The sequence below is a fragment of the Cucumis melo genome, chromosome 11 (genome assembly GCF_025177605.1).
Source record: "Cucumis melo cultivar AY chromosome 11, USDA_Cmelo_AY_1.0, whole genome shotgun sequence".
Classification (NCBI taxonomy): Eukaryota; Viridiplantae; Streptophyta; class Magnoliopsida; order Cucurbitales; family Cucurbitaceae; genus Cucumis; species Cucumis melo.
The window spans coordinates 3454055-3579269 of NC_066867.1; the positions used below are offsets into that span (position 1 = coordinate 3454055).

General features: G+C 32.0%; 11 protein-coding genes across 25 annotated transcripts; 5 read left to right on the forward strand and 6 right to left on the reverse strand.

Annotated features, from left to right (window-relative positions):
• Nucleotides 1–10725: 10725 nt before the first annotated feature.
• Nucleotides 10726–17532, forward strand: LOC103499715 (protein DETOXIFICATION 46, chloroplastic-like). Of its 5 annotated transcripts, none has more exons than XR_539913.3 (15): nt 10726–11353; nt 11648–11742; nt 11821–11929; nt 12321–12376; nt 13936–13991; nt 14605–14743; nt 14846–14983; nt 15057–15125; nt 15236–15346; nt 15580–15708; nt 15840–15917; nt 16701–16772; nt 16855–16917; nt 16998–17175; nt 17253–17532. XR_539913.3 is itself a non-coding variant. In XM_008462782.3 (14 exons), the coding sequence occupies exons 1-14, from the start codon at nt 10858–10860 to the stop codon at nt 17054–17056; spliced, it is 1656 nt and encodes a 551-aa protein (XP_008461004.1). In that variant the 5' UTR covers nt 10782–10857; the 3' UTR covers nt 17057–17532. The 5 variants fall into 5 exon arrangements, 2 of the variants coding, with proteins under 2 accessions (XP_008461004.1, XP_008461003.1); XR_007815699.1 differs by having other exon boundaries at nt 10783–11353; nt 17012–17175; XM_008462782.3 differs by having other exon boundaries at nt 10782–11353; nt 17012–17532.
• Nucleotides 17533–18413: 881 nt separating this feature from the next.
• Nucleotides 18414–25527, forward strand: LOC103499716 (protein DETOXIFICATION 46, chloroplastic). Its single transcript, XM_008462783.3, has 14 exons — nt 18414–18901; nt 19062–19156; nt 19820–19928; nt 20091–20146; nt 20494–20549; nt 21000–21138; nt 21242–21379; nt 21455–21523; nt 21634–21744; nt 22393–22521; nt 22930–23007; nt 24465–24536; nt 24847–24909; nt 24994–25527. Exons 1-14 carry the CDS (start codon nt 18469–18471, stop codon nt 25093–25095), a joined length of 1650 nt encoding a protein of 549 aa, XP_008461005.2. The 5' UTR covers nt 18414–18468; the 3' UTR covers nt 25096–25527.
• Nucleotides 25528–25681: 154 nt separating this feature from the next.
• LOC103499717 (D-ribulose kinase) lies at nt 25682–30514 on the reverse strand. Of its 4 annotated transcripts, none has more exons than XM_051079662.1 (9): nt 30271–30514; nt 29881–30083; nt 28744–28883; nt 28400–28652; nt 28166–28298; nt 27693–27781; nt 26715–26992; nt 26502–26571; nt 25682–26089 (listed from the first exon to the last, which is right to left on the reverse strand). In XM_051079662.1, the coding sequence occupies exons 1-9, from the start codon at nt 30350–30352 to the stop codon at nt 25895–25897; spliced, it is 1443 nt and encodes a 480-aa protein (XP_050935619.1). In that variant the 5' UTR covers nt 30353–30514; the 3' UTR covers nt 25682–25894. The 4 variants fall into 4 exon arrangements, with proteins under 4 accessions (XP_050935619.1, XP_016902626.2, XP_050935620.1 ...); XM_017047137.2 differs by having other exon boundaries at nt 29881–30156; nt 30271–30429; XM_051079663.1 differs by having other exon boundaries at nt 28744–28887; nt 29881–30156; nt 30271–30429.
• A 10513-nt stretch (nt 30515–41027) lies between these two features.
• LOC103499714 (kinesin-like protein KIN-7D, mitochondrial) lies at nt 41028–51654 on the forward strand. Its single transcript, XM_008462780.3, has 25 exons — nt 41028–41598; nt 41707–41804; nt 41960–42049; nt 42170–42222; nt 42739–42804; nt 43067–43120; nt 43342–43401; nt 43506–43584; nt 43707–43774; nt 44402–44458; nt 44550–44654; nt 44936–45040; nt 45125–45232; nt 45315–45446; nt 45546–45722; nt 45960–46145; nt 47190–47330; nt 47804–47923; nt 48015–48065; nt 48284–48331; nt 48464–48610; nt 48780–49526; nt 50165–50297; nt 50388–50523; nt 51336–51654. The coding sequence occupies exons 1-24, from the start codon at nt 41258–41260 to the stop codon at nt 50471–50473; spliced, it is 3252 nt and encodes a 1083-aa protein (XP_008461002.2). The 5' UTR covers nt 41028–41257; the 3' UTR covers nt 50474–50523; nt 51336–51654.
• A 3149-nt stretch (nt 51655–54803) lies between these two features.
• Nucleotides 54804–55510, reverse strand: LOC103499713 (B-box zinc finger protein 21-like). Its single transcript, XM_008462779.3, has one exon. It carries the CDS (start codon nt 55465–55467, stop codon nt 54931–54933), a length of 537 nt encoding a protein of 178 aa, XP_008461001.1. The 5' UTR covers nt 55468–55510; the 3' UTR covers nt 54804–54930.
• A 7662-nt stretch (nt 55511–63172) lies between these two features.
• LOC103499712 (coatomer subunit alpha-1-like) lies at nt 63173–68948 on the reverse strand. The gene is made up of 4 exons (XM_008462778.3): nt 68691–68948; nt 68127–68356; nt 66781–67275; nt 63173–66486 (listed from the first exon to the last, which is right to left on the reverse strand). Exons 2-4 carry the CDS (start codon nt 68332–68334, stop codon nt 63530–63532), a joined length of 3660 nt encoding a protein of 1219 aa, XP_008461000.2. The 5' UTR covers nt 68335–68356; nt 68691–68948; the 3' UTR covers nt 63173–63529.
• A 6824-nt stretch (nt 68949–75772) lies between these two features.
• On the forward strand, nt 75773–81155 carry LOC103499711 (coatomer subunit alpha-1-like). 3 transcript variants are annotated; one of them, XR_007815701.1, is made up of 5 exons: nt 75774–76063; nt 76280–76509; nt 76766–77260; nt 77760–80806; nt 81081–81155. XR_007815701.1 is itself a non-coding variant. In XM_008462777.3 (4 exons), exons 2-4 carry the CDS (start codon nt 76302–76304, stop codon nt 80714–80716), a joined length of 3660 nt encoding a protein of 1219 aa, XP_008460999.2. In that variant the 5' UTR covers nt 75773–76140; nt 76280–76301; the 3' UTR covers nt 80717–81155. The 3 variants fall into 3 exon arrangements, 2 of the variants coding, with proteins under 2 accessions (XP_008460999.2, XP_008460997.2); XM_008462777.3 differs by having other exon boundaries at nt 75773–76140; nt 77760–81155; XM_008462775.3 differs by having other exon boundaries at nt 77760–81155.
• Nucleotides 81156–82839: 1684 nt separating this feature from the next.
• LOC103499710 (cysteine protease RD19A-like) lies at nt 82840–85257 on the reverse strand. The gene is made up of 4 exons (XM_008462774.3): nt 84682–85257; nt 84408–84527; nt 83550–83796; nt 82840–83460 (listed from the first exon to the last, which is right to left on the reverse strand). The coding sequence occupies exons 1-4, from the start codon at nt 85168–85170 to the stop codon at nt 83183–83185; spliced, it is 1134 nt and encodes a 377-aa protein (XP_008460996.2). The 5' UTR covers nt 85171–85257; the 3' UTR covers nt 82840–83182.
• A 2391-nt stretch (nt 85258–87648) lies between these two features.
• On the forward strand, nt 87649–97958 carry LOC103499708 (uncharacterized). 5 transcript variants are annotated; one of them, XM_008462768.3, is made up of 13 exons: nt 87649–87904; nt 88113–88306; nt 88707–88816; nt 89333–89402; nt 92148–92280; nt 92380–92517; nt 93661–93800; nt 95565–95612; nt 96127–96237; nt 96329–96510; nt 96592–96713; nt 97130–97206; nt 97293–97958. In XM_008462768.3, the coding sequence occupies exons 1-13, from the start codon at nt 87868–87870 to the stop codon at nt 97401–97403; spliced, it is 1473 nt and encodes a 490-aa protein (XP_008460990.1). In that variant the 5' UTR covers nt 87649–87867; the 3' UTR covers nt 97404–97958. The 5 variants fall into 5 exon arrangements, with proteins under 5 accessions (XP_008460990.1, XP_050935622.1, XP_008460992.1 ...); XM_051079665.1 differs by having other exon boundaries at nt 87674–87904; nt 97136–97206; XM_008462770.3 differs by having other exon boundaries at nt 87676–87952; nt 88057–88306.
• On the reverse strand, nt 97868–104476 carry LOC103499709 (beta-galactosidase 5-like). Its single transcript, XM_008462773.3, has 19 exons — nt 104227–104476; nt 104015–104110; nt 103561–103673; nt 103390–103456; nt 102415–102507; nt 102197–102340; nt 101971–102059; nt 101153–101258; nt 100987–101074; nt 100773–100891; nt 100324–100488; nt 100039–100217; nt 99858–99967; nt 99641–99750; nt 99346–99456; nt 99156–99269; nt 98819–99021; nt 98400–98739; nt 97868–98276 (listed from the first exon to the last, which is right to left on the reverse strand). The coding sequence occupies exons 1-19, from the start codon at nt 104392–104394 to the stop codon at nt 98154–98156; spliced, it is 2538 nt and encodes an 845-aa protein (XP_008460995.2). The 5' UTR covers nt 104395–104476; the 3' UTR covers nt 97868–98153.
• An 8487-nt stretch (nt 104477–112963) lies between these two features.
• LOC103499707 (uncharacterized) lies at nt 112964–114974 on the reverse strand. Of its 2 annotated transcripts, none has more exons than XM_008462766.3 (2): nt 114574–114974; nt 112964–114039 (listed from the first exon to the last, which is right to left on the reverse strand). In XM_008462766.3, the coding sequence occupies exons 1-2, from the start codon at nt 114748–114750 to the stop codon at nt 113227–113229; spliced, it is 990 nt and encodes a 329-aa protein (XP_008460988.3). In that variant the 5' UTR covers nt 114751–114974; the 3' UTR covers nt 112964–113226. The 2 variants fall into 2 exon arrangements, with proteins under 2 accessions (XP_008460988.3, XP_008460989.1); XM_008462767.3 differs by having other exon boundaries at nt 114770–114915.
• Between the last annotated feature and the right edge of the window lie 10241 nt (nt 114975–125215).

The following is a 125215-nucleotide window of genomic DNA, read 5'->3' on the forward strand; positions in this document are numbered from 1 at the left end:
AAAAAACCATGTTTGAACATTTCTTGGACGTTAAGTTGGTTTCCAATAGACCCATGTACGATTACATCTTGTTGAGAGAGGTTGAGGATGAACGAGAGGTTGCTATTAGCTTTAAATTACTAGGTGAGAATGTCTCCTTCGGATGGGAAGATTTTGATATTATCACGAGGTTGAGGTATGGGTCAAGACGTGCAGTTGAATTTGAACAGGATAAAGCCCTTAGATTGCGATGGTTATATTTGGGCGATATTGATGAATATGAACGGTGTTGAGTTGGATAAAGATGATCTGAATATTCAGTTCAAAAGTGACAAGGATGTAGTGAAGATATCCTTATTTTATTTCATCGAGTTGGCGATGATGGGAGGGAGAGGAGACAACACATGGAGTGGACCATATTAGGCCTCATAGATGATTTAAAGGACTTCATAAGCTACATGGTTCAAGCGATTGTGGGATTTATTGTTGTAAATATTTCGAATATGACGTAACCCACTCCTTTTTTCGAACCTTAACCCTAGATAACATACCCTTGTTTCGTAGACAATTAATAATACAACTATAGGCTAATAGAGTCTTCTTGTAATCTAAAAACATTTGTTCAATTAGAAGGAGATTCACAAAAGCTTGTTTATTAAATGTCGATTAGAAGAAGATTGAACAGATGTAATTAATAAGGAAGTTGGTTATATATAATATTAATACCAAACACAATGAATGGAATAAAGAAAACATGTCAACCAACAACATAAGGTTTTAGGTTTATTAAATCCCAAACCAAAGTTTCCTCGAGATCTCCTAGGATGAAAATCAGAAAAGTTGCCCCGAGATCCCCCAGTATGAAAAATTCAACAAAAGGCTTCTAGTTATTAAATCTCAAGACAAATTTGCCCTAAGGTCATCTGGGATGAATAATAGAAAGCTTTAGGTTAGTAAAACTTGGGCAAAGTTGCCCTGAGATCCCTCAGGATGAAAAACAAAAGGCTTGAGGCTATTAAATCTCGAGCTAAAGTTGTCCCGAGTTAGACTGAGTTTTAGGACAGAATTGCTTAGTTTAAAATCTTGGTTGATCTCAGGCAAAAGTTTACCCGAGAATTTAAACAGAAACACATGTAAAACATACTAAAAGAGATTTTCATCGTATTCTCGCCTGTGATCAACTGGAAAGTGTATTAGAATGAAGTGAAAAACAGATAGTCGATTACATATGCATCATGATATTAATTTTATTTATAGAAACACATGCAAACGTACTGAATGAAGTTTTTTTTATACAAATTCAAAATACAAACAATGTACTCTTCATTGTCCACAAGTTTAGCTCTTCATGTTTTATGATTGTGGCCTACAACCTTGCAATGAGAACACATGTGAATCTTTTTCTCTATTTCACCGTTCAATGGGATTCACACGTTTTGATGATAAGAGCAACTTGACAAACAATTCGTGGTGGTAAGATGACGCTATCAACAAATCCTTTTGTAGGTTTCCATTCAGAAGCATGACAGCTCTATAGAACACACGTTAGTAGTCAATGAACTCAAATCTGGGACATCATTCAAACACCATTTTACTCTAGGATTAATTGAAGGTTGGGTTTATGTGACGATAATTTAATGTTTTTTTGGACCATTGGAATAGTAAATCATGTTGAAGTACTCCTAAATTGACTGGTATTAATACCTTAGAAACTAAAACCGCTACTTAAGGCACATCATCACTAATGTTTTTTCTTTTAAAAAGTCTTCTTGATTGCTAATAACAAAAGCAAGTACAAAAGGTTTCGTGTTATACAAGCACCTCAGAATCAATTCATATTTAGCAAAATTTATCCCATTAATTCTATAAATTTTTCGTAAAAACTTCTCAAATTTTATACTAACGTCGACATTCAACCCTTTTATTTGACCTCTGTATTCTTTCTCAGTCTCTTTCCATTCCCCACATTAAAACAAATAAATACACGAGACATCCTGCAAATATGTAAAGAAAATTTTAAAATACATTCAAACCTTGAGATGAAATCATTACACACTCTATCGAGATTTGAAACTCTATTCTAATTTCAGGTAAATATAAAACAACTCGACCAAGATCCTTAAATAAGAACTGAGATTACATACAAAAATACCTAAAATAAATTATTGTTAGCTTAATCAGTATGCAAAATGACAATTAAAACATAATTTTGTAAACAACATTAAGCTATATTGGTCACCTTGTTTTCCTTGGTGGCTTCGAAAGATATGAAATGCAAGAGGAAGAAAATGAGAGAAAGCTCAAACAATTGTAAAAAGTTATTAGGAGTGTTGGTGGCCAAAATTTCTTGAACAAGCCATTTCATTTTTTAATATAATAATAATATGTTCGGTTATGAGAGCATTTTCGTCACAATCGAAAACTTAATCCCATGATGTATTTTACTATGTTCACAAAAACTTGGGACAAGTCTCTGGCACATAAAATTACATAAAATCTTGGAGACGATTTTGGTCAAAATTGCTTGAGGAAAACCAATTTTTAAGTTTTAAAAAGTGCGCTACTCTTGAAATTTAAAACTTAAGGGGCTGTTTGACCCTCAGATTACGAAGGAGTGGAGTAGCCCACTCCATATTTGTCCCAAGGGTTATTATAACCCGAGGATTAGGATTAGGACTATTATACTCATTCCTCTATTTCTCTTCTACCACTATTTCTCACTCCATTTTCTTCTCTCACACTATTTCTCACTCTCCCATTTCTCCTTTTATCACTATCTCTCACTCCTCCAAGGGCTATTATATATTTCACAAATTTTAATTACGTCACAACAAGATTCGTCTAATGAATTTTGTTATAAAAAATAAATTAGAAAAAATATACTTTACAACAATAACTTAGGAATATGAATTGTTAGGGAAAATATATTTGCAAAAATAACGTAGAAAAAATTACTTAGGAAAAATTAACTTGAAAAAATATCTTAGAAAAAATTTCCTTTGTAGAAATTTAAAAGAATTGTGTTAAACGGTTAATGCATAAACATAATACAAAAAATCAATTGTGTTAAACTTAAGAAAAATAGTAATTCATAGTTTTATCAATTTATTTCAAGTTTTCAAAAAGAACAAAACAAATAAGACAATCAACAACTTTTGACAATGTTTGCTATAGAAATAAATAAACATAATAAAAATAAATATTGGTAATTAGGTGGGGTAAAATGAAATTATACATGTATTTTCATTGAATCAATTTTTTTTGAGCTTTTATTTCTAAATAAATCAAATGAATAATTTTTAGAAAAAAATGTAATTCTACTTTTTTTTTTCATTTAAAATCTATTTTATGAAAAGATTTAGCATAAAACAAAATTTGAATAACCAAATTTGTATAATAAATCTAAAGAAGAAAAGATATGCATCATAATGTATTTTTTTAAGACAATTTGTGTTATCAAAAGAAAGAGCATGATAAAAGAGAAAAATAATAATAAAATTCTATTATAAAAAGAATAAATTTGTATCATACTTAAGAAAAATAAAGAATTAGTATGACAAATGCATTTAGAAAAAAATGATCGTATGTAGTGGTTAAAATCATGCAAAAACTTATATAATATTTTTAATTTTTTTACAAAATTAACAAGCTTATAACTTAAAAATCATTTTTGAAAAAAAAAAACACAAATTAACGAAAAACACTAGTAATTAAATAATGAAAATGAAGAATTGGTAATTAATACTCTTCTAATTACTATTTATCGCTTGAAATTATTTTGTCATTTGTTCTAAACTGCTAACGTGTTGTGAAATGTATGCACTAGGAACACTCTTAATTTATATCATTATTGTGATGTTTACTAAATATGTAATTTCGATTGTCTACAATTAATTATGTTGAACACTACATAATTAATGAATGAGAAAATTACATTATGGAGATTATAGTTACATAATTAACTAGGTTGAATAAAATAATTTTGAAATAAAATGTGTATTGCAAAAAAAAAAAAAGAGTGAAAAAAACACTTTTGTTATTCCAAGACTATAATAATCTACGCCCCAAACACAGACTATAATAATTTGCATCTTAAACACAGATTATAATAACTCAGACTATATAATCTGCACCTCAAACACACAGACTATAATAACCTACGGATTATAATAACCACAGATTATAATAATTCACTCCACGCCCCAAACGCCTCCTAAATTGTATCGTTTTTGTCATTTCCCAACTCCTTTGTCCTCCCTGTAGTTTTCATTTAGCTTTTAAATTTTAAAAATACTTTTTGTCTAACATTAACTCAATTACTTTTGTTAATTACTCAACATTAATCAACCACCATCGAGGAGTAACGTTAATTTCTTTTGTAACATACTCAAATGAGAGATGACTCTACCTTTATTATGTGGTTAACTCAAACGATCGGCTTCAGGCTCCTACCATTATCTGGATTGAAGTCAAAGTCTATGTGCACCAAACATATCCTTAAACAAAAACAATTATGCATAGGTTTTTAGATTACCAAAAAAAAAAAAGTTATATGATATCTTATCAACTTAATCCAATGTTGTACTCTAAATACATACAATTATTGTCAACGCACACACAGAGCATTAACAATTGTTACCCACACTGTCTATATCTGGAAGTGATTTTAAATTTGTCAAAATCACCTTTTTCTCTTACCAAAGTCAATTTTTCTTTGGATGTTAGTATTTGGTATCAACTAAGATTGATTTAATTAGAAAAATATAAAATCATTTCAAATTGAATTGGAAGGAATTAGATAATAGATGATTTTTATTAAGTGATTTCGAGTCAACCACTTTAAAAAGAATTCAATTTTGTGTAAAATATTGTTTGGTTAATCATTTGTGATTTTTCTTAAATTTTAAATATCAGAACAAAAGATGACAGACATTAAAACGTTAATAAAACAAACAATTATACATATTTTAATTTTGTTTCGATATATATCAACATTCAAGAAAGAGAACTTTACCATAATTATCTAGTTAAATAATTATATCTCAAACATAAAATACACTATAATTCGGTATATATATTATTGCAGGTTACTCCCAAACTTTAGAGGGAAAGAATGTATTAAAATTAAAAAAAAAAGGAAGAATGTTTTATTGTATTTCTGAAACCACACTCATGAGTATTTATATTTACGTATATAATCCTAAAAAGTTTAATCCACACTTTACATTCATAAAATATTTAATATTTACTATCTAACGTTTTGTTTACAAAATATAATAAAATTAGAAAATATATTAATGATAGTCAATGTGATAGAATCGCAAAATTTACTATATTTTCAACCACTTTGTAAATCAGAATAACTTTTCTTAAAATAAATGATAGTTAAGAGAATATCATTTTTTGGCTTTTTTACGTGCTTCTTTATTCGTATTTTAACTTTTATAATATTGGTTTTTTAGTAAAATAAGTGACGTAGATGTTTTTCGAATCTGACAAAAGCATTAGGTTTAATTCGATGTTCTATAGTACATTGAAGACCTCATAACTTTTATTGATGATATAGTTTTTGGTTCATAAATACTTTGACCAAAATATCTAAAAAAATATATCATCATGAACTGAAATTAATAATGCAGTTGATATAACAAACAAATCGATATGTGTCAAAACAGTTTATATGTATGTATGTATGTATATATATATAGATATATATGTATATGTATATGCGGATAGATAAAGAGTAAAATTTTGTTATATTGAAAAATATATGTTTTATTTATAAGGATAATATTAACATTAAAGTTTCTCTTTATATTTAATTTAGTTGGAAAAGTTTTTTTTCGTATTTAGGCCTTCTAACAGGTAGAGGTTTTTTTTTAAAAAAAAAAATGTGATATGATGTACAAATAACAGTTTTTAGTTTGATTTCTATATAGTCTAGAATAATTCTCAAATATAGCAAAATGAATGAAATATTTAAAAAAATTTACAAAATTTTAATTCCATGAATAAACTCCTATTAGTGTATATCAATATCAATGTGTATAAGTAGTATTGATTTAAACTGTTGGGTTATCGATATATAATTGATAAAATAAAAATTTCCTATATTGTATTATTATTTTTAACAGCTTTGCCTTTTACATTAATTCTCCAATAATCTATGTAAGCAAGCATTAAGTTTGGTGATGAGAATTCGATGAACAAACATTGTGAATAGGAAAACTCCGTGATAACTCAAACTAGGTTGTCTCATATTTGATCGTTTGCTTAGTTTAATTTTGCATAATTTTCAATTATTTAGAACAAATCATTACAATCCCCCATCGGTTATCTTTAGAACAAAAGTTATTTTCTTGAGAAATTTAACGTACTTTCTGTATTCGATAAGGTCTTGCCACCAAGACCAACTCTTGTCGATGGTTTGGTAAAGTATTTGGTCCGAAGTTAGGCCATAGGAATCCGTTCGACCACGTGTTAACATCAAATTGTATTTGATTATGAAACTTTGACCATGTGTTATGAATTGAAATGACAATTTTAGTAACTTTGTTTTGATTAATTACATATTAACATACAATTTTGAAATGTAACATCAAACAGATTGGTAGGTAAGGCAGCAAGCAAATGACTCAATTAAACTATTTTTCAATAACTATTATTTGACATATAATAAATGCATAGCCAACCTCTTTAGTTAAACAAACAAATTTTAATATGATCATGTGTAACACAATCAATTATTTCAACATATAAACAATATATTTTTTCCCTCACAACTTGATTTTTTTTTATTATTATTATTTATTTTTTGAAACTCACATCTTGGAATTGAAATATAATAGCATGGTAGGTGATAAATATTCAACTTTGAAAGGGTCAAAATATTCATTTATATATTATAAAATACATGAGAGGTGGTATTGATTGAGATAACGGTCAAACTCCTTAGAGTAAAAAAAATCTAAAAAATAGAACAATCATTAAATGCAACCGATGTTAGTTTAAATTAAAGCAACTATTCGAATGAGAGTGATCACACATCAAATTTGTACGTCTTATTCAACTGTGAGTGTGATAAAATATTTGTTTAATTAGGGTTGTCTTTTTGCAATTTTTACGAAACTATGCTAAGCGTATATTGTGTTTAATAAGTAGACAGATTCGAATCTTTAACCTCTAGAGAGATAATGAACATGATAATAACAAACTAAGCTAAGTTAAAAAAATTTGTCATATTGTTTTATTTTAATATGCAATAAAATATAAGTATAATTCTTTTAAACAAAAGTATAAATATCATTCTTCAAACAATATATCATCGAATGACGCTTAAATATAGCAAAACAAACAATTTTTTTTTGCAAAATACAGCAAAATGAACAAAAAAATTACAAAATATTGTAAATTTTCAATCTATCATTAATAAACATCAATAAAATCTAAAATTTTACTATATTTTATAAATATTTTCTACCGTTATTGTCATAGTTATACATACAAAATACTAACTACTTTAATATAAGTTAAAAATTAAATTTAATCATTTTGTATTAAATATATTTTTTGTAAAAGATATTAACATAACTTGTTTGACTCCAATAAAATAAAATAATTTGCCCACCAAACTATGACAATTATATAATTTAAACTTTTATATAATTGTCATAGTTATAATTATATATATAAAAAGGTTTATCAGTACAAAGAGGGGAAAAAAAAAATAGGTTCATCTCACGTTGTATTCTTATTATAAATTATAATTATATATATATATATAAAAAGGTTTTCGCGTTCTATTACGTTTACGATCTTCTGAGTTCTATGACGACCTCCGATCTCAATTTCTTTTATTCTTGGGTGTTTAATTCCCTATATTTTAATACATCTTCAATTGTTTAATTTAAAAAGAAAATCATTATTACCTTTCTCTTGAAACTTATATATAACAAATTATTTCACTTGGTAACAAAAAAAAATTACTAAACAACAAAAATTCATCTACGCTCAGTGTAATTTTTTTTTTTTTTTTGCTTTTGTCTGTTTTACTATTTTAGAGTGTATTTTAGACTATATTTATTAAAAAGTTTAAATAAATAGCTCTAGATTTTGGTAGGTTGAAAATGACTCAAGATTTTGAATATAGTAAAATACTAATAGTGTTTGAAAAAAAATTCACAATAAATCAGCTTATGTATCTCTCAACTAATTTTACAATACGGCTCGTTCGACCTACATCAATTGAGTGTAAAGAAAATTCGTAAAATATTAAATTTTAGATAGGTGATCACTATGAATTAAACACATAATTCTTAACACCTTTGACCTTCCTTCTTTTTTACGTTCCTACTACCACTAGGTCAATCTACAACAGTTTAAATTTATAATTTATTATAAATATATAGTTTAAAATTTCAGATGTGGAGAGATTTAAATAATAACTGGAGGAGAAAATAATTTTTAAATATTATTCTTCACAGCAATAAAAAGGAATCTGGTTTCTAGGGGCATTCAATAAATTATAATGGTTTATTATTTAGTCAATAGACCAAATTTGGAGTTTGAATAAAATATTTAATTTGTATAATTCAATGTGAACTTGTAAATAATAATAAGATACAATTCTTAGGGCATTTCACCCATGGCTTTTATTTATTGTGGTGTAAAGACTTTTTTATTTTAAATGAAGATACTCCATCAAGTGTATATATATATATTAAAAATATCACGATCTATCTCTAATAGAATTTTAAAATAGTGATTTTTAATTATTAAATTACATAAATTTTTACACAGAAACAAAAAAATAGTAAATAGAAAATAGTAAATAGAATTAATTTTGACTATAGTATTATTTACATAAAATTTGTATTATTTGAAAATTTGATTCATAAAAAAATTCGTCATATAAAAAGGGAAATAAAAGAATTAATATTTATGATAGCGAGATACACAGAATTGGATGGAGTAATTGTGGTTTATGATGGTATAGAGGTAACAAAATATCAAATTATTCACGGTACATGTAAAAAAATATATGAAGGTAGTCATTTTTTTCATGTCTTTCTTCTTCTTTTTTTTTTTTTTACTAAATCTAAACGACTTTTTACAAAAAAAATAGTAAAATTTAAAAGATCGTGTATGAAGAATCTTGAAAAAAATCATTTAGATTGGAGTAGCCATGTAAACGATCGTCAAATCTAACGATCGTATACAAAAAAGTCATTTAACAAAATTTAAACGATCATTGATACCAACTGTAACGACCCAACTCCTTATACTAAGCCGAAGTCCAAAGTCATTGCTAATTTAAAAAGTAAATAAATATCATAAATTAAAAAAATATAGGAAATAAAACAAAACCTTAAATACTCATTAAAGTTATAAACAAATGTCTGTAAAGATAAAATTAAATAAGATCCTAACTCGGACCCTATCTAGTTTTAAAGTAAAATATATAAAATAAAATAAAAAGTGCATCAAATCAAATGTCATAAAGTGGAAGCAAAATGATCCCTATGGCTCGTCACGGTCACTTCTTATTATCCGCCAGCTTCCCTCTACTCGTACCTTTACCTCTGCCTGTAAAATTTAAACATGATTATAAGTGATTCGACGGGGTCACTCACAGCCCGATTGTCTTAGTGTTCCCTTCGGGTAGGCTAAAGACTAGTTTGTCCTAGATGTTCCTTTGGGTTCACCGAAGACTAGATATGTTCCTACGGGACCACAGATCATACGTGTTCGAGAAAATGTCAGTTCAGGGGTACTACTTTTACGGGACTTTAAGTTAACATACACCTAACGGGGGACTAGTAGTATAACAAAATTAAACAATAGAATTGAAAAATAAATTATATTCAAATCTAAACGAATACCAAACAATAACCAAATCTATCATGTACCAAATATATTACGCATGTTGACGACGTGGTTGAGCCTACGAGATGTTTTGTATTTTCTAGAATGAGGGTACCAATCACTTTCTAATGTAAATGATCAATACACCATTGGCATTAATACATGTTCCTTTTATTACTTAGCTTGTACGTTTTTTTTATCTATTAGCTACCCATTTCTATATGGTTCATACTTCTTTTTTTATCAATAATATGTTTATAGTTGATATTTCATATTTACGTCTATCTCAATAATAGATATAAATATCAATAATGATTGGATATACTTTGTCTAAAATACTCAACAAATTTGACTTGTGTGCGGCAACATGAGCTTAGCTCAAATGACATCATGTTTTTATTATCAATCTTGAGATTAAAAGTTCGATTATTTCACTCCACGTTTTAATTACGTATATTTACAAAAAGGATTATGCAATGTTTATTCTCCCTACTCTCTTAGTCTGGCTTTACTCTTGTGTCACAAGAATCCTATTTTGTTGTACTCAATTCTTATATACTTGGATGTTGTTCCATTGATATGATAAACAACCACAACAAGAAAAAAAACTTCGTAAACAAGCGTCGAAACAATCAATAAAAAGATACTTATCATGAATGTATCTCAACCAGTAATAATTTGATAATAAATTTAAGTTAACGTTGAGATTAGATAGAAGTTAAAATAGTTATTAGTGATAAATAATTAAATTTAGTTAGTTAAATTAAACTATTTGATTAGTCAATCATTACAAGGGTTGAATGAGATATTACTGATAATTATAATTATTATAGACGTAGTTGGATTTTTGTTATTTATTATTGGAAGAGATACGTTGGATCTAACAATGTTTTCATTAATACAAAATTGATAATCTTAAGAAACGTTCGACCAAGAATCATGCACGTGTCTTCGCCTCTTTGAATATTCCATCTTCTTCCTTCTTCACTCCTTACTCACTATCACTACACTTCCATGGCGGATCTTTCGCTCTCTCTCCTTCCCTTCAGTTTTCACCCGCCAAAAATGCCTTTCAAATTCCTCCATTCCCCTTCACCTTCTTCAACCATTCCTCAAATCCATATCCCAAAATTCCCCAATCCTCTCTATCACTCTCGCCCTTCCTTCTCCTTCACCCCCACCATTCCCTTTCCTAATTCCCTTTCCTCCCCTTTACCCGTCAATGTATCGTCGCCGATTACCCGCCGTTTCTCGCTTCCTCACGATGATCACGAGCGGGAAGTCAGCAGCATCGAGATTGTGAGCGAAACCGAGAATGGAGTACAGGGAAATGAGCAGTTATTGGCGACTGGAATTAAAGATTTGGAGAGCCAAGGGTTGTTGAATCAGATGAAGGAGATTGTAACGTTTACTGGACCTGCTATTGGGTTGTGGATTTGTGGACCATTGATGAGTCTCATTGACACTGCGGTTATAGGCCAGGGGAGCGCCGTTGAGCTTGCTGCTTTAGGTATTAATGTGGATTTATTTTACTTTCTGCTTTTTTGTGGTTCTTCTTAAGTAGAAGTAATTCGATTGGAAGCTTTACTTGAATTTTTCAAATGGGTCGATTAAACAGTGGGTTCTTACTTCTAATCTACTGGATTGAATATATGAATCCGACTATTAACGACCTTCAGTTTCGAAATCTGAAAACGATGTTAGGTTTATCCTAATTATGGTCATCAAACTGTGATACTTATTTGGTGGAGACTGTTATTATTAATTTTCTGAACTTCATCTGTTTGTAACTTTTTTCTTGCAGGCCCAGCAACAGTTTTATGTGATTATACGAGCTATGTGTTCATGTTTCTTAGTATCGCAACTTCAAATATGGTAGCTACGGCCCTTGCTAAACAGGTTCTACTCAAAATTCAATTTCTGTTGCAGATAATGGGATAACCGTGCTGCATTTCTTGACTAGAAAGGTTGTTGCAGGATAAGAACGAAGTGCAGCATCACATATCAGTATTGCTATTTGTTGGGCTGATGTCTGGTTTGTTGATGCTCTTAGTTACCAAATTATTGGGTTCATTGGCGTTAACTGGTACTCAACTTCTACAATATTGCTTTTAGTTAAATGAAGGGCTCATTAGTTATTACATTCATCAGTTTTATGGACTATTCCTTCAAGTACTTCACCACATAGAGAGCTAGTATAACTTTGTCATCTGTCAGAAGTAGGATTGTTAATATTAAATTTACCTTCACTCGTTAGCTTTAGCTTTTGGGTAGATTTCAACATAATATCAAAGTAGGTAGTCTAGAAGGTTCTGTTCATTAAAACTGTGATAATATTTTCTCCTCGCAAGTTTTCGAATCTACAAGTGAAGGTGAGTGTAGATAATATAATAGTAAATTTACTTGATCGATTGGCTTCAGTTTTTGAATCAAGCAGATGATTCAAGAGTTACCAAGATATTATTGTAAATTTTCAGCTTTTGTGGGGACAAAGAATCCAGGCATCATACCTGCAGCGAACAAGTATATGCAGGTTTGTTTTTTTAACTTAACAAAGTTTGTTTTATTGATATTTGAAAAGTGGTGATAGAAGTTTGTCTTATATAGCTTCAAATATGACAAATTTGTTTTCTTGTTGTATGTGTCTCTCTTTCTTTTTCTCTCTTAGAACACTACTTTCAAATATTTCAGTAAAGAAATTTCAGCCTGTTCAGTTTTTTAGTAATTAAACATATGACTCTCACCGAGGCTTGTTATATATTCGTAATATTGGATTTCATTACGACTGTTTTTGTTTCTTTTTCTCTTGTTACGTGAGGATGATTGCTTGCTACAGTCTGATGCAGCCAAAAAATTCAAAGTCCTCGCGTGAAATTGTTAAAAGAACAGATAAACTGACGTCTGATACTTTAGAAGACCGGTTCCTCCAGACCAACTCCAGTTTGAACTTAAAAATATGCTAATCATCAGTTCTATTGTAACCATGTTTTTTAGAAAAATAATATAAAAATTGTTGTCAAATATTTCTTGACGCTCAAAGAAATTTAATGATCACCACGTATTAGGAAGAAAAAAGATACACCGACAGATTTGTCCTCCTAGAACTCATTACCCAAGTAATCTATATTCTCTTCATAGGCACAATGTAAACATATGTGGATCTTTCATCATGTAACAGCTAGATACACGCAGTCCTTCAATAACACGTAGCCAGAGGTTGCATGTTTAAACTTTGGAGCTCAATATGAAAATTCCTTGATGTCTCTTGGGTCTTGATCTTGATAGGGTGCAGTTGCCCGTATTAGTGGGGATAGGGGCTCTTGATACTGAGTTATGAAAAAAGTTTGGGCTAAACAAATATATATGTTTGTCCTTGATCATGGGAAAATCTCTTAGCTGTGGTGATTGTTAAAATTGATCAATAAGATGAGACAAAAATTCAAAATTTCTTTAAATAACTTGGTGGAGGAATTAGAAACTTTTATCTTTTAGATGACTTCTTTCATCTTCTTAATTTTCGTTAATTTATTAAGTGTTATGACATGTAATTTTATCATCCACTAATTTAAAAAATTACCAACAGTGAGGACTAAATTAAAAGGTGTTAAAACCTAATGATAAAACTGAAACCTTTTTAATAATACGTACAATTTTTTTTTAAGTTGAAGTATTGATATAATTAAATTGAATAAATGTAAAAGTATCGATATAATTAAACGTAACCCCAAACATTAGGAACTAAAACGTTTAGCCTATTAGGATATAACACAATAATCATAACTATTATTTTGATGCATAAAGTTATTTCAGGATATTGATAGCTGTTAATATATAGAGTTATATACTCTGTTTTACCTATAGATGTGGTGACTAGTGAGATAAATGTCGTTTCTTGCATAGATAGTGAATATATATAATTACTTCCAGGTGGCAAACAGAGGTTCCATCAAGAATGTGACCACAGCATACTGATAAGTCGACATGCTTCCTTGATTTCTTCTTTTCGATGTTTACAGTGTAAATGTTCTGAAGTTTCCATTATCATAATTGGTTTGATGACTTTAAGTTGAACTGAATCCTTTTTGTTGGTAGATTCGAGGTTTGGCATGGCCTGCAATTCTCGTTGGATGGGTTGCTCAGAGTGCAAGGTCCTTAATTCTATTACTAGATCCATGCCAATGCACCATCTACATTTTTCTTTCATAGATTTGATTTGTTTGTTTTATGATTGGTGTTGGCATATGAACCCATATGCTTACTTGCATTTTCATCCTTGTTTAATTTTGACAGGAAAAAAAATTTAAAACCCCGATATCATTTCCAATTTAAACTATCCGTTTGCACATTAGTGTACTTTTCATGCGCACACAGCTTGTCCATTGTATGTTTTAGACTTGAGGCCCCTACAATTGCAGTTTATTTCATGAGCTACATTTGTGAATTAAGCACAGATTTCTATAAGGTGTTTAATTACTTTTGGAATTGATTTTACGGTGATACAAGAATCTGAGTTGTGTATATGAAGAGGTCTTCCAATTTCCTTTAGCGTTTACTAATGACAATAGGATAAGTACCAGTAAAAGGAAATTGAGCTTAAGAATACTGAACTGGGGCAAATGCAATACAATATACACAACATTGTCAAAATGTACATATACCAAAAGTGAAACAATACGAATCACAATTTGTGAAAACTTCCAGTGATCAGTTCCTTGAAAATTTTCACCAAACTTATTAACTTCTATTTCATATTTGCTGCAGTCTTGGCATGAAAGATTCCTGGGGACCTCTGAAAGCATTGGCAGTTGCGAGTATTGTAAATGGCATAGGTGATGTGGTTCTATGCATGGTTTTAGGATATGGTATTGCTGGTGCTGCATGGGCAACTATGGCATCGCAGGTATGCTTCTTGATGTTAATGTTATTGTGCCTAATTTTATAGCATTTGTACTTGTTTACACCTCAAAACTGATCTTTTTTTCTTCTCTTGTATGGTTTCTAGGTTATTGCAGCTTATATGATGATAGAGCAACTAAACAAGAAAGGATATAGCGGATATTCTCTATCTGTTCCCTCGCCCGGTGAATTTTTGTCAATACTTGGACTTGCTGCTCCTGTATTTATAACACTGATGTCAAAGGTTCTATTTTATTAAACCCTTTACATTCATTTGTTTTCATTTGAGCAACGTGTCTAAGATTATTATCTTTCAGATAGTGTTTTATACTCTCCTCATCTATCATGCTACGTCTGTAGGCACATACACCATGGCTGCTCATCAGGTTAAGTTACATAGTTCTTTTCATTTTTGTCTTTCCATGCAAGTATGTCCCTTTCTTTTCCACTGAAAGTGAATGGTCATGTCAAATTTATGGCTTGTCATGCACTTCAGGTCATGAGTCAAACGTTCTACATGTGTAGCGTATTGGGTGAGCCTCTTTCTCAAACTGCACAATCATTCATGCCTGGATTCATACATGGAGTGAATCGTAGTTTGGATAAGGTGAGAACTTCTATTTCTAGTGACATACTTTTTTTTCTTTTTGTGAAATTTTGGTTACACGATACAATAGTAGTCACACCGATTTCATTTAACTTGAAAATGATTCCTTACATTGTTATGGATATTCATAAATCTTAGATACTTATTAACAAATGGTGGGGAGTTTATGGCCAATGAACCTCTTTTTTTATCGATTGTCCAGGACATTATTGTATCCCTTTTATATTGTGTAGGCTCGGATGCTACTCAAGTCACTCTTGATCATAGGAGGTATCTTTGGTTTGGTATTAGGGATTATTGGAACGTTAGTTCCTTGGTTGTTCCCTAATCTCTTTACACCTGAAGTGAAGATTATTCAAGAGGTCGGTTCATGATATCTATACCCTAAAACATTTGGAATATGTACCAATATTGTTCCCATGTCAGACCATTCTTTTCTATCGTCTCTCTTCATTCTCATAGCGATTAATAATCCACGATCCTTGTATTGTAGATGCATAAAGTGTTGATTCCATATTTCTTGGCCCTACTCATAATGCCTGCAACCCTTTGCTTAGAAGGGACGTTATTGGTATGTTCGTCAACCTTTTAGAATTTGTTGAAGTTTTTGCTATTGAATTGTATATTCACTTGTGGAGATATTCAGGAGGCGAGGCAGGAATGCCGATGCATCTCTGTCCCTCTTTGACCCCCGTTTAATATTCTAGTTCTGCCAAACTTTTCGTTTAATATGGCGGGGATCGGGGAGATTGCTTCTGACATTTACCATCTTTAGTACTTCAAAATTTTAATTAAATAAAGTAAATTCTTCTAAAAATATGCTTTTAATTTCTGGCGAGAATTTTCTACTCTTGCTAGGAGGAGGAACCGTGTCTCCATTTAGCTTATGGATAAAATTTTGTCCTTGTTTTCCACCTAAATGGGGATTTTTTGTCTTGCTTGTTGGTTTGGTAGTCAAGCCAAATTTAACTAAAAAAAATTGATCTTGGATGTATATCAAACCTCAAATATTTGGTTCCGTTTGGTTTTGGTTGTATATATAATATAAAACATATTTAAACTTTTCGGTCGAGTCCAATTTTATAATATACTTGTATAATGTAATACAAATGGTTTAGTTTGGTTTTCGATTCGATTTTCAAATAAAAGACGAACTGAACCGAAAATCTTGGTTTCCTTATAATTTTGAACCAAATGAAATCGACGCTCTGGTAAAAACTGAATATTTTGTTTGGTTTGGTTCACCCCTACCTCATGAGACCCCATCCCTACCGAGAGAAAGACCATCCTTACATTCACTTGTAGGCTTAAAACCATCAAACTTTCCTCAACTCTCGAAGTTTGATTCTTACAGGCTGGACGAGACCTAAAGTTTATTAGTTTATCAATGTGTGGATGCCTTTCTTTTGGTGCCCTTCTATTGCTGGTAATGTTTGATCTCCCAACCTTCCTCCAACCTCACTTCTTCTTCTCTTTGTGCTAATACTAACTCTATGGCTTTTTCCCAGATTGTAAACAATAGGGGTTATGGTTTGGCAGGCTGCTGGTGTGCACTCGTCGGATTTCAATGGGTAAAAACAACACATCCCTACTTTCTTTAACTGCAAATAGGTGTTCTTCTCACCTCATACTATAACTTTCTCTTACATAGGCTCGGTTTTTTAGCGCTCTTCGGCGTGTCCTCTCTCCCAATGGAGTGCTTTACTCTAGTGATGTAAGCCATTATGAAGTGGTAAAGCAAAAGGCTGCATAGGTGACAGTTCAAGTGAGTTTGTAGTAGACATTATTCAATACCTTCTCGATGTCGTCATCGTTCGAGTTTGATAAAGGTATGGATCGAAACCAACAGGTTATGCTGGCAGCTTGAAATAATGTTACTTAAAGAAAGATATGATTTCACTAGCAGGTTTTGATGGTTATGATGCTGGATGAAGTTAGAACAGAAAGCAAAGCAGCTTTATCTTTGGCTATATTCGCTTCGAAGCCTTTAGTATCTCGTGTTATAAATCATGACTTATTATTTGTTTGCTAGGCAGATAGTATATTGCAATTTGCATATTTTGTATTAGAATTTTAAGAAAATTATACTATATGGTATGTTAAAAAACTTGTGAAACAAATAATCTGTAACCAGAAAATAAAACAAAATAATAGTCTACTCATCACATTTCTGTTGAAGAATTGAACCCCAATTTGTATTTATCTTCCCTATTGAACATACAAGTTGTTTATAAATAGAAGGAGCAAGTTAAAAAAAAAATGATTACTCTGAAAAATAGAAGTTATGTGAGTTTGCATTTTGTTCTTGCTTGATGTCTTTTTGTTTGAAAAATTATTCTCTATTGTCTTATTTGTAAGTTCAGTTTCATATACATTTTCCTTTCTTTGCAAGTCTTAAAAGTAAATACACAAAAAACGATATAAAGTGTGTTTTGATATGGTCTGGATGTGACTTGTATTAAAAACGTGAAAGACAACCAAGTTGCAAAAGTAGAAAGAAAAGTCACGAGAGAGAATTTGACAACTCAATTTTCATTAACACGTATTTATACTAGTAGAATTTTTACTAAATTCTTTAGTGATCACAATTTTGGTCTTATTTACTTAGATTCTATAACCATAAGAAACATGGAGGTCTTTTGTTGTTTACCTAGATCTTATAATCGTAATGAAACGTGAAACCTTTTGCCAAATCCATGATCAAGAAATGCTATTTCAAAACCAAATTGATATATAAAAAACATAATAAAAAATAAATGGATATTTTCTATGAAAAAAAAAACTTTTCAAAAAAAGAAGAAAGGGTTTCTTTTTTATATAAAAGAAATAAACAAAAAACTACCGCTTACATGTCTTACCCATTTTTGACAATTCTGAACGATAAATTGCACATAATTGCTTTTTAGATAAAAAATGAAAAAGGACTCTAACAAGAGTCCAAATGTTGACTCTAAAAAAGGCAAACAAATCTCTAAAAAAGAACGACCAGGAATCTTCCACGTGTCGTAACGTCATTGAACATTCACCTTCATCGTCTTCCTCACATGACTCTTCCCTAAATTTCCTCTCTGTATTATTTTGAAGCTCAAACTTCGCTCCTTTTCAATTCTCCGGCGCCAAAAATGCCTTTCAAAATCCTCCATTCTTCTTCTTCTTCTTCACTCGTTCCTCGATTCCATTGCCCCAGTATTCTCAAACCATTCTCTCCCTCTTCCTTACCCTTCACTCATCCATCTCTCTCCTCCCCCACCATTACCTTTCCTTCCTCTTCCATTTCCTCCCCTTTACCTCCCCATTTCTCGTCGCGGAATCGCCGCCGATTCCCGATTCTTCGCGTTGAGATTGAGAGAGAAATTGGCATTGAAGTACAAAGAGATGAACAAGTATTGGAGATTGAAGGAGAAGAATTGGGGAACCAAGGGTTGTTGAATCAGATGAAGGAGATTGTAACGTTTACTGGGCCTGCTATTGGATTGTGGATTTGTGGACCGTTGATGAGTCTCATTGACACTGCGGTTATTGGCCAGGGAAGCGCTGTTGAGCTTGCTGCTTTAGGTATTTTATTTATTTTTCTTTTTCTTTTGCTTCTGTGTGATGAGAGTTCTTTTTTTTTTTTAACCTCATTTGTTAGATGTCAACTTTAATTTATATCTGGTAGTGAGGAGAGTTCTAATTTTTTTTTTAACTTCATTTGTTTGTAACTTTTGACTGGCAGGCCCTGCGACAGTTTTATGTGATTATACGAGCTATGTGTTTATGTTTCTCAGTATCGCAACTTCAAACATGGTAGCCACGGCCCTTGCCAAACAGGTCTGAACCATTATGGTAGAACTTTGGGAAATTCTTAGGAACAACCCAAAAACTTTTCATCTTTCACGACTAGCATCCTTTGTGACGCTTCATACTTCTTTATAATAGCTTTTCTCAATCCTTCTCGACATCTTGAATTTCGATAAAAATTAACTTCTTTTTTTCGCACATCCAAGCTTTCAGTTTCGTTAGGCTCTTAGTGGAATCTCGGCTAGCATGAAGACGGGGATTGTATGTAATAACCCACATCAGAAATCAAGGAGGAGGAGGAGAAAAAAAAAAACTGTTGGCTTGCCGAGGAGCCTAAAATGCTATGAACCCACCATTGCCATTTACTGAAAAAAGGTCTTGATTTGAGAAGCACCATTGGGAGTTCGGTCAGTTGGGGTTTGAAGATGATTGCATACAATTCTGGTCTTCTTCAATTCCTCCAAGAGAAAGTCCAAAAAGTTCGATAGTTGGAAGTGTCATGAAAAGAAGTTAATTTTTTGTTCAAATTTCGAGGTCGAGAATCAAGAAAAACTATTGCAGTGAGTTGTCAAAAAGGGTGCTAATTGTGAAAGTTGAAAACATTTTAGAGTTATTCTAACAATTTCCCCAGAACATTTTACTATGGATTCAGAGTACTCGTACTGCATTTCTTGACTAGAAGGGTTGTTACAGGATAAAAACGAAGTTCAGCATCACATATCTGTATTGCTGTTTGTTGGATTAGTGGCTGGCTTCTTGATGCTCTTAAGTACCAAACTATTGGGCTCGGTGGCCCTAACTGGTACTCAACTTCTACATTATTGCTTAGTTAAATGAAGGATCCATTACTTTCATCAATTTTATGGACTACTTATTTAAGTTCTCACCACATAGACTGTTAGAGCCTTTTCTTCTCCTTAAAGTTAGAAGAATAACGTACCAGGATGTTATTGTAAATTTTCAGCTTTTGTGGGGACAAAGAATGCAGACATCATACCTGCAGCAAATACCTACATTCAGGTTTGTCTTTTGGCTTAGTAAAATTGAAGCAATAATTGAACTTGGTATCTATATTTGAAAGATGCAATAGAAGTTTGTCTTATATAGCTTCACTTGTGATGTATTTCATCTTTTTTTATGTCTCTCTTTCTTTTTGAACAACACTTTCACATTTGTATGGAAATTTCAGCTTGTCCAGTCTTTTAGGAATTGATCCTAATACTTTCACTGGGGTCTGTTTACTTGATATTGGATTTTTCACCAAATTTTTGTGTTTCTTTTTCTCTGATTACTTTTCTCTTGGTATCATATTATTATGATAATTGGTTCAATGACTTTAAGTTAAACAGAATCCTTTTCGTTGGTAGATTCGAGGTTTGGCATGGCCCGCAATTCTTACTGGCTGGGTCGCTCAAAGTGCAAGGTTCCTATTACTAGATCCATGCCAATGCTCCATCTACTTTTCTTGTCATGGCTTTGGTCTGTTTGTTTCATGATTATTGCTGTTGGCATTTGAACCCATGGGCTTGCTTGCTTTGCCATTCTTGCTTTGAAATGGGAAAGTGAAAAAAAAAGTAAAAAACTAATATCCTTTAACCTTTAAGCTATTGGTTTGCCTACTGGCTTTATTTGTGAGTATGACATCTTGTCTAATGTAGGTTTTAGACTTGAGGCCCTTACCACTGTGGTTTATTTCATGAGTTTTCGTCTGTGAACTTGAGCGCAGATTGTTGAAATATTTTCATAAGCTTTCAGATGAGGCACCAAAAGTGAAATAGTATAAAATATCGTTTCTGCATACTTCCAGAATAACTCCAAGTGCTGCTTGATAATTCACCAAATTTATTAACTTCAATTTTCATGTTTGCTTTAGTCTTGGCATGAAAGATTCCTGGGGACCTTTGAAGGCTTTGGCAGTTGCGAGTATTGTAAATGGTATAGGTGATGTGGTCCTATGCATGTTTTTAGGATATGGGATTGCTGGTGCTGCGTGGGCAACTATGGCATCACAGGTATGTTTCTTTCTGTTCATGCTAATGTGTTTACTTTCACTGCATTTCTGTACTGTTCACACCACCTCAAAACGATCTCATGTTTCTCCTATATGGTTTTTAGGTTATTGCAGCTTATATGATGATAGAAACACTGAATAAGAAAGGATACAACGGATATTCTCTATCAGTTCCCTCGTCTGGTGAATTTTTGTCAATACTTGGCCTTGCTGCTCCTGTATTTCTAACAATGATGTCAAAGGTTCTATTTTGTGTATATCCTTACATTCATCTCTTTTTCTATTGAGTGAAGTGTCTAAGATTGTTTTTCTTTTAGGTGGTTTTTTATTCTCTCCTCATTTATAACGCTACATCAATGGGCACTCACACCATGGCTGCTCATCAGGTTATGTCACTTATTTCTTTTCGTTGTTATCTTCTATGCAAGTAGGCCTCTTTCTTTTCCATTAAAAGTCATTGGCCATGTCAAATTGATGGCTTTCTATGTAATTTCAGGTTATGATTCAAACATTTTGTATGTGTACCGTTTGGGGTGAACCGCTTTCTCAAACTGCTCAATCATTTATGCCTGGGTTGATAAATGGAGTGAATCGTAGTTTGGATAAGGTGAGAATTGCAATTTCTAATGATATGCCTATTTATTTTTACGATAGTTTTGGATGAATGGAGTTACACGAATTTCATATAGCTAGAAACGACTCCTGACATTGTGTTAGGTATCTGAACTTCCTGCACATAGAAATAAACACAAACACTTCCAGGACACCCAAAACCACCAGAATAGGGGATATCAGCATCCCTGTGTTCTATTATATATCGACCAGAAACCCAAGTATTCAATGATCACAAAATATCTCATGATCAGAGTAGATGCTAGAACAAGGAAACTGAAATGAAAACAAAATTACCGGTCGGCTAGTCTAAGAGAGCCGTCTCTCCTCAAATGAGCTCTCACTCCCAAACATCCCCTCTCCCTACTGAATCCCTAAATCGTACAAAAACCCTTTTGCTGGTTCCCGTACAATATTCCTTCGCTGGGCCCCCCCTAACTTTCTGCTTGTTGAAATCCCTTCTTGCCCTTCTTTCTTTCATACACTTTCACAATAGGAGGTCTCACACATTGTTATGGACGTTCATAATTATTAAAAACTTCCTTGCCTTGACACTCGTTAAGCAATGGTGGGTAAATTATGGCCTGGAGCCAAGAATGGACGGTCATTGTATTTATTATGGAAATCCTTTTATATTGTGTAGGCTTGGATGTTGCTAAAGTCACTATTGATCATAGGAGCCATATTTGGTTTGGTATTAGGGACTATTGGAACATCAGTTCCTTGGTTGTTCCCCAATCTTTTCACACCGGAAGAGAAGATTATTCAGGAGGTCAGTCATTAATATCTATATGCTGCCATTTTAATCGATTCTGTTCTTCCCTCCCCCCATTTTTATGACAAACAATACCATCACTGCCGTAGATAAGTTGTTGAAGCTCACATTTCTCTATTTCTTGAGATTTTGCATGAGAAAATTGGGTTTTATTTATAGGCTGAAACTACATTTAGAATTCCATTTCCTCTGATGTAGACTTGGAGGCCATTCAAAGTCTTTTAAACATTGTCCAACTGTTATGTATTTCAATTCACGTTTTTGTTTAAGAACGTAAAAATTAAAATGATGGTTATTTAATCATGATTTTAGAAACGCAAGGACTTATTTTTTTCTCGATAATTATGATGGTAAAAAATATCTCATGGTGTTAAGGATTGTATTCTTGTTCATTTGTACTTGCAGATGCATAAAGTGTTGATTCCATATTTCTTGGCTCTAGTCATAACCCCCCCGACTCATAGCTTAGAAGGGACATTATTGGTATGTTTGCTCTCGCCCCACTAAAGATTTTTCTCAAGTTTTTTCAACTGAGTTGCACGTCCACTTGTTTTTCTTACTGCATAGAGAAGATGAATCTTTTCTTATAAGTTGTAAATGATACTTCTACATGCAGATTCATACCCGTATCTGGTAAATCATCTACTTGTTTTCAATTTAATATCAAAACTCTTTATCAATAGTTTTTTCTTTTTTATGAAAAACAGTAACTTTCATTAAGAAATGAAAGAATACATGGACACAAAAAACCAAGCCCACTATAAGAAGAATTCCACTATAAGAAGGGACTCCAACTATACAAAGTCAAGTTTATAGAACAATTGCAGAAGATCTTTGAAATCAAAGCCCAATGGAATCAAAGACCAATGGGAGACATGAAAGCGAATAAGAGACCATAATCCATCACTCTCCCTCTCAACAACCCTAAACACCCTACCATTTCTCTCATCTCACACCACCCATTATATAGCACACATGCTGACACACCAGAGAAAACAACCTTTTTCCTTGAAGAGGAACTGCTCGATCGTTTCTCTAACAACTTCGTGATGAACACAGAACCAAAAGTTTGGAAGAAAACTCTTTATCAATAAATAGTTAATAGCCTAAGAAGCACAGACACATCGACATGTTAAATTTTGATGTATGTGAAAAGAAAAGGAAAAAAATGTCACCATCAAAACCGGGTGATCTGATTGCCGGTGGTCTTGGTGGTTGAGTTTTGGCGAGACAGAAAAAGAGAAAAGAATATCAGGGTTTTAAACTTTTGATCATGGATGAGTAACTTTTAGGTTTAATACCTCACCCGCAGTTTGTAAGTGGTCAGTGGGTGAGTGCTAAAAAACCCTGATTTAAAAAAACAATGGGTTGACAAATCAATTCTTTTTTAAATTTAAAAAGGAAAAAGAAAAATCAGCAGTCATTCCGTGTGTCCTCTACGTACCGTAAATTTAAACAAATAACAAAAAAAAATTAAGCCTATTTTGCATGTCGGTTAGGAGTTAGTGTCCGATACTGACACTTGGCAACTTTAGGAGTGTCAGTGATTTATAGTTAATTACTAATAAGGCAACAATTAGATAGATAGTTGTGATTTTCATTGCGAGATATTACTTGTATCATGGAGTTGGAATATCATCAGAAGTTCTTTCTTGCGTGGAAATGAATTTGTCTTTCCTTCAATAAGAAATGTAAACATCCTGGTTGATTTGGTATATGGATGCAACAATAGAAAAAGAGGGAGAACAATTCATTACAACTCAGAAAATCTTCAAAGAGGTAGAAAACAATGGAAATACCTAGTTTTGTGACTAAAATGTTCCGTGTTGTTTGCTCTATGTTTAGGCGCACTTCATTATGCAGTTATCAATGAAGAGAGCTTCCCTTTAAGTTTGATTTCATGGTTTGGAGGAGTGACTTCCATCTCTTCATTCTTGCAGGCTGGACGAGACCTAAAATATATTAGTTTGTCAATGACTGGCTGCCTTTCTCTTGGTGCCCTCGTATTATTGGTAATATCTTTATCTTCGTCCTTTAATATATATTTGAGAATGATTTTATACTTTCCTTTCTGTCATTAGTGTGAATTACATTTATAATCATTCAATCAATTTAGTATTTAATTCTACGCATTTAATTTCATTTTTTCATTATATTAAAACTGATTTTAAGTTATTACTAGTTTCATTTTAGCTATTTTAGAATCACTCTCAAACATGTCATTAATCTCTTTACGATGGTTTCACGACTTTGTTCTCGAGTCCCTTATTCTTCTCTTCCTTTCTGCTTTTAACTTTACTACTTATTTCCTACTTCTTCCAGATTATTAGCTCTAGAGGTTATGGTTTGACAGGCTGCTGGTATGCCTTGGTTGGATTTCAATGGGTAAGTATAATATAAGTTATCCCTTACATTCTTTACGTATAGATAGCAGCTCCTCATTTTCTAGAATCACGTTCTCTTTCGTAGGCTCGATTTCTTAGCGCTCTTCGGCGCATCCTCTCTCCTGATGGAGTACTTTACAGCAGTGATCTAAGCCATAATGAACTAGAAAAGCTAAAAGCTGCATAGGTAACTGTTCATTTGAGCTGATGATGTAGACACAATTCAATAGTTTTTCGATGTCTTTGCCATTCGAGTTCGATAAAGGAATGAATCAAAAAGGAAAGGTTGTGTTGGCACAAGAAGCATACAATTTTACAAGCAACTTTTGAAGGTTTTGCTCCTGAATGAAAGGTAAAACAAAAAGTAGAACAAAATTTTATCTTGGCTTCTTTTAGTTTACCTATAGTATCTGCTGTGAAGCCTTCTCTTGTGCTTCATCAAGAGTTGCATTTTAGGTTGAGTTTTGTGTCATAATTCATTGAAATTATAAATGCCAAATGCATACATGTCATAACTTTTCTTGAAGTAAGTGTATATCATTCAATTGTAGCCAAAATCTGTAACTGAGGTTCATATTTTAATATTAATAGAAAAAGGTTAAGGTGGGTTTGATATCAATTTTGTTTTTAGTAGTTTTTTTTTTCTTAAATTTGAAATCTATGCTTGTTTCCTTTTTCAATTACGGTTTTCATTGTTTCTTGAACTCCGTTTGTTAATTTCTTATTTTTAAACTTAGTTTTTGAAACATGAGTTACAAATAGGTAACAAAACATATAAATTAGGGGTTGGAGTAGGCATTTATAATGCATAATTTAGAAACAACGTAGCAATCAAATGACACTTGTTGAGTAAATCAGATTAAACAGCTCTACAAAATTTGGGATGTATTTGTTAATCACACTTGATCCAATTTGAATTTCATCCACATTTGTAATTTAAATATTCTACAAAAGCTTGATTTGGCTTCAAGAAATGTAGAAAGCAGTCATGATTGAGCACCTTTTAAAGCCAATAGAGCAGCTCCATAGGCAGCCTCAGTTTGAATTGCCCGACTCACGGGTAAACCAAGAACTCTCTCTCGTATCTTTGTCCATTTCTCATTTTTGGATCCACCTCCTGCTGTCAACACTTCTGCAACCTCACTTGCTCCTAGATCCTTCAATAACCTATAAGCCTTTCCCTAAAGGTTTTAAATACACAATCTTACGCCTCTTATTAAAGTTGTCTAAAAAAGACAATCGATGACAGTCTATAATATCTTATAAAGATAGTAAGATCTATTGATTTTGTAATGTAAAATTCTTGGTATGTCCTTTTTGGATTCGCTATTCTTGGATCGAATCCCAAAGTATCCCAAAGTTTGTTTATTAGATGAATGAAATTTATGTGTTATGATATAACTTAAAATTCAATCGCAAGGCAAGAATAATTGCATTAGAGAGATTAAACAGCTCTTATTAGTGTTCTATCACTAATAGACTCCACAAATTCTTTTACGTTGTGTTATATTGTACTTTTGGTCTAATTGTTATATTTGCAATCGTGATTAGAGAGATTGGAAAGGTATTATGTTTTTTTTTTTTTTGCCTTACCTCAATACGAGCAATAGATTCCAAAATTCCATGCAAATATTCAACATCACTTTCTGGCCGTGGATGTAATCTGCAGATCAAAACAGAGAAATGAACTAAGCACTAAGCAGTATTCTTGTTTGAAGTCGCAACTCAAATGAGGATGAAATCAATCAAACAACATAGCAATAGCAAGGACTTGTAAAATCTTTAAGCGAAGCAGAAGGATGTAACCTGGGAGCCATTTGGGGGTCTGCCTCTGGGAACCTCTCTCCAATTGAAGTTAAGGGATAATAATCTAAAGGAGAAGTTTTCATTGGATCAATTTGTTTGCTCAAATTTTCTAATTGGTCATCAGTAAAGATTTGTCTAAGAACGGCTCCTCCTGTGTTTGAAGCTCCTCCAACGAGCCACATATTGTCAAGTCGGTGACTGTACACTCCAAACCTTGCATCGTCGATCCGATTGCTACTCAATAGTTTTATGGCAAGCGTGGAGCCCAAGGAAGTGACCTAAACAACATTCAGTACAAGCATGACCGTAACGTAGAATAAGAGTAACAATAGTTTATATTTAGTTTAGATAAGAAATAGTAAATAAAGTAGAGACGAGGAACAAACACAAGTATACGTGGAAATCCTAGTACATGGAGAAAAACAACGATCATGATATTTCTTATTATTTTCTTATGATAATAAAAGTACAAGGCGGAAAAATTTATGGACAACTTGAGCCTAATTAAAATAATAAAAAATTAAGACAAAGTAAATCTCAACTACTCTGGAGCTTTTAACATGACCCAAGTCCACTATTTCTAACCGTAACAAGAGGATATGATTAGTAGAAAATAGTAAACATGACAATAAAGAGGAATTTTAAATATCAATAATGTAATTAGTTGTACATTATAATGTTTTAAAATATCAAATATTATAATTAGGTAGAGTGAGTTATAATAGCTTACTTCATCTAGATTAAAAATTCTCCAAATCGAACCAAGAACCAAGACAAAAAATGAGCTAGAATTGAGGCGTGATAAAGGTGAAGTAAGTCCAGCGACTTAACTATTAAGGCCACAAGATAATAGTTTTGGGAAGTAAAGGTAATATTCCATCGTTAGATTGTTTTTTTTTTCCCTAAGTGCGTGACAGAGACATTAGGAACATAATTTGTCTACTCCAAGAAAAGAAAAAAGTCATATGGCATCCTTACAGCTTGCCCTGGCAGTGTAGCACGTGCTGCAAGAAATGCAGCAATGCTATCTGTGGTTCCTGTGCATGCAATGCAATCATTTGGAAAACCTGCAAAAAAAAGGGTTATTGTTAAACGCCAACTCATTCAAAATATCCAAAACCTTCAGAAAGTGCTTAGGAACATCATACAAAACATTTAATTGCCTAAAATAGGAATTGGCCTTTGAAACAACAAACAAACATTGATCTTTTATATGTTTGGTAACGACAATTAAAATTTTTTATGTTATACATTTTCATAGGCTAATTACAGTAAACGAGGCATTCTTCCAGTAAAAAATATTATCCATTACATATATGAAAATTTCTTGTATTTGTTGGATTTCTGGAGGCAAACTTTTCATCCACGATAAGTAGCAAAGAACATACAGTTTCACATTTTGGAAAGCTGAAATTGCTTGTATTCTTGGTAGTAAAAAATGGAGAAAATACCAAATTGTGATCTAATGTCCTCTTTCAAATTTCCAATAGAAGTTCCAGGGGCTTTGACGTAAGGTAAAAGTTGAGAATATGGTTGAGCAAGAAGCCAGGGTGGGTAAGAGTCAATTTCAGGATCATAGCCAACCTGTGATGCAGAAAGAAGAGCTTAATTAGCTATGGGCTATTCCAAAATGATCCTGAAAACATAAGATACACTCAAAAGTGCAAAAAGCTTATAAAAAGCACCTTCAAAGCATTATTATAATCTGAAACCCCAAGCTTTCCATGTAGAAACCACAACAGCCAATCTGCTTGATGTAACAATGTAGCAGATTCTTTATTCGAGTCAGCACTGTTCCACCATGAAACCAGCTTGCATAAAGTAGATGATGCAGAGCAGACTGTATGGTTCACTGGAGCAATAGACTTCACCAATGGTAAGGCATCAGGACAACTCTCATTGTATAACAATGGCTTTGACAATGGCTGTCCCGTGTTGCTGCGCAAGTAGTATAGGCTGCTTCAAATACGGACTTTACATGGAAGGGACATAATCTAATGAAGGACATAAATTTCTAAAGCATGTTGACCTGTCCACAATTAAGGTGGTTGCAGATGTGCCATCAATAGAAATTGATGCCACCAAATGACGATAATGATTTGGAACATCTTCAAGCAGTGAAAAAAGTGTCGTTTTCCACGATCTTGCCCAATCGATTGTTTCGTGGCTCTTTCTAGACAACCGTAAAGTAACATCAGTACCAAGTACTGTATTCATGTTGCAAATTAATGAAATTTACACTAGATGAATTCCTCCTGTAACACAGTTGTCATAAACCAACAAAGTCAACTTGTACAGTGATTATGACAACAAAATTGTCCTTGCAGTATCAAGAAGCATTTCCTTCTTAACTACTCTCTATATTCACAAAGTTTGGAACAAACTATCTGGCTTTTGTATGTTGCAAATGTGAGTATTGATTACCGCATGAAGAAGCAGAAAAATAATTGAAAAAACAAAAGAAAATAACAAAAGTAGTGAAGAACTCCGAGCTTGAAAAAAATCACAAACTAGTGGCCACGAATAGGAAATCTACTATGTAAAAAATTGTTGCAACCACACGAAACAATTCTCTCTCTAACACCAATTATAAGAACACCCTCTCAAAAACTTTTGTACTACTCATGTCCTTTTATTTTCATTCTCAAACTAAAGAACTCAAAAGAAAATTTAGAGTTAATACACAAGTTTAAAGTGTTTTTAATTGAGACAATTTGAAACCAAGGAGTACTTTTATAGTGCTTAGAGCTTCCCTTCTTTTCCTTAAACCTTTTCGATGTAAAACAATCACTCTACTAATATTTTGCCAAAACCTAAGAAATGAGACATCCAACTCCAAGGCCAAAGACAAAATGGGATATAGGACATCTCACATCAATAATCCCCTCTTTCGAAGCAATCTTTCACTTGCCAAGATTCCATATAGTTAATTCATGATTGATCACAATTTACTGTTACCACATCGATGTCCCTTTCCCACCAAATAACTCTACAAAACACACAAACCAATTTACGCAAACCTCTGTAAAAAAAATACCTTTATAATATATAGGCTGAGCTTAGCTCATCCATCAGCTAATCGAAAACAAAGATTCACCTTACATGATAACCCAAAAAATATAAACCAAACTTCAAAATGATCATCATCATGATTGTACTCATGTACCTTATAAAGCGGATACTCCCTCTTTCCTTCCGCACAAACATCCCCATCTTTGTTAATGAGCGCAAATCTTGCGCCAGAAGTACCAAAATCCATCCCAAGGTAGAGCCGATTCCCTGATTGAGGAGGCACCACGTCAGTTTCAACACTCATTGTTGTCGTCTGTCTTCGTTTTCTTGGACTTCGATTCCTCGAAATCCAAATCCCTGACGCGTAAAGATCATACGCATTGATGAATTTGAGCTCACCCATCAACATACAATTTCGGGTAGAACAAAACTATGAACGAATGATCAGAACAGAACATTGCTCAGATATAGTTCGTAATTGAAATACAACATAGCAACAATACAAAAGAGAAAACCATAGAGTAGAGATTGAGAAAGAGAGAACCATGTTTAGAGGGAGAGTATGATGATGTTGATGGAAGCAAGAAAAAATTTGCAGCAGGAGAAAGACGATTGGAAGGAAGCATAGTTCTTTGAAGTTTTTTCAATTTTTCAGAATTCAGTTAATGTTTCTAATTGGATAAGCCAAGAGCGAATAGAGCCTCTCAATCCTCGACTTGTGGATTTTTTTCTGAAGTTGTTTTTTTGTAAAGACTACTCAATCTCAAAACGGTAGATCGATAATGTCTAAGTTAGTGCACGAAGTATTTAACTTGACTAAATATGAATATGTAGAGAGTTGCTTATCTATACGACCTTAGGTGTACGGTTATCTATGAGTCCTTTCTTTTTTGCTCGCACTTGAAGATGGGTATCATCAACAATGTCAGAATCGGTGTAGTCCTTAAGGTTGTAGATCGTTAATGACAAACTCAAATTAATAATTTTTCTATTGGTGAAACATTACAAACTTAATTGGTTAACTCGAAACTTGAGAGTTTAACTTTTCTTTTTGAAAGACATGAATCTCTAGGTAGGATTCCGACTTCTTTGAGTTTAGATCCATTCATGGCCAAGACCATGTGTTAGGCAACCCTAAACAATTATGATTACTATTATGTTCAACTTAATCATCTGAAGTTTTGAACATTTAACCTCTTAATCGATCACTGTTATATGTATAAATAAGTTAAACTTTGCTTAAGTCTGTATAACTTATAATATATATTTAAATCAATTAAATTTTACTCAAGTTATTAGCTAACATTTTGATTAGTAGTATATGTTAGAAAATTCAAAATTTTGATTAGTAATATATGTTGGAAAATTCTATTTTATAATCTATTAAATTATACTTTAAGTTAGCAACTACCATTTTAATCAATAATATATGTTTAAATCATATGAAAAATTTGTATATTTAAGCTGTTGATCAACGATATATGTCTAAATCAATTAAAGTATGTTTAAGCCTCTTAATTAATAATATTTATTTCTCTACAAAAAAATATAATGTGTAATGAAATCAATTGATCAATGACTACGAGATTATAGGTTTACTTTTTTTCTTGTGATAAAAAAGGTTGGCAACTAGTGAATCTCTGTTGGGCGATAAGTTTAGGCAAAATGAAAAATCTACATTTCAACTGCTGCTCTCTCAATTTATATGCGCCCATTTTAGCTAAACAATGAAAAAAAAAGTATTGTTCCAAAATTTTAAGAATGTAGTAGTGAGACCTCTCAATGCAACGTTGAAATGCTCTAATACCTAATAAGTGTGCAAACAATCACACACTTAGATTATGAAAGTTAAATAAATATCACTCATTCATAATTCTTAATTTGTTGACATGTTAAATTGATGACAAATTTAATGCCTAACGAGTGATTAAACTTTTTTTTAATGTAAGTACTCTTTTAAATAAAAAAAAAATGAGGTCTCACGTTCTTTATAAGATAGATGAGTTACTCTTCTTATTATCAATTAAGTTTGATATAAAACACATGTTGGATTTGATATGGTATTAGAGTTACTCAAGCCCAAATGTGCAGTATGTTGTTAAAAAAAATTATCGATCTAAGAATGGTGAACGAGAAGAGACACAATCCTAAGGTACAAATGTTGAAATCTGACATTGAAAAAATGAAGAGATATTGCAATCTTTATAACATATATGGATACTTATCTCATAACCGTTTTACTTTTAAGATGGAGTATCACGTTTATTTAACATAGTGTTAGAGTTCATGAATCATGATCTCAAGGAAATATATTGTCTTAAAGGGAAATATCGTACTCTTTTGTCAATAGAATTCATAGTAACGTCGATGGTCCTACTCTATTTTTTAAATTATATTTGATTCAAAAATCGATCAAATATTAATAATTTAATTAAAGGACTGACCAAATATTTTTAAAATTTTATATTATTCAAATTCTTTTGTTCCTTAAACAATCCTCTATGATTTAATTACTCTGCACAAAATTATTGATAAAGAATTAAAATGAAAATGAAAAGGACTTTAATGATGGGATTGAGTTTGAATTTTGACCCATTAATGTAGGGTTGGTAAAATCCTTTTAAAAATTGGGAGTATATGCTTATGTATATTAAATATATACTATATGGTTAATAAACCTCGTATACTTCTTGAGATTGATGTGCATTTAATGGGTGCAAATTCAGAATTATTATTATTATTGTTGTTTCCAATTTGTGGACTAAAAAATAAGATACTTCACTCACAGAAATTATTTGAGTAAATGACAATAATTGTAATTAAGGATGAAAATAATGACCGAATGTGTATGATATATCTCAGGTTTGACATCGATATTAAATAAAAAAATTAATTTAAATGATAAAATTTGAAAGACGTACCTCTATTAAAAGTTTACATATATATTTTGGGGTTTTTCAAAAATAATAAAAAAATATAAACTATTTACACTTTACAACGAAAAACCACTAAAGATATAAAAACTCATTAATATTTGAATTGTAAATAGTTTATCTATTTTACCATTTCTTACCATTCTTTTGTATCTTCTTTTATATCTTTTATAAATACTTACGAAACATTAAAAAAAATCATTATAGATTTATTTAAGTACAATTAGAAATATTAATAATAATATTATTGTAAAAAAAATAAGTGTACAAAAAATGAAATTACTAAAAAAATATACGGGGAAAAAGGTTATATACAGATTACAAGGGTTTGATGAACTTTACTGTGTTTTTAAAAAGAATTTTAATATTTTGCTATTTTTTAAAGGAAAACTTGTGTAAAGGTAAAACAGCAAGTATAAAAGATTTTTTTTCTTGTAACAAAGTCATAAAATTAGTCATTCTTTAAATATTTGATGTTTGCCTTTTTTTTTCTGTGATTCATCTTCCTTCTACTATTTCGTCTTCCCTGCGATTTCGTTCTTTCTTTTTTTTTTCTGCGATTTCTTTCCATCGTTTTTCTTCTTTTACTATTTTTTTTCGCTTCGATTTTTTTTCTACTTTTTCTCTTCTTTTTGCGATTTCTTTCCATCGTCTTTCTTCTTTTCCTTTTTTTTATTGTTTACATTTGGGTAATCAAATCTAAACAACTCTGTACAAGAAAATAGCAAAATCTAAAAGATGTGTATAAGAAATCTTGAAAAAAAATCATTTAGATTGGAGTAGTCAAATGTAAACGATTAAACGATCATATAAAAAATATAGAAGATTGTGTATAAATAATATTGAAAAAAAATCATTTAGATTGGAGTAATCATTTAAAAACATAGACAATTGTAAAAAAATAAAAAATAGTGTATAAAAAATCTTGAATTTTTTTTTTTAAAAAAAATCATTTGATTGGAGTAGTCAAATGTAAAAGTAAACGATCGTCTAAAAACATTATCAAAACGATTGCGTATAAATTATAGTCATATCTAAACGATCGCAAATATATTAGACCCGCGTTGTTGACGACATGATTAACGGGACATTTTTGATATTTTACACGGTGGACTTCTGAACTTTTTCCATTTTTAGAATTGTTCTATAGGATGTAAATATTTTAACCTTTTTTTATATTTTTGAAAAGACCTATTTTCTAAAATGTTGCTAAAAATAATAACTTAGTTATTAATAATTTCTAATTTTAGGGTCTTCTAAAAAACATAACAAGACTATTGCTAAACTATCTTAGATTTGGTTATTTAGTAGACGATCTTTTACCTTTGTCGTACACAATTCTTTAGATTCTATCCAATATCCAACCATTTTTTTCAAGTTATTAAACAACCAAATAATAATTTTTAAAAAATAGATTTTAAATATTTGTTACTTTGAACTAAATAATAATTTGAAAAAACAAAAAATTATGGAAAGAAATGACAAATAAACTGATGATTTTCTTCTCCATTGTATTTATGAAAGTTATCAATATGACGACAAATTTTAGTTATAGAATGTAACCAACAATTTTATATAATTGGATATATAAAAGAAAATTTATACATGTTAATTTCTTAAATATATATCTTATAGTTATTACGATAAATTTAACTCATCCCAACAGTCACCGCCACACAAATAAACCACATTCTCTCAATAATATTTTGTTTAAAGAAACCTTATAATCAACTTTTTCAATATGCATATACACAATATTATATTACTTAACATTTTAAATGTTTAATTTTAAAAATAAATTATTTTTTTAAGATAAATTATTCGACGACAATTCAAATTAACTTTTGAAATACCCATCAATTCTTTATTTTAAACAGTTTTATCAAATAAATTAAATAAGAATGACTTTAAAAATACACGCATGTTTTGCTATGGTAAATTCAATTAAACAAGTCCAAAATCTTTAACAGTGAGCTTAAACTAATTTAATATTTTATATTAATATTAATTGTAGAGAAAATAACATTATCGAACAAACCAACTCTACTTTATTATCATAAAAAAAATTATCAAACGAAACCAAAAAAACTTAAGTCAATAAATGAGAAGAAAAGTCTAGCTAACTCTATATCACTAGCTAACATAATTATCGAGTATTCAAATAAATAGATTAATTTAGAGTCTAGAAAATAAAAATCATATAATAATTGAAAAAAAAATAAAAGTTACTATTTTGGTAAGGGTTTGTGATAGAAGACCAAAATCTATACTATTTAGATTTAATTAAGATAATAACATAATGATTGATGGAATAAATAATAATAATAACAATAACAATAATTATATTTGTCCTAAGATTTGGCAAACTAAATCTAACCTCTAGTGCCGTCGGTGTCCTAAAGTTGGGGTGACATTATATTTTTTGAATTTAGGGTTTGAATTATGAATGTCTCATTTATAATTGACAACCATCACATTATGCTAAAAACTTGCATTTATTGCTATGTACCTTTCCAACATTTATTTAATCTATTGTGGAAAAAATACAATATAATAATAATAATAATCATTACATTTATGTAAAGCTTGTAAAATTTATCATTTATTATAGATAATATCTATTTTAATCCAAGATGCCTCTCTATTTGGTACATTATTTGGTATCTTTTAAATTATTATACTCCGTTTTTATTTTTCTTTTATATAAATATAATAAGGAGAGAGCGTTGCGTAACTCGCACTTGGATAAGTTAACAGCAAGAGAGATTATTCGTGATAAAAATCTTATTACCTGGAATAGAATAGATTTCTGTTTACATAATTATTACTTTAGTAGTTTACATGACTAAAAGACTCTGCTTGACTAGTACTCGAGAATAAGAAGAATTTCGTTATTTTATATTGTTGAATAAGGGTGATAGTAATCGGTTCGATTTTTTCGGCTTTAAAGCTAATAAAGAACCAAACCAATCGATTTACACATAAGGAATTTAAACCAAAATACAATAGAGAACAAAACCAATATACATTCATTAGTCTTTGGATTTGTTTATTATCGGTTTGTCGGTTCTCGGTTTTTTGACATTTTGTTTTTTCTTCTAAATTTTCTTTCTTATTATACCATTTGTTTTGAACGAGTCACTTTTTTTAACTTTAAACTTAGAATTGTGTCTATTTTCTTTTTAATAAATTGTAATTTGACGTTTTTATTTTTAGCATTTTTCTAAATAAAAAGGCATGCACGTTACATGATGATTAGTCTTTTTTTCTAAACAAAAAATATACCTACACAATAATGATTGAAATACTAAAAGAGATCTAATGAAAATTTTAGTTTTAAGAGTATATTTAAACAATTGGTTCAGTTTGGTTCGATCTTCATTGATTTTTCAGGCCAAAATCCGATCAAAACCAATACCTTTTCGTTGTCTCAAAAAACAAACTAAAAAGTCCAATTTGATACTAAAAAATTAAATCAAACCACTCAATGAGTTTGATTTTTGAGTATTTATTTTAAAATAAAATGAATGATGATGAAAACTCTCGACTCTCATTTTTCTTAATTGAAAATATATAAATTTATACCGTGCTAATTTGGTGAAATAATTTTTCTATTTAAATCTATCCGATGATTTTATTATTGCCCTCGTTAATTTGGTTTTGTGGAACGTTAAAAAGACAATAACTAAAGTTTGCAAGTTAAACCAAAGTTCTTTTCTTTGACATGGTAAAAGATATTAATACAATAAATACAAAGTTGAGATTAAAAAAGATAAATACTAAAGTTATTTTTAATGCATAGATTTGGATATTATAAAAATAACGATATTGGTGAGAGATTAATGAAAGTTGGTTAACGGGATGTTAAAAGAATTCTAATCACTAGATAAATTGATGAACTTATTTCGAGTTCAAATAAATAAAGATCTTATAGGTTAGATTGACCGATGGATTTTATTTAATGTAACACAAAATTATTATTCACATAAAATAATACCCTATTTTTAAGTTTTATTTTTAATAATTTATTATTCGACAGCCAAAAAAATAGTTTCTAAGTATTTTGTAAAAGAAAAAAATCATTATATAAATTGAAATTGAGCAAAATAATAAAATCATGTTTCTACATATTAATTTTTTATTTTAATTTAAAATTTAGATAAGTGATTCGAGTAACCCGAACCAATAAATAAGGTTTGACGGATGCCGGAGATTTGAGAGAAATTTTCACTGATTCTTTTTCTATAATTTAATAGGGTACATGGTTACCATTTATACACCGAAAATTTTCTTAAGATGGGACAAAATAATAAAGAATAATAACATAATAAAGGTATGACAACTTTACAATTTTCCTTTTAGGACGGGTTCATATCTTAATAAGGATTATTTGATTCGACAAAATTTACAACCCGATCTTAAGTTAGGTTTAAAAAGTCTTCAACCCAATCCACGAATGCCTTGACTGCTATTGTTTTTTTTTTTTCTATTTTTTCACACAGCCAAAAAGAGTGGCGAATGTGAAACTTCCCACCGTCATCTACGTAAAGACCAAAATACCCCCTCATAGGATCTCATTTTTCGCAACTTTACAGGTGGGATTTACCACAAACACAAAACAAACAACACCATTTTCGTCTTTTTACAAATGGGTGGTTCGTAATGGCTTGTTTATTTATTTATTTAAAAAATGTGGTTACTCTTTTCTCAAGCTATGAAGTGGTCAACTTTATTATGGATCAAAATATAGATAAATATGGTTGAATTAAGGATTTTAAATTAACCAAAATGTTTATAAAATATACTCTTATGATAGATATAGATTAGTATTTCTTAGTCTACTGTTCCTTGATCTTTTAAAAAATATAACAAAGTGGTAAAATATTTATATTGTATAAAAAAAATTTGAAAATAAAAAAAGTCCACAGACCGATTGTGGAAAATACCAAAAATATCTGTCAACCACTCCGTCAATAACGTACACGTAATATATTTGGTACATGATCATTTAGATTTAGCTACAATTTATTTTTTTAATTTTATCGTTTAATTTTGTTACACGATCGTTTAATTTTATTACACGATTGTTTAGATTTTGACCGAAATCTAAATGATTTTTTTTTAAAATTTGGTACACAGTCGTTCAATATATTATGATAAATATGGTTGAATTAAGGATTTGAAATGAACCAAGATGTCTATAAAATATACTATTATGATAGACATATATTAGTATATCTTAGTCTATTGTGACTTATCATAGATAAATATGATATTCTAAAAAATATAACAAAGCGGCAAAATTTTTATACCGTATAAAAAAAATTGAAAATGAAAAAAGTCCACAGACCGTTCGTGGAAAATACCAAAAATGTCTGTCAACCACACAATCAATAATGTAATATATTTGGTATACGATCGTTTAGATTTGGATACAATTTATTTTTTTAATTCTATCGTTTAATTCGGTTACACGATCGTTTAGATTTTGACCTAAATCGAAACAATTTTTTAAATTCTTTTGCTACACGATCGTTTAAATTTATCTACGATGATTTATTTTTTTTACACAATCGTTTACATTTGGCTACCCCAATCTAAATGATTTTTTTTTAAAGATTCTTTATACACAATTTTTTAGATTTTGCTATTTTTTATACACCGTCGTTTAAATTTGGTTACTCAAATTTAAACGACGTAAAAAAAAGAGGAAAAGAAGATTATTTATATATGATCTTTTAAATTTTGCTATTTTGTGTACACGACCGTTTAGATTTGATTACCCAAATTTAAACGACGTAAAAAAAAAAGGAGAAAGACGATGAAAGAAATCGCAGCGAGAAAGAGAAGAAAAGGCAAATCTGGAATATTTAGAAAGTGGCTAACTTCATGTGCTTTGTTACACGGACCGTAAATAGTTTGGTGATTTGTTACATTTATGAAAATTCTCCAAGATAAATTGCGTTAGTTTGCTATATTTGTAAGTATTTTAAGAAGTTTTATTATTAATAATAATTTTCCATAAATTAAAAGGTTTAGGAATTAAAAAGTTAAACGCTAAATTCTTATCAATGTAAAGTCTTTCTAAAATTCACTAATGAACTTGCCAAATCAGTGATAATTGGTATTACCTTTTGTCTTAGAAATAAAAGGTTCGATCCCTCATTTTTTTAATTGTTGTACTAAGAGAAAACGCTAATAAACAACTAGTTAAGGACAATTTGAATTTTTATGACCTAATGACAAAAACTAATATAGACCAATTATTTACTTAAGCTCACGAAAAAACACACACTTGAAAGTTCAATACATACTAAACTCGTGATCTAACCATAAAATATTTTCTCCTTGCCTTTTCACCTACTTTAAATGGTTGGTAAAATTGAAAATTAACTCAACTATATAAATGTAAGAATTAAAAAAATAAAATTTTTGTTAAAGTAGTACAACTTTTTTATATCCATACCCACGATCGTTTGCCAACATAAATATAACTCAACTAATATTAAAAATGTATCATCAACAAAAGTATTAGCTGTCAGAATCTCATACACTACCCTGGGTTGAAAATTTAAAATTAAATCATTTTGAATTTTCATTTTTTTAATTAAATTTTATTGTAGTACTTGAACTAAACAATTTTACCTTCGCAATAAATTGTTATATCCTTGAATTTTTTAAAACTATTTTACACCATAAGAATATAATGTTTGCTTCAATTGTATATGAATTGATACACCAATCAAGTAAGCATGTACCGAAACTATGAGTATTCGTTTGAGTACTCTGAGTATTCGTTTGAGTACTCGACATTGAATGAGGTGTAAATTAGATGCAAAAGCTCCTAACTATTTTTCTTCCTGACTTTAAATTACTAAAAGACACTTCTTGAAATTATGTATAATGGACAATTTATGATAATGATTAGGAAATTCATTCCCTCCTAATTATTTCAAAATTCAAAATTCAATAAGAACAGTTATTTTAAAAGTTAAAAAGAAAAACCCCTCCTTACTAACACATTTGAAAAACTTATATGGTTGTGATGTATCGCAATTGACAAACGACAAAATTATAGGTTATGTGAAATTTAATTTATTTTTCTAAAATAATTATAATTGACTAATTGAAAACGACAAAAAGAAATATTTCAACAATTCAAAATTTAGAACTGATTTATTCAATTAGATTGGACGGCCACATTAATAATCGATGTATATATATTTGGAATTATTTCACTTTTGAAAAGAGAATAATATTTTTTTTTGTTTTATTTTATTGTATTTTTAGTTATTAAGACCGAAGTAGAAAAAGAGATAAAAGAATGGAACTTTCTAAGAAGAAAGAAACTGTTCCCTTCCCTGTTTTTACAAATTGTAAAATGAATTACGAATAAATTTAAATGTATTTTTAGATTTTGAATTTGCATTGTGGTTTGAATTGTCGGGGAACCTTTTAGATATTTTAGTGTAGATTAAATTACAAGTTAGTATGAACAACGTAAACTTTTAGATTCAAAATTTGCATGGATATATCAATCTTAATTCTAAGTTTTCACCCCTCAATTTTTGCCAATTGACCAACTAATTTTTAACTTTTCAAATGCTCATGAATTTCCATATAATAAATTTTTACAAAAAAACACTTATCTAATTCAAATAGTTTATTGAGTAATTTTTCAAAAACTATAAATCGAGAAAAAAAAACTTTAATAGCATTTTTTTCTCTAAAATTTTCTCAATATTATATATTTAAAATGTTGTTAGTAAAATGACCCAAATTTGATAATCTATTTTACAATAATTTTGAATCACATAATATATATATATATATTCTTTACGATATTTAGATCGAAATGAATTTTTTCCACATTATTAAATATATCAAAATAAATTAAGATATTTATAAAATATAACAAAATTTTACATTTTAGCAATTTTATCACTCATAGACGTTAATAAAAGTTTATTATCGATAACCTAAAATTTTACTATATTTACTAAATATTTTTAACAATTTTACCGTCTAGAATATATGAATTAAAAGAAGAAATTAATATTGATCTTTTGTAGCTAAATTTCCTAATCGTTTGTAGTTGACGGCCGCTGTCATTCTTCCCGCTCAATGATGGTTTAACTTTCAAAATTCCAATTATTATCAATATTAAACGCGGGGATGACGTGTCCTTACAATTTTGAAAAACTCCCATCGTTAAGACATTGCCACGTCACCCACTATCTCCACGTCATCCACCCCCGTTTGAGTAAAAACTTAAAACACACCAAAACTATTTAAATTATAGAGAATTTTTTATTACATAAAAAATAAATAAATTAAATTTGAAGTTTGAAATCATACAAACAAACACTACCGTCGCTCTCTCGTCCTCCGGTTACTGGGACCTCTCTCTCTCTAAAAAGTTTCTCTCACATGATGAACTTGAGGAGAGAGAAAGCTTCCATTTCTTTCGTTTTCCTTCACGGATTCAGGTGAGAGAGCTTCTTGTTCTTGTTGTTATTCTTGTTTTCTGATTCTTGCTATTCCTATCCCGGATTCTTCTCCGGTTAACCGTACTTAACTGCTCGCCGGGACGACTTAATGGCCTCGTCGTCCCGAGCACGGAGTAGTTCACCGTTTTCGTACCGGAAGTCTTCCAGTCCCTATTCTTCAACTTCTTCTTCCTCTTCGTTTACAAATGGTAAGTTGATTCCGCGTTCTTGTTCGACTTCCGCGTCGTCTTACTTCAATTCCGGCGGCGGACTTGGTTCTCGATCCATGACTCCCAATCGAGGCCGTTCTGATTCAATGTACCATAGTCCACATGGTTCTAGCAGTCGTACTCCTGTCGGTTTCGCGTCTGAGGAGTTGAATAGTGAACCAGTGGATACATCGAGGTGCGGAGAGAGTATTTCTGTGACGATTCGGTTTCGGCCGTTGAGGTAATGTTAGATCTCAGTGTAGTGAATCAGATCTATGGACTTCGTCGGTGAGGGAGTCGTTGTTAATAATGCGGTGGATTCGTTTGACTTCGAAATTTGTGCTTGTAGTGAGAGGGAGTTTCAGAGAGGAGACGAGATTGCTTGGTATGCGGATGGGGATAAAATTGTGCGGAATGAGTATAATCCTGCAACTGCATATGCGTTCGGTATTGTCTCGCGGACTTCTTAATTTTAAATTACAATGATCGTTAGTTCGTAACTGTTATTGTGAAGGAGGACGGATATTCTTATGTGTGTGTGTGTGTGTTTAATATTGTTTTTTATCCGTGAATTTGATCTTCTTGGCGTTTTCTTGTTGCAGACAGAGTTTTTGGGTCTCAGACTTCTACTCCGGAGGTATATGAAGTAGCAGCCAAGCCTGTCATCAAAGCTGCCATGGAAGGTGTCAATGGTCTGTGACTCTTTCTCTTCAAGCTAAAAAATGGAGAGATTGAACTTCATTAATGTTTTTCGTATATACTAAGTTTCCGACTTCAATCATAATACTATTAATAAGTTTGTGACAATGCAGGAACTGTATTTGCTTACGGTGTCACAAGTAGTGGGAAGACGCACACAATGCATGTAAGTTCGATGACTTGATAAATTGTATCCTGTCTTTCTTTTTTCTTAACGAAAATTTTTATTCAAAATTACCAATTACGGGGTACTCTGTGCTGAATGAGTTACAGGCACTGCCAATGTGCGGTAGAGTTCAGTTCTCTGTAGTTTGATCTATACTTTTCATAGATTTACTCCTTAATAACAAAACTGGTTGGCAATAACTTAGCCTTTAGTAAATTTGTAGACGGCCTGGGGTAATTATTGGCTATCAATTAAGGGTGTAATTTTGTTGGGCTTATGAATATATAATAGATCCTTAAGCCATGGAACAGCATTCAAAATCCTATATCTAGATATTTATTTGTATGCATGGGCCTTGATATTGTTTCTCTTCCATTTCTTTTCTGTCACTAACCCATAATGTAGAAACTTTGTAGTCATCTCTCTCTCTCTCTTTCTCTCTCTCTCTCTTCTTAATAAATATTTATTGGTGATCATTTTTCATTTTTGCTTTGCTTTCCATTTTCATTTGTACAGGGAGATCAAAGTTCTCCGGGTATCATACCATTGGCTATAAGGGATGTGTTCAGTATTATCCAAGATGTAAGGATTTTTCAGGATATAGCACTGTGATATTTGTTACTATTAGTTGCTGCCTGCCTTTTCTAATGTTATTAAAATTATTAATTTCCATTTTATCTCGTTGTCTATCAGCTTGGGGCCTTACTATTGTTGTTATTTTTCTAATATGATTGATGTGCTGTTTTTTGTTGATTGATGTAATATGCTCCACCTTATTTTCAAGATTTGCGCGATCTTTTCACTATATACTGGTTTGGTTGATTATAAATTTCCTGATATTCAGACTCCAGGGCGGGAGTTCTTGCTTCGTGTGTCATATATTGAAATCTACAATGAGGTAATAAATCATCCTCACTAAAATCCATTTTGTTTGATTTTCAGTTTCAACTTTCTTTTGGAGTTAAATGGTACATCCTTCTATATTGGAGTTTTGTGGTCACCTCTTTGTAATACATCTTCATCTGAGTTGTGGTGTAAGGATTGAGTTTCATGATTCTAGGAATCTAGAATGTTACAAATTTGTAATCTATTTTTGTGGAATTTATTCTTCTGAACCAGGTCATAAATGACTTATTGGATCCAACAGGTCAGAATTTGCGTGTTAGAGAAGATGCACAGGTTTGTCCCTAGAGCTTTCTGTTGAAATTTTCTGACCTCGTGGATGTAGTCTTCCTTCTTTCACAGTTAGAAACACAAGAATAAGTGCATGGATTTTGTTTCAGGGTACTTATGTTGAAGGTATAAAAGAAGAAGTTGTTTTGTCACCTGGGCATGCACTTTCATTCATTGCTGCTGGAGAAGGTACTTAACATGTTCACAAGTCCACATCCCCTTTGCATTAATTCCTTTTTACTACTTTTGCATGATTGACACTGATCTTTTGTTTTCCATGATTGTTATTATTATTGAATTTGTTATTGCAGAGCATCGTCATGTTGGATCGAATAATTTTAATCTGTTTAGTAGCCGAAGCCATACAATATTTACGTTGGTAATATTTCTATCCTTGATAGTTGGGGTTTGGTCCTGTAACATGATATTACCTAAGCATATGTGATGTGACTGTTGGCTTAACTTTATGAATCTGGGTTTAGTTCTCCGTCTTATGAAGGGCCATTTAATTTTATCGCTTGTTACTATGCCTGGGTTTACTCTGTTTTGATCTGGACTCTTGTAGCATCGTGGGATTCATTAGGGATTATTTCATTTACATATTTCAAAATGAGTTGTAAGTGGTGTGGTAGTACTGAGATTGGGGAAAGGGAGAGGAGAGTGGAAGTTCTGTTAATGATGCTGAATGTTTTGTACTTGAGTAAAACCCAAGCTTCAGTCATTCAATGCTTTTCCTTTGTTGTTGCTGTGTGCACACCAGTTAGCTAAACGTAGTTTTCTTCTATTGAGCTGATCTATCCATCTATCTATGTATATTATTTTGTATGTCAAGATTGCCTCTTTATTCTATTCTTTAGTCTCCGATATGGACAGTAAATCATGTTGGGCTGTGTCTCACTATTATACAAACAAGCACTAGTGAAATTCACGACAATTTTCTTTTGTTATTTATGTTGGTTGTTTCAATCTCCGCTTCATTCTCTCTTTTTTGTTTGTCTGTTTTCAGATGATCGAAAGTAGTGCTCACGGGGATGAGTATGATGGAGTGATCTTTTCACAGCTTGTGAGATTGAAATACTTTATATAGTTTTATCAAGTCATGCTGATGACCATACTTTGTTGCTAATTTCTCTTCTTATCATCACTTTCATTAGAATTTGATTGATTTAGCTGGATCTGAGAGCTCAAAGACTGAAACGACTGGGTTACGGAGAAAGGAAGGGTCATACATAAATAAAAGTCTTCTAACTCTTGGAACTGTAAGTGTTTTTTCAATTCTTCTCACTGTTGATGACATGATATTTGGATTGTATGACTGACTTTATTCAAACGGAACATTTAGTTGTACATTAGTCTAAATCTGTCGTAACATATGATATAGATTTGCTGATCATATCATGTTCTAACATAAAGTTTCCATTTTCTTTAACTTCCAGTTAATTTATTTGATTTGAAGTTGTAGATAATTTCTGGTAATTTGGACTATTTTGATTTTTTGTAATAATTACTGATAACATGAATCATTGATTACAATGTGAAGGTTATTGGAAAGCTGAGTGAGGGGAAAGCATCCCATGTTCCATATCGAGATTCTAAGCTTACACGTCTTTTGCAATCTTCACTAAGTGGGCGTGGGCATGTTTCTGTGAGTATAGTATAAGCTGCAAAAATAGACCTTTGTTGTTGAATGTGAATTTTGCCTGTGACATTCTGCTATTTGTTTTCTCAGCTTATATGCACAGTTACCCCTGCATCCAGTAACATGGAAGAAACTCATAACACATTGAAGTTTGCAAACAGGGCCAAACGAGTAGAAATTTATGCCTCACGTAATAAGGTTAGTTGCTAATATTGCAATATTATGATCTTTATGTGGTTCAAATTGAAAAATATTTCTCATTCTCCCAAATGTGTTCCAGATTATAGATGAAAAATCATTGATTAAAAAGTATCAAAGAGAAATCTCTAGCCTTAAACAAGAACTCGATTTGCTGAAGAAGGGCATGCTTGTTGGTGTCAATCATGAAGAGATTATGAACTTAAGGCAACAGGTTCCTTTCCAATGCTTCATGTCACAAAAAAATGTAGGCTGGTTCTAAATTTTTATTAGGGTGGAACCTTCTTCTAATTGTTTTTTATTTATTCAACAGTTGGAAGAAGGACAAGTGAAAATGCAATCGAGGTTGGAGGAAGAAGAAGAAGCTAAGGTTGCCCTTACGAGTAGGATTCAGAGGCTGACTAAACTAATACTCGTCTCTTCAAAGAATTCAATTCCTTTGAGTGACATTCCCAGCCAGGCAAGGAATCGTTCTCTTGGTGATGATGATGTAAGTTCTCTTTCTGAAATTGACTGTGTAGTCAGCCTTTTCACTTTTCTGACAAATTTGACAACAATCCATATCACTAAGCAAAATTTAAAAGAAACATCAATTTACTAATTAGAAAAACAAATCACCCTTGCACTTTAAACTGCTTCATATCATTTAATAACTAAAATATTACTTTCGGGATTGATTGGTTCGTTCCTTGCTCATTTATTGATATTTCATATTGAAATTTGCCAGAATTTTGACGTCTTGAGAGATGTGTCATTGCCTACTGAGAGTGAAAACCTCAAGGGATCTCCCTCTTCGCTCTCAGAAGCTCAATCGAACCCTTCTTATGATTTCAAACAAAGAAGCTCTTCAAGCAAATGGAACGCGAATGAGGAGCTCTCTTCTGCCAGTAGTACAGTTACTGAATCAAATCAAGTGAGTGATCTCGGTGTTGATTCAATTATGTGAGTGTATGTGTATTGCTAATAAGTAGCTTATTGAGACAATTAATTCCCTCATCATTCGTTTGCAAGGTACGTAGCATTATTATTTTATACATGAGACCAGGAAATCATTCAACTAATTTCAAATCCATTCCGTTTGATATCTTCAGTTAAAATCATCCTACTTTGGCTACTGTTCGCCTTGGGCATTTGGACATTTCACTGTTATTTGGTTAAAAACTCATAATTAGAAGATTTATTGCTTTTAAGTCTTGGTGTTAATTTCTCTGAATCTCAACGGTCATATAGATTATAGTGATAGTTTTTCTGGTAATTTGATATAACAGTTATGTCTCACACAACTGAACAACCTGGAAGACATTTTTCGATTTTGAATAAGGGGCATTTGCAAAATCCTTCAGCCTTTGATATAATAGTTATGTCTCAAATAATACACTGTAATCTCGTTTTAAATAATCCTTCAGCCTTCGGCTTTTTTGGTCTTTCTATTTTTATCATTCACCCTTCAAAAAGTAACACAATTAATAGCAGTGATTCTGAAAACTATTCTCTTAAGGAGTTCTTAGATTGAGATCATTATTTACGCAAAATTAAAACTCGTGAGCTCTGATGGGCTAAGATAACAATACGTTGAGTAGTAAAGCAGCCTTGCCATGACTTGACGGCATAAATTACCACAAATTAACTTGTGGGACAAGGTGGACTATATGCTAGGATTGCATCAATGAAGTTTTTCAAATGATCACTATTTAATTCTTATTTGGATTAGCTTTCTTTCTTCAAGCTTTACTATTTGTCATGACTTATGGTGAAATCGAGGGGATTCATTACCATGCAATCTGAATAAACATAATGTGGCTTGGGGATGTGGTAACTGGTAACTGTAATTGGCTGTATATAAGCGTTTCTTTGTCTTTGGTTCTTAAATTTATCATTTAATATTTTTAATATTTTGATTAGTTGCTCTTGTTGATGTAAAATCCTGGTTTTTCAATGACTACCTTTTGGATGGTAGGGTGGGATGACAATGTCAGATCAGATGGATCTTCTAGTTGAGCAAGTTAAGATGCTTTCTGGAGAGATTGCGTTTAGTACGAGCACCCTTAAACGCTTGGTGGAGCAGTCGGTGACTGACCCAGAGAGCTCTAGAACTCAAGTAAATTGCATCTGCGCTTTGCATGATTATGTCTGTTCCCATTGGAAACTGTTAAAATATGACATTGTTGCTTCGTCCATTTCTTTCTTCTAAATGATTTGCATGCACTTGTATGACCACCGGTTAGACTCCCTACACTAACAATTACATTTAACTTAACCTTGGAGGTTTGTCTTCTAGTTAGATTACCTAATGCTTTTGTTTTGTTTTTGCTCGGATTCTTTTTAAATTGCCTAAATTATGGTGAATGAATTTAACGATATCTTAATCTTTGACCTGTTTGTAAGTGTCTCGGAGCTGTTGTGCACGATGTTATTTTTGTTCTGCAAGTGATTGCTTGATTTGAATTATGACTTGCTGCTTTTTTAATTTTAACCAACATTCAGAAAGCTGTTCTATGTATCGCCGAAGAAGTCCATTGGTTTATTATTGTCTGCTATTGTTTATATTCAAGCATTCTTACTGACATACAGATTGAGAGCTTGGAGCATGAGATTCAAGAGAAAAAGAAACAAATGAGGGTTTTAGAGCAACGAATAACTGAGAGTCGTGAGGCATCAGTTGCCAATGCTTCAGTGGCTGAAATGCAACAGGTGGCAATCTCCTTCGTGGTTAAACATTGGGTTTCAGCTAGTTATTTGTCGATCTGAACCAATTCTTAACTATGAATTTGTTTGTCATCAGACGGTTACCAGATTGATGGCCCAGTGCAACGAGAAGGGGTTTGAACTGGAGGTGAGTTAATGTAATGTGTTTTTAGCCTTTCAAGGTCAACGAGTTGGCAACCTAGGCATCCCCCAGCAGTTGAATAATCCCATCCATCAAATAATTGTGATGTTGGATTTGCATTTTATCAAGCTAGCAAGCACACTCTGGTGGTGGATTACCATATAATCTTCATACTGAACTCTTTGTTCATAATTTAACTGAATAATATTTTGATGAATGATCAGATCAAATCAGCTGACAACCGAATCCTCCAAGAACAGTTGCAGAACAAGGTTCACCATCTTGTTATATAATATTTTTTTCTTATACCTGTGTTTCTGCTAACCTTTCGCTCATTCAATATGTTTATTCCCCACCTCGTCCGAGCATCGGAGTTTCAACTATACGAATTTGGTTATTGACAGAGTGCAGAGAACAAGGAATTACAGGATAAATTACGTCTCTTGGAGCAGCAATTGACATCATTTACTGGCGATCGATCATCGTTGATATTTGAACAGCACGCAGCTGGAGAAAGTGTTGATGAGCTGAAAAAGAAAATTCAGTCACAGGTGATTTTAACATGCTTAAATTTGTGTATTCCATTCGGCATGAGGTTACCACGGTACTTTAACTGCTGCAATAACACTTTTTAAGCATAACTTAAAATTTGCGCCTCAATAGCAGAATTTCCAATAGCACTTTTTCTATACTGTTTTATATGTGCTCTCTTTCCATCAGGAGTTTGAAAACGAGAAATTAAAGCTGGAGCACGTTCAACTTTCTGAGGAAAACAGCGGGTTGCGAGTTCAGAATCAGAAATTAGCTGAAGAAGCTTCTTATGCAAAAGAACTAGCATCTGCTGCTGCCGTTGAGTTAAAAAATTTAGCTGGTGAAGTGACTAAGCTATCACTGCAGAACGCAAAATTAGAGAAGGAACTATCATCTGCTCGAGAAATGATCCATTCTAGAAGCATGCAAAATGCCAATGGTGTTAATCGCAAGTATAACGAAAGCTTAAGACCTGGGAGGAAAGGGAGGCATTCTGGGCGTCTTAATGAAAGGGCCGGGACAATTAATGATGAATTTGATACCTGGAGTCTTGATTCCGATGATTTAAAATTTGAACTTCAGGCAAGGAAACAACGTGAAGCTGCCCTCGAAGCTGCTTTAGCTGAAAAGGAATTTGTAGAAGATCAGTATAGGAAAAAGATTGAAGATGCAAAGAAGAAAGAGGAGGCTCTGGAAAATGATTTGGCTAACATGTGGGTGCTTGTTGCTAAGTTGAAAAAAGAGGGAGGAGGAGTCGGGCCAGAGTTACCGAGTGACGCTAGGCATAATGGTGAAGTAGCAGTAGAATGCTTTGTTGATGAAAAAAAATTCAAAACAAGAACCGATTCTAGCATTACGGACAGAGGAATGGTGGATATCTTAAAACCAGCTGGAGTGGAAGTGCCAAAGGAAGAACCACTCGTTCTCCGCCTCAAGGTACTCTTTTTTTTTTGTTTGGAGGGAGGATTTACATAGTTTACTAATGTTTTAGTGTACAGGGAATAATTCAGATTACCGATGTGCCTCTAGAATTGGAGAGTTTATATAGATTACTTCTCTGGACTCTGGGTTGAAATCGTAAATCGAACAAAGATGAATACAACTTAGTGACTGTTCTGAAATTGACAAATAAAGAACACATACAAATATGAAAAAGTAGAGAATCGATACACAAATTACACAAAGATAGAGAACAACTAAATGTGTGTTAGCCACGTTCGTAGAGTAGAGGAAGAAGATATTATTGGGTGAATTTTACATATTTACAGAATGGAGTTATCTCTAAGGTTTGGATGTTTCTACAATGCATTCTCCAAACTCTAGGTTTTATAAATAACACAAAGTTGAACTACCTAAATAATTTAGGTTTACGTTATGGATCATTCGAAGTGCCAGACAATGGACTGAGATGGAAGTAACTTGAAAATTCATTGAACTCAGCCAATTTCGCCATGACTGTGTAACTTCAATAGGGGAATATTATCGGATGATATAATATAAAATTTACTTTCACCTACCAACTTAAACTTTTTGGTCGATTGGTTATCGAGCAATATTAACTCTGTTGGTATCAGGCAAAGATGCAGGAGATGAAGGAAAAAGAGCTAAAAAGCATGACAAACGGGGATGTGAATTCCTCCAATACGTGTAAAGTATGTTTTGAATCGCCAACTGCAGCAATTCTTCTTCCCTGTCGGCATTTCTGCTGTAAGAAACTCTTTTGAAAATTGCTTTCCTTTTGGTATTGCATTTGAATTTCTTTAGATTATACAATTAAGGTGTTCCACCATTTTGCAGTGTGTAAATCTTGTTCTCTTGCTTGTTCCGAGTGTCCAATCTGCCGTACAAACATTGCGGATCGGCTTTTTGCATTTACTTCTTGATGTGGCATATACACACACACGCACACCACCTTATTATCCTCTCGATAAAGGTACGTAATTTCTTCAACTATGTCCGAGCCCCACTTTCAACCTGTCTTACATTTAGGCTCCATTTGAGAATTTTAACTAGATTTTAGCTATTAATTAATTAAAAGTTTTACTCTCTAAATTTACGGTGATGTGTAGAATCTTGTTAATGTAGGTCTCCTATGTTAAAAGCTCGATTCTATAACCAATTAGTTTTTAAGAAACTAAATATATTTTCTCTTGATGTGTTACAATAATCTTTTCATCCTTTCAAGAGTTCAATTTTTAACTAAATTCAGAAAACAAAAAACAAAATATAAAATCTACTTATTACCCAAGGAACCACCTGTCTTTATCTAATTACCCTAATACACGAAGGACAGTTTGTTTTTTGGGAATGCAGATAACTGCAATATTCACATGACCAAACTTATAGATGTCTGGAATTTCATATGTGGTAATCTGAAAGTCCATCCTGAATTCCCATAAAATAACGACCTCTAAACATCTAATACCTAACTAATTATTTTGAACTTGGCAAAATATTTACTGTTCTCACCAGCGTTTGACAACTTTAGAAAAACTGGTAAAATTATTCAATGTTCGTTTCAAGAAAGCATTTGAATAATAATACTTGTCCTTCTCTAGTTTTATTTGGATTGTTTTAGTTTTCTGTATAGTTCTTATGCATTGCTGTAAAAGGATTTTATCGTCTTACTTTGATATTTTTGTATCTTTCAACATTAATCTATTTCATTATTTCAACAAAAAGTTATATTTTGTTTTAGGAGAAAGAAAATGTGACAAAGCGTCTAATCTGAACTTGTGTTGACAGGGATTTGTCTTTGAAGCTACCATTTGCTAGATACCATGCAATTCCAAGGAGAATATTCTTTGATTAATCCGTATGTATCTTCTGAAAGCCAATATATTCATATCATATTTTTCATACAATATCTGAAAAATGTAAAAATAATATGAGTGAGAGATGGAGAGAGTGAGAGTGAGAGAGTGAGAGAGAGAGAGAATTACATTACATTTCAATGTTTCAGATGCAATGTTGGTATTGCTTTCTTTTAGTATGTAGCAGAATGCCATAATTGCCTCTGAAATATCATTCCAATTGTATAGAAAATTATTGCTTTTTCCCTTTTTTTTCCTAGCTAACAAGTAATATAGTGGGTTTATAAAGAAAACGGTTTGGTTTGGTTTAATTTGGTGGCAAAATCAAACCAAACCAAAAAAATTTTAAATTTTCGTACATGAAACTGAATTGAACTTATTTATTGGTTCGCTATATGGTTCGATTCAATTCTAAATTCAATTTTGGTATTTTTAAATATTTTAAAAAAGTCCGATTCGATTTTAATTTTGGTTTTTTACTATTTTTCTAAAATACATAAATATAAGGATAAATATATATCGTAGTAAAAAATGTTTCAATTTGTTTTCAAAATTGAAATCGAATCAAATTGAATTAATTTGGTTTCAAAATTTTTTTAAATTAGATTAAACCACATTTTTTGGTTCCTTGAGTTTTCAGTTTTGAGAAAAGGTTCACTTTTTTGCAGTTTGATGATCATTCCTATTAAATTAGGTTAGAATCGAACAATTATAAGGACAAAGATTAAAATCAAATCAGCTTAGAATAAAAGGGAGCAAAATAGTATTTTAATCTAGAGTTTAAATATTTTGCGATCCTTAAAGTCTTAGAGTGAGTAGCATAGTAATTTGGTAGAATTGGTGGAAGAAGATTTTGATGGAGGGAGAGGGGCAAGGGAACAAACATTTTGATTTTCTTGTCTTTTTAACTCTTTAAGAATGCGTTCAAGGGATTGAATTGGTTGTGCCAGTGATTATTACAGTAATTGACTTGTTATAGTTGGTTAATTTTAATAAATAGCAGTTGAAGAGTAAAGTAGTTTAATCGAAAAATCAATCCCGATTGATGCTCACTTTAACTTAGATTATAAGTAGTTGTACACAACACTATTATATGCTCCAAATATGAAATTGACCACTAACGTATCCTAAACAATCTCTAAGTTTGATTCATTTCAGTCTTCAAAATTTACGGTTTCAAAATGTTTATATCAGTCATTCAACGTAAAAAAATTGAAAAAACATTTTATCATGACAATATTAGTTTTCAAATGCTTTTGTAAAGCTTGTAATCACACTCATATGCATACTCAAAACTTCATCACTAATTTCGTAAAAATAAAATAAAGTGAACGATCAAATTGTCTATGTATTGAGAATTTAAGAAATAAAAAATATATTTTAAAAATCAATACAAAAATTTACAATCTGAACATATATGAACTAACATAAAATATACTATTCCAAAGTTAGAATAGATCCAACTTAGATACAAGAATGTTATTGATCACAAAGTCTATGATCCAAATATTCTTATCACCGAAACGTCGATATTCACTTGGTTAAAGTTAAGTGGAAGATACTTTTAACTTTAAAATATTAACTATATAACAACATTTTAAAAGAGTTGTAAATATAACGAAGTGTATAGATCAAAAGTTCAAATCTCTACCCATAAACTCTAAACCAATTAATCAAAGTTTTACAATTTTTTAAATTAAAAAAGAAAGGAAAAGAATGGGTACCAGAAGTATATGAAAATTGTCTTATTCATACAAATGTCCAAAAACAAACTTTCATTTAGACTCTCTCATTCATCGATCACTATATTGGAAACATATCACAACAAAAGTGCAATCATTATATCAAAATCAATTATTTGATCATTCAATTGGATCATTGGTTACAACCTGTGCACTTCAACGATTTTAGATTCTCATGATCTCATTCCTATCTAGCGATCACGACTCATGTGTTTCAAGCTTCATCAAAATTCCATTGTTATCGTTCTTCATCACATGTTCTAGACCTCTTTCTACATATACTCATGACTTAACTTGACAATATTTGGGTTGACCCATTGTACATAATCGATTTGACGAACTTGAATTTTTCTATATTCAACCCAATACATGTACACTCCTACTTTTTCTCAAACTCATACCAGAAAACACTTGCAAGAAACTCAACTAGTTAGCATGCTAAACTTAAAAGGCATGGTTAGGAGTGGAGTGAGTTATAGTAGTCCACCCCTTGTTTAGGACAATGTTTAGTTTTAGTTGAGAATTAGGATTAGGATTGAAAATAACCAATATGTCATAACTATTTTTCAACCCTATATAGGTGTATTTGTTTCAAGGGTTGGGAAGTTCATCAACCAACTTTCGAACACCACCTTTGGTGATCATCACCAACTAATCTCCGACCACCAGCTCTGGTGACTCCATCGGCGAACTTCTAACAACCAACTCTGGTGATCATCATCATCAATCAACCTTGAAATTTTTTAATAAAAACATTTTTAGGGTTTAGGATAATCTATAGTGATCATCATCGACCAATCTCTGACTACCACCTCCACTGACTCTACGACGAACTACCAAAAACCAACTGTAGCGATAATCGCTACCAATTAACCTTGAAATTTTTTAATAAAAACATTTTTATGGTTTAGGCTAATCTCCGGTGATCGTTGTTGGCCAATCTCCAAATACGATGACTCTACCAAATTTCTAACAACCAACTCCACTAGAAACTGTTGCCATCGACTAATATTGAATTTTTTTTATAAAAATATTTTTAGTATATATAACAAACAAAAGAAACTTGTATATACAAATACTTTAAAAAAATTAAAGCACGTTGTGTTTTTATTTTAAGAAGTTTTTATTAAAATTGTTTAAATAAAAATGAATTTTTGAAAAACCTTTTTTCTAAGTTATTCCAAATACACATTTAGTTTAATTAAACAATATTTTCTAGAATACAATTTCGTATGTTTTTTCTTACAAAGTTATTTTCTCTACTTGTTAAACTTTGTTAATAGTCATAAATAGAGATCGTAATTAAATCATTTATTTAATAAACAACCTAACTAACAAGATTTAACTAAATCACATATCAATCTCTATAAAATTTGTTATAACATAAAATTGTATAAGATATGCATCCTAGTCCGTAATAAACTAGTTTGTATAAATCAGTGAAAGATACGAACTATGTTTTCAAAAAATAGTATTTCATATTTATGCCAAAAACCAAAAAATAAACATGATATAACACAAACTATAATAATATGTCCATTAGACATAAATTATAACTATTCATATTATAATAATCTATAACATAAATACATATTACAATAACTCACCATGCATTTGGATGCACTCCAAAATGTTAATAATCTAAAACCAATGAGCTCATCACTTATGCTTTTCCGAAGAAACAGCTAAAAAAAGTCTTAAGGATTTCAAATGAAACATAATAACATTTTGGGGGTTGAAGGGATTTTCTTTTTGTTCATTTTCTTGAAAAGAAAACTTCATACTTTACAAAAGAATATGTGGGGAAGATGAAGAATCAAGAAAGTCCTCAACACACCAACCAGGCAAACTCTCCAAATACTCTGATATTACCAATCCTTTGCTAAACCCCATTTTGCTCCTCTTCCTCGAGCATTTCTTCAACAACCCTTCATTTTCCTCGCCGCCGCTTCCCACCGAGGAGGAACAAGAAGAAGAAGTCGCCGTCGACGGGGACACCTTCACGCCGGTGAGAAGAAACCGGCTGTGCTTCTGGGTGTGTTCGCTGGTGTCATGAATTGGGATGTCGCATTCTCTACAGAGGATTGCTCTGTCTTCCCGACAGAACAGAAACGCTCGCTGGATTTGGCAGACATCGCATAACGGCTGTGAAGTAGCAGCGGCGGAGGCGGCGGAATGGAGGAGAGAGAAACGGCTGTGTTTACTGGCGAGCTTGTTGGCTCGGTGGACTTGGCGGTCACAGGCGGGGCAGAGGGCGGCTTCATCGGAGGGGCAAAAAACAGAGGCTTCTTCTTTGTCGCAAACATCACAACGGATCTTCATTTCTTTTCCTTTAAAGTATTCTTTCTTCAATGGGAAGGGAAGATTATATATAGAGTACACAAAATTAATTGGATTGACTTTTTTTTTTTATAGAAAAACTCATTTTGTTTATTTATTTATTTATTTATAATAAAAATGGTTTAAAATACCTTTAGACCAACTCGGGGTTGTTCCAAAGCATAATAAGAATTACTGAAAAACAGATGAATGTTCAAAAATTGATAAGGAAAGCAAGAAGAATATCAAAATAGTTTTTTTATTTATTATTCTTTTATATAAGTAAATAAATAAATAAATAAATAAATATTTATATTTATACTTAATATATATATAATTATATTTTTGTTTAGGGCGAGGCGAGGGCTGGGTAGGGGTCGGGGAATTCTGTCCCTGGCCCCTTGTTGCTAACGGGAAAAAAAATTTTCCTACTCCCTCCCCCATTTCTTGTGTATTCACGGATTCTCCGCTTCGTTTAAGGCAGGTCCCCACGGGTTAAATGGATATCACTATTGATAATATATAATATTTTAACTAATCACTATACTCACCTTTTCGACCGATTAGTGGGGTATGTGAGAATTTGAACATTTCATTTTAGAAGAGACGTTTTTAAATATAGCAAAATATAGTAAAATCTATCAAATTCTCTATAGTTCATTCAAGTATTTTTTGCTATATTTTGTAAATAATTTCAATTTTTTTGTTGTTCATACAAATTTTTCATTTCAAAAAGATCATTGGACTATACTCACCTTAACAAGCTAAACTCAATTTTCTTAAAAAGAAAATTGTACAAACCACCCTTAAACTATAAGATGAGTTACGATCACTCCCCTAAACTTCCAATTTGCTAAATTTATACCTTCGTAGTTTCAAAATGGTTGCAACCAACCCCTTTTTTAAATTAAGTTATTTACGGGAGGGGTAGATCTGTAATAATTTTGAGAGAGTACGAAAGATATACACTTGCAGACAATATAGACTACTACCTCTGTCCATCTATATCATTTTAGACACATATCGTAATCTATCATGGTCTATCACATATATGTTATAATATTTTGCTATATTTGTAAATATTTTTAGAAGTTTAAATATATAAAATAATTTTCCAAACTTAATAAAGTAATGTTTTATTTAAATAATTAAGTTAAATTACAAGTTTAATATTTGAATTTTTGGGTTTGCTTCTTAGTCATTTTTAACTTTAGTTCATCAACATACGAAACATCTCGGTCAATAACATATGCCTAAACCAATTAAGCTAATAAGTGATTGAAATTGTGTATTGTAGGTTTATGCTATTAAACTATGTTAGTTTAATGCTAATGTGACATACTAACCATATCTTCGAGAATTATGTACTTGTTGCATCGCAAACCTAACTAACTTATCAGATAGGATCACATTAAAGTTGGTTGAATTCAAAGATTGAACATGTTTTAGTCTCATAAAACCATTCTAAAAACTTAAGGACTAAACTTATTATTAGAAAAAGAACATTTGGTAGTTTGAACTAAAAAAAGTGTTCGTTTAAATTTCATAAAATAATAATAATAATAAAGAGTATTTGATCAAACTTAGAGGTAACTAATAAGCTTTTGAATAACGAGACTACTACCCCAAACAAGTTTAGAGGTAGACCATGTGACTTCTTTATTAGATAATCTTTTTCTTTTTTAATTGCGTTTCTTTTGTTTTTTTGTACAAATGGAGGTGGGGAATTCAGACCACAAGTCTATTGGTCCTCGGTGTAAATCGTTATCAGTTAAACTAAGTTTTTGTTAGTGAGAGTTTGTTTCCTTTGTGACTTACTGCATTAATACATTTCTAGTTCTTAAGTTTCGATGAATATGTATGTTTGGTTCATGAATTTCAAAAATATACCTTTTTAGTCCTTAGGTTAATAAGAATAGACTCATTTAGTTCATGAATTTTTTAGAAATAGGTTTTAAAAAGTCCTAAAAATTATTCAATTATAGAGTAATTTATATAAATGTAACAAAAGCACAAAATATTTACCGTCCGTATAACAAAATAAAAAAAGTTCATGATACGCAATCATTTTTAATAAATTTCATATATGCCCTTGCGATTTATTTCTTCTTTGTGATTTATTAATCTTGGGTCATCTTGGTGCAATTAAGGCCTGAGATCGAATAACTAAAGGAAGAAGTCTTTCATCTTGGAGCATCTCAGAGCAATGTATGCCCAAGACCGAATAAAATAAAGCCAAAATTCTTTCATCCCGGCCCATCTCGATGCCATTAAGGCCTGACATCCAATAACTAAAGAAATAATTCTTTCATCTAGGGCATCTCGAGGCATGGTATTGAGCATATGTGGCCGATTTATCAAATGTTGACTAGAGTAATTTTGGTATTTTACATTGTGAGCTTTTTTCGTTTTCAAAATTATTCTATACAATATAAATATTTTGTCGGTTTGTTGTATTTTTAAAAAACTTCAAAATTATAAAAGAGAGTTTAACAGAAAATATAAATTTTAGAAATAATTATTCTAATTCTAAATGACATATAATAATTTAAAATAAAAAAAAAATAAAAAAGAGGATCAAATATGTACTTTTTGAAATCTCCAAAACCAAATCAATTTAGTCTTGTGGACTAAAAAAAGTTAATATTTTTAAAACGGAAAAAGACAGAACTCATGAAAAGTGCTTTTCTTCGATTATTTAAAGTTGGTCACTTTCTTGAAAATTAAAAAAAGAAAAGAAAAAGGAGAAAAAACTATCAAAATAAAATTAAAAGTCTAAATTGGTTGGTGAGAGAGGTGGGATTATCCTTCCCTAATTTTCATCACTATATTTAGGGATTTTTCTATAACATATCCAATTTCATTGGGAGAAACAAAAAAAATTAATTCAACTATACTATTCATTCCAATACACATGCAAATAAAACTTCTCATAATTATTTAATTATTATATAAATATTGTAATTATCGTAGATGACAAAAAAAAAGTATTTACAAAATAAATAAAATTTTCAGAATATTTTATCAATAATAAATGAGTGTTTTTAGATTTGAAATTTTATTATATTTATAAATATTTTAGTTCATTTTATTTATATTTATAAACAATTTTATAACAAAATTAACAATTTAAAATACAATAATTAGATATATTCAAGTGAGAACATGAAATCACATCATTTATTAGTTTTTGACTCTAACATCATCTTTGTTAGAAAATATCTTCATTAAAAAAGTTGTGAAAATCTTGATTAATCTAGCATGGGTCCTATGATGAAGAAAAAAAAAAAAGAAAAAATCCCTAAATGATATATGTGTATAATATGGAGATGGAATTCGAATATATGGTGAAAAGGTCATACATGTAATATATAAGTTAATAAGAGACATGCGACAAATGAATAAATATATTATTTAAACAGACGTTTTAAGTTATGACCATACAAATTTCTATACCTTAAAGATAAAGCCTAAAACACAACACCCCTATCCCACGTTCTTAGGTTATTACTTTCTATAATAATTAATTAAAGTTTGGAGTTACGAACCCCATGAAAGTATCAAACTATAGTACATAGTTGCAATAATAAATATTTGAATTTATATGAGATGAGGACATACAAAAATGTGGTTGGTTTGTGTTGACAAATATATATATATATATTATTAGGTTATTATTATTATTATTAGAGATAGTTGAATTTTTATTCTTTTTTGTATTTTGGGACTACTGGTTTGTTGTAGCTTTTTTTTTTTAAAAAAAAAATTATTAACATTTTTTCAATAAATTTTAAAAATGTATTTACATATTATTTGCATGAAAATTATTATTGTGATTATTTAATAAATTAACTTCAAAGAACTAAATTTAAGATTTACTAAAACATCTAAGAGCATAAAACTGAAATTTAACAAATATCAAAGTATGGAAAATAAAATGTTATTATTTTAGAAAAAAATGATATTTAAAATATAATATAGTGAATCAAAATATTTAAAAAATATAACAAAATTTCATGTTTTATTAATTAATAGATATCAAAAGAAGAAGTTTATAATAGAATAAAAAAATATTAGTATATTTTGTAAATATTTTTGTTGAAAAAAAATTTTAAAAAGAAAAGAAAGAGCCCTTGAAGATCCAATAAATAAAAAAGATTGCAATCTCATTTAAATATTCATAGAGAATCAAATTGTAAAGCTAAACGACAACCAATGCCTTTTTAATTGCTTGCAAGGCAATGTTAAGTATATATTAAAATTAATCTCCATAGTGGACTTTGATTATTGTTAATGAAGCCCTTGAAGAAAGAAGAATAAGAAATATGATATGTTTATATATCAAATTGACCAAAAAAGATTCCTGAGTTGTAAAGCATAGAGATTTTTGTGTGATTCTAATCGCATGGAAAGATTATTTTATTATTAGAGAGAAATATAAAAAAACATACAAACAAAATATATATTTATATATTCATAATATTAGAGTTCATATATATATATATACAAAATCATAGCATATAATGTGGACACAATTTGGTCATTTGTTCGAGGCGTTATATCAAATATTCAAGATATTCTAGCATGGTTAGTCTAATCTATCGATCTCACGGTGAGGTGAGATAGGTCATGTAACCGATTTGCCTCGTAGTGTTATGTTAATCCAACCTTCAAGTTAGTGCTTTGATTGAAGTAGTCTACATTTTAGATTAGATTATTTAGGTAATAACATATATGCATATTAAATAGCTCCAACTTGTCAACTTAAACGGAGCTCAATCGATTACATTATTGTATAGTTTTCTAAAAGTCAATCACTCGAATTTTGACTTGCTGTACAAATTTATATCAGTTTTAAAATGAGTCCAATTTTAAGGCTTTATTTTAATAATCATTTGGTTTTTAATTTTTGAAAGTTAAGTTTATAAACATCTCTCCTACTTTTAAATTTCTTACTTTTTTTTTATGTACTTTTTACCGATGATTTTAAAATTTGATATTCAAATTACAAGTTTATTCCATGTTTATTATTTATGGATTATACGTAAATTTCGACCCTAATAACCCTAAAGTCAACAAATCTTATATGTTTTTTTCTCAAATTGAACTTAAATATACACACATATATATAAAAGAGTAGATAAAGAAACATTATAATATATTTCTAGGAAAAAGAGCATTATAGTATTAAAATAGGACAATAATTGAATTGAATGTATAGTGTTTGTCACATGTGGTTACTCCTCCACTTTATTCCTAGAGGAAGGAATATTTGATACCCAAAATCTTCAAATTTATTTACATCTAGTTTGATAATAATATTGTTTTCAAAATTTATCTTTGTTTGTTCTTTTTTAAATTTCAGTCTAGAATTTAGAAGTTTCTGAAAAATTCTTTAGTTTGATTTTTAAAATTAACTTAACTTTTTAAGAATATTTCTAAAAAGCTAAATACGAAACGAAGAAAAAACTTGTGAGTGAAAGTAATGTTTATAAACTTGATTTTCATAAAATTAAAAACTAAAAGTTGAATAGTTACTAAACTAAATCGTAAAGAATATTAATTTTGTAACTACTATTATCTTAAATTAATACGGTGTTTGGATTACACTTTTAAGTGTTCAATTAAAAAAATATATTATTTTGAAAAAAATTAGAGTGCTCGAAAACCACTTGTAATAGGTTTTTAAGTGATTTTAAACAATTTTCACAAGCAATAAGTTTCTTTGAAAATATTTTTCCTTAAGAACCCTAAACAAATATAGATAAACTTATGTTTTTGCATGTGTGAAAAATAGGTGTATCATGACTTTAAAAAGAGAAATGTAGATATACCTTGATGTAAAGTGTAGACCTCACCCTAGAAGCCAAAAGGTACTCAATTTGATTTGGAGTATAACCTTAATTATTTGGTTTTGACTAAGATAATGTATTGTTGTAGAAAGTTGGATATTTCCCAATAAAAAACAAAAAAGGAAAATGAAAAATGAAGTTTGATTTTAACTGTATAATTCAAATTAGTTGAAGGGAACTATTGTAAATGGCAAAATCGTTGAACTATTCCCAAGATATAGTAAAATTTCAGATTCTATCGATTAATAGTTTCAAGGAAAAAACCATTTGATGTATGTGGTTTTTTTCTTTTTACATTTATGTTTTTCGAATTTTCTTTTTTTTTTAAATAAAAAAAATACCATAAATTAATAAAAGATGGTAGGAACATTTGAGTTTAATTTTTTTTTATGTAATATAGTAACTCATTTAACTTATAGAAAAAATGGTGAAAGAAATAATTGAAATATTGGATAGTCAAATGTAAACGATCGTACCAAATAGTCTTAAAAGTCGTTTAGATTTGGATAGTCAAATTTAAACGATCAAATATAAACGATTGTTTATTAAATGTAAACGATCCAAAAGAATATTTGACTACCAAATTTAATAAAATACAATCGATATCCAAATTTTAGATGATCAAATTTATAAAAAATAGTCAAATTTAAACGATCATTTACCAAATATATTATGGCGTGCCAATTAGATGGGAACGTTTTTTGTATTTTCCATGGTAGGTAGGAGAGTTTTTTCCATTTTCGAAATTGTTCTATACACTATAAATATTTTACCGCTTTGCTATATTTTTTAAAAGACCCTTATTATTTTATATAATAAAACTTTCAAAAATATTTACATATACAACAAAATATCTTCACTTATATGTAATAGACCACGACTATTATTTGTGTCTATCATGATATCATGATTCATTATAGTTAATCATAGATAGATTAACGGTTATATTCTACTCCATTTTGGTACGTTCGAAAATATTTCATTTAATTAGGTTACTAATATAGAAAACCTAAAAAGTGATATTTCCCAAGCATCTTCCAAATATTTTGATCGGTTACTTTGCAACTGCATTAAGTGCATTCTTGAGAGAAATCGTGTTCGTTAAGTGAAAATTTATTACACTTTCTTAATTGACAATTTCAACTTGGAACAATAAAATAAACACAAATTCATGTTTTGAGGCAGTAATTTCATGTGCACTCAAAATGCTATAAAATAACTTTGACAATAGTATTCAACTTGATGTTGCAAAATAAGGGTTCCTAAAATAAAGGGTAAAAAGTGATTGAACAGAATTTTGGCAAACAAAAATATTCACTAGCAAAGCAAACTAAGGTTAGAAAACAACCCCACCTCTACCTTTGACTTCTCAACACACCAAAAACTGTTTTCCTAACTTAGATTAAACGACTCTCTACCTCAAACACAAAGTTTCTAATTCTACAATCAAAATTAACTCCATATTTTTGAACTCAACTCAACACAACATACAACTCCTAATAGATCTTTTGGAACTTTTGATTTTATGTCTACATGGCTCTTGAGCTCGGTTGCTTCAATACTACACCATGCCTTAGCATGAACAATATGAGCCACGAGACTAGACCCACTATCTTCATAAAAAATACTCCTTTTAGAACTAAGGATACAGTACTGTTGAAGAACCTACTTGTACGCATACTTCTCTACAACCAAAGACTATAATCAAAGAACCCAACTCATGTTCAAATGCAAGACTAAGAGTCAGATTCTGGAAAGAGAGAGATGCAAGAGAACAGATAAGCAAAAGGAAGCTCACAGACATGTTCATCTTTTACCAAGAAAGAAGCTCTGGCCGCACTACAGACAACGAAAAATTGGAGAAAGGATCCTGCAAGCATTAACTTGAAAGATGTCATATCATCCCTGTAAACAATCAATTCATATAAAACCCTCCTGTATTTGATCTCATCATACCTAACATGAATGCCTATTCCAAAATTCTGAACTTTATTACAGTGATATCACAATCGACTAAACAAAAAAAGAAAAAAAAAAACAAGAATACTTAAGTAGTAGACAACCAAAAGTGTTCTCAAGGTAGCTTCGCTAGCTGTTTTACTCCATCACTTCCATTTACCTCCACAAGGAGACGTGAATACTCGACAACAAAGCTCCTGTACTCAAAATGATAAGTGAGGTCATTGGGAGAAGATATAATTCCCAAAGTTTGATCATCGATTCTGTGTGGGAGAACATAGTAAACCAGACGCATCTGCTCCAATAACAGCAAGATTGCAAACAGAGCAAAGTTGTCCTTCCTGACTTGGCACAAACCTGGAACTACAGTAAGGGCAAGAAACATCCTTCTGACCTCGGTAAATTGGCACATAAGTTGCTCCACAGGTCACAAAAGGGTTTCTAAAGTCATAATTAAGTTGGGAGGCATCTGTCATATTCCTCTCTGCAGCCTGCAGTACTTGCCTGGCTGTCTTAGCTTGATTCTCAATTGAGGGATTAGTCTCAAGAAGTCTGCGAGCAAAGTTTGCTGCACTGGCAAGGTTCTTAGCCTTGTAACAGACAGTCATAGCGTTTAATAGAGCAAGCCTCAAATGTGGCAACTGAAGATTGCAGTGCGTAAAATAGGCTGCAAGCTCCATCTGACGTACTGGATTGTCCTTGAGTTCTCTCCTCTTCAATTCCATTTGCAAACCCAAAACATACTCCTTAACGATAATAATTAACTCCTTCACCTCATCCACTTCCCTCCTAGACTCGACCACGATCAAAGGGATGGTATGAAGAATAGAAAGAAAAAGACGAAGAGCATCAGAGAACTTCCCTGTTGTTGTGGCCTTGTAACCAGCTTTAAGCTTCTCTTCCAACTGAGAGAAACTGTAAATAAGTGCTGGAGATCCTTTTGCATTCGTATTACTAGATTCACTGAATCCTCGTTCAACTGCTAATGATATTACGGGAGCAGATGAAAAAGCACGAAGATAGGTCTGACTCCCAGCATGAAGATCAAGAAATATGGGCCTCAAAGGAGCAAAGTTTTTAATTCCTAATTGCCTGTTAAGCAACCGCATTGCTGTATCAAAATTACCAGCCGCAGCATGTTCTGCAGCAAGGGACGACCTCTGTGTCCAAACCTGGTTGGCAGGCAGGCCAGGAGTTGGGGCCACAAAAACTGAGTTGCGAGAACTGACCGATACTTTTGGAGTGTCAGCTTCAGGTGGGAGCTCCAAATCTTCAAGGTCCCATCCCCCTTCTTCCTCATTTTCTTCTGCACCTTCCTCATCCTCCAAAATTGCTGTCACATCTCCATTTTGTAAGCCATCAACATCAACCACATCCAGCTCCTCACCCCAATCACCATCTGCAACCTCATCATCATCGTCGACAGCACGACCAGGACCCACATTATCCAGCCCACCCTCAAATATTCCTTTCATGACCCTCAGAAGTGGCCAATCACCACCGCACATGACAGGAGTAGGAGGCAAGAGAAGGGATGCGGTCTTGCCTTCTGGTAAAGATGGAATGTCATCTCCCAATTCAGCAGCTAGCCTTTCAGCTACATCATGTAAACCATGGGTTGAAGCTGTGATGTACGCAAGGGGTAAGTGTCCAACATTCTCCAGGATCTTTACGCGCTCACGAACATCACCAAGATATAGAGCATTGTGAAATTGACCCATGACATCATTCTTAACTTCAGCGATCTTTAACATTTTGGATAGTTTTGCCGTGTTGCCAGTTATGAGATAAAGGAACGATAACCTCTCAAAATTTTTCGTCTTCTGGTAGGCATATTCGACGATGCCTGCATTGCCTTGACGAAGAGCCTCCACACCCAACCTATACCAATGATCTTTTTCATCAATTGCTGTAGCAGATGCAACTGCAATCTGAATGTTTCCACTCTCAAGAGCCAAATTGAACCTGGTTCTCTCATCCTTCACAAAGTGAAGTGCAACTTCTGGAAATCCCTTTTGTTGCAGATATGCGATCATTGCTTGCCCACAGAGCTGTGAGTTCCTTATCATGCTCATGACATGGTCAAATTTCTTCTTCAAGAGAGAGAGTTTGAATATGTATTCTGTCGCATCAATAATGAATGACCGCACTGTTCCGTCCCTATCCAAGCAAAAAAGTGTATTGCCAGAAACCTTTGTAATATATATTGGAACATCGAGGGTTCTGATTATACCACTATCTCCATTGGGGAGGCAATACTTAATGTGGTTTAGGGTTGTATAGATAAAAACTCCATTATCATCCCATGCTCCACTCTTTACACGAATTGTCTCATGAAGTGTGCATTGATGAACAAGCTTCTTGTTAGCAATAATAATTGCATGTTTGCAAAGCAATGCAACACTCTCCATGTCATTGGACCAACCAACGTACCTAACAAAAGGGGTTTGAAGATCACCCAGAATAATTCTCTGCTGAAGATCATATATAACAACTCTATCCTCTGCTCGGCACAATAAATTGCCAGTTCCAGCATAAAATATTGCATCTGCAGTGATGGGAATAGGAACCTTCTTAACAACTTCGTTCTTAAGGTTTTTTAACAAGACTTGGTTGTGACTTTTATCAAGCACGGCAAACCTATTTCGAGCCACAAACACTGCTGATCCTCCAAGTCCTCTCTTTGCATCTTGGAAGCTATCAGTTCTACCAAAGCTATCCTTAGGTATTGTGTAAAACTCATAACACCCACCATCCAGATCTGAGCAAATAAGAATTGTGTTTTCTGTAGGGCTAAATGAAAGGGTCCTTGGGCTCTGATTCAAGCTAGTGGAACCAGGCCTTCGAATCGGGATGACCTGTGAATCTTTTTGAGTGGAGAACTCATAATAGCGCAAAAAGCGGTCCTTCACATAAAATAGAGAATCACCACTAACAGCAAAGGCTGGTCTTTCTCTCTCCAACTTAAAGACAATCATGCCACTGTCATGCCCAGCTGCCAACAAATTCATCTCGGGATGAGCAGCAAGAATCCAAAATCTATCATGCTCCCTCCGAAATGTCTGAAGTCCAGTTCGCTTTGTAGCATCCCAAATACGAATGCTTTTGTCCTCAGAATTCGAAACGATTATATCTTGTTTGGCATGGAACATCACACATGAAACATTATTCATGTGCCCCCTTAGTGTGTCCACTTCCCACGCTTTTGTGTCTGCAACAAAAATGATTAAGTTAGTAATAAAAGTAACTATTTGTCCTGTTCTGCGCAAAATGTTGATAAGGCTTACTAGCAACTTTTACCCATTTCCTTCTATTTTTGGTTTGTTCACGGTGCGTGAGATAAACCATGAGGAACATATGGCCTAATGATTCCAAAGTACTCAACTCAATAAATTTTGAAACCTTGTCCAAGCCACTCCCTATGACTCAACTAAACAGACTGAAAAGTAATCAATACAAGCAAAAAATTACTCTATGGAGAAGGCACATGTTTTTAGTTAAGTACCATTCATTCGCCACAATTTCACCTGTCGATCATCAGCCCCTGACACAATCAACGGCAGGGTTGGATGGAATGCCGCCCAATTAACCCCTCGATCATGACCTTCCAAGACATATTTAACAACAGCATCGACTCCACCAAATAGATCAGCATTCATTTGACTCAACCGCAAGACATCATCTGCTGGAGATACAGTCTTTTTCCTCAAGGCACCGATGTCCCATACACGAACAGTCTGATCTAGGGAAGCTGACACAACAAGATCTTCCTTAGGGTGGAATGAAGCACACATTACATAGTGATTGTGGCCCGTCAACACAGAGATACATGTACGTGCTTGCCAGTTCCATATACGAATAGTCTGATCATCACTAGCACTCACAATCCATGGATACTCGTGATGAAATTGCACAGTACGTATATAGTCAAGGTGCCCAAGAAGAGTAAATAGGCACCTATGTGTCTTATAGTTCCAAACTTTAATCTTATAATCATCCCCTAGAAAAAGGAAAACCGTCAGTATTTGAACACAACTAATCTCATGTGATAGTAAATTGCTTACAGCGACATGATTTAAATCAGTAACCCTCAATTTTAAATATGTAATTGACAGGTGCAACTATTCAGTTCCTCGCTTCCTCCTTTTGAAAAACGTGGGCAAGCCTTACTAAGATTTCTGTTTTTCAATTCATGCCAAAAATAAAACCATCCACGGTCATTTACAAACCATCATTCTCTTTCTTAATATATGAAGTTGTACATCAATATCCATGCATGAAGTAGATGCAAGTAGGTAAAGTATTCAATTTTCTCATATTCAATCGTTTCTTTTTCTTTGTTTTTTTTTTTTTTCTCTTTATTGATAAGAAACATTTCGTTTCTCATATTCAATCAGTTCAACAAATGAGTATGAAAAATACCTGCAAAGAAAAATGAAGAAAGGCATAAAATCTTTCTTTCCAAAACCAGTTGGAGAAATAAAATTTAAGGTCTGGTTTCAATTAACTTGGAATAGTTCCAAAAACCAATAAAAAAGGTATGCGACATATACAGATATCAGAATTCTAATCCATGCATGTCCAGGGTACCTCTACCTCATTCTGGTCATGAGAAGCAAAACTTTCATTGATAACCAAGATAGGAGATACAAGGCGGACTAATAGACACCCAAAGAAGGAGCCAAGAAAACCTAACTATACAAAAGAAACGACTTGAGTGCAAAATGATAAGGTGAACTTCTACATCAATTTGGGATAATTTCAGAAACCATAAGTAAGAATATCAATAATTGGTCAAGTAATAGCACTCAGCAATTACTATTCTAAAGCCAAAAAAAGGAAAGACGAAACCTCCAGACACAAAAAGAGGCTGAGACTTGTGAAAATGAACACCACGAACAGGCCCCTCATGCTCATCAAATCTATCAATAAGCGTGCCCATCCGGTAATCCCATAACTGGATGACTCCGCTGTGAAGACTTGCAAGGATCCATGGCCTCTTACTGTGGAAACTCAACCCTTTGACTCTATTACTCTTGGTTTCAAACTTCGTCAGCATCTTCTTCTTCACCCAATCAATTCTGCAACAAAACACGTCCCCATTAAACCCCAAAACAGGATTACCCTCAACCCCGGATCATACAATTATATTTCCCACTAAAGAAAACAAGAACGAAAACCGCCAAACCACACGACTCCCTATTACATTACACGAAATTCAAAACGAATAATCCATAATTCGAATCCCAGATATTAAGGTCTTCACGTAGAATTCAGTCAATTCACGCTCACTTCTAAGCAACCAAACAGTACCCCCACCCATTTTCTAAACCTAACCAATCAAATTGGCGCCAGATCTACAAAAACTTGGAGCAAAAAGAAAACGTCATTCGCAAAAATTCATTGCAATTGTACCTCAGATCCGATCAAAAAGGAAGAAAAGAACAAAATCCCAGAATTGCATCCACAATCAGCAGTCCAGCATAAGAAAGCAAAGCGTAAAATGAAAAGAAAAACGCAAATGAATTAAGAAATGGGGAGATTGAGAGAGCGTAAGATGATGATTTGTGAATGAGAAGAACAAAAAAAAAAATTGACAATGAAGGAGGGCTCGTAGCCGTGTCCTGGATCTGGCCCTCGAGTGTCAATTTTGAGTAAGATTGTAAGAACGAAGAGAGATGTTGAATTTATTTATTTCTTTTAAGTTACAAAATTTTCTTTTGATAATTCTTTAAGTTACCATTACGATTTAAGGGTTTTTCTTTTTTTTTTTTTAAATATAACGCCAAAATATTTATATTCAACAATTTTAAAAATAGAAAAGTGGTATGCAATAGAAAATATAAATCGTTTAGATTTTCTAGTTTATATTTGTTATACGATTATGAACTTGAACCAAATAACAGTTTGAAAAAAAAAAGAGACTTTCTCATTTTGTGTCGTAAATATTTTGTTGATTTGTTATATTTATGAAAATTAATCTATAACTAACCATATAATTAAAAATTTTGAGAAACTCTTATAAATAGAAAAAAAAACATAGCAAAAATATTTTCAACTTTTGAATTTGATATTGACTTTATCTTATTTACTTTTTATTTTTCTTTTCTTTTGTAGAAAAAACAATACACTCAAGAACTTAGTTATAACCACTAGCCTCCTCAAAAAAGAGGGGAACATATCTGAAATATTACAATGGATCCCAACAACATCTCCAACGCTAGAAGAAGAGATTGGAGAAAAAAGAAAAGCTCAACCAATCACCAAAAAAGGTTGTTGCACAAGCCAAACGGTGAGTCATTCTATTCATGAAACGAGCACACCAATACAAAACACAACCTACCCAGCCAAAGCCCAAGTCTCCTCAACATACCTCAATGGTTTGACCTTTTTTATTTTTGGTTAAGACTATTATTTTACGCAACTAGTTCAATTTACTTGTTCAACTCTAGTTACCATTTAGTTTTAAAAGATATAAGAAAATGACCTACTTCAAATATAATATTTCACAAATATTATGAACTTTAATTATATTTGTTTGTTTTCAAATATAGTCAAATTGAACCAAAATATTCCCAAATATAAACAATATCACATTCTTTTGTATACTAATACAGGTGACCAATATATAGATGAAACAAAATAAAAGCAAATTAGGTATAGGAAAGAACAAAATTATTTTATTTTTGCAAGGGACGGTTTTAACTCATATGAAATAAAAGAAAACAAGCGTTGAAGAGAAAATATATTAAAATAAAGCATAGAGTGAACAAAATATTAACGATAAACTTGTATTAAACCGATAAAAAAAATACAAAACTTGTTCTTGAGAGAAACTTAATAAATCCGATAAAGAAATGTGAAATAACTAAACCCACGTAATCTTGAAATAGTAGATTGCATAAACTAAAATACAAGATAAAGCTAAGAACTCAATCTAGAACTTCCTTCAATCAACCCAACATTTTCCTTCAAGAGTAATTAGGTCTTTGCACCCTAAATCTTTCAAGAGGGATGGAATTGCCCAACTCCTTTGCTTTGTTAGCATCCAGTGCCAAGGAAATCAGTGAGTCACATACCAATATCCACCCCATTATCATGTCGGTTCACCAACAATACCTAATGGCACCCTCAATGTTGTACTATAGGTAGATGTAGTCAATCACCTTTTAGTGTGTGGTGTAAGCTAAATTTATAAGTTAGGACTATGTCTAAGGAACTTCTATAAGGAAACAAATACAGAGTTAGACAATGATTTTCAAAGATATTATACAATAAGACTTGTCGTAATTACTATGTTCGTAGTAGTAAAGTTCTTCTTAACATGTGTCAGGTGCAAAGTCCCTATGATCTTATTACAGATGAATAGAAATAGTGTGTCAAACATGTGCAACCAAAAGATACCAAATTTCAAATTAATGTAAAAAAATATGGTTAAATCATAAATGTAAAATACTTGCATCGTTGTCGATAAACGTGTTCAACATGAACAAGTTCTCGAGTTACAATCTCCTCTACATGGAGTGAATCATTCTTTGACCTTGATTGCAAGTTCTATCGTCATCCATGAAAGTGGTGAATGGGCTCTTAAACTTGACTTAGGATCTTCGATATGAGGTTATATTATTTTATCTTTCGCTTTCTAGTATCACTCAATTGGTCAAAAATGGACTACAAAGCTTCCACTTGGCTCTCTTATTCTTTGTAGTCTTTTCCTTCTCAATTACAACTGGGCTAGACATTGTAAACAAATTTCATTAGTCGAGAAAAATAAAATATAAAAAATAAATTAAAAAAGTTATGGGTTTCTTACGTGTTGATATTGCGAATGAACAAAGTAATACCATATTTTGGACTTCAAGTCCTTCGGTACAAGTTCATATTGACAAGTCACTTCTTTCCCACATGATGATTTCTCCACGGGGACAAGTTCCTTTTGATCATCCAGATTTGTATGATTAGTCAGATATATATTGAGTGTTGTTGTGAGTTCTAACTTCGAATTTGACCATTAGTGGTGAATCTCTTAGCACATGTGCATTTTTGGCGATATGATCATTAGAGTTGGGGTTCATTGTGAACTAACTCCATGACTTGCCTTGTAGAAAAGTATATAAAGTTAAACCTAATGTTTAAAAAAAACAATTAAAAACATAAACTGAAAAAATTGAATATCGTAGTTTACCTTCAAAAAGATCGTTAACATATTCTTTATCGCTTCGACTCAACCGTGAATGGGGACTTTATACTATCCAATCTATTATTGAGGCGTGCAAGTGTTGCCTACACTAACGATCCAGTAGCTGAAGTCTTTCCAAGTGGACTTGACACAAGTGAACCTGTCATGAATGGATTCCTAATCGATGGGTGAACGCCTCCTGAGTCATCTACCAGGTATCGTCCACCCTCACAAGTGAATCCACTTATTCCTCACCCTTAGTCCTTAGTGGTGCACCCATCACATTTTTCGAAGCAGGAGAATGAGGCTCCACTAATCCATCTACATTCGGGAAGACCAATAAACAACTGAAGTAGGTCTGCTCATCATTTGCCGTAAGAGTCTATATGTAATCATTATGAAATTACTATATGTAATCATTATGAAATTAAGTTAGAATTACAAAATAAGTCATAAAACCCTACCATGTAACTATAAAAATGTAAGGAAGAACAACTTAGTATTTGAAACCTGAACATTTGGTAATAAATCATCTTGGCTCTAGGTGAATACATGCAACTTCATCGCAAGATGCACAATATGACATCATCTAATGACCTATTTGTCTCTTGTCTGCTAAGCGAACAGACTCTCATATGTCCAAATTTACCAATTTCAACAACAAACGAGTAACCATTATTACATGATAATTGTAAACTACAAATAACAAGTATTATTAGGTATAATTAATTAACTTGGATTGCGAAGTGAAATTCATGTAAATTGTAGGACTTAATGACTTACTATTAGCAGACTTGTTCTTTTAAAGTGCAACTTTTCCTTTAAGTGCACCTTTCGAGCCACTCAAATTCTTCTTAAAAATCGTGTTGCCCCACTCATATCTGCAAAAATCCTCTTAATCACTGATCAAATCTAACATGGTCCAATCTATGTATTACCTCATTTCCCTCACCATCATAGCCAACTCAATGAAATAAAATACGGTAATCTTCACTGGGTTCTCATTGCTCTCAAAGTCATAATTCGGGTAGGGGTGTACATAAGCGGGGTTGGATCGAATCGAAGAAAAAATATGGATCAACTCAAAGTAACCGAGTTGGCAAAAATTGAACCAAGGTTCAATATGCTAGAGCCAAACCTACCCAACCTAACCCAAAAATCCCACATTTGGGAGAGTTGGATTGGCAGGTTGGCTTTTTTTTTAATAATATTGTTTTTAAAATTTTTATATTGGTTATATAAGTGTAAGAATTCAATTTTCATTATTTTCATATTTTCTTTTCAACCCAAATTTTCATATATTTTTTTCAAATTTTAAGTCTACAATAATGTCAACTCAAGAGTTTAAATTCACACAAAAATTTATAATCAAAGGAGGGATTTTTTAGAAATAATAACAAACTGGCAAAATATTTATAGAACAATTTTGAAAATAAAAAAAACTCACCGGCCTACAAAGAGAAATACAAAAAATGCCCCAGTCAACGCGATTGATCGATCACACGCGGGCATGTAATTCTTCTTCTAAACGATCATGATACGTGCTTGTGTAGTAAGTATCAACACGATCGTGTAGTTTTTTTTTAACGACAGGAAAAATACTTTAAATCTAAATGATTGTGTTGACCACTCTAAACCTTTGGGTTAACTATGGTACGCGATCGTTTAAATAATATTCACACAATCATGTAGCTCTTTTTTTTAAACGATGGAAAATAAGCTTCGAATCTAAACGATCGTGTTGACCATGCAAAATGATCGGGTTGACTATGATACATTTAGATCATATCCAGACGATCGTGATGTTCTTTTAAACAATCGGTTATATATATATATATATATATATATATATATATATATATATATATACATTATAACCGGGTTGGGTTGGGTCAACCTGACCCTTAATTGTCCAACTTGGTAACCGACCCTTTTTTTTCAATTTCCTAACCCAACTCAACCCAAAGCAAAATTTAACCCGGGTTGGGTTGGGTTAAACTTGAGAAAAAATTTAACATCCTTAGCATTTGGGTTGGGTTAAATTTTTTTTTAACACCCCTAAATTCAGGAAAAGAAACTTGTTCAACTCAATCTCTCATTCATGTCCAAGTACAACCTACTAAGCCTAAGAGCTCTATTCTAATCAAATTTAACTACACATCTATCTCAAACCAATTGCTATATCAAATTGCTCCCCTAAAAAGACACCTTCCTCCCTAAGAACGAAAAGTTCATGATGTCTTCTCTATCCTCCTCCACCTCCCTTAGAAGAATATAATGGTATATAGGCTCATTAAACACTAACTTCAAATCTAGAAAATGTCCAAAAGTGTTTGCCTAAATATGTATAATTCTATAGGCATTAATTTGGTATTGATGATAGAAGTTACTTTCTCTAATGGGAACAACAAGTCAAATTCACTAGAAAATAGTAAGAAAGCAATTTTTTTTTTTTTTTGTATCAGTGGCATCTATAACACATAAACAAAAGAAGAGAAGTTAAATTTTAAAATAAAACAAACCAAACAACCACAACAATCAACTTTTATGCAAACGGCTAAAAATCTCAAGGTAAATCTCGATTGAAATTGAATTTTGAGATAGAAAAACTCGATCCAACATTCTTTTCCAATTGGAATACAAGATGCTCTAAAGATCTAAATAGTTGGATTAATCTCATAAGAGATAGTTAGATGAATTTCTAACTAGATTAATCAAACCGATCCCAAGTGGATGAAGCTTATTTCCCTAACAAATCAATATGGGCAGGCGAGATACAAAATAAAAAAACACTAACACATGTAAAAGAAACCCACACACATAAAAGCAACTGATTTCTCCGACTTTTTAAACATTTTCTAAATCCTAAGAAGTTGATGAAATTAAAAATCAAATCATTGACTAAACAAAGGGAATAACGAAATACCACCACTGTAACGAAAGGAATCAATAAGAAATAGATGCAACGAAACTTGTGAATGAACAAAATTTCAAAGAAAAACACTTAATGAAGATGAAAATGTGAAAAATGAAAGTTCAGCTCGCTAAAGGAGAAGGTAACATTTTAATTTTTTGACGTATTTTTTGTCCTTTCGTACCATCGATAAGTTAAGTTGTAACGTCTCGATAGAATCTTGGTGACAATCTTAACTAGAGAAAATCTCCTTTTAACAATTTATTTTTAAAAAATGTGCTATTATGATTTATGGATATGTGAAAACTTGGAGCGGTTATGGGGTGCAAAGTGGTTTACTATAATTTGTGGTTATTATAATCTAGGTGGAGTGCACAGTATTATAATTTGGGTTATTATAGTCTGTGTTTTTGTTTGATGTACAGATTATTATAATATGTGTTATGTCATGTTTATTTTTTTCGCTACTATTTTTTGGTATATATATATTAGGTACATAAAATACCATTTTTTGAAAATATAGTTTGAATTGTACCTTCCACTAATTTATACAAACTAATTTATTACTAATTGGGATGTATGTCTTCTACAATTTTATATTATAACATATTTTATAAAAATTAATATATGATTTAATTAAATTTTATTAATTATGTTGTTTATTTAATAAATTTAACTACAATCTTCCTATATGACTATTAACAAGTTTAACTAAATATAGATAAAATAGTTTTGCATTAATGAAGTATAAGAGAGTGTATTTTAAAAAAATATTATTATTATTAAACTAAAAATATATTTGAAGTAACTAGTTTTTCAAAAATTCATTTTTATTTTAATACTTTTAACAAAAACTTTTTAAAATAAAAACACTTTTTAAAATGAACGTATAGACAAGTTTTTTTCTTTGTTTGTAATCTATACTATATATAAGTTTATTTTGTTTGTTATATATATACTACGAAGTGTTTTTCTTATAATTTTTCAAGATTGATTGGTGGCTACGGTTGCTGAGTTGATTGTCAAAAGTTCGTTAGTAGAGTCATCAAAAGTGGTGGTCGAAGATTGATTAGTGGTTACGGTTGTCAGAATTGGTTGTTGAAAGTTTACCAGTGGAGTCACTTGAGATGCTGGTCGGACATTGGTCGGCGATAATCATCACCTAAGATGGTATCCCAAAGTTTGTCGGCGAACTTCCTAACTTTTGAAACAAATACCCCTAGAATTAAAGAATGGTAATGACACATGGATTACTTTAATCTAAATATCGACCCAACAATAGATTAACTATTATAGCCCACTCCATTTCACTTCATATCTAGCTCAAACATAACCTTATAGTTCGCATCTGGCGATATGAAATCAATGAAACATGAATAATACAATGACTATAACTTAGGATATTTTAATCCTTAGTTCTATTCTTTCATTTTCCTTAAAGTATTAGGAGGCTGACACTCGAGGGCCAGATCCAGGAGAGGAGAAGACTACGAGCCCTCCTTCGTTGTTATTATTTTTCTTTTCTTTTTTTTTTCTTTTCCACAAACCATCATCTTACGCTCTCTCAATCTCTCCATTTCCCAATTCATTCGACCCTTTCTATTCATTTTACGCTTTGTTTTCTTATGCTGGAGTGCTGATTGTGGCTGCAGTTCCGGGATTTTGTTGATTTCTTATATTCTGATCGGATCTGAGGTACAACTACGATGAATTCTTGCAAATGACGTTGTTTTTTGTTCCAAGTTTGTGTAGATCTGGCACCAATTTGCATGGTTAGGTTTTTTTGTTTGCTTTAGTGTTGATTTCGTTTGGCAAGTAGAATTGTATGATCTGGGTTGGAGTTTGGGACTTGGGTGTGGGAGATTAAGGGTAATCCGTTTTGGGGTTTAATGCTACGTGTTTTTGTTGCAGAATTGATTGGGTAAAGAAGAAGATGCTGACGAAGTTTGAAACCAAGAGTAATAGAGTCAAAGGGTTGAGTTTCCATAGTAAGAGGCCATGGATCCTTGCAAGTCTTCACAGCGGAGTGATCCAGCTATGGGATTACCGGATGGGCACGCTTATTGATAGATTTGATGAGCATGAAGGGCCTGTTCGTGGTGTTCACTTTCACAAGTCTCAGCCTCTTTTTGTGTCTGGAGGTTTCCTCTTCACCTCTTCTTTGCTTTAGGATAGTAATTGCTGAGTGCTCTTACTTGACCAATTATAGATATTTTTAATTATGGTTTCGGAAATTTTTTCAAGTCGATATAGAGGTTTACCTTATCCTTTTGTTGTTAGTTTTGGTTAGCCTTCTTTGGCTGCCTTTTAGTATGCCCTTGTTAATCATGCCATTGCAAGCAATTTGTAGAAATGAGATTTGTTGTGTTAAAATACTGATGGTTTTTCTTTTTTCAGGGGATGATTATAAGATAAAAGTGTGGAACTATAAGACTCATAGATGTCTATTTACTCTTCTTGGACACCTGGATTATATACGTACTGTGCAATTTCACCATGAGTATCCATGGATTGTGAGTGCTAGTGATGATCAAACTATTCGTATATGGAACTGGCAATCACGTACATGTATCTCCGTTTTGACGGGCCACAATCACTATGTAATGTGTGCTTCATTTCACCCTAAGGAAGATCTTGTTGTGTCAGCTTCCCTTGATCAGACCGTTCGTGTTTGGGACATTGGTGCCTTGAGGAAGAAGACTGTGTCTCCAGCAGATGATATCTTGCGGTTGAGTCAAATGAATGCTGATCTATTTGGTGGGGTCGATGCTGTTGTTAAATATGTATTGGAAGGTCATGATAGAGGGGTTAATTGGGCGGCATTCCATCCCACCCTGCCGTTGATCGTGTCAGGGGCTGATGATCGACAAGTGAAATTGTGGCGAATGAATGGTACTTAACTGAGAGCATGTGCTTTCTCCATAGAGTTTTAAGTTTTAGCTTGAATTGATTACGTTTGAGATTGTATAGTTATCCTGCCTGATATTGATTTATTGTTAACAATTCTAGTTCGTAGACTGTAGGAGAGTAGTCATGTAATCTCTCTATCCTCCGAGTGTTTATGTTGGGCAAGATATGGGATACAATCTGTCCTATAAAAAAAAGGTGTAGGATACAATCTTTTAGAAGTTTATTTATTGAGTCATAGGGAGTGGCTTGGACAAGGTTTGGAAATCTATTGAGTTGAGTACTTTATCAAATAGACCAATCTTTTTAACTTGCCGGAACCATTATGTCCTATATTCCTCTTGGTTTATCTAGCTCAACATGAACAAAACAAAAACAAAAGGAAATGGTTTCAAAGTTGCTAGTTAGCCTTATTAATGAAACATCTCGCATCAAACAGGATACAAAATGCCTTTTATTGCTAACTTGATCATTTTTGTTGCAGACACAAAAGCATGGGAAGTGGACACTCTAAGGGGGCACATGAATAATGTTTCATGTGTGATGTTCCATGCGAAACAAGATATTATTGTTTCCAATTCAGAGGATAAAAGTATTCGAATTTGGGATGCTACAAAACGAACTGGACTTCAGACATTTCGTAGGGAGCATGATAGATTTTGGATTCTTTCTGCTCATCCGGAGATGAATTTATTGGCAGCAGGGCATGACAGTGGCATGATTGTCTTTAAGTTGGAGAGAGAAAGACCAGCCTTTGCTATTAGTGGTGATTCTTTATTTTATGTGAAGGACCGCTTTTTGCGCTATTATGAGTTCTCCACTCAAAAAGATACACAGGTCGTTCCGATTCGCCGGCCTGGTTCAACTAGCTTGAATCAGAGCCCAAGAACCCTTTCATTTAGCCCTACGGAAAACACAATTCTAGTTTGCTCAGATCTGGATGGGGGGTGTTATGAATTTTACACCATACCCAAGGATAGCTTTGGTAGAAGTGATAGCTTGCAAGATGCAAAGAGAGGACTTGGAGGATCAGCAGTGTTTGTAGCTCGGAATAGGTTTGCTGTGCTCGATAAAAGTCACAACCAAGTCTTGTTAAAAAACCTTAAGAATGAAATTGTTAAGAAGGTCCCTATTCCCATTACTGCAGATGCAATATTTTATGCTGGAACTGGTAATTTATTGTGCCGAGCAGAAGATAGAGTTGTTATTTACGATCTTCAACAGAGAATAATTCTTGGTGATCTTCAAACCCCTTTTGTCAAGTACGTTGTTTGGTCCAATGATATGGAGAGTGTAGCATTGCTGAGCAAACATGCAATTATTATTGCTAACAAGAAGCTTGTTCACCAGTGCACACTTCATGAAACAATTCGCGTAAAGAGTGGAGCATGGGATGATAATGGCGTTTTTATTTACACAACCCTAAACCACATTAAGTATTGCCTCCCGAATGGAGATAGTGGTATAATCAGAACCCTCGATGTTCCAATATATATTACAAAGGTGTCTGGCAATACTCTTTTTTGCTTGGATAGGGATGGAACAGTTCGATCGTTAATTATTGATGCAACAGAATACATATTCAAACTTTCTCTCTTGAAGAAGAGATTTGACCATGTCATGAGCATGATAAGGAACTCACAGCTCTGTGGGCAAGCAATGATTGCATATTTGCAACAAAAGGGATTTCCAGAAGTTGCACTTCACTTCGTGAAGGATGAGAGAACCAGGTTCAATTTGGCTCTTGAGAGTGGAAATATTCAGATTGCAGTTGCATCTGCTACAGCAATCGATGAAAAAGATCATTGGTATAGGCTGGGTGTGGAGGCTCTTCGGCAAGGCAATGCAGGCATAGTCGAATATGCCTACCAGAAGACAAAAAATTTTGAGAGGTTATCGTTCCTTTATCTCATAACTGGCAACACAGCAAAACTATCCAAGATGTTAAAGATCGCTGAAGTTAAGAATGATGTCATGGGTCAATTTCACAATGCTCTATATCTTGGTGATGTTCGTGAGCGCGTAAAGATCCTGGAGAATGTTGGCCACTTACCTCTTGCGTACATCACAGCTTCTACCCATGGTTTACATGATGTAGCTGAAAGGCTAGCTGCTGAATTGGGAGATGACATTCCATCTTTACCAGAAGGCAAGACCGCATCCCTTCTCTTGCCTCCTACTCCAGTCATGTGCGGTGGTGATTGGCCACTTCTGAGAGTCATGAAAGGAATATTTGAAGGTGGGCTCGATAATGTGGGTGCTGGTCATGCTGAAGAAGACGATGATGAAGTTGCAGATGGTGATTGGGGTGAGGAGCTGGATGTGGTTGATGTTGATGGCTTACAAAATGGAGATGTGACAGCAATTTTGGAAGATGAGGAAGGTGCGGAAGAAAATGAGGAAGAAGGGGGATGGGACCTTGAAGATTTGGAGCTCCCACCTGAAGCTGACACTCCAAAAGTATCGGTCAGTTCTCGCAACTCAGTTTTTGTGGCCCCAACTCCTGGCCTGCCTGCCAACCAGGTTTGGACACAGAGGTCGTCCCTTGCTGCAGAACATGCTGCGGCAGGTAATTTTGATACTGCAATGCGCTTGCTTAACAGGCAACTGGGAATTAAAAACTTTGCTCCTTTGAGGCCCATATTTCTTGATCTTCATGCTGGGAGTCAAACCTATCTTCGTGCCTTTTCATCTGCTCCCATAATATCATTAGCAGTTGAACGAGGATTCAGTGAATCTAGTAATACGAATGCAAAGGGATCTCCAGCACTTATTTACAGTTTCTCTCAGTTGGAAGAGAAGCTTAAAGCTGGTTACAAGGCCACAACAACAGGGAAGTTCTCTGATGCTCTTCGTCTTTTTCTTTCTATTCTTCATACCATCCCTTTGATCGTGGTCGAGTCTAGGAGGGAAGTGGATGAGGCGAAGGAGTTAATTATTATCGTTAAGGAGTATGTTCTGGGTTTGCAAATGGAATTGAAGAGGAGAGAACTCAAGGACAATCCAGTACGTCAGATGGAGCTTGCAGCCTATTTTACGCACTGCAACCTTCAGTTGCCACATTTGAGGCTTGCTCTATTAAACGCCATGACTGTCTGTTACAAGGCTAAGAACCTCGCCAGTGCGGCAAACTTCGCTCGCAGACTTCTTGAGACTAATCCCTCAATTGAGAATCAAGCTAAGACAGCCAGGCAAGTACTGCAGGCAGCAGAGAGGAATATGACGGATGCCTCCCAACTGAACTATGACTTCAGAAACCCTTTTGTGACCTGTGGTGCAACTTATGTACCAATTTACCGAGGTCAGAAGGATGTTTCTTGCCCTTACTGTAGTTCCAGGTTTGTGCCAAGTCAGGAAGGACAACTTTGCTCTGTTTGTGATCTAGCTGTTGTCGGAGCACATGCATCTGGTTTACTTTGTTCTCCCACCCAAAATCGATGATCAAACTCTGGGAATTATATCTTCTCTCAATGACCTATCTTTTGAAGAATGGGAGCTTTGTTGTTTAGCATTCACGACTCCTTGTTGAAGGTAAAAGAAATTGGGTTAGTACAGCTAGCAAAGCTACCTTGAAAAGAATTTCGGTTGTCTGCTACTTAAAGTTTCTTCTTGTTTTTTTTTTTTTTTTTTTTTTTTTTTTTTTTTTTTTGTTTAGTCGATTGTGATATATCTGTAATGATTTTCAGAATTTTGGAATAGGCTATTCATGTTAGGTATGATGAGATCAAATACAGGAGGGCTTTTTATGAATAGATTGTTTACAGGCATGACATGACATGACATGACATCTTATTAATGCTTGCAGGACCCTTTACTTCCAATTTTTTTTCTGTAATACGGCCGGAGCTTCTTGCTTGGTAATAGATGAACATTTCTGTGATTTTCTTTTGCTTATTTTTTCTCTTGCATCCCTCTTTCTACAACTTGTATTACTTTTTACCCATGTATTTGAACGTGAGTTTTAGAGAAGTGTGCTTTTTACAATTAGGATATGTTTCTCAATTGGTTGATTGATGGGTCGTACAATTATGTCCTTTAATTTTAATGCGTGTGTTTTTTTTTTTTTTCCTTCTTTTTTTGTGAGGATAGTTGGTCTAGTCCATGGCTACATGGCTTGTATTGTTCATGTGGTGGCATGTTTGTCGCACATAGATTAAGATGTGCTAATAAAGAAGTGAGAGACAAGAGGTCAAGAACTTAGTAGACATTAAATTGAAAGTCGGATATATTATAACTTTTTAAATTCCAGTAATCAAATGGACACATGCTTGCAACTTTATAATGCTCTACAAGTTTCGAAGTGTGAGGTTTTGAGTATGTTAGAATGAAGAATTATTCGCTAACCAACAAGTCACTTTTGTTGTTTTATTGGTATAAATTCTTTATATAAAAGTATATCTATATGGTTGACTAGTTCAATTATCTATTATTTAGGTCAATTTGGTAAGTTTTTTGTTTTTAAAAATGAAGTTATAGATTTTACTTTCACCTCGAATTTTCTTACCTTGTTATCTATGTTATGATATTGTCCATTTTGAGCCTATCCCTTATCTAACCGATGTGGGACTATGGTCGGATCCACAATCCTATTACCACGATCCTCCCTTCAAAATAATCATCCCATCCGTCAAGTTGCCCCGCCCCCATTCAATAGAGTTTAACCATGGATCTCATCGTGACATACTTTTGAGGCTTTCGAGGCTCTACTACATCTTTATTCGACACTTGAAGATTATACTAGCATGGTTAAGTTAGAGGCATGGCTCTAATACCACTTCTTAAGACAACAAACCTCATGAATATCTCCAGAATGGTATGATATTGTCCACTTTGGTGTACACCCTCATGACTTTGCTTTTGGTATCATTCCAAAAGGCCTCATACCAATGGAGATAGCCCCTTATCTAACCGATGTGGGACTATGGTCGGATCTACAATCTATATTTTACCAATAATTTAAAAATTCAATCATTATATTTAAAAAAATGCAAATCATCTTTAGAATTTTTCATTTCTTCTTACTTTCTTTTATCATTGAGTTCAAAGGTAGGGCAATTTAATTGTCTAAAAGTTCATAAAGTATTGCATGATCAAATGATATTTGATCATTTTAAGAATCGATCACGAAACCTACAAGAATATTCAGTCAAATAAGCAACAATATTTTTCTAACAAATGAGCACAATATTCTCCTAAGAAACCTTGGCATCGGTGAGCTTTGGTTCCCCACAAGCAAGTTCTCTTTGCAATGGTAAAGCTTTGCCTCGGGATGATCTTTTCATGTTTCCACATGCAATATAGCTAGTTCCATCCATCGAACTCTAATAAATACTCAAGAGTTTACAAATTACATAGAATCAAATCAACGTTATGTCAATTAACATTGAGTTATACATATGATGATAAAAAGTTAAGCTCAAAGAACATAAATATAAATTATGATTTCGACCTGACATAGAGAGTTTACAACCAACAATGACCAACAAAACAAACAGAAAACATTGAACAACAAAGATTCTAATTATCACTATCATTGTTGACATTTAGCATTAGAAAAGTTTGAGTTGAAACATCAGAAAAGCAAAGTATTATCTATCAATGTTTGACATTTACATTGGGATATTTTTTTCATTGGCATCACCATATCAAAATGAGTAGGTCAACCAATCCACAATCCATAAACAGATTCTTGTTTTTTGCTTACAAGCATTTCGTCCCCACAATAACTTAAACTAAATATATGAAGTATGCATATATAAAGCTACTTCTTATCAAGTTTCTAAAATAGAAAGCAGAGTTTAAATTCCATTTTTAAGAGAGACATCCTATGCTTGAAATGGCACTTAACAACTTCCTGCCAAAGAGTGACAAGCAATATATACAGGAATTATGGATGTGAGAATCATTTTAGTTTGCAGCGGTATGAACTGCAGCAACTGTCGACACCATGGAATCGACTCCACAAATATTGCGACCCCTACAGATCTTGTAGTATCCATTCTCCCCCCAGTTGGCTCCCCAGGAGTTCTTAATGATCCAGTATGGTTTATCTTTCATCCGGATGGGAGCATATCCTTCAGATCCATAACCAACCAACAGAACTCCATGATCCAAATGCCTTGAGCAAATGTAAGGGCATGAAACCCCTCTTATGTAAGTTTGCATGAATACAGCATTGATAGCAACTGCATTTAAGAAGAAAGTAAGCAGTCAGAGACTATGCTAGGCTAAAGAAAATAATGGAATTTAAGAAAGGATGGTTGAATGTTCTTACCTGCAAGAGGGCCATTCTTCACGAGATTGGCAGCAATTTGTTCTTCATCAAGGGAGACAACACTAAAGTTGGCCACTGATGCAGCAATTTTGCTCTTGTCAAATTTGCAGGTTCCTCGATCTGTACCGGTGTATGGATAGTCTTGCTCTTTCATAAGTCCACCGGATTTCAATGTGTACTCAAATGCACTATTCATTAGCCCTCCATTGCAGCCAGAATCACAGGAACCTTTTTCTTCTGGATCACACTGGAAAAAGTATAGATATGCTTTAATTTTGCATGAAAGTAAAGAGAAAACATCCTCCTGACTGCTCAGATAGACATGAATGCTACATATGCAAGAATCACTTAACTGACACATAATTGACAAACAGAAACATATATCTCCATAAATGATCATAAACAATAAGCAAAATCAAAAGTATATAATTTAATTTCGTAATTCCCACAAGCTTAAATGAATCAAATCATTCACAGGGTACTGAAAAGTTCTTTATCAAGTAGTTCAAGCAACCTGCAAGGCCCAAACGTGCACTTGAATCCTTATCGAGTCTGCCAAATTTGCTAGTATCGATTTCTATTTAAATCCAATATACTAAACACACGCAAAGATTTGTGAATTGTCTCATATTTGGCAACAGCAGTAGTAAACATATCCACAGCATCTCATAGTGGGAAACCATCAACATAAGCAAGAGTTGTACGTAGGTTTTTTGCTTTCTAGAACACTGGAATCATGTTCAAAGAACATATCTCACCCAATAGAAAACTATAAATGATCATTATTATCTACACGAAAAAATTGCAAATTCACCATAGAAGAGCAAATCAAAGACAAGTGAAACGTAAAATTCAAACCTCGTGATCACAATCTACAAGCTGTTGTTCGCTAAGGCTAACAAGTTTTCCGGTAGCAAGGAAGTTGGCGCCTTCAAGAGCACCTGTTGCACTGAAACTCCAGCAGGATCCGCACGAACCCTTGTAAGGAAACAAAAACAGAAACAATCACAACGATCAAAACCTCGGTTCAATAAATAAAAGTTATTTGTTCCTAAAAGAATTAATATGAAGTCATCACTAACATAAGGAACAACAGATACAGAGACCCGAGTTCAAAGTAGCAAATATAAACCTGATTCTTGACTTCCGTGACAGCACCTTTATCTCTCCAATCGAAATCAGCCGGAAGACCATCAGTAGGAAGAATAGGGGCCTTATTAGCATCTTCAGGGAGTCCAAGACGACGACTTCTAAGCCCTAGAAACGATCTCCGGAACTCCGAAGGAGTCAAATCAGAGAACTGAGTGACGCCATGAGTAGCAGAGGGATCAAGAGCCTGGTGGCGTTGAGCTCGCTTCAGATTGGCTTTGAATACCCTGAACCGGTGATCATGCTCCTCCTTGGAAGCGTACGACTTCCCAAACTTTTGCTTAAAGACCGAAAAGTGATGCTCGGCTCCGAGTAGCAGATCGTCGCCGTTACTTGCTCCGTTGACTCCTCCGCCATCCACAACCTGACGGATTATAAAATCTCCATCCGATTCTCCGGAAATGACCTCTTTGCCGATCGCCGATGCTACGAGGAGGGAGAGAGCGATGATGAGAGAGAAACACTTTACCATTTTCACCGCTAAGAATCGATGGTGAGAAAAATGGAGAAGAAGAAGAACTATGAATGAAAGTATCAAAAGAATGCCTTTTTATGCTTATTCTTCGTGAGGAGAGTTATACTGAGGTGTAATCGTTCACATTGTAATCTATTTTAGGGCTTCGGTTTCTACCGTTATTTTTTAATACTTGCGGGTCCCACAGAGAACTAAACGGCCCAGATTTGGATGTTTGTTTCTGATGTTGTAGGAGATGACAGCCACGCCTTATCTGTGTTTTGCTTGAAGAAAGGGAAACGATAAGACCAATGACGTAAGAACACGTGTTGTGTTTTGATTCGTTCTTTTAAAAAGTTAGTATTCACGTTATTTTATTGGATAATTTTATTTTGGATTTCATGGTTGGGTTTTTTTGGGCCTATCGTTGAGCAAGGTCCAATTTCCGCAAATTCCATGATGGGCCTTTTCTTCGAGCTAGGCCCATGATTAGTTAATGTTGGGAATAAGTTTTTGTGTTTAGTTTGTTTTATTTCTTAAATTTCAAAATATTACACATTGTTTTCTAAAGAGAAACGACACCAACATAATGAAACAACCTTACCGTAAAATCTCTTACACAAAGACAAATTAAACCACTTGAGGTAAGGAGAATAAAAAGTTGAACATATAGGTAGGTATTACGTACAACACAATACACAACTCATTTTAACTATGTTGAACATGAAAGAAAGAAACGAACCCCCCAATTTACTCGTTTAAAGCTTTTGCATATTTAACAAAATAAGTTTTAAGAATTAAGTTCATAGCTCAAACTTACCTCTTTTTAAAAAATGACAATAAAAATACACGCTCAACCAGTGAAATGTCAAAAAAGTATGGATATATTTATTACACTTGATACACTTTGTACACTATTGATATACATTCTATACACTTGGTACACTAGATACTCTCAATATATTAAAAAAGTGGCATATCTGCAAAAATTAAAAAACAAAAATGTATGGCATACTTTATATATTATATTATTAAATTGTCACACTACACTCGAAAGCAAATAAACTAAAATCAACTTACCACAATTGTAGTATTATCTAACACTGCATCTATGCCACCAAAAATGCAATAATCGAGTGTAATATGCAAATTAAGCCTTATTTGATTACAGGTTATGTTATTTATCCATGTTCTATAATCGTAGTGAGATATGAGATCCCTTCTAAGTTTATAATCAAAACTCACAATTTGACTGAGCATCATAGAATGTTCAAGTTGATCATGATTCAAAATTACATATCATCATTGTAATTGTTATAGATAACATTCCTGATACAATGAGATAATTATGATATTCAATAAAAAAAAATTATAAAAGATGTCCTAACTACGGTTTCCGATATTGATTGTCTAACATTGTAAAGGTAAGAGTTAAATTACTATTTTTCATTATAGGATGACAATATTTGTAAGTAAAGAAAACATTCTATATTAGTAATTGCATGGGTGAGCATCGGTAGGTAGGAGCGTAAACAAGTTGGGTTGGGTTAGGTTAAGAGTATTCTCAACCCGACCTATATATTTTTTGGGTTGGCTAGGATGACAATCCAAATAACTCGAATTGTATTACCAACCCAACCCTTAAAATATGAGTTTTGGTGTAGGTTGTCAGGTTATATTGTATTTTTTTAAAATGGTGGCTCTCAAATTTAAACAGAGTAGATACACCACCTCGAGCTATAGTTGCATTGAGATGTCTTGGGATGAAAGAATTCTTCATTCAGTTATTGAATCCCAGGCCTTAATGGCAGACCCAGAATGAAAAAATTCTATCTTTATTTTATTTGATCTCAAACGTATATTGGCCAAATATGTTCGGGATGAAAGACTTCTGCCTCTAGTTATTTGATCTTAGGCCTTAATTGCATCGAGATATCCCATAATTAATAAATCGCAAAGAAGATATAAACTTCATATATAATACAAATACAAATATATATATATATATATATATTAATTTGGGTTGGGTTGGGTTGAATCCAATTTTTCAACCCCAACCCGAGACCCAAACCAACTCGGAAAAAACCAAAAATTTCAATCAACCTAACTCACATTTTAAACTAACCCATATTTCAAATACAAATACAATTATAAATACAAATACTCAATATGGGTTGGGTAGTCTAGTTCTCAAGTTATTTGGGTTATTCTTCCATTCTGTCGATGTCGAAGTTAGTTCTTCGGTCAATTCGAACTATGATTGGTTTAGTAAATATTGAAAATGACCCCAACCGTGTAAGAGTGTAAACCATCATTGATCAATGGATTTAAACTTTTGTCAAAGTAAATTCAAATCCATAAGCATCGAACCCCTCCTCATCTCAACTTAGTGCGGGTGGATTTTTTGGTTGGTACACATTACCATTACACAAATTTTCATGGAACATGTAATTTAAAATCGATTTCTTTTTAAGTGGATTTTTATTGTCATATTGCCTTTTTCTTTTATCTTTTTCATTTTTTTTTCTCGTTATGACATAGAATTTAGAAATTTTGGGTGTTATTGTCAGGTGCTTGGGAGACAGACAACGCTATAACAGCAAATGGCTTGAACAAGTTCTTCGGCTAAGAGGTCCCGATGGTCTAATTCGAATCCTTGAACTGATTGACATTTCGGTCCGAATCTGAGGGGATTGTGCTTCCATTTTTGTTCAAATGGTCTCTGGAGTTACCACCGAGATTCGTTCTCAAGGTGATCGTTCTTGGGGGATATTAGTTTTTTGCCATTTCACGTGCCAATGTATTCAATTCCTTGTTCTAGTTTGTTTTTAATCAATGTTTTTAACTTTTCTTTCAAAATTCACAAAAATGGTTTTAACATTTTTGTTCATTATCCTTCTACAGGGGAATCGACTAAACAATAGCTGATTGATTTTAGATGAATTTTGTGACAATGGCAGAGCAACGGACTGAGGATGGTAGCTCAATGAAGGAAGGAGAAGAGGTGGAGAAGGAGAAATTGAAGAAGAATGTAGATCCTGAACTTCTCAGCTGCTTGCTTCAACCTATGAGTATTGGTGTTGATCCGGATTATATTGGGATTCGTCGTCTCTTGCTTTATCGGAAGGCTGAAGCCGCGATTTTCCGTCGTAAAGTATGCTTTCCTGTGCATTTGTTTCTATTTGATTGGTTTTTGAGTTAGATCGTGAAATTCGGATGTTAGGGAGCATAATTTAAGTAGATTTGGGAGGAATATGTAATACGAGTTATATTTGGGGTTTCTTGATTTTTTACTTTTTCATATGGAATCTTCGTTCTAACGATTTTACTTATGTCAATCAAGAGGAAGACAAATCATGGAGGTCAATTTCATAACATTATGAATCAGTTTAGGATTTCTATTTGGAAAGAAATTTTGTTAAATTGTTGCCTCCATTCTTTTCAGATGCACATAGCTTATTCACTTCATTAATTTCTGATGGTTCATTTCGTTTATGCATCAGTTCATGACATTAAGAATAATGTTAGGCTCTTTCTATTGGTGTTATCCATAGGACTGGAGGTGCAATGGAAAAGGTTATGTGGCATTCCGCAATTTCATACGCCGGCCAAGGAATTGGGAAAGCTCACGTTTACCAAGTCTTCAAAGCACTCCTGGAAACAGGTTGGTAAGGCCGAATTGATAACAATTTCGTTCATAGTTTTCTGTGTTTAACATGCATGCTTGGTTCTCCCTATTTCATTATTATAGTTTTCACCTTTCTTAAAGAAACATTTGAACTATTAATCAAATTCCAAAACATAAACAAGCTCATAAAAACTTCTTTTTGCAATTTTCAAATATTTGCTTGATTTTTCAAAATATGGGTAAAAGAATGGATAACAGAACAATGGAACTCATAGGTAAATGTGGGCTTTATAAGTGCATTTTCATAAATTTAAAAAAATAGCCCAAATGGTTATGCAGCAGACCTAAAATTTTATTCAAGGACTTAAAGTATCTATTTCAGAATTTGACTCGTGCTTCTCATGTCTCCCCATTACTGATTACAATTCATTCTTTTATCTCAGTTGCAAGATATGATTTTGAATTGTAATGATGAAACCTCCTATTTTAAGGTTACTTTTAATGTTATATTCAGCATGATTCTGACATCAAGTTTATTGGTTCATGGATCAGTGGAAGATGGGTTCCTCCTCAAAGTCCACTCTCTCTCTTGCATGAGGTGGAGAGTTGGAGTTCTAGCAAGGTATATATAAATTCTTTTATATATGTATATATTTAGACACAAACACATTGTGTGTGTGTGTGTTTTTGGGTAAGAAATCACACTTCTTTTAAATTTTAGGAATACCAACGTTCCACGAGATGAAAACTATCTAAAAGCTGAAATGTCTTGTTTATTTGAAGTTGTATGCATAGCTTAGTAGAGTGCGTTCTACGTCTATCATAGAAGACGGGACTGCCCTTCCTACAATTTTAACTCAAGGTGATCTTCTCATGCGTTTGCAAAACTTCCTTTTCCAGTTGGAGTTTGTTTCCCTAAATTTAGGCCTCCATCTTTGGACTATTCTGGATCTGTTGAGTATCTTGTCTTGAAAATCTGTCTTTGCCTGTTTGCTTGTTCAGCCTGATTCTTCCGTCCTTTTTTGCTAAGCTTTGGAAGGGAATTTCTTTTTAGAAGATTAGATTGATCTCTTGGTTTGCTGCATAGGAGAGGACTTAATACTATAAATTTTATCTAGAGATCTTATTTTTTTGCTCTATACCTTTAATGGTGTGCCTTTTGTGTAAAACTATGTTAATTTGGATCATATTTTATGGATGTCATTTACTCCAAAATTTTGTAAAAATTTTCAGGTTAGTTTGGTCCTAGTAGGAATTGGTTCTCCATTTTTTTTCTTTTTTTGCATTTGAGGACAATTTTTTCAAAAATATTAATATCCACAAATATTCTTGTCTAATGCAACAATATTTGGTTATTAGAAAAACCCATAAGATTTCAACATCTTATGTAGGTAGATGGTCGTTTTCTATTATTGGTGATCAGGCATGAGATAAGAGACTCGTAGTTTTGGGTACCAAATCTGTCCAAGGATTTCTCCTCTCCTTGGAATGATGAAATTTCTAAGAAAGTGAGACTTTTTTGCCTAACAAGGTTTGCGGTGAACACTCAAGACCATCCTCAGAGACATTCTTGTGTTGGGCCACAATGGCTTCTTTGCAGGCAGTTAAATAAGGCCTTAACCATTTTCTGTGGAATTTCAGGTTTGCTCCTCCTTTGGAATTAGTATTTTAGGACTTTTGAGAAAATCTTGGCTTGCAATGAAGGCTGTTGTTCTATGACTTTTGAGGAGGTGCTCTAGGACTCTCTTTTTTGCATTCAAGGAAGAGTTGTGGCAGACTCGTCTTTTTTGTTATTTTATGAGGTATTTGGCTTCAGAATAATAAGATGTTTAGAAGGGCTGAGAGATCTTGAAAGGTGCTTTGAGAATTGGTTAAGTTTAATTCTTCTCTGTTGGTTTCTGTTTATCAAATATTTTGTAGCTACCACCTTTTGAACATTTCATTAATAAATGAAATGAGGGGAAAAAATCCAACACCCTATAGGTGATTACAACAAGAATTTCCAATTGGAGACTAAAAAGAATAAAGTGAAAGGACTAAAAGCGTGCTTATTTTTGCACCAATAGAACGCAGAAGACAACACCGAATTCACAAAGTGATCAAAAGAGGAGAAAAAGTCCTTGAAAAGAAAGTGATTGCATCTGTCTAAAAGAACGCACAGAGAGGATAATTACCATCTTGGTCTCTTTCTTTTGGATTAGGCTCGATTCCTCCCAAGACCATTCTACCTGTGAGTGGAATTGGGAATTTTTAAGAATGTAGCTGTAGAGGGGGTCTTGGAAGGAACACAGCTTATTTCATTGCTTGCCTTTTATCTGTTTTTGACTGATTCTTTTGTTTTTATCCATTTAGGATCATCAGCAACTTGAGCATCATTAGGACCTAATCTTTCTTTAAGAAAAACTTCTGTTATAAACTTGGATTTTTTTTTAATGGAATCAACAATTTTCATTAAGAAAAAATGAAAGGATACAGTGGCACACAAAAATACTGCCCACAAAAAGAAAAAGGGGAACTCCCTTTACAAAAAGGTCCTCCAACTAAGTAAAATCACACCGAAAGAATGAAAAGGGTATCGAATCAATGTCCATAGAGAAACATGAAAGCAAACGAGCCAAATATTATGTGGTTATGTAGGTGTGGAACAATTCTAATTTTCTTAGGATCTCTCAAGAAACCTCTATGATTTGGAGATGGAGGAATGGGTTTTTCTGTAATTGGTGTTTTCTTATTGTATTTTGGTAGGCTTTGTCTCCTCATGCCTTTTGTTGGCCATTTCATTTGTACTTTTATTTATTTTAATGAAAGCTGGGTTCTTATAAGAAAGAGAGATGCCAAAGCGAGCATATTGCTCGATTGACGTACGAGAGTGTTAATAATTATGAGGTATTTAATTGAAATCCTCCCACTCCCAATTTCTACTTAAAACTTAAAAGAAAGAGAGAGAAAAACAGAATAAATTTATAAAATTAAAAGAGAAGAAAATTCTGAAATAAATATGCATATGAGGGCACATGCAAGTTAGTGAGAGAGTTGTTACTTCAAAATCTTCTAGTTAGGCTGCAGTTAGATGAATAGTTATTTCAATAAGAAAATTTTCGGTCCTCAGGTTTTGTCATATAGGGTGCAGTTGTTATTTTTCCATGTTTCATGCTCATGCAGAATTTCAATGATTTAAATAATTAAATAAAATTAACTTCTTTGAACGTTGAGCAAGAACCATGGTAAGTTTAAAACTGAGTGCAATTCTATGCATCTTGCTTGTTGGAATATATTGGGTTGTTTCGTATAAAAAAAAGGAAAAGAAAAAAATTTATGCATCTTGCTTTTTCATCATAATTATGATCTATTGTTTTCTTTCGCTCAGGACTTGCAAAGTCACCGAAGATCAAGTTTTAGCTCAAGTGCAAGTGATAATAGTCCGCTGCAGACCCGTAGAGTTGAATTTGCATATTCTTTTGTAGGAATGCATTGTATATTTGATCAATGCAAAGCCGCTGGTAAACTTTCACCAAAGAAAAAAATTTGAATCGATCACGTGATTATTTCTTATGAACATGAAGTTGTTTACATAAGAAGACTAATTGTCAATTCTGCAGTCACGGTCGTGAAGTTTGGACACATGAGCTCTGATCTATTAGCATATGGAGCATCGGATGGGACCTTGACTGTATGCAATGTCTCTGAACCATCTTCATCTGTCAAGCAGTTGCTAGGACATTCAAAAGACGTCACAGGTTGGATTGGCTGGTACTGCTTTTTTGTCTTTTAACACTTTCTCTTCTCCTAATCACAACTTTCAAGGATTGTTAAAAGCTAGGAAGAGTGGAAACTTCTGTAGGTTCTCTCCAAAATCTTTCCCCAGGGTTCATTTATTTTGGTTTGTTCCTCTGCATGTGTCATTATTATTTGTAGGCCCCTTCTTTTACTTCATTCATTTAGTTAAAGCTGGTTTCATATAAACTAATGCTTAGATGCAAGCACAAGAGGATGTTTATGTTTTCTTGTTATTCATGAATTATGCCACTGTTTCAGTTGTGAATGTCCATGCATCAGTCCCTCAATGATGTAGATGATCTCATTCTTCACAAAAAAATTTTAAACTTGCATTTTGTTGAGATAAATGCTCTATCTCGTGCGTGTGCAGCAGATATGCACATAGTGATGCATTGGAAACAAGTTTCATTAATTTGTAAGGAGGATATGACTTTTCTTTGACATTTGAGGAAAAAAAGTAGAGATGTTCATCTACATTATAAACCAAAACACTAGAGTAATGATCTTCCAAACAAGTACCCCACTCTGTCTGCATCAGTTAAAGGAGGCTGGAGGTTGAAATTTGCAAAAGCCAGCCATAAAAGATGTGCCAAACACCTCCACTTGTTATAATCTTTAACCGAATTATCTAGTTGTCTGTACATACATGTTTAAGGGCCTATAGATTGCTGAGTAGCGTGTTTGGCAGAAAAGCATTTTTAGTTAATGGAAAAGAAATTTGAAAACCAGTTGAGTCTAGCAGTGGATTAAATTACAAATAAAAACTTATTCAAATACATTCCCTGGGTCTGGGATATTGCATATTGTCGTTGCTTCTTTTGGATTGGAAAATTCTTTCCTGTGGTTAGTTATGAGATCCCTTTTGCAAGTTTCTTTCTCTTCCTTTTTTCAATGCCTTGTACAGTCTTTTGCTGAGAACCAATAAAAGCTTAGTTTCTTAAGAAAAAAAATCTAAATTCCTAGTTATCAGAAATAGCTTTAAGAGTTTTTCAGTGAAGCATCAGATCTGATATATTTCTCTATAACAGTGGATTAAGAAAAAGTAGCATTTTATTATTGTCCAGTTCCAAAAATAAAATTCTAACATACTGGTTTTTCTTCAGACTTCGATTTTTCATCGAATAATCAGTACATTGCATCATCATCCATGGATAAAACCGTTAGAGTATGGGAGATATCGAAAGGACTTTGCATTAGAGTAATCTATGGAGTATCTTCGCAATTGTGTATACGTTTTCATCCGGTAAGTGAAACGATAAGTTTTCTTTCTTCCGAGAATAAGATGGTTAACCTTTGAAGTCTTTTCTTTTCCATTCATTACAATTTGGTGAGACCAACTAGTCTTCAGTTCTTTTTATGATATGTTAAGAGGCTAATTAAAACTTAGGGTGAATTGATACCAACTTAAAATCCAATCTGGTAGTATTTATCTTGTTCTATCAAATTGAAACCCAAACTATCTTGGTCTACCTTCAGGTAGTAGAATCCTAGGTACGTTTAATTTTTAGGTCCACACACTTGGTTACAATCTTTAGGAAAGGCATCCTACATTCCTACCCAAAAACCGTAAGTTGAAGGTTATGGTATATTTAGTTATATCTATAGTTTAACACTTCCCTATTCTTGTGGGCTTAGAAATATGTAAAAGACCCACAACAAGTAGAAATCAATTTTAATCAAGGAGAAAATGACATTACAATAATTTAAACTTAGGATTTCCTGCTTTGACACCATTGTTAAATCACTAATTAATCCAAAAGTTTAAGTTATGAGTTATGGTAAATTTAATTATATCAATCTATTGAAAGCAATAAACCAACAAAAATACCGAATTACATGGAAACCCGAGTACCGGGAGAAAAACCACGATTTTACTTTTGTTATTATTTTCTGATAATCACAAAAGGTACAAGAGGGGGAATAAATAGAATAATAAAGTGAGATAAGAAATGAAAGAAATTTAGGGCAAATCTCCCTATCGACAAGCCCACATAGAGATGTCTTAACCACTAAGTTATGCTCATATGGGTTTTTGTTTCCTTCAAAGAAAAAGAGAGAGAAAAGAAACAAGAGCAAACTTTTCACTATAGATGAAAATATTGGAAAATAAATGCTCAAGTTGGTTATTAGTATTTTTACGTTTACCCATCTTTATTTGAGGTCCCTTCAAAACCTGCTTTGGTTCTCATTTTTGTGGGGGGGAGAAAATTGTTTGTTGAGTGGGTAAGTTATTAGCAACCTTAGAAAGTTTATCGAGCTAGGTATTGGCATTAGAAATATAACAAAGAAAACATGACCTCTGTAGTGAAGTAGTCATGAAGTTTCAATAAGGAAGAAGCTTTTTCATACAAGGCCTTTAAAATCAAAGTCGATAGGTTTAATTATAATTAAGCTACCCTAAGTTGATAGGTTTAGTTGTAATTTTCAACTCTATTAAAGTTGAAAATTACAATTGTGCCCAAATTTTAACTTGAAGTAAAAATGAAGTTACTACTAAACTAATTAAAAGAATTGAATAACAAATACAAAGAAATTTACTAGAAATACCCCAGCTTACCTACATCGTGACATCATGTACATGCAATGTTGCAGCTTCAATATATTCACCCTTTGTGGTATTTTTGCTGATCCAATCAAGGCAGGGAAATGTCATTCAGTAGGAATTCAAGATTTTTTTGTTGAAAGCAATAGATAGTCTCTTGAGATTGTTTATTCAAGTTATATTTTAGCTCCTAAATTGAGTTATCGGGAATGAATTTTGTAGACACTCTTTGTTGTTAATATAAATTGAGACCTTTTTGAGGTATTCATAACTTGAGCGAGTAGGATGGTATCTCATCGTTGTTGTGGTCTTTCTTTTCTAGATGTTTATGTTTCATTATGCCTAGCACCCAACTATATATACGTAGATATAAGTATGTATCCATGCATAGCCATATATTTTAACATTGTGAAAATATAATTGAACAATTTTTTTCTTTTTTCTTTTTTCATTGTCATGGTGTAGGTAAATAATAACTTCCTATCAGTTGGCAATGCAAATAAGGAAATCACGGTAAGCATGATGTAAATTTTTTTTACAGCCTCTTGAGAAAGGAAATTGACGGTGTTTTTGATTAACGCATTGTCCTGAAAATATAAATTAATTGAAAGCTGTAGCTCTCAGCACTGATTGTTAAAAAATGCAAATAAATTGAGAAGTAAGATTTCTTTCTCTTTCTCTCTCCTTTTAGTTTCAGATTATAATTTTGTTAGAAATTGAACTCTCTATCAAATGCACATAGTTAGACATAATCAATGAGATTCATGGGTGTGAATGCAAAGAGGATCATTCTCTATTTTGTTGTTGTGATTGTCCTGGGAGTGAAATATAATTGTAATTCAAATTTTATGAATGTTTCATCCATTTAAATTTCTTTTGACACCTAATTCATTCTTGAAATTGTCTATTTCTATCTTGGACCTGATTAACAAAAACGTGCTACAGAGTCTCTTCACCAGAATTTGCTCATTCCTGATAGTTGTATCTTTTCCAAGATATGTCATGCTGATTTTGATGAATATTTTAGGTGTATAATTTCAGCACGGGGAGGATTGTGACAAAATTAGTTCTTGATAGTGAGGTTACCTCCATGGATCATGATCACACTGGTCAGCTCCTTTTCTGTGGGGACGCAAATGTATGTCTTTGGCGCAATTACACTGTGAACTTTCTTCTCTGAAAACCGAACTTTCATTTTCTAAGATTGACCGTTGAGATTGCATGTATAGGGGTATGTTTACTCTGTGAGCATGAACTCTCATACAGGAGCATTAACCCGTACTCACCGCCAGTGGTGTAGTAGTCGGCGAAAATCTCCTGTATCCACCGTGCAATACCGAAGCTTCTCTCTGCTGGCCAGGAGCCCTGTATTGCTAACTTGCACTCAAGATGGGAACTTGTCTTTCTTCAGGTTTTGTCGATATTAATTGGCTTTCATTTTACTCTCTTGTTTCTCATTGACTACTTATAAGTTTTTTTGTTGATGCTCTAGTATTGCTTTGGAAGTTCAAGGATATTTGACCCTCCGCTGCTCACTCAAATTAGCTCCAAGGATACATAGCATCCGTGCTTCATTCTGCCCCCTACTTTCGCTTGAAAAAGGAGAGTACATTGGTAAGGACTGTTTATTAATCATGAATATTTAGGCTCTATTTGCTAACTATTTCATTTTTACTTTTCCATTTTTGAAAATTCAAGTCTATAAACACAACTTTCATCTACTTTCTGTTGCCTAGTGTCTACATTTTAGGAGTGTTTTTAAAATCAAATTCAAATATCGGGAAGAGAAAAAGTAGCTTTAAAAAACTTGTTATTGGTTCTAGAAATTGGTTACAAATTCAAAATATGAAAACCATAACTAAGAAATTGTGAGGAAGCAAGCATAATTTTCATTTTCAAAAACTAAAACAAAAAACTAAATGGTTACCAATTGGGCCTTCAATATTGTAGACTTTGGATACAATTCTAATGTTCTTTGTTCGTTGAACAATGTCATTGATTACATATTTGAATTTTGTTATGAACTGAAGTTGCAGGAAGTGAGGATTCAAATGTCTACTTCTATGATTTAACACGACCTAAACATACTTGTGTCAACAAGCTACAGGTTCACATTTTTTTCATATGTTCTCTCCAAAATAAAACTACTTAGTTGGCAGTTATCGATTGACCAGCACACATCTGACTCTGCAGGGCCACCGGTTTCCAGTTATCGGGGTTGCCTGGAACCATGGGGAGAATCTGTTGGCTTCGTCAGATTTTTATGGGACGGTAATTGTATGGAAGAGATCAAAGACGAGTTAGAATGATAAATGCGTGAATAATTTTCTAAATGGCTCTGTTGTACATCATTCTTCCCTTTTGTGCTCCATAATTTTGCCACTCTTTTATCAACTACAGATTATCGCCATATCTCAGCGAAAGTGTTTTATTCCTTTTTAGCCCAATTGTTTCTAGAAAAAAGGAGAGTGATCATATTATGACTATACCTCTGTAATTAAAGTGTAACAAAATGTCATCTAGTTGAAGTTTTGGAGTGACTGATGTGTAAACAAATGTTCAACTCTTGATGGAATGTGTATGAGGTAGAACAGAAATGAAAATTAATTGAATAAAAAGACCAAGTCTGAAAGAGACTTTCCAATATAGTAGTGTATTTGCTACTAATATCAATTTCAACAAGCAATTGATTGAAATGGAAAGTTTTAGATGAGTTCAACTATGAACTGTCACTGCTTCATGAAACCAACTGGACAAACTCTTGGTAATTAAGAAATTAGAGGCAGAGTTTTTATTCATATATACCAAGCGATAAAGCTTATCGCTAGAAAGAGAGAAAAAAAAAAAAAAAAAAGAGAACTCCTAGCAAACTCTAAACCTACTTCTAGCATCTTTCAGTCACCAAATCTTGCGATCTATTGTGTTGATATCTCTGCCCTCTGGTAGTCTATAAACCTACATCTCCTAGAAACTAAGTAAAATAAATATATCAATATTGGACTCTACCTTGTTTGATATGAACTAATAGCCATGGATCTATCTAATTTATCAGTTCTATGTAGCTACCGGTTGGCAGACAACTTCAGCAGATAGTTTTTTCCTTAAATTTGGACATGGATCTTCTCCAAAAATGCTGGTTGGTATGGTTGCCAAGCATCTTCGTCGACCAACGCATAGCTGGAAAGGACAGGGTAAAAAGTTAGGAACATGGTATTGCATTTTGAAATTTTTATTTTTCCCTTTACACATCAAATAAATTTTTTGAAAATGTTAGTTATATGATGGTGTAGATTCACATACCTTCTGCAACACAGAATCTGATTTTGGAGAATGACAGGTCCCCTGCTCATGACTTCCACAAGCTCCAGTTGGAGTTCCAAAGCTTGCAAATTTGATAGCTGAAATGAACTGCCCAGCTGCACAATGCAGGTTAATCTTAAGCACATTTTGCTCATTCAATTCTGCATAGTTTTGATGCATGTGCACGTTCTTGATGACGGGGAGATACTGAGATGCCTCAGTACAAATACTTGTAACTGATCTCTTTACAAGACTAATCCTTGAAGGATTCCCACCAACCTCCTCAAAAACCACAATCAGATTTTTTGTTGGCATCAACCAAGATCGAGGAACATGGTACCTAAAAGACCAAAATATCAAATGAAATCAAAAAATTAAATCCAGTGCCCATTGTCAAAGGGTAGATGTAAAGAACTTGCCATTGTTGAGTCGGATGACCACAGTCAAATTGGCATTTCCACGGGCGGTATGTACCCGAATAACTACAATCAGTGCAGTTTCCATTGGCAATAATAGTCCAGTATCTTCCGACATTCTGCCCGTTTATCCACACTTGACCCTTCTGCATACTACCCATGTCTAAAGCCAAAGGTTCATCTCCTTCTGGTGCATCAAAATAAGCCTGCAAGTTGAAAATATAGTTTCAACAATGATCCTCAATGTTATCCAATCTGAACTATGTCGGGACTTTTAGAATTTTTATAAGACTGGAGAGTTCTGATTCTTGAGAACCATCTTAGTCAAGCAGGAATGTACCTTATACCAAGTAAGTGGTTCCGCATTTTCTTGCTTCGATAAATCCTTCACCCAATCAACTGCTTGAACTGAGCTCGGAGAACCCAGGTTCATATTTTCTCCTTTCAGACCAACCTGTTGAAGGGGGAAAATGTAAGGAAACTAGTGGAATGCATGAAAAAGGCTAAGAATTTTGATTGTATTTGCAAACCTTATATGACCATTTCTGTCTAGATAAGTCCATTTTTCCTTTGTCCAATCCATGTATAGCCACTGGTCCAAGCACTCCCATTTCTCTCTCCTCATAATGGGGGCCATTGTTCTTCATCCACCGAAAAGGAAAAGAAAAATCAAACTAAGACCAACTTGAGTTGTGAAGAATTGATTCAGATTAAGATTTTTCTTATTCTTAGCTTTCATGAGACTAGAGTTACATAAATAAGACAAACTATTCGTAGACTTTTTATCAGAGTTTGGAAATGGTAAATAGGGGCTGGAAAACTAACTGGCAATCCTCCAGCAATGCTTAGCAGAGAAACTTTGTTCACCCCAGCTTGCAAATTGATTCTTCCAGTGAACGTAAATTTACTGTTGTCGTGAGTTCCAAAGCTCGACCCTACCATTAAATAAATATATTACCTACTTGGAAGCAGGTCAACCTATCTCGAAAAAGCCACACCAATGCGTTGCTGCTAGGGACAAAGGAATTCAATGATTATTTACCTGCTAGCTTTCCATTAATGAATACATGCATAGCATGACCTTTTGATGTTGCAGTGAGGGTGGGAAACTTCCCTCCACGGAGATAGGATTCATTTGGATCTACATTAACACTGGAAAATTCCATGGAATAAATACAAGTTCTTAATGCCACGTTAGTCTTAGTATTAAGACGCTATATTACCTGGTCGTGTACCAAAGATAGTCGCTGGTGTCTTTAGTGATATTTAGTTGCTCCAAAAGACCATCGTAAGACATGGATGAATCGTCTTCAATTGAAGATATGTTTTCACTATAGGTCTCCCATGAAAACGATTCATCTCGTGTTGGCAAAAACGATAGCTGATTTGTTTGAACTTGAACCTAGAGCAAGAAATTCAGAATTCGTGGTACGCAGATTACTACATAAGATTCTACAATGAAACAACTTGGCTTCTCTTGCTTCAAACCGTGACTCTATTTTACTTACTTGGGCAGTATTATATATGACATTTTTGCAATCAGGAAGAATGCTGATGGACCAAGGAGGAAGAGTGTAATGTCTGCCATTGAAAGTCACCCTCGCGGTGTTATTCCAATGATAGTTTGATAGAAAAGCAGCACAATCTCCTGAGCTAGAAGTGTATACCTTAGCCTAAATCATTTTAAGATTCAATCAATATAGCTTCACAAGTATTAGTACAACACAAAAGAATTTATAAATATAACAAAATTTAGATCTAGCTTTCAAAGCTATAAATGATAGACTGTTACTAGTAGGAATGTATCAGCAATGGAGTTCATTGTTAATAAATTTTGCTATATTTTCAATTCTTTAAAAATGTTGCTAGACATTTAATTATTAGCCCTAAAAGTGATATCCATTGCAATTACCCATAAATTTGTGTATAAAATAAGGTTAACTTATTGACAACGAACCTTTTGGTATGTTGCCAATGTATAGTTATGAGGTTCGCCGGTAAGCAAAGCTTTTTCACATAACTTAACGGCATCATGGAGTCGTTTCAAGTGACCAAACTTCGGTTGCCTGATCAAACCTAGAATGTAATCAAGGTAGCCTAGTTGAGTTACATCTCTACATAATTGGAGGATAGAAAATTTCAAAAGACTTACATCTCCATATTGCTCTCACCATATTCATCAATTGGAGCATCATAATCATAGCTAGTAGTAATGAAAGGACCCCCAGCAGTTCTTCCAAAGTTAGTTCCACCATGATACTAGAAGGAAACATATAGAACAAATGAGAATGTTATCACTGAAGTTTACATTGAAATCTCAAACTATTAGTGGCTAACCATATAATAATTGACTAGGGAGCCTCCTGTTTGTATGAACCTTGCAACTCCAAATGCCAAATCTTCAACTGGCCTTTTGTGATTTGGGCCGCCAAAAGTGTTAAACCTGATTGTAAAAGTAAATTAACAAATAAGCTTTGTTAGTTATGATACATCCCTAAACTATAAAGAATATGTATGTGTGTATGTGTTTGTGTTTGTAGATGTCATTAAGTAGTGTTTATTCTTTCAAATGCTTGCTTACAAACAATAATAATATATATAGCTGTTTTCAATTTGTTTATTTTTTATCTTTATATTTTTAAAGTTTGGTTCATTTTGGTCTCTATACTCTCAAAATGTTCATTTTGTCTTTTTTTCTTTTTTTTTTTTTACTTTTGAAAGGAAACCATTTTGATTCCTTTCCTTTCCTTTTTAAGGGACTAAAATAAATTAAAATAAAAATATAGGTTAAAGTATGACAAATATCCTTGAACTTTTTTCTTTTTTTGTTTCACAAGTACCCATTTACATTCAAATGTTGAAATACTATCCCTTAAAACTCTAGTAAAGGTTTCGAAACTATATTTCAAAGACAATATTGCAACTTTAATATATCAAATAAAAATGAGTAGTGATTCAAATTGTTGTTCCATGTCACCTAGTGCACTATTTTTGTGCAAATTATAAAGTTTCTATTCCAATGAAATTTCAAAGACAATATTGCAACTTTTAAAAGTATAAAGATATTTTATAATTTAACCTAACAAAAATATATGGTCCAAACTCTAAAATAGTATATAAACCTAATAAAAACAAATAATTTCTAAATAACTTACCATGCAGTCCAAGCCTCAGTCCAAAATTTGGGTTTGTAAGGCTTGTTTGGTGAAAAATAGTCACAATAGAATCCATTGCATGTATTGATCTAAAAAGTTTTAGAAAGAAAACATATCAAAATAATGATTAAAAAAAGTAATAAACATTTCATAAGAGATATTTGCATAATACTCGATCAAAACATGTGTTACTCAAGATGCATATAAACAATTTTCCAGTACTAACCATAGGATCGGGAGCATCGTCTTGTTTGCACATAACCCAAGGCACACCCGTATCCGTTTGAACAGCCATTTTTGCAGCCCAATTCATGTAAGCAAATCCAGCTTCTCCAAATTTCTTGTCTTCTGTCTCATATTCATTCTCGATCTGTAAAATGATTTGTTCCTTTAGCAAAACTGTATATATAAAAGAAAAACTTGTAAATAAATGTTGTCATCTACCTGAGAAAGAATTATAGGTCCCCCTTGAGATTGGAAAAGACGTTCATCCTTCATCATTTGGACTATTTTCTTGGTGAATTTTGCCATTGCTAACTGCACCCATAAGTATACCATATGTCATGTTATGTTATTCAGAACAAAATAAACAAACCCCATTCAATTATATTTCTTCATTTTCTACTTTTTAATTTGTAATTTTTTTTCCCAAAAAAGTATTCCTTTTTCTTTTGGCAAAGGTAAAATGTGTCTATGTATATAAAAAGTAAAAGTATTTTAAAAATGATAGCTACTATACTTAAACAGCAAAAATTAAAAATAAAATAAAATAAAATAAAAGTATTATTCAAAATAACAATAACAATAATAAATACAGTAAATTTTACATATAAATTTGTGGTGTTGAACATTTAATCTCAATTCAATTTGAGATTGATATATTCTTTCAATTTTAAAGATGAATAATTATTATTAATCCTTATCTAATGTAGGGGTGGAATTAGTAAAAAATGATTCTCATATTTTTATTTTTTTAAAAAGAAAATTGTCCACAAAAAATATGATACTCCAAAAACCAACTGGAGCATTTATTCACTCCTTACTCTTATGTAGTTTCATTTTGTTCATTCAACAATTTTTTCTTTAATTGCTCCTATAAATAATATATAGCTTAAAATATTATTTTACTCACAGGAAGATTTTTTTCATTATTTTTTGTTCTTATTAACATTTTCCTTATAAAATTTAAAATTATATTTACATACTTGCATGAAAATTAAATTAAATTAAATAGATCAAATTTATGATTTCGAAGTAAAATAAATAAAATTGAACAAATTTTACGGTACAAAGAAAAATGGTATTTTAAGCTAATATTTATTATGGGTGATTTTGCATTATTATTATTTTTATTTTTACTCTTCAGGAAAATAAAATTTAAAAAATATTCTAAAAAAAAAAAGAAGAAGAAATGATAACCTTGAAGGGTTCATTGTCTGTTCTAAAGCTAATTCCAGGCACAAACTTCAGCCAAGCTGGAAATCCCCTGAAATAAATCAATCAAATATTTTTATTTAATTACCCATAAAATTAAATTAATGAACTAATAAATAAATAAATAAAATAAAAATAAAATAAAAAATGGATTACCCAAAATTCCATTCTGCACAAATATAAGGTCCAATGCGAAGATGAACGTAAAGTCCTGCCTTTTCCACTAATTTTATGAATTTCACCAAATCATTCCTCCCCTCAAAATCATACTGCATCCAATCAAATCAAAAATAAAATAATCATACTTTAAAATTAATTAAATCAAACCCACAGAATTACATATTCATAATCTCATCCAATTTTTTTACCTTTTTGGTTTTTTAATTTTAAAAACTCATTAGTTAACAAATAATCATCATTGTTCCATTGTCAAATATAAAAACATGAACTTACTTGTATTCTCAAAATGGACTAAGAAATCTTTTTTTTTTTTTTTTTTTTTTGTCTAAATAAATTGGTTTTTTTAAAGATAATTTTTATTTTGAAATTTTAAAATTTAAAAACTAAAAAACAAAATGGATATCAAATGAGAAAGAGAGCAGAGAATTACAATTCCGGGTGAAGGCTCGTGAAGGTTCCAAAAGACGTAAGTATCGACAACATCTAATCCTCCCATTTTTGCCTTCTCAATCAAACTTTTCCACATCTGCATTTTATCAAATTACAACAATAAAAGACAATCAATCCAACATGAACATCAACCAAAACAGAGCAGCTTAAAATTGGGGGAAAATAGAAGGAATCTAAGAAGGAAAGACGAACATCAGGGGCACTTCTGGGGTAGTGAATAGAGCCAGAGAAAAGGATTTTGCGTTGGCCATTGATGATGAGAGCTTTCCCATCGTAAGTTACATTTTCACAGTTTGTTAACCGAAAATGCAGAGACCAAGAGAGGAAGAAGAAGACGACGAGGAACACCAAATTTCTCATTTTCTTTGAGAATTGAGTTTAGGAGTGAAGAGAGGGAAAATGGGGAAAATGGAAAGAGTCTTTACGCTGAAGACTGATCTGTAGATCAGTTGGGAAATATTTGTTTGTTTTATTGGAAATATATATAGATTTTCTTTTTTTTTTCTTTTTTTTTTTTTAATTTTTGAAGTGATGAGATATTAAAAGATTTTTGTTAGTATTTGAGATTTTTTAACACTTTTTGTTTTATTGAAAATATAATTTTTTAAAAAAGACTGTTGAGATATTAAATGATTTTGTTAGCATCGAAGAATTTTGAATGTTTGTTTGTTTTATTGAAAATATAATAAACGATAGAAATATTTAAAGATTTTGTTGGTTTTATTGAAAATAGATTTATATTAAAAGATTTTATTTGTTTCAAAGAAATTTTATGTATTTGATTTTATATGAAAATAGGATATTGGATATAATATGTAAATATTTGTAAATTGTTTGAAAAAAAATGTTCAATAAAATAGGTTTTTCATTTTTTATTTATTAATATAAATTTTACTGAAAACTTGAAGTTTTGTTTGTGAATTATTTTATTAAGTAAAATTTGATTGAAAATAATTAAAATGGTTAAATGGTTAGTCAAATGTTATTAAATTAAAGTTAGTTAAGATATATTGAAAAGTAGGTTTAGATTAAAAAAAAAAAATTTATAATTTATTTTGAGAATATTTAAATTTTAATTGAATTTTAACAGTTTTTTAGATATGGTTAATTGGGTATTTCATAACAAACGTTTTATTTTAGTGTTATTTTTATATTGTGATGATTTGATTAATTTTTGGTGATCTTTCTAAAAAACTAATTAATTAGATAAATTTCTTTTAGGTAAATTATAGACTAAAGAGAGAATTTATGGTGACAGAAAAATCATGTGATTTCAAATATATAATAATGTTATCATATTATTTCTTTTTCATTCTAATTTATTACTCGTGAATCATTGACAATTTCGAGTTCTCTAATATTTGAGAAATGGAAAGTCATATAGTCTAAAAGTAAAGATTTCTAAATTAAGTTTAATAGTAAAAATTCGTATGATTTATTACAAAACTCTATGATTTAAATTCATACTATACATAAATAAAAGTTATTATATAATTTCAATTAATATGCATTATTTGTTTAAAATTATTTTTTTGAGGATAAACATTTTCAAACAAACGTTCTCTCATTTTGTCATTTTAGTAATTAGTTTTCGAATTATAGATTATAATTTGGTATTTAAATCATTAAATAATCTTTAAATATTTATTTTGATTTTCCGCTAAATATATATATATAAAAAAAAGCTACACAAATCTAAACCACTCTTTTAAGTGAATATTGAAATATTTAGAAAACGATTTAACTTCATGTTTTATATTTTATTTGTTATATGAAATTTTTTCTTTAAATATTTGTTTTACTTGATGTACACTAATATTTTTTTTCTAAATATGGATATACAAAATAACTTTATTTTGATAGTAAAGATTAGATTTATTTTTTATTTTTAAATTATTGATTATTATTTTATTCAAAAGATTTTCTCTTTAATTTTTTAAAATATTAATTTTTATGGTTTTCTATAATTATTTTGAAATTTTTAATTTTGATATAACTTTTAAACTTTATCTAACACCCCACTGGTTGAAATTATATGAAACATACTTCATACAAAATAATTATTATTATTTGTGTAAATAATTACTGTTATTATTAAGTTTTTTATATATATTTATATATAAAATATTTGGATAAATTTTAAATATAATAAAATTACGAAAGATTTAATAGATTTTGCTATATTAAATTTTATTTTATTTATTATTATTTTTTTCTATCCATCAAATTTCTATGTATAATTTTTTTTGTCAATATTGTAATAGTAAAATTATTTTTATAATTGGAACAATATTGACATATTATTTTAGTTCCAATTTGTTTTTTCATTTTTTTTACTTTGATCTATTCATCGTCTTAAATTAAAAAAAATGTAAATATTGTTTTTTTTTTTTCTTTTTGGGAAGAATCCATCACCATCAATCAATTTCTAAAATAGGAAAAACTTAAAATCATGTTCTCATTTGGGATCCTTGGTTTTTTAGAGAGGAATAATTCTACAATTTTGCAGTATAACAAATAAATATATGGGACTATGCCCAAACTTGTTTGACTTCTGTCTCATTTTCACATTCAAAAATAGAAAATTAGTAATTTGTTTTTTAATTAATCAGATAAGAAATGTTATTTTGCAGTTTAGGACAATTTGATAATTTTTTCACAAAATATGATAGAAGTTAGAACAAAAAATGAATCACGCTGCTTAACTCAACTAATTAAAAAATAATTTGAATAAGAGGATAGGATAGGTGAGAAAAAGGCAATATGCTGGAGAGACATAAACATATATGTATGTATGTATATACACACAAAATACCCTTCAACTTTGTTCATGTATTTATCTTTTACCCCTTTTGAAATGGAACAACTTAGATGATTGAATTTCTTGTGGATTGTTCAACTCCCATGATGCCGATGAGATTGTCACAGCTTTGCCATTTGAAAAGTTCTTTTTTGGTCGGGTCGTTAAATATACAAAATGTTCAATAATTAAGAACAAAATAATACATGCAATAGAAGTATAGATGGTTTAAACCTAAAAAAACCGATAAAGCATTATGAATTAAGATTTCAATAAAATGTTTAGATTTCAACAACCTTAAAAATAATAGGTAGTAATAGAGGTGTTTTCCAAGAACCAAAGCATTTAATTTGCAAAGAAAATTTATATCAATTCCAACCTCAAGAATCAATAGATCAAGATTCTAAATTACAATCACATAATAGAAATGACAAAGTGTGAAGCTACTACCTTTATCAATAAAAAGAGAATTGCAAACCTCTCAATCCTTATCAATTAATTCAAAAATCAAAAGAACCAAGAATTAATTGCCCCAATTTATTGATAAAAAATATGCAAGAATCAGCTTCCAACATTGCACCTTCCACACACAAGAAATGGATCATGTTAAAGGGAATTAAATCAAGATTCAATAGGGTGATTGCCACTAACCCCTATTGAGATTCACGAAGCAACAACGTAGGAAAAGACGCTAAACAGAACAATTATCTCTAATTCCTTAACAACTAGAATCAATATTTTAATTCTAAAATCATAGGGTAGATAATCCTAAGGCACAATCAAGAGAGTTTTCACACGGAATATTGAATTCTTCGAGTGAGAATGGAGAGAAATGATGAAATTAATATAAAAATTAAGGAAAAAAGAGTATTTAAAAAAAAAGATATGCATGGGATTCAAAGCCGCACCTTGAAGGACGAAAAAACTCATAAAAATGGTGGAAAAACACAACTTTACGAAAAGTTAGCAATGATATTAGGCTAGCTCCAGGTCGCAAGTTCAAATCTCAATAGTGCGACTGCAACATATTTGGTCAATAAATGTAAATTGGTTGGTTCTTGCATTCATAGATTCCATGTCCCATCTTACAACATTTATAATATGACATTGTCTTGTCATCTCTGTATGTTTGTTTGAAATACTACAGGGGTTGATTGAACTTCTTATGCATCAATTTGAGGGAACATTATAGCAAGAATCATATGGATTATAGCGAAGAAATGAGTTCAATCCCAATGCATTATAAATGCAATCCACATTTTAAATTTGAAGGCTAAGACCAATTTGAAATCCCTATTCCATTTACTTCTAACGGTTTTTAATCTAAATACCTTTTTCGTGTTTTATAATCACATTTCAACACCAATCTTTAACAACTACAAATAAATGGACCATTAAAACTGTACCCCGAAATTGAATACGACATCGATGAATAAGCATTAACCAAAACTTATTCAAAAACAAACATATGTAAAAGTAAGAGTTATAGAAGTAAAGCATAAACAACAATTTATACATTCACAAGAGCTAAGAAGAGAACAAAGGAAGGGAAGTAGTTGCTAAACTCAAAAAAGAAACCCCAAACTTCATAATGATTTATTACAGAACTCTTTAATTTCAATTTATACATACTATGGATACTTAAATATTATTCTTTTAAATTTAATTTTTCCAAGGTGAATCGTTCAAAAAGTTAAAATATACCTTCATCTATATTATATCTATAGTCTATAGTATATATAAAAGTTTCAAGGTGAAGAAACTTTTTTCTCTCCGTTATACCATTGAGTTTAGTTCTATATTTCAAATTACTATTTGGTTTTATGGTAAATTTATTATTTCTTTTGTAATATATATAATTATAAAAGACAAACCTCTTCCACTACTTTTTGAATTAATTTTATTTAAGTTTAATGGAATTAAAGTATACACAATGTGAAAAGTTAAATGCAAATGATTTTTCATTTACCCACTACTTTTTAATTAATTATACTTAAGTTTAGTTAATTTTTTTCTACTAACGTTGTTATTGAGAAATTTAGTTTCATCAAATGGATTTTGTAATTGAACAAGATTGGTATGTGAATCATTTAGCAAAAATATTATACATATTGAAATAGCAACGAGTGATCATGCAGTAAAACAAGTTTTCTTCCACGAATACCATTAAACTCACCAAATGACAATGGATATTTATTCAAGTTCAAGAAAAAACAATTCTCCAATCATTTATGCTTTGCAATGACAATTAACAAAGCACAAGAACCAACAATTCTTAATGTTGGAATATATCTTTATGAAAAATGTGTTTTCATATGGACAATTTTATGTAGTACTATTTTGAGAATTTCAGTGAACGACAACAAAAGTTTGGATCAAGTCCATAGGTGACAATAAGTTACCTTCAAATTGTAAAAAAAAAATTATTTATAAAGAAATCATTTTTTGATATATGCAAGTCTTATCTTTAAATTCTTATATTTTTATCTAATTATTGTAACTTTTTTCCATGTACATTTAATTCTATTATATTTTGAATTTCGTACCTTTAAATTTAGCACAATCTAAACATATGCATGCAATGTTTGTTATAATCTAAAGCTATGTATACGTGCAATGCATATTTCTTTTACTAGTAAAATATAAAAGGATAAAGAGAAACATTCGTTTTCTTTTTTTTTATCTTGATTAGTTCAGTTTATAAGTTGTAATTTTATATTTAAATCATTAAATAATTTTTTTAAGAAATTATATATTCATATTGAATACAATGTAAAAAAATCTTTAAATATTTATTTTAGTTTTCGGTGTGAAAAATATATATACAAATTAAATATTTGAAAAAAAATCTATACTATATATAAAAGGACCTATATGGAAAAACTTTTTCTCCTTAATTTACCCTTCTTTTGTAACTACTTTTATAATTAATTTGATGGATAATTTTGTCATATTTGTTGTAGTTCTTTTTTTTTAGTTTTTTCTTTCTTTTAATATTTATCTTTTATTTGAGTTTTATTAATAAAAATGATTTTTAATTATTAATTATCATAAATGTAATCAAAGGTGAATAAGGTATAATATGAAATGTTATCTATTTATTTCTAAAAGGAAAATCACTTTAGAATTTATGTTTTGACATTTAATTACAATTACATTGGTTTCAAAACTTTTGGACTTTTAGTAGTTTTGCAATATCTTTTTGTTACCGTAAAATGAGTCTTCTTCACTATATTTTCTAAAACTTATATTCTCTTGGTTTTTTTTTGCACACAACTCAATTTCTCTCCAAATTCATTTTTTGATTTAAAGAATGATAGATAAGGACTTTTTTTTTTTTTTTTTGTTCCTTCATCTAAATAGTTTGCTCTAACAAATTCTATTTTATATAATTGATAGACAAAGGTAAAAAATTATTAAGGATTTTTGTTGCACTCCAAGAGTCTTTAATAATTACGTAGCTCTTCCCACTAATGCTAGTTGTTAAAAAAAGTTTCTACTATTTGATAAACATTTGCCTTTAATTGATCGTTTTCATTAGGAAAAAATCAACCAAAATATTTATAAAATAACAGTTTATCAAATAACATAATAATAATAATAATAATAATAATAATAATAATAATAATTTTATTTGATTAATTGTTTTAAAATTTATTGAAAAAATAAAAGCAACACCACCTCTCTTTGGGAGCCTTTGGGGGAAGGGTTGAGTTATGAAATGATTAGTACTATGATAAAACTAGTATCTGAAATTTTCAAAAAAAAAAAACCTTTAAATAATTATATATTATTCTAAAAATATTTAAATATTTGTTTTATTTAACATGTAATACCCTACTTAACGTATATGAATGTTTTTTTTTAAATATAGATATGCAAAATAACTTTATTTTCGGTATAAATTAATTTTATTTTTATTTTAATATATTGATTATTATTGTATTAAAAAGATTTGCTCTTTAATTTTTTTTTTAAAGTATTAATTTTTATGGTTTTTGTTTATTATTTTTAAATTAATTTTGTAATTTTTACTTTAATATAACTTTTAAACTTTATCCTTTAAATAAATGAAAAGAATACATATTAATAAAAATTGGTTATTATGAATTAATAAAACGGTTTCCTTACTTCAAAATTATATAAAATGCCTTTTAAGTCATACTTCAAACAAGCTAATAATAACTATTTGTATACATAATAAATAATTACTATTATTATTAAATTATATATATATATATATATATAGGAAAAATGATATATTTAGATGAATTTTAAATTTAATAAAATTTTGAAACTATTTACAAAATATAACAAAAAAAATAAATACCAAAAAATTGATAGATTTTGCTATATTGCATAAATAGTTTTATTTTTTAATTTTAAATTCATACAAATTTTCTATATAATTTTTAATGTTGTCAATATTATAATATTAAAATTATTTGTATAACTCAAACAATATTGTCATATTATTTTAGTTTCAATTTTTTTGGTTACTTTGATTTATTGGTTATCTTAATTTTTAAAAAAATATAAAAGATGTAAATATTTTTGGAGAGCACTCATCAACATCAATCAATTTCCAAAATAGGAAAAATTTAAAATCATGTTCTCACTTGCAATCCTTGGTTTCTTAGGGAAGAATAATTCTACAATTTTGTAGTATAACAAATATAGGTACATAAATATATGGGATTATGCCCAAACTTGTTTGAATTGTGTCTCATTTTCACATTCAATAATAGAAAAATAATAATTTGTTTATTAATTAATTGATATTTGTCTCATTTTCACAATCATAGAATAGAAATGATAAAGTGTGAAGCCACTACCTTTATCAATAAATTAAAATTGCAAACCTATTGATCAACTAATTCAAAAGCCTTATTGACCCAAGAATTAATTGCCCCAATTTATTGATCAATATACAATCAAACTAGATCAAGATTATTGTGCTTCCAATATTGCAGGTTGCACACATAATCAAGAAATGCATTATGCTTAAAGGGTATCAAATCAATACTCAATAGAGTGTGGTTGCGACTAACTCCTATTGAGATTTATGAAGCAACGTTCAAATAATAACAATTCATGCAAGATTCAATTCTAGGAAAAGAAATTAGACAGAACTATTATCTCTAATTGCTTGATAATGTGTATTGCACAATTAGAATTATGGTTTTAGTTTTAAAATAATAGGGTAGCTAATCATATTTATAAAAGAACTATTTACTAAAAGAACTAAAGAGGAATTTACCTCGACATTAGCGTACAGTCAATCAATTAATTAAACATTCTCATTGAACTACTACCGATTCCCTCTGAGAAAATACCTTAGACCTTCATTTGAGTTTAAATGATTTGTTGGAATTGATGAAGAAATAAGGCAGAATCTTATAGAAAAATAAGAACTTCATTGATCAAGAGAGTTTTTACAAAGAAAATTGAGTTCTTAGAAGTGAGAATGGAGAGATGATGAAATTGAGGGAAAAATGAGTATTTAAAAAGAAATCTTTTGCAGGTTTTGGGACTCGAACATGTGCCAACAAAGGTCACGTGTTCAATTCACCCAATTGCGGCATATTTGGTTGGGATATGTAAAGTGATTTGTTCTTGCATTCATAGGTCCAGTGTCCCATTTGATAACATTTATGGCATTGTTAACTCTCTATGGTTGTTTCTATTTCAAAATTGTCATTCTCCTTATATAATAGTGCTCGTCTTGATGGAATTAAGAATTGGCAAATGAGAGAGGAGAGAAAAACCATTATATTTGTTGAGAAGTGCATCTTAATCAATTGGATCGAATCTTTGTAGATTGTAGATTGCGATATGAAATTCTTTTAGATGTGTTTCTAGGTATTCCATTAGCATTTAGTCTAGAAGAAAGAGTTTCTCAGTGGCTGATTAAACTTATTATGCTAATTTCTATGCTCAGGTCAATTTGAGTGAACAACATCATTGCTAAAATCATATAGAAAATGAATTCAATCCCAACCCATATAAATCCAATCCACATTTTAAATTTGAAGGCTAAGACCAATATGAAATCCCTGTTCCATTTACTTCTGACAGTTTTTAATCTAAATATCTTTCTCATTTTATAATCACATTTCAACACCAATCTTTAACAATTAACCTTAATTTATTCAAGAACAAACATATGTAAACATAACAGTTATAGAAGTAAAGCATAAACAACAATTTATACATTCATAAGAGCTATAAGATGAGAACAAAGGAAAGGAAGTAGTCGCTAAACTCAAAAAAGAAACCCCAAACTTCAGATCTTCCCAAACAAGAAACTGAATGAAACACAAATCTCTAAACTGACTACAATTGCCATGATTTATCGACAATTCTAATCTGCTTCACTCGATCCACCTTAACTAGCGTCTTCTGCTGTGTCGTCGGCTCTTCCTCCTACTACGTTCATTATCGGAATCAGATTCTGATTCAGACCTTGAGTCTGAATCAGAAGAATCAGAAGACGAACTGTACCTCCTCTTTCTTCTCCCCCTCTTCTGCTTCTTTCTCCTTCTTCGACTCCTTTCGCACTCTGATTCGGATGAAGAACTGTAATCTGAACTGCTTTCTTCAGAAGAATCATCAGATTCAGTAACTGATGAGGACCCACTATCAGTCTCAAACACAGAGGCCTCACTATCGCTATCGGATTTTGCATTGGACCGATGCTTTCTTTTACTTTTGTTCTTCGAATGCTTCTTGGGCTTCTCCTCCTCACCAGGATCTGGGTTGTCCAACTCCAATGAGACTTCCATCTTCATCCTCAGCTTTGGATTTTTAAGTTGTTGAGTTCGAGATGGACGAGATATGTAAACTCGTTCATTTTTGCATTCGTAGGTCCAGTGTCCCATCTGATAACATTTCTGGCATTGTGCAGCAGCTCCACCAGCACTAGACATAGAGCCCTTAATGTCTTTTCTTTCACCCAATCTTACTGCCTTTTCAGTACTCATCAAATACATCTGCCTCTTTGCTTCCCTTTTCTCCTGCCATCTGCTAGGCCCTTCTTCCTTCTGCCCATAAGCATTAACATTCCGAGCAGCAGCCGCAGCTGCTCGTTCGGCCTGAGCACGACTAAGACCTTTTGCAGCACTAAGAGCCGCAGCCTTAATCCTTTCAGCAGCAGCTTGCGACTTCTCTTCCTTCTTACTAGACATTGTTTGTTTTTTCAATATCTGAATCCAAACACACGACGAACGATCAGAAACTGAAGAAAAGTATCGCGACGAATTACCGATATTAAGAGCAAACAGACATTACGAGAAAAACGAAACAAGAACTATCAGGTTTCCTTCTTATAAATCATTCTATGACTTCACCATCTAAATATAAATAAATACCCAGGTGGAAGATAAATTGGAAGAATAAGATCATAAGGAAAAATCCCTAGATTACGAGCAGATAAATCGTACAAAAAGTAAAGAACACAAAAAAACAAGAAAAGAGGAAGGAGCAATTTAGGGTTTCCAATAGTTACAGTAGGAGGGAGGGAATTAGAATAAAATCAGAGAAAAGTATAGCTTAAAACAACATAATCACAGCAAAAATCTAACGTTTCTTATTAACAAATCGCAATCGGAATAGAACACCGATCTGGTCCGTAAGGAAAAAGGAAAAATCCCAAAAAGATCGAGTAAAATTAGGCAATGTTTGCAGCTCTCAAAGCTTGAAATTGAATCGAAAGTAAAGGAATCGTAGTTGGTACATACCTTCCTTAGGGTTTGAAGATTAAGCAAAATCCAGTTCGTAGAAAATCTCGAATGGAATGAGAAATATGGAGGAGGGGAGGATTTTATATGAACCCGAATCTGGTTGGTTCGGGTCGGGTCGCTAGGATCTTTTAAATAAGAAAATAGGAAATTGAAGAAAGTTGAAACAAAAGGCATTTAATAAATAAATTTTCACCTTCAGCGCCGGATCATGAACTCGACGGCTGCTGAGCTATCGACAGCCGCAAAAGGCGTGGTCGATGAGTGTCCTCCTCCATGGTGTTGTGAAGACGGCCGAGGGTGACGGTGATATTTAGGGAAGGATCGAGGAAATAGTGGAATAGTAGAAAAGGAAAGAAAAAGAAAGGATTTATGAAAACCTAATCCTAAGTTTTCCATTATCTGTTCTAGGTCAAACGTCCCTCCAATGTTTGTTTGTATGATTTGCTTCAAAATTCTAATTTGAAAATAATCATAGTTTTGATAGTCATGTTGATTTATATATTTATGTTACATAAAATATTTATCGAATATATTAGTAAGATTTCTTAATTATTTATCAAATGCATGTAAAAGTCTATGTCACTTTGTTAAAAAGTTAACAAAGTCTTAATGACATGAACTAAAGTAAGCTAAGTTGATCAAAATAGAACAAAATACAAATTTTAGGGACCAAAAGAGGAATAAAAAAAAAAACATTTCAACCATTCGATAACTGATAGTCTAATTTGGTGAATATCATAAGAATGCTATACATAGTTGAAGGTAGAAACTTACCTTCATGATTCTTCTTTAATTTCTTCTTGTACGTGTTTTCTTGAAAGAGTGTGAATGCTTCTACTTATAGGTAGAGTTTGATGATCTTCAAATATAGGAATTGGAAATGCAATTTTCAAAGATTTTCCATTTAAAAAAAATTGAAGATTCTATCTTTACAAATTTTGGTCAAAGATCCTGAAAAAAAAATTTGACTAAGAAAGTAAAATATCTTAAAAAATTAAAAAAAAAATCTTCATGTGAGAGAGAAAGTCAGCAGATTAATAAAATCATAAAAAATAGAATTAATTTATTTTTAAAAAATAATTCTTTTCTAAAAGAAACTAAATAAAATTGTAACGACCCAACTCCTTATACTGAATCGAAGTCATTACCAAATATAGAACAAGTGGTTTAAGTCATAAAAAAAATTTCAAAACGCATACGGTTTAAGAAATTTTATTTATAAAATTTAAACAAGGTAGTCATGCAAAAATGTAAAAGCGTTCTGAAATCCTACTCGGGCCCTATCTACATAAAAGATGGTAAGTGATGAAAAGTACTCAAATTCAAATGCGAAAATCTGAAATAAGAATAAGCGGAAGCGGTAGTCCCTATGGCCCTCCACGGTCTCACTTCGGGTCGCTCGCCAGCTTGCCCTTGCCCTTGCCCCGTCCTCTACCTGAAAACATAAAACGAAGAGAGTGAGTATAAAAATACTCAGTAAGGGACCCACTACTAGTCCCACTAGGTGCCTGTTAACTTCCTGTTAGAGTCCTGATAACTGGTACCCAATCTCTGGCACGTTCCCGAACACGTGCAATCATGCGCTCCCGTAGGAACGTAACTCTGGTCTTCGGTGCCCCGGGGGACACCTAGGACAGTCGGGATGCGAGGACCCCGTCGAGTCACTCGAGTCATATCTATATCCATGCTAGACTGGCGTCCCGTCGGACCACACAGTCCTCAATAGGTGGTGATCCCGAAGGACACCCATGCAGGTACGACTCTAACAGATCAAGCTAACAGGTACCCTAATTGCAGTATACATACACATGGCATCAGCATATAACATATCATATAAATCATCTCTGCCCTCTCCGTCTCGACATTCCTCGTATAGCTATAACAGCTCTCGCCACACATAACAGGCTATAGTATAACCATACCGTCATTTACATCATACTAACATTGATTTCAGGCATCGTACCGTCCAATCCTCAACATGCAAAATTGGAGTATACATCATCTCATATTTCTAAGCATGGAGCTAGTAGTAGAATCTCTTACCTGGAGATTTACTTGACGAGTCCTAACCGCGAGGCAGTACGCTTTCCAAGCGACGAGGTCCTAACTGTTTAATATGCCAAAATTCGTAATTAGGTCGCCCACGATTAACGGTTCAAGACTCATTCGAAATGACTTACCCTAGAAGGAGATTGCAGTGCTCAAGCCCCTACTGAAGAAATCCCCCGCTGCAGCAGTTACTTGGTCCAAGACGTCCCTTAAGGAAAAATGATCTAATTTAATTCCAAATTAAATTAACTAGTGCCCAAAATATTGAATCTTACTGGATAATGCCAAAATAATTGATTTAATTACCAAAAATTGGGTGGAAGGAGCCAAATTAGTCCTGGCGGCTCGGCTGGAAGAGGACAGGGACCGGCTCGGCTTGGCGCAGGCGCGGCTCGGCTCGGCACAGGGATTACGCGTGCGGCTCGGCTTGCAACAGGAGGGAGACGCCGCTCGGCTACGCAGAAGCGCACGGCGCGGCTTCACACGCGGACGCGGCTCGCGCACGGGTGCACGCGGGCGCGGGTCGGGTTCCGGAAGGTGGCGCGCGTCGGTTCGGGTCGCGGGGCGGGTCTTCGGTCGGATCTTTGCGCGCGAGGCGTCGGCTTCCGGATTTCGGGTGGCGCGGCGGCTGCTGGTGGTCCGGCTACCGCGGCTTCGCTCGGCGACGGCTACAGACTTGCGTTTCGGCTGCGCTTGCGTCGGATCGAAGCGGCGCGACTCGGCTGGCTGACGGGTTGGCTGCGGACGCGCGAAGGTGGCTTCGACTCGGCTTCGGCGTGCGAGAGACGGCTGCTCCGACGGACGCTCGGCTGCTGGATCGGCTTGGGCGATTCTTCCGACGCGGCTGGAAGCTCGGCGACGGCTCGGTTTCGGCTGTAGGCTCGGCTGCGCTGCTGAACAGAGAGGGGAGATGCTTGGCGGCTCGGGTTCGCGGCGGCGGCGGCGGCGGCGTGCGGCGGCTAGGGTTTCAAAAAAAAAAATTCCTTTTTCTTTTTTTTTCTTTTCCCCTCTTTCTTTCTTTGATTGATTTTTTTTTTCTTTCTCTTCCTCTTTACGCACGAGTCCCAAGGCCCTTTTATAAAAAAAAAATGACTCTTTTCTTTCCCAAAACAACCCCTCCTCTCTCTCTCTCCAAATCTCACCAAAACAACCAACTTTAGTTTAATATGGGCTTCCCTAATTATTTCCAACAAAATAAAATTAAAATAATAAGATAAATAAATAAATGGAAAAATGATACTTATTATCCTAAACAAATGAGGATTCCCAACTTTAATTACTCAAGAAAATCCAAATGGTAAGGTTCTTCCAATAAATCTAAAATTTCCATAACCCCGCTTAACATTAATGACAATGGACAAAACCCAAAAGAGATATCGAATTGTTGGGCGTTACAAAAATTTATCTTAAAAAATAAGATAACTCATCAAAACTAAGGTAAAGAAAGAAATTAATTTTTACATTTTATAAGAAAAAACTCTAACAATGGTAAGAAATAATCTAAAAATTATTAAATCATTACCGCCAAAAAAAAAGGGCAAAATTAATATTAAAAATTAATTTATTTTAGGCCATTTGTTGACCTTCAAAATCTACTATGAGTAGACATTATTTACTCCTAACTTAAATAGCAAAAATAAAATAAAATCATATATATAATTGATTTTGACATATGTATATATGTTTGGTAATATGTATTAGATATTTATTCATCCCACTAGTAAAAATTACATAAATCAACATAAGATATATAAATAAAACCATTTTATACGATAAAATCATATCATAAAATTAATTGAGATATACTTTGAATGAAAAATATTTGATACTATAGAAAAATAAGATTTTATTTACATAGTAACGAACATTCTTAGAAATATGTCAAACTATTTATAGGGAGAGAAGGGAAAGATGTTCTATTCAATTTAACATAGAATTAAATTATAGAAATCTTTTAGAGAATTTAAGATACAGTGAGAATCCATTCATTAATCGTAGATTTAATAGATATAATATTAATAGTAATAATAAAACCTTTTCGATCGATTTCAATGATCAGTAAAGAGTGCATCAATTAACTTGTAATATTCTCGATTGCATATTGTTATGTTATAGAGTGAATCAATATCAATATTAATTGAAAGTAATGAATAAAATTTGTAACTCACGTAATTATATTTTATTATGGGTATGGTTGAAATTTTCAAGAGACAAAAATGATTTTAAAAAAAATGTCGAATTCCTCCTTTTAATACCATAAAGTTATAATAAAAATAAAAATATGAGTCTCTAATACACATCATTTCTAGGAAATAAAATTTCTATTCATCGACATGAGTTGAAAACAACGTGAATTATGGAATATTTAAACTCGACTTATTTCAATTTTTTTATTTGTTTACGATAATTAATTTTCAACATTTGTATAAAAATGTTCCTAACTCAATTTTGAATATACATGGTGAAAATTTGACAAGGAAATTTCTTTTTTAAGAATTAAAAAAATCATATATATATATATATATATATATATATATATATATATATATATATATATATATATATATATATATATATATATATACATACGAGTAGTTGTTTTAAATGCAAAACTACTTAAAAGATATGGGATGTAGAATCAACTATCTCTTTTATTCTATTATTTCCTATTTTTTCTTTTCTATTTCTCTTTTGATTAAAACTATTTGATCGAATGGTCGGTCCATTACTCTAAAGTCGAAAGAAATCAATTGAGGGAAACGAATGAACTCAAAAATGATGTCGTTCAACCAAAAATCACCCATAAACGACAAAAATAAAAATTATGCATTAATAGCTATTTGGATGTCACATGTTGTATGATAGACATTATGTATTCAACATCCTAATTTTAAATATTTAGAATAATTGATGTTGGTGTATTGATATTATCTAATGATGTTTTTGCGAGAAAATTAATTTGTTGAATAAACTTTGATTTGTATTGATTTCAAAATGTGACATATGAATATAAATATGATCCTTGGAAGTTTTTTCTTCTAATTATTGTTGGGCACCATTTTAACTTTAAAGTCCAAAGAGCTCTTCAAGAACTCTTCCATTATCAAACTTCCAAAACTCATAATTCTACAAGTATCATAGGTGGGCTTCCACTTGCCTTTTAGGTCCAATACACCTGGACTTGGGCCAAAGTTGGGCATAAGTCCAACACTTTTGGCCCAAATCTCTAGCGTGCATGATTTCAATTTTACCTGAGAGGAAGGATTATTCTATAGTAAGTATTATTTAATATTCTTTAATTAGCTACGATGAATGAACGTTATTTCAAAATCTTTTATTTGTTACCGTTTTTACTATTTATCATTTTACAATTCTTTACTACAGTGTTTACTTTTTCTTTTTCTTTCAAAACTAAAATAGTTTACGCGTCAAATACAAATAATTATAACGTAAACTAAAATAACATATTCCCGCAAACACAAACTATTGTAATCCAACTAGAATAACACAACTATAATATAACTCAACTCTTTACTCCGAATGTTCTTTTAAATTTCAAACGGCAAAAATGATTTGAAATGCTTCGAAACTAATATATATTCATTATTGATGACAGATCACATGATAGAGTAGAGTAGAAAAGGTGATTAGAAACAAACTTAGAGTTTCATTTTTGTTTGTACTTTTATTTGTGAAACTTTGGGAAGAAAGATGTAGGGGAGTATGTAGCAGCACCTGCCTAAGAAGGGGTACAGTTGAAATTGGATACTGTGTTCCCACAAGATGTAACCCTTTGCCAACAAAAAAAACAAAAGACACAACTTTGTCAAACTGTTGGGAATTTGATGAACAAGGAAACTCTATACAACCCCCCCCCCCTTTGCTCTCCAAAGTATACATATTATATACCAAAGTATTTGATTCCCTATGCACTTTCATGTCCTTTTTACTATTTTTCTAACATGCCTTTCATTCAACTATATATATATATATATGTTTCATTTCCAAAATTCTCTTAACTTTTACACTTTTGTACTGCTACTAACTTATGTTTTTATTCAATCAACAATTATTTGAACAATTTGTATAGAAAATCTAAAAAAGCTCGAACTTAGAAAATTAAGTTGTAGTATGTCACGTTTTTGTATATATGATTTTGGTCGCATGTTCATAAATTGAATTCTAGTTCATAAAATGTGTTTATTATGATATTTATAAATCACTAAATATTAGTTGATGATAAAGATATATTATATCTTTTTAGAAAGATGAATACTTGTTATTTTGTAGTATTATTTAATTTATGATGCATTTCGTAATACATATTTTAATTTTAAAAAATTAATTAAGTTTATAAAACATGATATATTACATTTCTAGATCGTCAACCAGACCAAATCGTTTAGATTACGTAAACAAGAAACACGGTTCCATAAACATATTTAACTCAATGAATCTAACAAACATAAAACATAATCTAAATCGTCAACCAAACAAACATGAAATATTGTTTAGATCACATAAATAAAAAATAATTTCAAAAATTAACATATTTTAAATTGTTTGTCAACCATATATTTGTTGAAGTTAATAAATCTAACCAACATAAAGCAAAATCTAGATCATTAACAAGACAAATTTTTAATGTTTAGTTACGTGTATTATTTGAACGATATTTTCTTTAGTTCAACAATGAAAATTTGTAATTAATTAACAACCTTAGAGATTGTTCAGGGCACTGCTCTATTGAGTTTTGAAGTATGAAATTGATATATTGGGGATTAAAATATATGTATTTGAGGCGTATAGTTGTTTAGTCTAAGACACGAGAGAGGAAAAGATGAAAAGAAAACTTTTCGATAAGTGTGTAAATTTCAATAATAAAACATTCTCAAAGTTTGAATGTTTGACTTGTTTCTCAATTTGTTTTTATTCGATGTGGTTAAGGTTAAGCATCTTTTGGTTCCAGTGGAATTATATCTTTTAATCAATAAATAAAATTAAGAAGAATTGTTATTAATAGAAAAAAATGAACGTATTTAAAAAATACAACAAAAAAAAAAAAACTTAAGAGTTTGATAAATTTTGCTATATTTTACAAAGAGTTTCTATAAAATTAACACAATTAAATATTTCGTTTTGTTGATATCAGTTGCTTGAGTTATACTTCAAACTAAACTTCAGTCATCATCTTTACTATGTAAAAAGCCAACATCTTTGAAAAAGATTTTCACGCAAAAGTAACTCTTCAATCTTAGTTTTATTTCAATTTTGTCGTAAATCCACGTACCAAATATTATAATTAATTAAATACCACACGATAAACAAAGATACATATAAATATAATGTTGAATGGTAGGGGATCATCGAAGGCAACTAAACGTAAATTGATCGAGGAATGAGATCATCAATCAACATTAGCTAGGGATCATTACATGTTTCTTGAAAATTTTAAGAAATTGTGGATATATCGTACTTCCTTCGTGTGTTCTATGTCTATATATATGTACTTCATTTTATTTATTAGTTGCAGCCGACTTCTCTTTTTCTATTGGTGCTAAACTTTACTATTTTTTCACATTTCTTCTAACTAAATAACTTCTTTATCAATCTTAGCTATCATGTTCAAATGAGTGCAAATATTGATCTTCCATTCGAAAAAGTTAGTGTCAATCGCCCCAACAAATTTGTTTGTTAATTTTTCATCAAAACTAATTATTTAGCCGTGTTTTTCTTGATTCAGCTATGACATGGTAGAAGTCAGGAAATTTATTTTAGGACTAAATTATCCTTATAATGCTTAGATAATTATAGATGTTATTTTATTTAATGGTTGATTTCAAATATAGTAAAATAAATCAAAATATTTATAAAATAAGGTGCACAGATGAACGTTAATCATGTCAATCATGGTCTATCTCATAAAGAAGGGTTTGCAATTTTGCCACAAATTACCATTCTTTATAAGATTTTTAACAGATAATCAAATTCTAAATAATCAATTAAAAGAAAAAAAAAAACTAACCTTATACTTGTATCAATAAAGAGTATTTTCACCACCAATTATAATGTTACAGAGCTTTTCACTCATCACCAAATGTTTGGTTCTTTAACACAATTTTCATTTTCAGTTACCAACAATTTAACAAAACAGATATTTGATTTTGAAAAAAGACATAGTTGAAATGAATATCGATCACGTTAGGACTAGAATATGTTAAACACTACTTCAACCATTATCCTTCATGAGTTAGAAAAAAAGAAATAAGCAAAGTTATCAAATATCCATTAGATTAAAACTATTATAGGACATTCTTAAATTTCAAAATTCAGCAAATATGTAAAACTAAGATATAGGTAACTTTTTTTAACAATAGTACTTGGTAACATTTTGTCAATACTCATTGTTAAGCTACTGTGAAGTTTACTCAACGATAAATATGCACTATAATCAAAATAAGTTATTTTAAAAATGAAAAGCCACAAGTATTCACGAGGAAAAGGACATGATTTGATAAAAAAGTAGTAGATTAATTATTATGCAAGTCACAACCTCTTCTTTTTCTTTCTATATAGAGTATCTCATCAACACATTTCATATATATTCAAACATCTTACCAACTTCCCATCAACCTTTATTCTTGCCTCTCACAGATCTTTAAATTTTGATTTTTGTTTTGACTAATTAATATTAAATTTATCTAAATTAAACATCTTCATATTTTTTCACTTAAATTTTGGGCATATATATATATATATATATACACTCATATATATAGTAGTGCATAGAGACAAATATGTATATCCATATAAATTGGCAAAAAAAAAAAAACCCATTTTTCCACAACTCACCGATTTACAATAAAAAGACATTAAAAATAAACTTTTGAATCTTTCTAGACGTGTTTTGAATTGATGGAAGAAAATTTATTTTTATTTAAACGTTTTTTTTTTAAATCAATTAAAATATACTTGAAAAATTATTTTTGAGTTCTCGTAAAACACTGTAATTTATTTTAAAATGATTCATTTTTTAAATTGAACACTCGCAAATGTATTCCAAATAAACCCTTAGTTTAATAATATTGTGGACATGAGGGAATTTATATGATATAATTGGAAAGTAAACTGTATCCAATGGTAAACGGCAGCAAATAATAAACAATCAACTCCTATTTGCTATCACAAGTATCTACCATTACCATTCAAACTTTGGTAAATGATATTTAAATCATAATCGAAGAAGTTCATATTCTCATCACATCAAATATATATATATATGTGTGTGTGTGTGTGTGTATGATTAACTTTTTGGTGAGGGATTTGATTTTGTGATTAGTGAGTAGATTTGGATTAGAAAAATGATGAGATGGTTAAAAGTTAAGGATTTAATTTTAAAATATCCGACGTGGCAGTTAATCATGCGTTGTGCATAATGAGCAAGGAAGATGGGACCCATAATAATAATCAGCAAAGTGGGGGCCTAATGCTAACGTCGTCATGACATCGTTATACTAAATTCAAACTCTCCTCTCTTCCAATAAGCCTTCCATCTCAACTGCAAACCAAACGCAAACGGTGTCGTTTCACTTTTTGTTAAAAAAAATAAAAAATAAAAAATTATATTTTTTGTTAATTGGGGAGTGGGTCTTTGTCTTTGATGCCTCCATGACATCTAATCAACTGCTGCCTCCACCCTACTCTCCACTCTCCACTATATAATCAAAATTACATATCCTTTTCTTTTTTCTTTGAACCTCCGCCGTCCACGTGTCTTCAGTGACGCAATCACGTAATTCTCTACGAGATTATTGGTCTATTACTCACTCCTCTGTACAGATTTTCATAAATTTTCATATACATTCGTTAAAATCAATTATGTAAAAATTTGTTGGTATTTAGAATTTGTAATTGTTATTTAAAAAAGTCAAAAATCAAAATGAGGAAAATAAGAAAACAAATAAATTTTACAGATTTTTTAAAATTAAAATTGAAAGATTAATTTTTAGTCTAAAATTATGACTACAAGTACTTAATAAAATAATTTAAATTTTAAAACATCCAAAATCTAAAACCACATCTAAACTCATAACTATATCAATTTAAACATCGAACTTTAGGCTCATCAATTTAAATTATGAGCTTCTACGAATGCATAACATTAAACATAATAGAGGTTAAAACTGATACAATCGTGTAAGTTTGAGATTTATATTTATACGTTCGTAAAAATTTCGTGATTTAAATTGATGAATTATTAATATGATGTTAAAATTAATATATCTTAAAAAATGGAGGATTTAAATGAGTATAATTATTACTTGAAAATCAAGGTTAAGTATTCTTTAATGGTAGAGAGAGAAATATGGATTCAACGCTAAATTGTGTCGGGTAATGATTTATTAACATAGATTAATGTGACAACAGTCAAGTGCATCCACGTGGCATAATATGATTTGATTTTTGAATCTGCTGAAACAAACACGTGGCACAAAAACATTGTTATGGCAATTGGTAACCGTTGGTGCCGATCAGATTTAATTACTTCTCAGATACATATATTTTTTTAGTAATAAATTGAATAATTAAT

What these genes read in the sequence shown, in the direction of transcription:
- LOC103499715 (XM_008462781.3), top strand. Translation starts at nt 10,858, where the DNA reads ATGGCGGATCTTTCGCTCTCTCTCCTTCCCTTCAGTTTTCACCCGCCA. An exon ending in CTACGGCCCTTGCTAAACAG is followed by an intron (nt 11,743 to 11,820) that starts GTTCTACTCAAA and finishes AGGTTGTTGCAG; the next exon opens with GATAAGAACGAAGTGCAGCA. An exon ending in AAGTGAAGATTATTCAAGAG is followed by an intron (nt 15,709 to 15,839) that starts GTCGGTTCATGA and finishes CTTGTATTGTAG; the next exon opens with ATGCATAAAGTGTTGATTCC.
- LOC103499716 (XM_008462783.3), top strand. Translation starts at nt 18,469, where the DNA reads ATGCCTTTCAAAATCCTCCATTCTTCTTCTTCTTCTTCACTCGTTCCT. An exon ending in GGGCTCGGTGGCCCTAACTG is followed by an intron (nt 19,929 to 20,090) that starts GTACTCAACTTC and finishes GTAAATTTTCAG; the next exon opens with CTTTTGTGGGGACAAAGAAT. An exon ending in CAGCAAATACCTACATTCAG is followed by an intron (nt 20,147 to 20,493) that starts GTTTGTCTTTTG and finishes TTTCGTTGGTAG; the next exon opens with ATTCGAGGTTTGGCATGGCC.
- LOC103499717 (XM_051079662.1), bottom strand. Translation starts at nt 30,352, where the DNA reads ATGCTTCCTTCCAATCGTCTTTCTCCTGCTGCAAATTTTTTCTTGCTT. An exon ending in GGGAGTATCCGCTTTATAAG is followed by an intron (nt 28,884 to 29,880) that starts GTACATGAGTAC and finishes TTGTCTAGAAAG; the next exon opens with AGCCACGAAACAATCGATTG. An exon ending in GGACATTAGATCACAATTTG is followed by an intron (nt 27,782 to 28,165) that starts GTATTTTCTCCA and finishes TTTTTTTTGCAG; the next exon opens with GTTTTCCAAATGATTGCATT.
- LOC103499714 (XM_008462780.3), top strand. Translation starts at nt 41,258, where the DNA reads ATGGCCTCGTCGTCCCGAGCACGGAGTAGTTCACCGTTTTCGTACCGG. An exon ending in GCCATACAATATTTACGTTG is followed by an intron (nt 43,775 to 44,401) that starts GTAATATTTCTA and finishes GTCTGTTTTCAG; the next exon opens with ATGATCGAAAGTAGTGCTCA. An exon ending in CACTCGTTCTCCGCCTCAAG is followed by an intron (nt 49,527 to 50,164) that starts GTACTCTTTTTT and finishes TGTTGGTATCAG; the next exon opens with GCAAAGATGCAGGAGATGAA.
- LOC103499713 (XM_008462779.3), bottom strand. Translation starts at nt 55,467, where the DNA reads ATGAAGATCCGTTGTGATGTTTGCGACAAAGAAGAAGCCTCTGTTTTT.
- LOC103499712 (XM_008462778.3), bottom strand. Translation starts at nt 68,334, where the DNA reads ATGCTGACGAAGTTTGAAACCAAGAGTAATAGAGTCAAAGGGTTGAGT. An exon ending in GCCTCTTTTTGTGTCTGGAG is followed by an intron (nt 67,276 to 68,126) that starts GTTTCGTCTTTC and finishes TCCTTTTTCTAG; the next exon opens with GGGATGATTATAAGATTAAA. An exon ending in GAAATTGTGGCGAATGAATG is followed by an intron (nt 66,487 to 66,780) that starts GTACTTAACTAA and finishes TTTTTGTTGCAG; the next exon opens with ACACAAAAGCGTGGGAAGTG.
- LOC103499711 (XM_008462777.3), top strand. Translation starts at nt 76,302, where the DNA reads ATGCTGACGAAGTTTGAAACCAAGAGTAATAGAGTCAAAGGGTTGAGT. An exon ending in GCCTCTTTTTGTGTCTGGAG is followed by an intron (nt 76,510 to 76,765) that starts GTTTCCTCTTCA and finishes TTCTTTTTTCAG; the next exon opens with GGGATGATTATAAGATAAAA. An exon ending in GAAATTGTGGCGAATGAATG is followed by an intron (nt 77,261 to 77,759) that starts GTACTTAACTGA and finishes TTTTTGTTGCAG; the next exon opens with ACACAAAAGCATGGGAAGTG.
- LOC103499710 (XM_008462774.3), bottom strand. Translation starts at nt 85,170, where the DNA reads ATGGTAAAGTGTTTCTCTCTCATCATCGCTCTCTCCCTCCTCGTAGCA. An exon ending in TCACGGAAGTCAAGAATCAG is followed by an intron (nt 84,528 to 84,681) that starts GTTTATATTTGC and finishes TTTCCTTACAAG; the next exon opens with GGTTCGTGCGGATCCTGCTG. An exon ending in TTGTAGATTGTGATCACGAG is followed by an intron (nt 83,797 to 84,407) that starts GTTTGAATTTTA and finishes TACTTTTTCCAG; the next exon opens with TGTGATCCAGAAGAAAAAGG.
- LOC103499708 (XM_008462768.3), top strand. Translation starts at nt 87,868, where the DNA reads ATGGTCTCTGGAGTTACCACCGAGATTCGTTCTCAAG. An exon ending in ATGCAAATAAGGAAATCACG is followed by an intron (nt 95,613 to 96,126) that starts GTAAGCATGATG and finishes TGAATATTTTAG; the next exon opens with GTGTATAATTTCAGCACGGG. An exon ending in CTTGTGTCAACAAGCTACAG is followed by an intron (nt 97,207 to 97,292) that starts GTTCACATTTTT and finishes CTGACTCTGCAG; the next exon opens with GGCCACCGGTTTCCAGTTAT.
- LOC103499709 (XM_008462773.3), bottom strand. Translation starts at nt 104,394, where the DNA reads ATGAGAAATTTGGTGTTCCTCGTCGTCTTCTTCTTCCTCTCTTGGTCT. An exon ending in CAGACAATGAACCCTTCAAG is followed by an intron (nt 102,508 to 103,389) that starts GTTATCATTTCT and finishes TTATGGGTGCAG; the next exon opens with TTAGCAATGGCAAAATTCAC. An exon ending in GACAGAAATGGTCATATAAG is followed by an intron (nt 99,270 to 99,345) that starts GTTTGCAAATAC and finishes CCCCTTCAACAG; the next exon opens with GTTGGTCTGAAAGGAGAAAA.
- LOC103499707 (XM_008462766.3), bottom strand. Translation starts at nt 114,750, where the DNA reads ATGCCTTTTGTTTCAACTTTCTTCAATTTCCTATTTTCTTATTTAAAA. An exon ending in ATCTTCAAACCCTAAGGAAG is followed by an intron (nt 114,040 to 114,573) that starts GTATGTACCAAC and finishes GTTTGGATTCAG; the next exon opens with ATATTGAAAAAACAAACAAT.